This window comes from Diabrotica virgifera, chromosome 7 (genome assembly GCF_917563875.1).
Source record: "Diabrotica virgifera virgifera chromosome 7, PGI_DIABVI_V3a".
Classification (NCBI taxonomy): Eukaryota; Metazoa; Arthropoda; class Insecta; order Coleoptera; family Chrysomelidae; genus Diabrotica; species Diabrotica virgifera.
The window spans coordinates 51,352,760-51,496,938 of record NC_065449.1 but is presented as its reverse complement, the minus strand read 5'-3'; the positions used below and the strand labels follow the sequence as shown (position 1 = coordinate 51,496,938).

Below are 144,179 nucleotides of genomic sequence, written 5' to 3'. Positions count from 1 at the left end.
AGTGCATAGTATAATTTTGTTGCACTCATTACCCTGCTGTTTATTTCTGGTTCTATATTTCCTTGCCCATTCATTGTTGATCCTAGATACTTGAAGTCCTCAACTTGTGTAATGGTCTCATTATTCAACTTAACATTTATATTTTCTTGTGTTTTCGATATTACTAAAGCTTCTGTTTTTTCAATATTTATTCTCATCCCAAATTTCTTAAAGGCTTCATTCCAAACATTCACATTTACTTGCAAGTCTTTTTCTGATTTTGCCACAATAACCAGGTCATCGGCATATATCAACTCTGACACGCAAACTTGTTGAAGTTTATACACCCCAACCCTAGTTCTTTTTACCTTACCCCTGCATTCTTTTGCAATTTCGTCCATTAGAGTGATAAATAACAAAGGACTCAGAACACCACCTTGTCTTACACCTGTCCTTGTGTAGAATTCAAGAGATGAGCAATTGTTCGTTCTTACATTATTACGTGTACATTTATATATACTCTTTATTGCTTGGATTAACTTCGGTTTCACATTTCTACGGTTTAATATTTCCCAGATCTTGTTACGTGGCGCCCGATCAAATGCTTTTTCCAAGTCCACAAAACAGAGATACAACTTACTGTTATGCTCTAGGGCTTTTCCTGATAACTGTCTCACCGTGAATATGAGATCGGTTGTACCTCGCCCTGGCCTAAAGCCGCATTGGCTGTCATCCAGTGTGGCCTCGATCTTTTCTCGCAGCTTTTTCTCTAGTATTATTTCGTAGATTTTACTAGCAACTACCAACAATGATATTCCTCTATAGTTAGAACACTTATGTTTATCGCCTTTTGTGTGTAATGGTAGAATAGTTGCAAGCGTCCAATCTCTAGGTATGCATCCGGTACGCCAACAGCTTCTTATGATCTTCCATAGTAATTGTAATCCTTCTCCTTCCATATATTTAATTAGCTCAGCCTTAATATTATCGTGTCCTGCAGCCTTGCCATTTTTTAATTTTAAAATTGCTTCCCTGTATTCTTCGTATGTTATGTCATCATCATCTTGTTGTTCATTTAAATTGTACTCCTCCCTGTCATTCTCTATTTCGTTGTTGTCTCCCATTAATAACTCCATAAAATGTTCTCGCCATCTTTCGGTAATCTCTTCATTTTTTAATAATATGTTACCATTTTTGTCCTCTAAACCTGTTAATCCGTTTGATTTTTTTTGTCTTAGATTTTTTAAAGTCCTATAAAGCAACTTCGCATTCCCCTTACTATCACTTTCCATTTTATTTCCAAATTCTTCCCATTGTCGATTCTTAGCTTCTTTAATTTTATTTTTAACCAGTATTCTCTGTTCCTTATATTCTTGATAATTACTTTCACTTTTATTGCTTATATACTTTTTCCACAATTTTTTCTTCTTCGAAACTTCCAATTTTATGTCATTATTCCACCAAGCTGTACCTTTCAGATATCTTCCTTTCGTTACCCCACATACTTTACTCCCAGTTGCGTACACCAGCTCCTTAAAAATGTTCCATAATATTTCTATATCCTCCTCATTTTTCCAATTTGTTTTTCGTATTTCTTCATTTAATTTACGACAGTATTCTTTCCTAATATTTTCAGACTGAAGTTTGTATACTTTAATACTTGGTTGTTCGTAGCGATTTTCTTCATTTTTAATATTAAATGCCTGTTCTCTCCTTGTCTTTACTTTAGTTTCAACGAGAAAATGATCCGAACTGATCTCATAGCCTCTTTTAACACGCACGTCCGCTATTTCATTTTTGTATCTGTTCTGTACTAATACTAGGTCAATAACGGATTTTTCGTTCCGCGAATCCATCACTCGTGTGTATTTATGAATCTCCTTGTGTTGAAAAAATGTGTTACTAACTTGCATATCATTCATGATGCAAAACTCGATGACTCTTTGTCCATTATTATTCCTGACCATTTCTCCATATGGTCCTATAGGGTAGTCATATTCATTGCTTGACCCCACTCGCCCATTAAAATCGCCTACTATTATGACCTTATGATTTATTTGGTCCATTTCGTCCTGCAATTGTTCCCAGAAGCTATCTTTGAGTTCCTTGGCTTCATTTTCCGATGGTCCATACCCAACAATAATTGTTGTCTTCTCGTTTTTACTCATATCTATTCTAAGGAGTCTTTCCGAAATATTTTTCCATCTAGTGATATTTTTATGCTTATTTCTGTGAACCATTAGGGCAACTCCTGCCCTCGCACGTTCTGACTCATTAACACCTCCAAAAATCATGTAGTGCTCATTTCTCATTTTAATACATCCACTACCTTTTCTCTTTGTTTCAATTAATGCTAAAAAATCCATTTTTGTGTTTTCAAACTCATCAATAAGTTCCTCTTCTTTACCATTTAGACTTTGTATATTCCACAACCCAATTTTCCAATACTTATTTTGTTTTTCATTTTTTGCATTCATAGTTCTTTCATTGTCTGTATTTTTACGGTTTAGTTTTTGCATATTTTTGTCAAGACTCGCATCGATTTTGTTATATTCTCTCATGTCCATAATCTGTGCCATGTTCGTATCCATATCCATCCTCGAATTTGCATTAACTAGTAGTTTTTTAAACCAGTTGCTGCTACATTATCTTTGACTATTTCTATATTATTCGTACTATGGTTCCATCTCCATTTGGTGTCTTCAATAACGATAAAACCATAACCCATTTTTATTCTTTTGCCATTTGCCTTTTCTTTTGCTGCTATATGTCTAAGATTTTTCTGCATATCAATCTCTTTAAGTGTTAAATCGCATTCAATGTATACGCGGTGTTGTCTATAACTTCTAAGATTACTTTTTGCTTTTAGTACTCTTAGTTTGTCTTCAAACTTACTAAACTCAATAATGCACATATTGTCGTTGATCTTTTGTACCTTATTTAACTCTGCCATTATTCGTAGCTCTTTATTTAAAAAGTTTCCTATTTCATTCTTAAGCTGTTCCATATCAGACGTACTTATTGGCAAACCCTTCATTATTAAATTATTTTTCTTTCTTTCTTTTTGGCAGATTTCTAAAGTTAGCTCTAATTTATCCATTTTTTGTTTCATACTCATCATTTCTTTTTTTTAAATTTTCATTTTCTTGAATTATTTGTTTAATCTTTTCTTTGTACTCGCTATTCTCTTTTCTGAGTTCTTTCATTTCTCCTACCAACTCACCTACCATGTTTTTTATATCCTCTAGTTCCTTATCTTTCTTTTTATTATCAGTTATTAACGTTTTCATCAGTTCCGTAATTTCATTCTCTCTACCTCCAGCATTCTTTGTATCGGGAGATCGATATACTTTTCTGCTCTTACTAAAGATTCCGTCAAATTCATTTCCTTTCCTTTTACCATCCTCTGATAAATAAGTGTCGCTGCCGCTGTCAGTCATCTTAATTTCAATTACTATTATAATTAATTGTTTGACTGTATTTTACTGGTATTCCTATTTCTATCTGAATGTTGTTTGTTTTTATTTATAAAATAAATTTATGTTTTGCAATCAATTTGCTATTTACAGTAAAGGTTTAATTCAAATTGTTTATGCACGAGGAATTTGACACCGATTTCAACTAGGTCAAATTTATAAAACCATTACTAATTAAAAAATCACTTACCGCTCGCAAAATGTTAAATCAAAATCCTTCTGTGTCCTTTGTACACAAACAACATTCACAACACTAAATAATCCTAAATCAATCCTAAATCACTTTTAAATCAATTTACATCACATATCTAAATGTTTTTATTTTTTATTATTATTTTTTAACTTTTTCAACAAATATTCATAAACTGCATGCATCCATTTACTTATGCATGCTTGTGAGTATCTGTTGCTCATAAGTGTGCATTTGTATGTATCGCTTTTCTGAAATGTCAACAGTTGCAAACCTCTATTTCAAAAAATGTTTTCGAAGTTAGCTTTCTATTAACATTTTTGCAACCAGACAATGTTTTATCTCTGGTTTTCTTTAATTGTAGCATTTAACTACTTGTAACGCCGACCTGAAGATGATCTGAATAATGTAGAGATCGAAACCGGTCGTCAAAGTATAATTACATGATTGTGAGTAAGTCTGTGTTTCATTACTACATTTAAAGTTAAGTCTTTTTAAATAAATCAAATAAAATATTCACACGACTTTAAAAGCTTAGACTGTTGTACAGGAAATTTCAAGGGCTTTCAGTCGATATATTATTTGAACTCCATCATCATCATCATGGCATCCACACTCCTAGCGGAGTGATTGCCGCCCTCTTTGGGCTCTTCTGATTCGTTTGTCGCGGTGAATCAATCCGCATTAACATTTTGGTTTTACAATTGGTTGTGTGACTTGGCATCTTCTACAATTTTTCTCCATTCGTTCCTGTTTTGGCTTATGGTTGCCCGTTGCCCATTCTCTGACTCTCATCTTCTTAAGGTCCTCGACTATCTGGTTCTCCCATCTAGTTTTGGGTCTTCCTCGTGGTCTGCTTGATACAGGTCTCCATTTGGAAATTTTTTTGATGGCGGCTTCTGGATTTCTCCTTTCTATATATCCCATCCATCTGAGTCTCTGTGTCTTGATAAATCTGATGATGTCTTGTCCTTTCAGAAGTCCTCTTACTTCGTGGTTCATAAGTTTTTTAAATTCATTATTACCTAAATCTAGTGGGCCTGCTATCCTCCGAATTATTTTCCTCTCTAGGATCCTCAATCTTTCTTCCTATTTCTGGGTCAGACACATTACCTCAGCCCCATATGTGATTACTGGTCTAATTGCTGCTTTGTAAATCTTCAGTTTGGTATTCTGAGTAAGCTTCTTATCTTTTAGGAAGTTATTGTATTTCCAGTAGGCTCTGTTTCCTGCCTGGATTCTTTCACTGATTACGATGCTTCTATCGTTAGTTTCATTAACTGAGACTCCCAGATATTTAAAGTGTTCTACCTTTTCGAACTTATATTCACCGATATTTAAACTTGTCACATTATCTGGATTTTTTCTTGAGCATATTAGGTATTTTGTTTTGTTTTGATTTATTTCTAAACCCCTTTTGGATGCTTCCTTGCATCCCTTCGTAAATTCTTCCTTTAAACTGTTCAGGTTTCTGCTAATTAATGCTATGTCGTCAGCATATGCCACAAGTTGCGACATCAATGTTATAATTGTACCTTTTATTTCTGTAGCTCTTATTGTTCCTTCTATCGCGACATTAAATAATGACGTTTATAGAGAGTCACCTTGTCGTACTTCACTTGCTATTTCTATATTTTTGGTGATACCGTTATCTGTAATTATTGCTGCAGTCAATCCTTCCATTGTCATTTTCGTAAGTTATATAAGTTTCATTGGTATATCTACGTTTTTTATGTCTTCTATTAGGTTGGGTCTTGTTAAGCTGTCAAAGGCTTGCTTGAAATTTATGAAAAGGATGTGTAAGTCGATATCATGTTCGTAGCAATTCTCAATTGACTGTGTGATTATGTGAACTGCGTCTATTGTTGACCTTCCCTCTCTAAATCCGTGCTGGTAGTCTTCTATTTTAGTTTTAATGTATTTTCAGAGTTTTTGTCTGATTAGTGCTGTCACTATCTTGTAGCAGCTGTTTAACAGTGTTACTCCTCTATAGTTGTTGCATTTTGTAGTGTCCCCTTTCTTTAGAATCGGAAATATCCATCCAGTTTTCCATTCTTCGGGCATTCTTTCTTCTTCCCAAATCCTTAGTATTAGCTTGTATATTTTCCGTTTTGGTCCTTCTCCGCCTCGTTTTATTAGCTCATTTGGGATTTCATCTGGGCCTGCTGCTTTCTTTGGTTTTAGGTTTCTTATCACCCGATTCTTCCAAAGCTTAGACTGTTGTACAGCAAATTTCAAGGGCTTTCAGTCGATATATTATTTGAACTCCATCGCTATTAATAAGTTTTGAGGCAATTCTCACCCCAGCTTAGGGGTGAAAGTAGAATAATTGAAAATTCCGGAAAAATGTTCTGCTCTCAAAAATTGACCTTTTGCGGTTTTTCAAAAATATTGTCGTAGTTCCTGATAATGCCTGTTTCTTTTTCTATACGGGACACCCTGTATAGTGTTTAATTTACTTTACTCGTTTTTCATCATTTATTTTGGACCAATTGCTCCTGCTTATTAGCAACACGTCAATTCTTAGGTTACCGTTTGGGGAATAAATGAGTTTATTTTCTAACAATCAAAAAATATTTTAGGGTTTCAGGAAGCTTATACAGACAGTTATAAAAATAGTCTTGATACCAACATTTTTACTTATAGTTATGTATTGTTATGCTCTATTATATCTATTTAATTAGATTGATTAGCAAATTCTTACTTTAATTAATTATTCAATTATTTTATTTACTGCCTATGTAAAACAAAAACTTAATTCAAATTAAATTTTCCAATCAATTTTATTTTCAGGGCTAATTTTGTATTGGATACATTACCTGTGACCTGTGGCTTCTAATATTTCTGATTGCTTACTTCTTCCAGGGTGGAAACAGGGAAATTGAAAACACTCAATATCATATAAATGTAATCTATTGTTTTTATCAAATAAGCCGTGTACATGTGATTCAAAAAATATTAAATTTAAACTTTGTTGCAACAATCTCTTACTTAATCAATTAAACTGTAACTCTGATATCTCCTTGTTTTGACAAAAACATTATTTAGTTAATTTATTATTTACTCATACTAAATTTAATAAAATTTACTTTTCTTCCTTTGACTTGATTTCTTAAATTTTAAATGACTAACTGCGTAAAAAAAGTTCAATAAACAAATAAACAAATATAGGTTTGATATAAACAAATTTTCTCCATTCGGACAAATAATTTGACTGACCTTTTTGTTTCTTCACTGCCTCGTTCTCTGGATTGCGCCGTCCTTGATTCTCCCACACACGTACTCTCTGGATGTTGCGAAAAAGTCCCTCTCGTCACGACTGCTTCCAAAAATCATACAGGATTTGCTCGAATTCTGTTACTCACTTTTCCTTGTTCGATATATTATGCAAATAGATATTAATCAGCTACTCGTTCTAGACAAAACAAATGAAGCTCCCTCGGACTAGGAAAATTGACTCTTCAACCGGTTGACAATTTGGTTTCCATTTGATTCTGCTCGAAAAGGCCGATTGCACACACTCTACACTGATTACTAAACTTTTAAAACAAAAACTGGACTGCCTTCCACCGATGTTAATTACAAAGTGACCTCTCGTCTCTCGCCAAATTCTGACTCCAAATTTCTTCTCCCTTCTACCTCATCTTTCCCACTCTATCAAAAATACGCCTCTCTCAAAACCATTCATACCCATTTCTTCTGAAACAAATATTTTTCCACAGAACTTTTCCAATTTGTCATTTTTCAAGAGATATCATAATTAGTTATTTCCTACTTTCTACTTTAACATCTACAACCTCATACAATTGTATACCACATTAAAAACCTTCCCGCAAAGGATCTTAAAGCCGTCTTTGTTTTTGTCAACGATGTCCACTCTCTAATCACCGAAATGTTTGTTCATGTCCCATGCATTTCGTCGAATCACTTATGGGTCGTTTCACTTTTTCCCGAAACAATTGCTTAATAGCAAATTAAATTCTAAACAATTTTGGTGATGAAAATACAGGGTTATGAAAAACTATCATTTTATGGTCGTTGATATAAATTTAATTTTTTCTCAATTTCTTTACAAAAAAAAACAATTCTACAACAGTATATAATAATATATTAGCTTAGTTTGGACATGATTCCTACTGACTTTTTTAGCCTTACAACGTAATTTTTTACACAATTTTCAAGACGTGAAATATTTCGAAAATAACCTCGTCATAAATTCATCTTCGCCTCTCAACAGAAATGGCTAACTAAAAAATTCAGCAAGTTAAGCGCAGTTATTCCTGTTGGTCGTCCTCACCGAAAAATTATTTTTTACTGCTATGCTAATGAATTAAGTCTCTTCTGGGCCCTGATTGCCTGGTGCACTGGAATTAGTCGAGGCCCCCTCGCTGCTCTCTTGGGAACCAACTTACGTCGTTGACAATTTCCAAACTTATTTTAACATTCATATAGAGACACACGCCCGTTGTGCTCTTCCTAATTTATATGTATATTTATTAGTGTTTGCATATTATTCTGCAACTCGAGATAAAATTACTCAAGGGTGGCCGGGAAAGCTTATAAATGCCAACTCAGATGACTAAATTCGGTATGATTCCACTTGGACCCTTGGCAAGACGGGGCCTTATTAATGATAATTAAACCCGGTAAATTATAATAAAGATAGTTTTATTTATTTCTAAGATTTTTTGAAATTATACTTCTTTGGGCGCGATAGAGAGTGAATTTTTATTATTCTGTGCGCATGCGCACAGAGACTGTATGTTATTAGTTGCTAAATCTTTTAAGTTATGTATGTATCAGTCCAAAAAAAGTGTGGAAATAGTATATTAGTGTTTTTAGTAAATATATTTATTATACTTTGGATATGTCTTCCTCGGGAGTAACATAATACGTATTATTAAAACATTTTTATATTTAATACTTCACTTCGTCTATTTTTTACCGTGATTTGTCATATGTCCGAAAAATCGCAAAAACAGTGCCTTCGTAGCATCATTGGTACAGCATTTGACTAGAGATCGAGAGGTCCCGGGTTCAAATGCGGAAAATTGCTGTCTTTTTTTTTAAGTTTGGATTTTTAGAAAGTGGAAAGTATTAAAGTTATTAGTTTAATAAAATAAAATTAAACTGTTTAAAGAATTGTATTTCTCTGAAATCATATAATATAAGTATAACTTCTTACGTGCGTAAAAAGTACACACACATCCTTTTTTTTAAGGTAATATATTCAGTGATAAGCGCGCTAATAGCCGGCAAAATATGGAAAACATATTAAGTAGTGAGATAAAAAAGGGACTAAACTAGTGGAGGTGTGAAATTTAGCAATAGAAATCCCTTTAGAGGTATCAGAGACGTATCATGTCAACTAAATCTGTCACTGTCACAATGGTAGTTGCGAAACAATCAATATCATGTAAATTTATAGGTTTCTATCGCTAACTTTCGCACCTCTACTAGTTTCATCTCTTTTTATCTTAAAACTTAATGTAGTTTCCATCTTTTACATTATTTTGCCGGTCATTAGCCCGCTCATCACTGTATAGCAAGTTGCAGATAGAGAAAAATATAGAGCAAAATATAAATCATACATTGAAGACCGTGGAACCACAAACTAAAAAGGAGAAGGCCACAAATACGCTGTTCAGATGACCTGAAGAAACACACCGGGTAAAAATCGATGCAAATTGTCCAAAATAGCCCACATAACAATTTCATGTTCTTAGTAGATTTATAGAACATACTTTTCAGAAAAAGTATATACTAAGAATATGCGTAATTATCATTGCGAATGTGCAGAGCACATACTGAATATATACTACATTACAGTACTTGAACGTTCTATGTATATACTGAGAATGTACTACCGCACTTCTTTTCAGTATATACTAAGAATATACTTTTTAGAACATTCCAAGGACGTGCTATAAACCTTCTGTTTATATACTTAGAACGTACTTTTTAGAATATTCCAAGGAAGTGCTATAAACCTTTTATTTATATACTTAGAACGTACTACTGCACATCTTTGTATTAGAAGAATATATTTATAAGGATATTCTAAGAAAGTGCTATCAAGTGCTATATTGCTCAGAAATATATTTTTAGAATCACCTAATCTCATCTTAGGTTCTACTGGTTCTACCAAATACCTATTACATTTACATATTTTAATGGCAAAGGAGAATGTAGTTAGTACCTGCATTCTGCAATATTACTTAAAAAGTAAGTACATGTTTAAAAATTTGAGTTATCTATATAAACTATTATATATAATATTTAGCTAAACTAAACTATGTATGAGTAACTAAAATTTATATACTTATATGTACTTACTTATATGTATTTATTAAATAATCTTGAGTTACCAAAATAGATTATACCTATTTTGAAGCACCGCAAACAAAAGAGATTATGTATGTTCTTTAGTCCTAGTATTTTATTATCATTCGTCTTCATTCTTAACACTGCCACACTGCGTAGATAGATACATATTTTCGATTTCATATTTTACCGTTGTTTCCTACCTTGATCCATTCAGGTAAGAAATGGTCAGAACAAGACAAGACGGGGTTAGGGGGATATGTATTGTGGAAGTGGGTATAAAGCCTTTGGTTGTGGGTTTTGGCATGCTTTGGTTCTGAAATGGCCCGTATCACAGCCTCCCGTATTGAATTAAATGTACCTAAATTCAAATTTCAACGATGTAAAAATACTCGTGATAAACTCGAAATGGTAAAGTTATTTTAATTATGAAAACGAATTTTTAATATTAAACGTTAATACAATTAATGTTCAAAATTTTTTACCATACAACAATTTTCAAATTAAATTCGTTTAATACTACCTACATACATAAATTTTATTAAATATTCTAAAATATAACGAAGTTGATAATCTATAAGGCTAATATTATACTTCCTATACATACATATTATTTTTAAGATATTTTAAAAGTATCTTCTTATAAGTATGTGTTAAGAATGTACTTATAAGTATGTGCTAAGCATATTCGATAAAGGTATATTCTAAGAATAAACTTTTACGAACATTCCGAGTTACTACGTACACGAATGTACTCAGTATATTCGGTACGAGAATATACTATAAAATATATGCAAAGAACATGAAATTTAGAATATTTTTTAAGGTACATGCTATGCTTGTACTATGCAGATACTAAAAAGAATATACTCCGACGAATGTTGGTAGTATATGCTTAGAACATGATACGAACATCATTATTATGTGGGAGAGAGGCATGGAAGAAGGAAGAGGAGGCTTCTATGCAAGGATGGATTTTTAGGGCTGATTACATAGATAGATAGGTAGACTGTGAGCATAGAATTGGGTAATAAACAGACGAAACGGGTCCAAAATAACAATGAGAAGAAGCTGCAGAGTGAAAAGAATAGATAGCATTAGAGATAAGGAAATAAAATAAAGAATGGCAGTATAACAAGACATACTCAGCTACATCGAAGAAAAACGTTTAATTTGGTATGGAAATTTGGTATGGATATATTTGGAAAGAAGGAAGGCGGCGACAGCTGTAAAAATCCATATACAGATAGATAGATATATATAATTTTTAGCAAGTATCTACATTATAACAATCTTAGCACATTTATCACAAAATTCAATTTAAAAACTGTTTTTAATACACCAATAATTATTAACGAACATTAGTTATATATACATGCTGAGTTTTGAATCACGCCGAGATCGGTGACCGTGATTTTTTAATAACGGTGATTTTATAGGTACAGTAACTGTGATCAACATTATTTTACATACAGTAACAGGTAGTCACAGGAATCGTAAACTAGAGATCACGATTATCACTATGTATTAGCCAGTACACTATACCAGCAAGTACCGGTATTGAGTATGTATAACTAACGCAACTAGATAGTTTCAATTTTGATAAATTCCTGTTTAATGTTTTTGTTGTGATTTAAGTAGTAATTTAAATATATGTAGTAGCGTATCATGCACCCTTTTTTGTAACTATACACATCGAGAAAAGAAAGTGAGCTGTTCTTTTCTTTTTTTTCCATCGTGAATTTGAGTGATTCGTCTTTATTGTTGATGTCCATCAGAAATTTATTCAATGCGTCTGGTCCGTGGGGCAAATGGACAATGTAGAAGAATATGTAGATGATGTGTTTTTTATCACGGGGATAGTAATACTGGTCCGCGCCGGTAGTAAAATACTACATGTGCACCCTGGGTGCGGTACCCCGTCAAAAAAGCTCCGACAAAATAGCCCCGACATAATATCCCGCACACAAAATAGCTCCGACAAAATAGCCTGCAGACAAAATAGCCGCGGCATAATAGCCCGCCGACAAAATAGCCCCGACCAAATAGCCCGACAAAATAGCCCTGAAAAAAAGCTCCCTTCAGAACTCATCATGAAATAATTCCTTAAAAATACGTTTTTTCGGAAATGGTAATTATCCTCTATTCAGATGTTTATCTTAACCACATTAAATAAAAATTGTCTTTTCAGAGAACTCGAGTCCTGTCTTTCCTGCCTCTTGGAAGTTTGAACATTTAAGTTAAGCGAAAATCAATGTTAATTTATGATATAAACATTTTTTTCTGTTTTCGGGCAACAGTAAAATGCATTTTAAATTAAATAAATTAAATACATTCTTCCTTTTTGTCAAATAATTTAAATTAAAAAACAGTTTTTGGACACCTTGTATAAATAATTATGTAATTGTTTATAAGAGGCTGTTTTAGCCGGGGCTATTTTAGCCGGGGCTGTTTTGACCGGGGCTATTTTGTGTGCGATCTATTTTATCGGGGCTATTTTGTTTGCGGGCTATTTTGTCGAGGCTATTTTGTGTTCGGGCTATTTTGACGGGGCTTTTTTGACGGGGCTATTTTGACGGGGCTATTTTGACGGGTCACGCCCTGGGTGCACATATTGAGGACTAGCACATTTGGCGGTTAGACAATCTTAGTATCTTCTGACCTCTATATACAAAATCGTGGCTCAAGTTCGTATTATCTAAGAGAGATAAACGCTTTTCTAATTTTGATAAAGTGCGAAATGAATGACTTAAATTAAACTGATTGAATAATGTCGGCAATAGTACATTATTGGAGTTAAACATTCACAAATATTAGAGAATTATGTAGGACGTTAAGGACGAAACCTAATACCTTTAGAATGAACAGTTTTCTAAGAAACACAATCACAAAAACAAAAGCTGACAAACAAAACTTTTATACTTAATAATTCATATTACCGTTGTTCAGATACGTCGACATTTTTACATTTTTACTTGCAAATGAAAATATGAATAATGAATGTAATATTTCCAACGTCGAATTTTGTAATTGAGGCCCGCAAGGACATCATCGCCGTGGTCTTATTGTTCAACTTCCAAAGTCAACACTGACACCCCGAGCAAGAAATCCGGTCTTACTTTTTTTCTTTCTTCTGCCCCGGTGCCATTTTAGTGAAACTTAATTTGGTCTTATTAGACGCCAACAAAAGTAAACTTTTTAACTTCCCGTCTCGGGGGATGCTCTATAGACAGTCAAATTGGAATTGTCTATGGGCTTGATGGCTTTATTAAATCAAGTGACGTGGTGGGTTTTTCATTTAGCTGCTCTCTTACGTTATGGTGAGGGAGAAAATGATGGTAATTTTAAAATACAAAGGAGAACGTTATACATTTATTTTTAAACTGCGCGATTTGTGGAAATTAATATAGAATTTTCTAAAAATAGTGATATGTAAACCTAGGTTATGTCAGCAATTAAATTTACGTTTACCCCCTCTGTGACTAAATGGTAAGATAGCAAGCGCGGATACAGAGGGGGGTCAACGGGGCCATGGACCCCCTATTGTATTTAGTCTATAAGTATTTATTATTTATTTTTAGTATTTATTATTTTTTTCTGTCAACTCTAAACTTCAACCGATCAGTAGAACTCTAAGTATACACGACAACCGCTTCCAAAGTATTGAAAGAAGCCATAAAATCGAATAAAAGCAGCCTTCTCTGAAAATAAACTGCAAGCGCATTTGTTTGGGTACCGATGGAACTATAAACAACGGATATATTTTTCTCAATCCAAAGAATGATAAAAATGATATTTTAAAATGCAAATACATTAAACTGGGTATAAAGCGTTACTTTTCAATTCAATAATAAAGTGACAGGAACAGCAAACGAAAATCGAATTAAACTTGTTCCGGTTGTAAAAATAATTATTTTGTGCGATCGATAAAATATTTCTTTAAGAGGGAGATGATGGTGCTATTGATTTGGAAATGGAATCGTCTGAATCAATCAATAATTCAAACGAAGGGAACTTCAGGGAACATCTTAAATATAGAGTTGATGCAGGTGAGCAGATTCTGGAACACCATCTCAAAAATCCTCCCAAGAATTCAACGCAGATATGTAAAACAACGCAAAATGACTTCATAGATTGTTGTGGCACTGCTATTGAGAAAAAAATTGTTAAAGCGGTTAAGCGAAGCAAATATTTTTGTATTTTGGTAGATGAAACAACTGATATCAGCTCTAATGGACAATTAACATTATGTGTGCGTAATGTAGACAACGAAAAGCACCGTTCAAAAAATGATTTTTTAAGATTAGTAGTGGTACAGGATTTAACTGGAGAGACATTGTCAAGCGTCAATACGAGAACTCATAGACTTGGGGCTAGATATTTCAAATCTTCGTGGGCAAGGTTACGACGGAGGAGCTAATATGTCAGGAAAGTTACATGGAAAGTTACAACAGCCTTTAACATTGTATATACGTGGTGCCTTATTGTATCTCTAGGATGAATGAATTTTCCCCTTTGAGGGTGTCTGAGCCGTATCGCTATATCTGGAATAATACAGCTGTGCTACTCCCAATATTCAGATGCGCAAGAAATTTTTTGGAAGATACTCCGACGTAGCAGGTCACCTACGGCTTGATAACACGGAAAGAGTCACACTAGAGATCAGTCCTTTTGATACCCTAGGTCCCTGGGATGAGTGAATTTTATCCTTAGAGTAAGTACGAGTCGTATGGCTAAATCTGGATAATATAATATTTGCGGGAAGTCTGGCCCCCTATTATGATCTCTAGATCCGCGCCTGTAAGAGAGCCTACCTTGGAATTCAGGGGTCGCGAGTTAGAATCTCTTTAGGGGTACGAAATTTTGGTTTTCACCCAATTTTGAAAAAATGTGAAAACTGAATTATCCACGTCCGTCTGCCCGTCTGTCTGTCTGTGAACACAACTACTCCGTCATTTTAACAGGTTGAATGACAGATGAGGTGTCAAATGAAAGCTAATAATCCAAGGATGTTACTGAAGATGAGAAATTTGACCTAGGCTGTCTGCCTATCTGTCCGTCCGACCGCGAATATGACTCATCCGTCATTATATTAGGTAAAAGGACAAATTAGGTGCACTGGCGAAGCGTCCATGTAACCACTGTTACCATTGGTAACAGTTAAAAATCTTGAAATAAATATTTTATAACTGTTATGAACTAATTCCATTTATATTTTTTACCAACAGAATTATTTGTTAAAATATTACCTAATTCAGTAAATAGCCAATTAGACGCACGAAAATATTGGCGAGATATGTGAATCCATTGCACGTTATTATATGCCGTTACCAATACTGGCAGTGGTAACGCAGGAGAAACCTCGCTATCGCTCGGGACTAGCTCGTTTCTGAAAATTTTGAAGGAGCGACGGCTCTATTAGAAACCGCGCGCGGGCAGGCTGTGTATATCAGTATTGTCACCATTTTGAGGATTGGTAACATTAGTTTAGTACCTATTACAGATTACAGTGTGCGTGCAAGTTAAGAAACCAGAACTGCTAAATCACCAATAATAAAAGGACAGCGTCAGCAAGCTTCACCTCGACCACACCTCGGCGTCACCGAGCTTATAAATAAACTTTTGCATTGTATAGCGTCACTCTTATTTTGCATTTAACTGTAGTAAGTAGTCCCTTGTCAATAAAGTTCTTTTTAAAAACGTTGTTCTTGGACTTAGAAACTTCACTGGCGCAGTCAGTAGGATTTTTCGGGAATTACGTCGCAAAATTACGTTACAAAAATCGAACGATTTCGCGAGTAGTTTTTCGTTTTAACGATTTACCGGAAAACCGAACTTTTTGTGAAAGTGTCCAAGATCAGCTTTAGACAAGGTATCACCAAGACCTGGGGAGAGAACAAGAATCGTCGAACCCTAGAGGCAGTAGATTTTAAGCAGTAGTTCAACGAGACCTGGGAGAAGAACAAAATCGTCGAATCCTATAGGCAGAAATGTTGAAATTCTACATTTTAATGTAAGTGTTTCCTATTTTTTCCATTTTATTATTCCATTTTATATTTTTCCTATACATATTTGAAAATACTTATAGTCAGAGAGCTAACGACAGTAAATGACTTTTTTAAGATTTTTTTGATTTTACAAGATTTTTATTTTAAATAAGAAAAAGAATATTATTATTATATTATATTATTATATTTTTGAAAATATTTGATTATATTGAAGTTGAAACATATTTAATATTTTATTACAATTTGATATAGTATCTGAACAAAAAGAATAAATATTTAATGAGTGAAACTGATAGTAATTTAGATTTAAGTAGCCTTGTAGCAGAATTAAATTCAATTTTAGAACCAAATAGTAATAAAGATAACGAAATGGCTCAAACAAACTACCAATTGTTAAAACTATACTTAGACTCTATCCCAGCATATGATGGTAATCCACATACTTTAACTATATTTATAGAAAATTGTGAAAATTTAATAACTAATTTTGCTAGCCAAACAGATGGCACTTTGAATACATTTTTACTTCGAGCTATATTAGGTAAATTAAATGGGAGAGCTCAAATGTTAATAGGCTCTAGGACAGAATTAAATACATGGCAACTTGTAAAGGATGCCCTAAATCTTAGTTTTGGAGATCAGAGAGATCTCGATTGCCTTATCCAAGACCTGATAACGTTGAGGCCTTTCAAAAATGAAACCCCTTATAATTTTGGCATGCGATGCCAAGAAACACGTAGTTTAGTAGCACAAAAATTAAATACGCTTAATATTAAAGCACAAGAGAAATTAATTAGAATACAAAGTTACGATGACTTATGTTTAAAAACTTACATTAGAGGCTTACCCTTATCGTTACAAACAAATATTAGATTGAGAAACCCAGACAGTTTAGAGAAAGCTATGTGCTTTGTTATCGAAGAAGAGAATTTTCTATATTCGTTACAACGCGGAAATAATTTAAACTCACAAAATTCTTTTAGACCTTCATCGAGACATACTCCTACGAGAAACAATAATACTAATCAAACTTTTATTCCTAGAAATAATTTTCAACAAAATCGCCCTAATATGAGATTTCCACCTTACCAATATCAAAATATCAGACCGCAATACCAGAATAATAATTTTAATCCTAACAATACTTTTCAACCACACCAAAATCATTTCCGAAATTTCAATAATTATAATTCTAACTTCAATCCAAGAAATTTCGATAATAATAATTCTAATTTTCGACCAAGATACTTCCATAATAATAATTCTAATTATCAACAAAGAAATGTTAATAATCAACCCCAAAATCAAAATCAATACCAGCCAGAACCGATGGATACAAATTCACGAAATACTTCTTTAAGATCTAAACCACATTTTACATCCACGCAATTATTTAATCAACAAATTAATAACGATCAAATACAATTCGAAAATCCCTTTGAAAATAATATTCCCACTGATTACGAACACCCAACTCAAAGTTCATTACCCTATTCATTACCGCCTTACGAGAACAATTATGAAACTCAATCCAGTCCTTATCAAACTCAAGACAACACAAATGAAAGATCATATCACAATCCAACTCAAAATGTTGAAAACGTAAATTTTTGCATGACCCAAGAAAATTACAATCCGATATAATATACTTAAATACGACGATAGCAGATTTACCACATATTATTATACCAGAACTCAATGCCAGATTTTTATTAGATACAGGGTCTTCCAAAAGTTTAATCTCTCCACAGTTAGCGCATAAATATTATAAAAATTTTATTTCTTATGAAAATTTTAATATACAGACGGCTCACGGAATTTCCATGCACAATGAAATAATTAATATTCCAGCTTTTAACATTTTTAAAGTAAACCAATATAATAAGTTTTATGTTTTTAAATTTAGCGAAAATTTTGATGGACTAATTGGTATAGATTTATTACAAAAATTAAAAGCTTCAATTAACGTCAACACGAGACAAATGAAAACGCCTTATGTAACTATACCCATAATTTTTGAACACAGTAAAAAGAATATATTATATCCCAAAGCAACTTTTAATCATACAATAATTATTCCCCCTAGAACTAAGCAAATAGTCAAAATACCGGTAAAATTAAATGAAGGATTAGGTATACTAGAATATAAAAATTTCGGTAAAGGAATCGAAATGCCTAAAGCAGTAGTTAACGTAAAAAATAATTTTGCTATAACCACTATTACGAATATGAGCGAATATAAGACAACGTTAAGTAATATTGAACCCTTAGATATAGAACCATTAGATATAGTAAATACTAATTTTATAAGAAAGATGGAAACTGACGAAGAAACGTCTATTAATGATGATAATATGTTAAAAAGGAATTTAAAAAATATAAGGATAAATCATTGCAACAAAGAAGAAAAAGAATTACTAAGAAATCTTTGTTTCCAATATAGAGATATATTTTATTGTGAAGGCATACCCTTAAGTTTTACTAATAGTATTAAACATAAAATTAAAGTTACTGATGATTCTGCAATATATACAAAATCATATCGTTTCCCGGAAGTTCACCGAGAAGAAGTTAAATCCCAAATAAATAAGATGTTAGCAGAAGGTATAATAGAAGATAGCAATTCAGCGTTTTCGAGTCCCATTTGGGTGGTCCCGAAAAAACAAGATGCTACAGGAAAAAGAAAATGGCGTCTAGTAATAGATTACAGAAAGTTAAACGAGAGAACCGTAGATGATAAATACCCATTACCAAACATAACAGAAATTTTAGATAAATTAGGAAGAGCAAATTATTTTTCGACACTAGATCTTGCAAGTGGCTTCCACCAAATAGAAGTAGACCCACAAGATGTTGAAAAAACAGCCTTTAGTACCCCACAAGGTCACTTTCAATTTAAAAGAATGCCTTTTGGTTTGAAAAATGCACCCTCAACTTTTCAGAGAGTAATAGACAATGTTTTAAGAGGACTAACAGACGAAACATGTATAGTATATTTAGACGATATTTTAATTTATAGCACATCTTTACAAGAGCACCTTGAAAAATTAAAAATAGTTTTCGAAAGACTTAGAAAAAGTAATCTAAAGGTACAATTAGACAAGTCAGAATTTTTACAAAAAACAGTTATGTATTTAGGACATGTAATTACCCCTCAAGGAGTAAAACCAAACCCCGATAAAATCGCAGCTATAAAAAATTTCCCATTCCAAAAACCCAAACTGAAATAAAAAGCTTTTTAGGATTACTAGGTTACTATAGACGATTTATAAAAGATTTTGCAAAAATTACTAAACCAATGACCAAATGTTTGAAAAAAGGTTCTAAAGTAAACCACGATAAAGATTTTATTGACTGTTTTGAAACTTGCAAACAAATATTAACAAATGATCCTATTTTACAATACCCAAATTTTAGCGAACCATTTATATTAACGACAGATGCTAGCAATTATGCAATTGGAGCCGTATTATCACAAGGAAATGTACCAAATGATCGACCCATCGCATACGCCTCAAGAACACTAAATAAATCAGAGACAAATTATTCAACTATAGAAAAGGAGCTATTAGCAATTGTATGGGCCTGTAAACATTTTAGACCATACCTTTACGGAAGAAAATTTTTCATTTACACGGATCACAAACCATTATCTTGGCTTTTTAGTCTAAGGGAGCCAAACTCAAAATTAATACGTTGGCGTCTAAAACTAGAAGAATACGATTATAAAATTATTTATAAAAAAGGAAAACATAACACAAACGCAGACTGTTTATCTCGAATTACAATTAACGCATTAGAAGATGAATCAATAGTAAATAATCCTGGAGACGTAGACGAAGATATTTTAAAATACCTCCAAAATTTTGCAGAGAATCCATTAGACCAACAACCTTCAACAAGTAACAATAACGACTCAAGAAAAATTAACATTATTTCTGATATAAGAATACCTCCAGACAAAATAAATACACAAGATGAAAGCTCAGACGAATCTACACAACATACAACCGCAAACGAAACAACGAATCAAGGAATACCCATTTTAGACGAAATAATAAATAACAAAGTTCACCAAATCTTAGTATACCCTAACGTTTACCCAAAAACCGATATAACCCATGAAACTTATCAAAATCATAAAATAATTAAAGTAAAAATTCCTGAAACTGATAATGAAAAAGATATTTTTGAATTTCTTATGGCATACACAGACCTTAACACTACATTTTATTTGTACTTCAGTAAAGACAACCTGTATAATGATTTTAATAAATATTACCTAAAACATTTTTCTGAAAATGGTCCGAAACTAATTAAATGCACTAGATTAATTAATACAGTAGCAAACGAAGAGGAACAAATAATTTTATTAAAAAACTACCACGAAGGAAAAACTAACCATAGAGGAATTAACGAAACATTTGAAAAATTACGTCAAAATTATTACTGGAAAAATATGAAGACAACTATTACTAATTACATTAACGAATGTTCTATTTGCCAAAAAAATAAATATGGTAGACACACCCCTTATGTCCCACTAATGCTTACGGAAACCGCCAGCAAACCTTTTCAAATTATTCATATAGATATTTTTACATATGACGGTAACAAATATTTGACCCTCACAGACGCATTTACTAAATTTGCTCAAGCTTATTCTATTCCAGGTAAAAACGCAATTCACATTACGAAATCCTTAATAAAATACTTCACTTCTTTCGGCATTCCCCAATTAATAGTAGCAGACAAAGGTAGAGAATTTAATAATGAAGTAATAAAAGATTTATTAGCAATTCACAAAATCAAAATTCATTTTACTACTCCTGGTCACCATGAATCAAATTCAATAGCTGAACGAATACACTCTACACTAATCGAACATTTAAGACTTCTAAAACAAACGTATCCTAACGAAGATGACCTAATGGACTATGCTCTTATAGCTTACAATAATTCTATTCATAGTTCCACAAAATTTACTCCATTTGAACTAACTTTCGGACATACAGATTCTAGAAACCCCAACGAACTATTTCTTTCCCAAAATTTCTATTCAGAATATATAAATAATCATAAAGACAAATTAAAACACGTTTACCAAAATGTACATGAAAATCTAACAAAAAATAAAACTAAAGTAATTGATAAACGAAACGATCAAGGAGAAATAAATTCAGAATTTAAAATTGGACAAGTAGTTTATAAAGTTAATACCCAAAAACGTAACAAAAAACATCAACCATACTTAGGTCCCTACAAAATAACCAAAATTCTTGACAGAAACCGAGTAGAACTTGTACGACAAAGACTTAAATATAAAAAAGACATTAACCAGACAGAAATTATACATATTAAAGAACTAAAGAAACCTCCCGTTGCAGGTTCACCCTCTGGACAACAAACGTCGACGCAAGACGAGACACATCCAAATTCCATAACTTAAACGACAATCCCGGACTTTTACCCCTTCATTTAGGCACAGCCCGAATTCAGACAGATGTTTGGACTTTTATACATATCTATGACATTACAAACATTACTACAAATTTCCTTACTCTACAAAATCAATATGATTCCATGATAAATACCCTTTCAAATACTTCCCAAATTCTAAGCTTTAATAAAGAATTTCAAGACTCCTATCATTTAATCCAAATTTTAGAAAACAAAATTTATCTCGAATTAAGACAATTAAATCCCTTTTGGAATACCAGATCTAAACGATCTCTATTTGATGGTGTAGGTTCCGCAATAAAATTTATAACCGGAAACCTAGACCAAAACGATGCAAAACGTTACGACGACGCTATATCAACTCTAACAAATAATCAAAATAATATTAAAACTATAGTTAAAAATCAAATCACTTTATTAAGATCTTCAATAAAGAATTTTGAAAATAATACAAAAATCTTAGCCCATAACCAGTTAATTTTAAGTTCACGCATAACAGAAGTTCAAAACTTAATTAAAGATATAAAGATAGAAAAAGTTGAGACATTTCATTATTTTGCACTAGAAAGACTTGTATCGCAATTTTACACTAGTTTCCAAATTATTTATGATCTTCTAGAAAAAATCGAAGTTGCTATCAGCTTTTCAAAACTAAATACATTTCATAATTCGATAGCCGACCCAGATGAACTATTTCTAGAAATTTTAAACGTTAGTAAATTCCTTAAAAATAACAAATTCCCTTTTGAATTATCTTTGCAAAATATTTTGTTGTTCGAAAAAATAATAAAGATAAAAAGTTATAGTAAAGCAAATAAAATAATTTTTGTACTTGAATTACCCATTGTTGAGATCAATGACTATGATTATTATCATCTTTATTCCTTTCCGACCCGATACCAAACTCATTTTAGAACAATTATTCCAAAATCCAAGTTCCTACTTTCCAATCGATACCAATATGCACTTGCCAACGTTCAATGTCAAAAATTGTTAGAAGAAGAATATTTATGCCACGATGTCCAGTCCATTGAAGTAACACCAACAGCCCCTTGCGAAGTTCAACTAATACAGTACTCAAAATTTGTAAATCAATGTCAATCAGTGCCAACAGAAATTAACAATATAAAAATTCAAAAACTTGAAAACAATAAGTGGATCGTAATAACTCTAAACAAAGTGATTAGTATTCAAAAATGCGACAAAAATTCGGACAATATTCCATTAAACGGTAGTTACTTAATCGAACTCAATAGTGCGTGCGAAATTTATATAGACAATTACGTTTTAAAATCATTTGAACTAAAAACTCCAAACTTTGTTAAAATGGAACTGCCAAATTTAGAAGTGTTACTAAAAACCCCGGTCAGTGATCTAAACTTTAAAACAATAAAAATAGACTCGATAAAATTAGACGAATTAAATAATGTTCAAAGTGCTTTAGCAGATCAAGAAAACAAAATAGACAATCTAGACACAGTTCCCATTCATTTTCAACATGTCAGTTTTTATACCATAATTTTATATGTCATAGCAATCATTTTCCTTGTCTACACCATTTGGCAAATATACAGGAAAAATACGAATCCAGAATCACCAAAAGAATCCACAGAACAAGAAAAGAAGGTACCAGAAAATTTTCCATTTCTTCGAACTATGCCACCCCATAGTTCTCATCTAGCCCCGGAGGAGTTAAGAAACCAGAACTGCTAAATCACCAATAATAAAAGGACAGCGTCAGCAAGCTTCACCTCGACCACACCTCGGCGTCACCGAGCTTATAAATAAACTTTTGCATTGTATAGCGTCACTCTTATTTTGCATTTAACTGTAGTAAGTAGTCCCTTGTCAATAAAGTTCTTTTTAAAAACGTTGTTCTTGGACTTAGAAACTTCACTTGCATTTAAATATGCAAGAGTGTTGCTATGTATTGCGTCATTGATCAACTACTTGAAAAGTTATTCTCCTTGTATATTTTATATATATATATATATATATATATATATATATATATATATATATATATATATATATATATATATTGATGTGATCTTGATTATTGATATGAGATAATATTCTTATATGTCACTTAATTTAATCAATGTATTAATACTAATCTAATTAATTAACCAGATCACATATCAATATGTTTTCAATCTCAGGGCGAATTATAAATTAATTACTTACTTTCGTGGCTTCAAATATTTCTTAATGGTTCCTAATCGGGATAGAAAAGAAAAGAGTAAAAAAAATACACATATATGGGTTACAATTATAATCAAAATATTTTTTATTTTATTTAAAAGGCAATCAATGCTTAATATTTGCTATTTCTTATTATTCTTAAACATAACATTTACAAATGGGAATCTTATTTCCTTTTAGTTTTCAATTGAAAGTTTTTATTAACATTTAACTATTAGGAGTTATTAGCACAACTCTATTTAAGTTTGATGAAGCTTTTCTGATATTATTGATTATGTTATTCAATTTTTTATGTGGAATTTAATACGAAAAACCCATACATTCATGTCCAAACAAATGAGACTGACCTTTTCCTGGTGAACTGAAAATGTCCTCACACAAGACCCGTTTCCTGCTATCCTTGGCTGCGATCAAACCTCGTCCTGGCTTCCAGTAATGTTCTCCTTTGTAAAACTAGCTCGAATAGTTCTCGTTCCTGCTTCTGTTGTGATGCTGTGTTCTACCTTTTTCGAAACTGCTATCAGCTACCGGGACACTCTTGGTTCAAGGAGGTTCTTTTACTCTCGACCTGGCCTACTTCTCGTTCCACGATAGATACTCCACACTCACGGAACTACCGGCTTTCTCACTCTCCGTACACTACCGTCTACTACTCGACTTCACTTCTCCACAGCTCAAAACATTCTGCTCTCACTTTGTCATTCATTCACCTACTTTCTAAATATCCCTTCCAGATTCACAAATCAATCTTCCACCACCAACTCTCATTCGCAGTATTCCTCAAAACCAATTTTTAATCTTTCTAAATATGCTTAAGGATTTCAAAAGAAAATATTTAATTCCCATTCTAAAATACTTTCTAACTATTTACAAATTTTAATGACCTATTCTCTCTTTCAAATGAGTCTTATTTAGCATCGGCTAATGATCGAAACCTTCCGCGAAAAACGATAATGAACTATCATCTATTTCACTGAGTTTTATTTAGCATAGGCTAATGATCGACCTTCCGAGAAGAACGATAATGGTACGCGTCATTCACTTTGTTTATCTAAGCACATTGTTCCGAGTTTCGTACGCTTATTCTAATCACTTCTTAAAATTAAATATAACAATTTGTTGTATACAGGTTGTTCTAAATTTATATGCCCGAGGTTGAGAAAATTAAAAATATTTTATATTAAAGTGAATTTTGTTTATAATTATCAAATTTTAATTTTTATATCAAATAGAAATATAACAAATCCCCGCCTTGTATTCGATAAAATTTATCTGCATTTTTAAATAAATTTTCTCGAGGCAAAACCAACTCCCTGTATATTTCCTTACTATACCCCTTCTTCTTGTATTACTCTAATTAGTCCCACCTGTAGAGTAATTGTTTCCTTATTTTCAGTGTCCTCATCCTGTGTTAGAGTGTCGGCTATTATGTTGTCTTTCCCTTTTTCCCATATTAATCTTCTGTCTTTTTCCTCAGATTTTTCACATACTTTTATCGTGTATTCTGCATCCTCGTTTTCATATGCCTCCACTTCAAATGCCACTGTTTCGATCATATCTTTTTCGCTTTCATTTTTTTGCTTTATTTCTTCTTCTCCTGAGCTCGTCTCTTCTTTTGAGGAATCCCAGGTTTCCTTTGTTTCTGATACTCTCAAATTTTCTTCTTCTGGGCTCAACTCTTCTTTTGAGGAGCCACAGGTTTCATTTTCTTTTGTCTTTTTCTGACTTTTTCTCCCTTTTCTTCTTTGTCCTTGCTTCGTTGCCAAATTCATTTCCGCTGTTTGTTCTTTACCTGATTCGTCCGTATTTTGTTTCTCCTGTTCCTTGTCCTGTTCTTCTTCTTTTTCTTCTGTTAGATTCATCGTATTATTTTTAAAATCTATCACTACATGTTTTTCTGCCAATTCGTCAACTCCTACTATCATGTCATGTGACATGTTTGGCATTATTACACATTGTAGTGCATACATCTTCTTACCCAGTCGTACCATTACTCGTATGCCTTCATTTATAGTTGCCAATGTCCGTTTGTTTGCGCCCACTAAATTTACCCTAGGTATTTTGTAAATTAAATTTGTTAAGTTAACTTCTTCTATTAGTTTTCTGTTGACCAATGTTATTTCAGATCCAGTGTCTATCATAATTTTAATTGGTTTCTCGTTGATAAATCCATCCACAAATTTTAAATTAACTCCATTTTTCTTTTTGTTGTTTCTTGCCAATTTAATAAACTCCTTGGGGTTACAAAAGATTCCTGTTTGATTTTTGGTTTTTAGTGAGCGCCGTCGTGAAAAAACGCCGGTTGCTCATCGTTGTTTATATTTTCGTCATAATGTCTCTCTCCGTCATATCCATCTGTCTGGGTATTATTTACTTCTCTTCTATTTTCTCTTGGCCTGTCGGATCTGTTTCGGTTTTCTTGATATCCCTGTTCATTTTGTCTACCATTATTTCTGTTTTCTTGATTTGAGCGTGTGGTGTTTCTATTCTGGTATTCTCGATTTCTGTCCTCATTCCATTGCCTATTTCTTTGTTCATAATTTCCTCTTCCGTTGTCTCTATTTTCGTTTTCCCTTCTGGGATTAAAATCTCGTCTTGTATAGTCCCTCCTATTTTGATTTCTATCTCTGTAATCCTGTGTTTCTCGGGGCCTGTAATCTTCTCGCGACCTTCTTGATTTTGTTTCTCTTACACGTAATTCTCTTATTTGTAGGAATTGGCATAAACTATCTATGTCTTTGTAGTTTTGCAATGTGATATGGTCTTCCAGCGTTTCTTCGAAATGTCTTGCAATCAGTTCGACTAATTGTTCCGATGAGTAATTATATTGTAAATGTTTTGCGTTATAGTAAATTTGTAATGCATATGTCCTTTCTGATATACCCATCCTATCATTGTATTTCCCATTTTGCAATTCCTTGTTAATTTCCAATTGTTGGACTTTTCCCCAGAAATAATTCAAAAATTTTTGTTCAAATTGTTGCCAACTGTCAAATTCTTCTTCTTTGCAATCGAACCATAGGCTTGCTTCATATTTTAGATGGTTTCTGATAGTTTCTTTTGCTGTTTCGAAATTTCCGATGTGTTGTATTTTCTTTTTCAGGCTATTTATGAACGGCACTGGGTGTAATCTTCTTACATCCCCGCCAAACCTTATCTTCACGTCATCTGTGCTATGTATAACCATTTCTCTTCGTTCTCCTACATTTTGTTGAATATTGATTTCCGCAATCTTTCTTTCCATTTCTTCTCTGATTGCTTGAATAGTGTTTTCAAGCTTGTTTTCCAAATTTTCTATTTCCTTTTTCTGGCCATTCGTTAACTCCTTTATTTTGTTTTGAATTTTCATTTCTTGTTCTTTCATGTGGTCCTTCATTCTCATTTCTTGTTTTTGCATGTGATCTTTAATTTTCATTTCATACTTTTCTATGCGTTCCTCTATTTTCTTATTGTTCTCTTCTATCGCTTGTTTTGTTTCCTGTTGATTGTCATCTATTTTTTGCTCCACTTTATCCATTGTTCGTTTTGCTTCATCCATTTTTTGTGACTGGATTTGCATAAGTTGTAATATCTTTTCTATTCCTGATAATTCTTGCTGTTCTGATGCCATGATTGTCGTGTCTAAAATATCTTCTTGGTCTGAATGTTCTTTTTGTTTCTTGTTGTCTTTGCTTTGGCTTCTTGTCAGAGACATTTGTTTTCAAGAAATACTGTCCCCGCCAAATATGAAATTTTACTAGTATGTTACCAAGACGACTTTTTCTCACCCAAATATTATAAATTGTCAATAAATATATCAAATGTAAATATCGTAAAAATAAAATATTAAATCAGTTATGTAAAATTTGTACCTAAAGAGATCTAAAATTTTATGTTATCAAATGTAAGTATCTCACTTTTTACCACAGGCATATAAATTTTCAAATACCGGCTTTACTCTTTCTATCCTTCAAATTTGCCACTAGAAATACTTTACAATGCTTTCCACGTTGGACGACAGTTGATGTGATCTTGATTATTGATATGAGATAATATTCTTATATGTCACTTAATTTAATCAATGTATTAATACTAATCTAATTAATTAACCAGATCACATATCAATATGTTTTCAATCTCAGGGCGAATTATAAATTAATTACTTACTTTCGTGGCTTCAAATATTTCTTAATGGTTCCTAATCGGGATAGAAAAGAAAAGAGTAAAAAAAATACACATATATGGGTTACAATTATAATCAAAATATTTTTTATTTTATTTAAAAGGCAATCAATGCTTAATATTTGCTATTTCTTATTATTCTTAAACATAACATTTACAAATGGGAATCTTATTTCCTTTTAGTTTTCAATTGAAAGTTTTTATTAACATTTAACTATTAGGAGTTATTAGCACAACTCTATTTAAGTTTGATGAAGCTTTTCTGATATTATTGATTATGTTATTCAATTTTTTATGTGGAATTTAATACGAAAAACCCATACATTCATGTCCAAACAAATGAGACTGACCTTTTCCTGGTGAACTGAAAATGTCCTCACACAAGACCCGTTTCCTGCTATCCTTGGCTGCGATCAAACCTCGTCCTGGCTTCCAGTAATGTTCTCCTTTGTAAAACTAGCTCGAATAGTTCTCGTTCCTGCTTCTGTTGTGATGCTGTGTTCTACCTTTTTCGAAACTGCTATCAGCTACCGGGACACTCTTGGTTCAAGGAGGTTCTTTTACTCTCGACCTGGCCTACTTCTCGTTCCACGATAGATACTCCACACTCACGGAACTACCGGCTTTCTCACTCTCCGTACACTACCGTCTACTACTCGACTTCACTTCTCCACAGCTCAAAACATTCTGCTCTCACTTTGTCATTCATTCACCTACTTTCTAAATATCCCTTCCAGATTCACAAATCAATCTTCCACCACCAACTCTCATTCGCAGTATTCCTCAAAACCAATTTTTAATCTTTCTAAATATGCTTAAGGATTTCAAAAGAAAATATTTAATTCCCATTCTAAAATACTTTCTAACTATTTACAAATTTTAATGACCTATTCTCTCTTTCAAATGAGTCTTATTTAGCATCGGCTAATGATCGAAACCTTCCGCGAAAAACGATAATGAACTATCATCTATTTCACTGAGTTTTATTTAGCATAGGCTAATGATCGACCTTCCGAGAAGAACGATAATGGTACGCGTCATTCACTTTGTTTATCTAAGCACATTGTTCCGAGTTTCGTACGCTTATTCTAATCACTTCTTAAAATTAAATATAACAATTTGTTGTATACAGGTTGTTCTAAATTTATATGCCCGAGGTTGAGAAAATTAAAAATATTTTATATTAAAGTGAATTTTGTTTATAATTATCAAATTTTAATTTTTATATCAAATAGAAATATAACAAATCCCCGCCTTGTATTCGATAAAATTTATCTGCATTTTTAAATAAATTTTCTCGAGGCAAAACCAACTCCCTGTATATTTCCTTACTATACCCCTTCTTCTTGTATTACTCTAATTAGTCCCACCTGTAGAGTAATTGTTTCCTTATTTTCAGTGTCCTCATCCTGTGTTAGAGTGTCGGCTATTATGTTGTCTTTCCCTTTTTCCCATATTAATCTTCTGTCTTTTTCCTCAGATTTTTCACATACTTTTATCGTGTATTCTGCATCCTCGTTTTCATATGCCTCCACTTCAAATGCCACTGTTTCGATCATATCTTTTTCGCTTTCATTTTTTTGCTTTATTTCTTCTTCTCCTGAGCTCGTCTCTTCTTTTGAGGAATCCCAGGTTTCCTTTGTTTCTGATACTCTCAAATTTTCTTCTTCTGGGCTCAACTCTTCTTTTGAGGAGCCACAGGTTTCATTTTCTTTTGTCTTTTTCTGACTTTTTCTCCCTTTTCTTCTTTGTCCTTGCTTCGTTGCCAAATTCATTTCCGCTGTTTGTTCTTTACCTGATTCGTCCGTATTTTGTTTCTCCTGTTCCTTGTCCTGTTCTTCTTCTTTTTCTTCTGTTAGATTCATCGTATTATTTTTAAAATCTATCACTACATGTTTTTCTGCCAATTCGTCAACTCCTACTATCATGTCATGTGACATGTTTGGCATTATTACACATTGTAGTGCATACATCTTCTTACCCAGTCGTACCATTACTCGTATGCCTTCATTTATAGTTGCCAATGTCCGTTTGTTTGCGCCCACTAAATTTACCCTAGGTATTTTGTAAATTAAATTTGTTAAGTTAACTTCTTCTATTAGTTTTCTGTTGACCAATGTTATTTCAGATCCAGTGTCTATCATAATTTTAATTGGTTTCTCGTTGATAAATCCATCCACAAATTTTAAATTAACTCCATTTTTCTTTTTGTTGTTTCTTGCCAATTTAATAAACTCCTTGGGGTTACAAAAGATTCCTGTTTGATTTTTGGTTTTTAGTGAGCGCCGTCGTGAAAAAACGCCGGTTGCTCATCGTTGTTTATATTTTCGTCATAATGTCTCTCTCCGTCATATCCATCTGTCTGGGTATTATTTACTTCTCTTCTATTTTCTCTTGGCCTGTCGGATCTGTTTCGGTTTTCTTGATATCCCTGTTCATTTTGTCTACCATTATTTCTGTTTTCTTGATTTGAGCGTGTGGTGTTTCTATTCTGGTATTCTCGATTTCTGTCCTCATTCCATTGCCTATTTCTTTGTTCATAATTTCCTCTTCCGTTGTCTCTATTTTCGTTTTCCCTTCTGGGATTAAAATCTCGTCTTGTATAGTCCCTCCTATTTTGATTTCTATCTCTGTAATCCTGTGTTTCTCGGGGCCTGTAATCTTCTCGCGACCTTCTTGATTTTGTTTCTCTTACACGTAATTCTCTTATTTGTAGGAATTGGCATAAACTATCTATGTCTTTGTAGTTTTGCAATGTGATATGGTCTTCCAGCGTTTCTTCGAAATGTCTTGCAATCAGTTCGACTAATTGTTCCGATGAGTAATTATATTGTAAATGTTTTGCGTTATAGTAAATTTGTAATGCATATGTCCTTTCTGATATACCCATCCTATCATTGTATTTCCCATTTTGCAATTCCTTGTTAATTTCCAATTGTTGGACTTTTCCCCAGAAATAATTCAAAAATTTTTGTTCAAATTGTTGCCAACTGTCAAATTCTTCTTCTTTGCAATCGAACCATAGGCTTGCTTCATATTTTAGATGGTTTCTGATAGTTTCTTTTGCTGTTTCGAAATTTCCGATGTGTTGTATTTTCTTTTTCAGGCTATTTATGAACGGCACTGGGTGTAATCTTCTTACATCCCCGCCAAACCTTATCTTCACGTCATCTGTGCTATGTATAACCATTTCTCTTCGTTCTCCTACATTTTGTTGAATATTGATTTCCGCAATCTTTCTTTCCATTTCTTCTCTGATTGCTTGAATAGTGTTTTCAAGCTTGTTTTCCAAATTTTCTATTTCCTTTTTCTGGCCATTCGTTAACTCCTTTATTTTGTTTTGAATTTTCATTTCTTGTTCTTTCATGTGGTCCTTCATTCTCATTTCTTGTTTTTGCATGTGATCTTTAATTTTCATTTCATACTTTTCTATGCGTTCCTCTATTTTCTTATTGTTCTCTTCTATCGCTTGTTTTGTTTCCTGTTGATTGTCATCTATTTTTTGCTCCACTTTATCCATTGTTCGTTTTGCTTCATCCATTTTTTGTGACTGGATTTGCATAAGTTGTAATATCTTTTCTATTCCTGATAATTCTTGCTGTTCTGATGCCATGATTGTCGTGTCTAAAATATCTTCTTGGTCTGAATGTTCTTTTTGTTTCTTGTTGTCTTTGCTTTGGCTTCTTGTCAGAGACATTTGTTTTCAAGAAATACTGTCCCCGCCAAATATGAAATTTTACTAGTATGTTACCAAGACGACTTTTTCTCACCCAAATATTATAAATTGTCAATAAATATATCAAATGTAAATATCGTAAAAATAAAATATTAAATCAGTTATGTAAAATTTGTACCTAAAGAGATCTAAAATTTTATGTTATCAAATGTAAGTATCTCACTTTTTACCACAGGCATATAAATTTTCAAATACCGGCTTTACTCTTTCTATCCTTCAAATTTGCCACTAGAAATACTTTACAATGCTTTCCACGTTGGACGACAGTTGATGTGATCTTGATTATTGATATGAGATAATATTCTTATATGTCACTTAATTTAATCAATGTATTAATACTAATCTAATTAATTAACCAGATCACATATCAATATGTTTTCAATCTCAGGGCGAATTATAAATTAATTACTTACTTTCGTGGCTTCAAATATTTCTTAATGGTTCCTAATCGGGATAGAAAAGAAAAGAGTAAAAAAAATACACATATATGGGTTACAATTATAATCAAAATATTTTTTATTTTATTTAAAAGGCAATCAATGCTTAATATTTGCTATTTCTTATTATTCTTAAACATAACATTTACAAATGGGAATCTTATTTCCTTTTAGTTTTCAATTGAAAGTTTTTATTAACATTTAACTATTAGGAGTTATTAGCACAACTCTATTTAAGTTTGATGAAGCTTTTCTGATATTATTGATTATGTTATTCAATTTTTTATGTGGAATTTAATACGAAAAACCCATACATTCATGTCCAAACAAATAAGACTGACCTTTTCCTGGTGAACTGAAAATGTCCTCACACAAGACCCGTTTCCTGCTATCCTTGGCTGCGATCAAACCTCGTCCTGGCTTCCAGTAATGTTCTCCTTTGTAAAACTAGCTCGAATAGTTCTCGTTCCTGCTTCTGTTGTGATGCTGTGTTCTACCTTTTTCGAAACTGCTATCAGCTACCGGGACACTCTTGGTTCAAGGAGGTTCTTTTACTCTCGACCTGGCCTACTTCTCGTTCCACGATAGATACTCCACACTCACGGAACTACCGGCTTTCTCACTCTCCGTACACTACCGTCTACTACTCGACTTCACTTCTCCACAGCTCAAAACATTCTGCTCTCACTTTGTCATTCATTCACCTACTTTCTAAATATCCCTTCCAGATTCACAAATCAATCTTCCACCACCAACTCTCATTCGCAGTATTCCTCAAAACCAATTTTTAATCTTTCTAAATATGCTTAATGGATTTCAAAAGAAAATATTTAATTCCCATTCTAAAATACTTTCTAACTATTTACAAATTTTAATGACCTATTCTCTCTTTCAAATGAGTCTTATTTAGCATCGGCTAATGATCGAAACCTTCCGCGAAAAACGATAATGAACTATCATCTATTTCACTGAGTTTTATTTAGCATAGGCTAATGATCGACCTTCCGAGAAGAACGATAATGGTACGCGTCATTCACTTTGTTTATCTAAGCACATTGTTCCGAGTTTCGTACGCTTATTCTAATCACTTCTTAAAATTAAATATAACAATTTGTTGTATACAGGTTGTTCTAAATTTATATGCCCGAGGTTGAGAAAATTAAAAATATTTTATATTAAAGTGAATTTTGTTTATAATTATCAAATTTTAATTTTTATATCAAATAGAAATATAACAATATATATATATATATATATATATATATATATATATATATATATATATATATATATATATATATAATTTTGAAAAAAAAATGATATTATTGAAAGTGGAAGAATTAAAATATGAATAAAAAATAGTTTTCAAAATCTATGCTTTTTCCTACTTGTTCATTTTTTATGTTAATTTTATGGTAGAATAATATGTTTAGTTTGTTTATTATTTATTGTTATACCTGTTACATATACATAATTACATACCTATAATTTGGGAATAGTGATTTGTTTAATTTTATCCCACAGGATTGAAAACAAAAACTTATATTTGGGAGATTCAAAATAATTTTTTTAAATAAGACTTTTTTACATCTGGTTTGATAACACTTAAGAAAAAGTCACGCGTCGCCACTGATTAGGTGTCAAATGGAAGCTTATAATCCAAGGATGGTACTAAGGGAGAGAAATTTGACCAAGGCTGTCTGTTCGTCTGTTCTTCCGACCCCGAATATAACTCCTCCGTGATTATACCAGGTATAATGACAAATGAGGTGTCAAATGAAAATTTATAACCCAAGGATGGTACTAAAGGTGAAAAATTTGACCTTGGCTGTCTGCATGTCTGTTTGTCCGACAACGAATATATCTCCTCCGGTATTATACTAGGTAGAATGACAAATAAAGTGTCAAATGAAAGCTTATAATCCAAGGATGGTACTAAAGGTGAGAAATTTGACCTAGATTGTCTGTCAGTCTGTCAGTCTGACCGCGAATAAACCTCCTCTGTCACTATACTAGGTAGAATAACAAATAAGCTGTCGAATGAAAGCTTATAATCCAATGATGGTACTAAAGGTGAAATATTTGACCTAGGTCTTCCGGTTTTCGAAAAGCAACCAGAAGTACTGTTTTAAAGTCACCGGAATAGTACACGTGATATATTACTCAACGCGCCCTCGCAAGACGAGAACACATATATACTTCCTGTTTCATGACTGTCTGGCCGTCTGTCTGTCCATCCGTGAATACAGCTTCTGCGATAGTAATATAGATAGAATGACAAATGAGGTGTCGAATGTAATTTTATAACCCAAGGATGGCATTAAAGATGATAAAGTCATATACACGATGAAGTCACCTTTTCAAAATAACTAGACATTTACTCAACACACACACTACACACTACACTATCTGATTGCAAAATTAACTGTAACATGCTAATGATCATTAGTTGTCGGCGCATTATTCTAAATAAAATTCAAATATTTGGTGTATCTAATGTATTTTGAACACTTGTAGGTACTTGTTTTTTGCTTCTCGCGATGTTAGTGATGAATAATAAAGCATACGTGACAAAATAATTATTATTATATTAAAAAGGGGACAGTATTTGAAATCAGCGAAATGTTTGTTAATAAACATCTTATTTAATCTGTAAATTGTAATCTGTAGATTTCACCATAGACAAATGTTAATGACGGTAACTAACATTTAGAAAATATGCCTTCTTAACCTACATGTTGACCGTCCGTAGGTGCAGATATAATTACAGATATTTTGTATCTATTTGTTGCAAAAACTGACCATTTAATTCCACAGTTGAATAGATACCTCTTCGTAAAATGTAAGTGATTTGGTTAGATTTAATTTCATGTTCTTTTATTCATCAGGATTTTAGCCAAGATGAAATAACATCCAATACAAAGTGAGTCTGCAAGATTTGAGAAGCAATGACAGGATTTTTGTGACAGGCCATAACAGCAGTATCATCTCCATTATGTTGCGATGGTTATATATTTGCTAGTAGGAAAATCAACCGTGCATGATATAATAGAGGATCGGATTAAGTACATTGTCGACTGAGGCACACCAGAACTTGTTGGATTGACAGTTTTGGTTTTGTCTTGATACCTTACGAGTTGATTCAAAAAATGACATAACCCAGACATCCAAAGTGAGTTATCCTCCAACAACAAATTGTTCTGTATGGTCCATATAATGTTCACAAAAAAGTCACACCTTTTTGAGCGTCGGGTTTGGGGGGGGGGGAGAGGGGGGAGAATTCGGTAAATTCGTAGTTTTTTACGTTTTTCGTCAATATTTCTAAAACTATGAGGTTCAGCATAAACAACCTTCTATACAAAAATGTTCTACATTAAATTTGAAATAAAAAAGACCCAATACATAATCCTTCTAAAATTAACGGTTCCAAAGTTACGGAGGTAGTAGAGTATAATTGGTCCAAAAAAAGGCCTAACCCAGATATCCAAAGTAAAATTTTCCTCCAACACCAAATCGTTCTATATGGATACACGTATTGTTCAGTAAAAATTTACACCATTCTGAGCGTCCGATTTGGGGGGAGATGGGGGAGAAATCGGTAAATTAGTAGTTTCTTTACGTTTTTCGTCAATATTTCTAAAACTATGTTTAAGCGTAAACAATGTTCTATACAAAAACGTTCTACATAAAATTTAAAGCAAAAATGGTCCTATCCATAATTTTTATAGAATCAACGGTTCCAGAGTTACGGAGGGTGAAATGTGGAGGTTTTCGATACTTTTTATATTTTTTGGGCAATTGATGATGATTTTAGGGGGTGAGGTTGACGTTTCTTCAAGGGATTATCACTAACATACCATTGGTCACTGAAATAGCAAATCCTGTTAAAGAAAATTTCTTTCAATCAATAAAAATATAATAAATTACCCAAAAAATATAAGAAGTATCGAAAACCTCCACTTTTCACCCTCCGTAACTCTGGAATCGTTGATTTTATAACAATTAAATTTTTTTGTCTTAAATTTGATGTAGAACGTTTTTGTATAGAACATTGTTTACGCTAAAGCATATTTTTAGAAATATTGACGAAAAACATAAAAAAACTACTAATTTACCGATTTCTCCCCCATCTTCCCCCCAAACCTGACGCTCAAAATGGTGTAACTTTTTACTGAACAATATCTGGACCATATAGAACAATTTGGTGTTGGAGAAAAACTTTTACTTTTAATGTCTGGGTTAGGCCTTTTTTGGACCAATTATACTATATTACCTCCGTAACTTTGGAGCCGTTTATTTTAGAAGGAATATGCATAGGGCCTTTTTTGTTTCAAATTTAATGTAGAACATTTTTATATAGAAGGTTGTTCATGCTAAACCGCATAGTTTTAGAAATATTGACGAAAAACTTAAGAAACTACGAATTTACCGATTTCTCCCCCCTCTGCCCCCAAACCCGACGCTCAAAATAGTGTGTCTTTTTTCTGAACATTATGTCTGGGTTTGGATATAGTTATACCATACTAAAAGTAGTTAATTTGAAGGAAGGATTTGGGGATAAGGAAAATATTGTTCGGTAAGTTTTTTTTTAGACTCATATTCAAGACGACAGATGCTGTAGATAACTTTAGCAACAGAAAAAACTAATGAGGAAGTACTAAGAAAGATATTCAAAGATAGAGAACTATAAAGACTAAAATACCGAAAAATGTCTTATCTAGGACATATGGTGAGGGAAAATCGATAGAGAATACTACAAAATTGATCCTTAAAGGCAAAACAGAGGCCGTATAAGTGTAGGAGGAAAACAAGTTTCTTGGTTAAAACACATTCGTGAATGGAGTTAGATATCAAATGCAGAACAATAATTATTACCTATTGCAGAAGATCGACTTCGCAATGGTGATCGCCAACGTCGGAAAATTCTGGTATGGCACGTGAAGAAGAAGAATTCCAGTTGATATGGTGTTCGCACAAATGCTTTCACTTTATATTTAATGTCGAAGTTATTTTCAGCTGAAGATGGTTGGAAGACTTTCTCTAGGTGTTCGACAAAAAACATTAACTTTGTCCAGTGGCGTAACAAAATCCATCTGGGCCCCTCCGCAGAATTGGAAATGGGGCCCCCTTTAAAAAATTACAAAATGCGACATGTGTATCAAAAACTTATATGTGTTAGAACCATAGATATAACAGAATAGATTAGGCCAGTTCGAAAAATAGCGTAACGCGGAACAGTTCAGGTCGGTGGTCTATCTATCTCTCTCTACCGGCGCTTAGCTTCCTCTCTCTAGCATATGATGGCCGCCGCCTGTGTGTCACTGTCGTTCCGTTATTCCCACCTCTTGGTAAATACGCTCACACTCGCACGACAGACAAAGATAGCTAGACCACCGTACTTGATATCGGCGTTACACCCGATGCATTGAGTGGCATATGACTAGCCTGATCTATTTTCTTTACATATCTCTGGTTAGAACCCAGTAAATGAACTTGACATACAGCGATACCGTGTAATTTCCAATGTTATTACCGAAGTGGTCCAGCCAATAGTTTACGAGTTATTTATGAGTGAAAAGGTTCAACAATATTCAACAAAAAATCCACGTTTTCAGGCGGTTTTTCGCAAATAAGTCAAAAAGTAAGTATTCGTAAGTAACTAGCAAAAATGTAGCTTATACAAGAATGAAGTCTATCGACCAAGTAACTGCAAATTTGTAGCTCAAGAAAAAATGTTCGTATTTGTCAAATTCCAAATCGAATATTTCAACATGAAATAACCAAAAAATGAAGAACTTTTTGGAGAAAACTCATTAACACTTTTTTAAAGAGTTTAAAAAAAGTTTTAGGAAATTTTTCCGTTTTTTTTTTAATTTCTTTCATTAAAACTAAGCGAGGTACGCTGAAAATACATTTAAAGCCTTCTTTGGTAAAAAATTGTGAAAATCTCCGCCTCATTAGCACCCCAAATGAAACTAACCATTACCGCTTTACACATTACAAAACATACATTTCTTTACTATTTGAGATTTCTCATAGTCAAGGGCGGATCCAAGACCGATTTTCGAGGGCGGGGGGCATGAACTTACTTTTTTTATGATACAAGCATAGCATGGTTATCTCACACTTTACCTCGTTCAGCACAACCTTTACTACCGTTCAGCACAAAGCTAAAAACATTTTTCTCGTAGCACGCGGGATATATGTTTGAAACTAAAAACATTTGAACTGCAAATATACAGGGTGTCCCGAAAAGATTGGTCATAAATTATACCACACATTCTGGGGTCAAAAATAGTTCGATTCAACCTAACTTACCTTAGTACAAATATGCTTATAAAAAAAGTTACAGCCCTTTGAAGTTACAAAATGAAAATCGATTTTTTTCAATATATCGAAAACTATTAGCGATATTTTATTGAAAATGGACATGCATCATTCTTATGGCAGGGACAACTTAAAACAAAATTATAGTGAAATTTTTCCACCCCATAAACATTTTATGGGGGTTTTGTTCCCCTAAACCCCCCAAACTTTTGTGTACGTTCAAATTAATTCATTATTGTGGTACCATTAGTTAAACACAACGTTTTTAAAACTTTTTTTCCTCTTAGTATTTTTTTGATGTCACCTTTTATCGAGATGTGGCTTCTTTTTCAAAATATACCTAAAATTATAGATTAATAAATACATTTTTAGATTATTAACAGGTTTTTATAATCGTACTTACCATATACAAATATGTGGTGGATTCGACAAATATCCAAAATATCGATAAACACTGGCTTATCGAAAAAGTACTAAGAGGCAAAAAAGTTTTAAAAACATTGTGTTTAACTAATGGTGCCGCAATAATAATTTAACTGGACCGTACACAAAAGTTTGGGGGGGTTTAAGGGAACAAAACCCCCATAAAATTTTTATGGGGTGCACAAATTTCACTTTAATTTTTTTTCAAGATTTTGCTACCATAATAATGCCACATGTTTATTTTCAATAAAAAATCTCTAAAAGTTTTCGATATATGAAAATAAAACCATTTTCATTTTGTAACTTCAAAGGGCTGTAACTTCTTTTGTGTGCACTATTGTATATAGGTAAGTCAGGTTCAATCAACCTATTTTTGACCGCAAAAGCTGTGGTATAATTTATGACCAATCATTTCGGGACACCCTGTATAAATTTGTAATATTTTAAATTCTCAAGGGGCTCTCTGGATCCGCCCTTGCTAATACTTTTTAAGTTATTTTGAAAAAAATGGCATTTTTCTAAAATAAAGAAATTTTTTTACTACAAAACCAATTTTTTTCAAAAATAAGAACTTCGAACCGATCTAACTTAGGGTGAGATTTTTACGTTTTTTAGTAAAAAAGGGGCCAACTTTATTTTGAGCGTAACTCGCTCAGTTTTGATGCTAGAATCTTGCTATAAAATGCTATAAAAAATAAAAATAAAGCTCGTTTAAAAAAAAGTTTCAATGAGTTTTCCCCGAAAAGTGCTTCGTTTGTTGGTTATTTCACGTTGAAATATTGAATTGAAATTGAACGAATAAGAACAATTTTTCATGAGCTACAATTTTCCTTTTACTGTGTCGATAGACTTCATGAATAGGTACACCATTTTTTTGTTTTTTATTAGCTACATTTTTGCTCAAAATATTTTTTCGATAATATTAAATTCGGTAAAATACTTGAGTTATTTGCGAAAAACCGCCTGAATACGTGTTTTTTTTTGTTGAAAAATAAACATTTTCACTAGCAAGTCACTTGAAAAGTATTGACTTAGATAAAGAAGCTTTATAAAACAAAAGTTGCTTATAATTAGTCAATTTATCTATTTCCGGACTTATTTTAAACGTATATTTTTCACCCCGGAGAAGGGGTGACTTTCACCCCCAAGTAAAAGCAACCAACGGCACAACTCCAATTTTGAAGTGGAGGATAAGTAGAATCTAAATCCAAATTGCCAAGCAAATACGTCGTGACGCTGATAATTACCCTCCAAAACGGTCATTTACTGTTCTATTAGTGTATTCATGCACTGTTTATGACAACTTACATTTTTCATCTTTTTTGGTATATAATGAAATAGAAAGAAAATTAATAAACGGCTACATTATTACATAGTATTATTCTATGAGATGAACAACTTTCTTCGTGCACTACTATCAGCGAATACAATATCTACAAATCTGCAATTTTATTAATATGCACATACAATACATTACATACGATATATTGTATCTATCTGATGGGCAACTTTATTTTCAATACTGCATTGCTTAAAAAACCTTGCGTATGTGTATGTATGCGCAGAATAATATGACAATGACACATTTTTAGATATATTAGACGACAAGATGGGGCCCCCAGCAAGTTTCATGCTGCGGGGCCCTCTGTTACGCCCCTGACTTTGTCCTCATTACTTTTTACCCAGTAAACATTTGGAGTACGTATAGGAGGGTTTCTAAATTAAGCCAGCTAAAATTAATTTTTTACTGCTTTCCATAAATAATAGTCAGCAACTTATGATGCTGTTACTAAGATATTGTTGAAGAAGTTATTTGCCAGTTTATTTCGCGATTTTCAAAAGCATTTAAAATTAAACAAATTGAAGTGGAACTGATAAAATCCTTCCTGGAGTATCTAACTAAAGAAATATATATAATATTTATATATTTTGTTAATGCTTTTGATAAAGTACCAAGTAATGGACAATTTTGAATTAAAGGGAAATCTGTAATAAAATGACAATAATAATGAAGAACAAAAAAATTTGCAATCGTGTTATTAGTAACAAATGACAATCAGAAACATATTATGTGTTGAAACTTCTTGTTTGATTTAGAAAAAGAAAATGTTTCATTATAATATGTATTTATTTATGTAAATATATTTGTTCAATATCTTAAAACGCTAAGCTTGTAAAATACCATTAACATTTAAAACAGGAATTGTGTCAACAGTTTCTCTTAATTCATTAACATCACAGCAATAAATATAACCTTTAGAGAAATCACTATAATATTTTGATCCCCAACCATATTGCTCACAAATATCTGAACACAACTGTTCATCCTCTGTGATTTCTTGGACAAACGGATTGTTTAAACTAACAAAGGCTATTGCTTTTCCAGAATTTTCGTCGAGCATGATTTTCCAGACGAACTTGGGCACTGGTAGTTTGCGTTTTGAAACTAGATACATTTCTATTGGATTGTCATGTACATCGGGAAGGTCCAGTACATCATGAGTGCCAGTTATTATTAAAAAGGTAGTGTGGTATTTGTCAGCTACCCTTCTTACAGCTGACTCTACTCTGACCCAGTTACCTCCATTGATGCTTTGCCTGAAAAATATATTAACAAAAATTATAAAATTACCTACATTGAAAAATATATATCTTTGTGTATTTTTTAACAAATTACGTTATGATGTAAAAGAATTTTTAACAAAATATTTTTAATATTGACAGTTGTAGGTGATATAATTTAAAGCGACATTTTGTCTTTAGTGCCAGTACTGCCAGTAGTATCACACAAATAGGCCTGAATCCCGCGTACTAAAAACAGTTTATTAATAGCAAGCTGGAAATTTGTTAATAGATTAACGGTGTCTAGTCGGACAAACTTTGATGCATGGAAACACTGGAACAGGGAACGTGTCATCCTGTCAAGTTTATGATTGTGAAAACTAGCAGGTTGTTTTGAAGTTTATTCAAAAGCAAACTTTATACCGTGAGGACGTGTGAGTTTGCATCAATATATTATCTCGAGAATGGGCAAATTTGAAGTCAAAGCCTTAGACAGGTCCATTTTTATTTTTAAATTAGGACTTCTTGGCATATATAATACTAGTGACGTCATCCATCTGTGCGTGATGAGATAATCGATGATTTTTTTAAATGAGAGTAGCGGTTCTGTGATAACTCATTTGAAAGGTAATTTAATTCTCTATTCAGCAATATAAACAATACCATAATTATTTATACAGGGTGGTCAAAAAAAATAATTTTTTAATGTAATTTATTTATTTCAGAATGCATTTTACTGCTGCCATAAAACACAAAAAAATGTTAAATTGAAAAATAAACATAAATGTTCAATCTGATAAGAGGCAGGTGAATGGCATGATTGAATTTAAGCAAAAAACAATATTATTTATCAAATAAACATTTTTTCCTGTTTTCGGACAACAGTACAATGTATTATGAATTAAATAAATTACATACATTCTTCTTTTTTTGTGATTAAATATAATGCAAAAAATTTTTTTTTGACCACCCTGTATAGATTATTATGGCATTGTTTATATTGCTGAATAGAGAATTGAATACCCTTTCAAATGAGCTATCACACACCCCTACTCTCATTTAAAATAATCATCGATTACGTCAACACGCCCAGATGGATGACGTCACTAGTAGCATATATATGCCAAATAGTCCTAATTTAAAAATAAAAATCGACCTCTCTGAGTATTTTTCTTCAAATTTACCAATTCCCGAGATAATGAATTTATGCAAACTCAAACGTCCCATTGTATATATTTATGAAAAAATGTTTATCCGACAAATAGGTTGGGCATTAATAAGTCTAACCCCGGCACTGTTTTTAACTATAACAGCGAGTACCTGAGACATCGTTGTTGTCGTTGCACACTCTCGCGCGTAGTCATGGGATCTAGTTACCGGGAAATGGGTTATCCCCGACCTATCTCCAGGTCTACATAATGTAATTGTACATTTAATTATATAAAAATAAAGTTTCTGTAAAAAGTTTAAGTTTGTTTGTTCGGGGTAGCGTCTTCGTCTAGCAACCCCCAACTTCACATGGCGACCCGGCCTTAAGTTAAAGAATGGAGTTTTCTGGTTCGAATATAGATTGAGGTATGCAGCTCTACACTTAACCCATTCATGCCCAGAATTCCCTAGTGATTTTTTTTGTGTAATATTTTAGTCACAGAACTTCTATGGTACCTTAAATATAAAAATGGTAATTAAAACCTTATCAGCATCTAACTGCCAAAATGGCAGCCTGGCAACTCTAGTTGCCACTGGGATCAAGCGGTGTAAATATAAAAATAAACGAAAAAATTAATATCGATTTATTAAATTCAGTTAATAACATTTAACAACAAAAATTCTATGTGTGAAACACTTTAAAACAGTTGTCAGGGTGTAATGCAATGTCACATTTAATACAAAGATAGGATGTCCGATTGCCACAGACCTTACAACGGCGATACTTGGATGCACCTTTCTGAATAATATGATCAGTGTGGTCTTTTCGGAGTTCTTGAAGTACAGGTGAAAAATTCAAAGACGTTCTGACGCCAGGTATTTTTGGAAGGGTTCCAAATGATTTCAAAAGATAAACTGTGCATTGGCGCCTAAAATTCAACAATGGTATATCATAACCAAGTCGACGATATAAGAGCCAACCTTGTACACATGCGGCATCTACAGCCCATGAAAAAAAAGGCCACCACCATTTCTTTGATCTAACTCGGCAACGGTAAGAAGCCACGAATTGATCCATTATATCAACGCCTCCCATGTTGCTGTTGTACTGTTCAACGGGACCTGGAATATCGATTGTAATCTTTTTTTTTCTGCACGAGAATATCTGCTTGCTTTTTTCATAGGATATACTTTGTCACAATTGGTAACCATTGTGACAACGTTATTATCATTCCAGCGAACGAGCAAAAGATCTCCAGACGATGAAGTAGCCACGTCAACTCTTTCTTTCTTTTTCCACACACTTTTTTCTGGCAGTTTCATTGAGGCATTACAGCGATTTTCACGCAATGTTCCTGTGCCTCCAATTTCTCTGGAACTTAATTCTTGCAACAATGCAACCGACGTAAAAAGATTGTCAAAATAAAGTCTGTGTCCTTTTTTCAATTGCATGTGATCAATTAGACCTATAACAACATCACCACCTTATCCTAGACCAGTTTGAGGAAGGCGAGTGGAAGAGCCACAATACGGTTCAACATGATGGATGTAACCTGAAGGATCGGCAGCTACCCACAGTTTGTACCCAAATCTAATGGGTTTACCCCTTATAAATTGCTTACTTCTATGTCTCCCGTAATACGGAATCATACTCTCATCGACGCTAACAGTGGGACCAGGAGTAATTTGCTTGAATGCAGAATTTAGCATATCTAACAAAGGGCGAATTTTGTACATTCGATCAGTACAGTCATTGGACTGATTATCGGCGAGATGAATGAAACTCATGAGTTCGTCAAAACGATTTCGTCTCCTTGCATTTGAGACTATTGGTGTATGAACGTCTTCATCTATAGTCCAGTAAAGCCGTCTGCAAGGCAGTGGATGATATCCCGATAAGAGCATAACCCCAACAAACGTTTAAATTTCTGCCGAAGTGGCGTTCAGATTATGAACTAATTTTTGCCCAGCATAAGAGTTTGTTTCGCGAACAATGTGCTCTATTATATCTTGTGTAAAGTAACACCTAAATGCGTCAATCGGGCTTTTAACTGTTTCTTTCAAAATATCCTCTACATTTGGCCGGTATTCGTTGTCGGGTTCAGGAACCTTCGAAGAAAATTCAAAAATATTTGATTTCCATGTAGTTGGATTTAGACGTGGTTGTTTGGCAGATTTCGGGCATTTGGAGGTACATGGTTGAGAAATATTATTCTGTCGAGAGATACTTGGTTGGGAAACGTTGTTAGTATCATCTGCAGCTTTAATTTCATGACTGTACTTCACACTTACTTGAGAGCGCAGGATACGAGCTGGAAGATGATTGGTATCGCCCCGGCCACTTCTTCATCCGAGAAATCAGAATCCTTATCTGTATCTGCATCTGGAGGTTCTTCGGGAGGAAAAATCGATATATATTCAGGCATTTCCTTTTCTTCTTCGAGAGCCTCCAGAAGTTCGTGTAAAAGTAACCCCTTGCCATCTCTTCCTCGTACATACCTGAAAATAACAAACGATAATCCATATTCCCAGTGGCAACTCAAGTTGCCATGTACTTTTATATATGTATATTGAAAAAAGTAAATCCCTCACGAATAACAATTATAGTTAAAAATTGCGACAAAAGCTTGCTATTGAAGAAAATAAATCTTTGGTTTGAAAAAACATATATACATATTTGTATACTTACATTGAACTGTCGGCTGCCATGAATATAACTAAACACGTATAACACCACTAAGAAAACTATCGATACAAACTGGTTGAATCATACATGCAAACTGTGGCTTTGCTGAATTTGTTAGCCGATAACCCCCTCAACCTAACTTAAGTGCACTTTGCGAATTACACAGTGGGAGAGGGGCGGGGAAGACATTCATAGGCGTGGCAACTGTAGTTGCCACCGGGCATGAATGGGTTAAGATGGGAAACAACCAGAACAAAGAAAAAGAGGAACAGATCTTTATAAACCAAGCAGGCAACAGTGGAGGTGTGACAGCTGAAACCGGCGAAAACGAGAAGCTATCAATCTCTGGAATTTTGGGAATTGTGTCGTTCAGCCTGGCCCTATAAATTTTTAGATAATAAGGGAAAACCACAACTAACAAAGTACCTGTTGAAGGTGAAACTAACGCAAGCAGCAAAATTACGACTGAAAAGTAGTTATAACTCAAACGCTGCACTAATAACCGATATTAAAGGAAAGTTTCTAGTAAAACAATATATCCCTGTTGTGTCAGCGGAGATCAACTCAGCGAAACAAGCGAATAGGTTAATAGAAAATTTTTAAAGAAGTTTAGAGGACCTCATGGCAAAATCAACAATAGCACAAGCAGATGGAAACAGAGATGCAGAATAAGTGCTTGCCAAAGTAAACGAAAAAATCGCAATGAACGTGTTTACTAACGTTTCAAAGAATGACGAGATAAAAACAATTTTGAAAGCCAAGAACTTTAGCACCTTAGCGGAAGCGATCACAAGCGCAAAGAACGAAGAATCGCTAACTCGAACGGAAACTGTAGGAATGTACACAGAAGAAAAGAAGGTAACAAGACATAATATAATAATAGGAATACAAATGGAAACGAAATAAGACAATATCATAACAGAGGTAAGTCTCTAAGAAACAGAGGAACAAGACATATGTTTAGCGAGGAAGAAATAATAATAATTGGTCGCAAGGTAGAAACCCCAGCAACAGAAATTCACCAGAAGCATATATTTCGCAACACATGAACAGCCCCGCCCGGAGCAGCCACACACAAGCACAATACAAGAAGTAGATTTTTTCGTGGCCCATCGAATGGAGGCAGATAATTCCACAGCAAGTGGATTAAATAAAGTATGTATGTCCTTTTTTATGTAACGGGCATATTAATCCTTGAGACCTTTTACGAAGTATGGTTTTATTTGGTGCACTAGAAGTAAAAATTTATTGTGTGTCTGTAGAGCTTAGTACAATCCTTTTAGAGCTCACTGCAAATTTAATTAATTTCTGGTGATTTGTTATGTTTAAGTGTTTTAATGGCCTGGGCAATCTCATCAGTGGTAGGTGATCTTTCGTTGGGTGGAATAGAGTCCCATCATCTAGATGCGATGGTGTTACCTGCTTCTTCGATATGATGGTAATTAAATTTTACATCGAAAAATTGAAAAACTTGAAAAAAAGGGTTTGTAAAAAAGTTAGTCGAAATATTAGATATTACATCATAACCTATTTCTTTTACCAATTACCTTATTGTTCCAAATATTACCTAAATTTTGTGAAAAATGACTAATATTTTTGCTTTATTTAAGATTTTTATATGTTAAGTTTTATATGTTGCTTTATTTAAGATTTAGTTATAAACATATTGACCAAGGCTAGGCTTTTATTTATAATGTATTACATAAACCTGTTATCGCGCTTATTTTTTGAAAGATATACTCATACAATTAACACATTATAACACAATTAGTAATATTTCCTAATAATAACCGCTGAGTCGATAACATATTATTTGTCTGCTAACAATATTTTTAACAAATATTCTAATACGGAAATAAAAAGTGGAAATGAAGTTCCCAATTACAGCATATCAACAAATTCGGTCAACCCATTAACCCATTTTTGTATCTATCTTTCTACCATATTATCGTCCACGTTGCAGTAAACCATGTTCACGATTTATTTGTACGCCCACAATAATAGTGTTCACAACAGAAAAAGATCATTAAAATATTGAACAGATTATTATTGGGGTATTATTAAAGACTCTGAGCGTTACTATTGACCAACATTTCTAAAAAAAAAATTAAAATTTACAAAACTTTGATCGAATTCTAGATATTCAAGCGTACTGTCGTAACTAATCCATTTCAAGTCGACTTTACTAAGTAACAAGACATTTAAACGCTACCAAAAACGGAACTACAGAGGTAATTTTCTATGAAGTGTAAAAAGATGGAGCATAAAGTTATTTTAAAAAAATTACAGGTTCAGTCAGGTGAGGTCTATGAGGAGCGCATTATCGGAATTTTCAAGTTCCGTGTATCTTTTCTTATTCAAATTTTGCAGATTTATTATATTTGTATTAGTAGAAAAGGTATATAGCGTTTCAATTTTGTCAAAAAAATGTTACCAAGTTTATGTTGTAGGTAGTTTCATATGAGAGAGACTTGACAGACCTCACCCGTCCATTGGAGGATTAATGAGACACTCTGTGTATATTCGATGATTAGTAAATAATAAATTTTAAATAATAATACTTTATAAAATAAGAAGCAACAAAATTATTAGGCTACTGATTATGTACTTTAGAAAGGAACTACAACGTTAAAGGGGTTTTATTGTTTTAAATGGTCAATGGACCTTTAAATATGAAAAAAGGCGGAGTGCTTCCATTTAAAGGGGTGCATTTTTGAGAAAGGGGTGAATTAGTCCCTAGGCACATGGTGCATTAGGGTGAGTTCTATGCACTTTTGGTACAAACACGTCTACAGAAAAATTGTTCCAGGATTTTACTATCGAAATATCACCTTTCAAAGTCAAAAATATATTTTTTTACAAAAATATATTAAAAAAATAAGAAAAGGCACGAAAAAAGCAATTTTGTTTTTTACCCCAAAACTGTTTTCTACGGGGATATAGGTATAGGTTTCACAGAAAAAAAACTTTCATGTTTCCTCGTTAAAATGACGTTTGCTAGAAGTCTCTAGGATTTACAGTTTCCGAAATATGATTTTGGGACCATTTAGGACACAGAATTTTGGGACCATTTTCCCCATTATTTGGCAAAAATTGTTCTGTATGTATTTTTTTTTTCTACGCATCTCTAGCTATATACAATGGTGCAATTAGTAGGAAGAGAAGTCAATTACCATTAAAATGGTCTACAGTATAAGGTTGTACGACTATAAGCAAGTTATGGATTTTCAGTTTTATACATACTTTTAACGATTTTTGATTTTTTACGATTATTTTTTAATTTCTCATTAAAACTTTTTATCTTGTATGTTAAGGTATATACATTGTGGCATAAAAAAGAAAGCTTATTTTCTTTACTGTACATAATGTAAAAAATTCTAGGAATATTTTTAAACAAGATATCCGTAGGATATCCAAGGCTATCCATAATTTGAGAAAAATTTTGAATTTTTTTTTTTAATTAGAAGAATATAATTGCACATTAGAGCGTAATTTTTAATTACACATACCTTTTAAATAACACTTTTCCATATTGTGAAATATAAAGGTATTTTACTTTTCACGAAATTCATATTTTTCAACATACCTCGTACACTATTAATAAAATTTTATATCTGATGATTGCATCTAAGGTTTTAGACTATGTAGAGTATTTTATAATAATTTTTTTTTTCATAAAATTATTAATAAAAAAGTTTTCCATATGCTTCCATCTTATTGGGAGATATTGCATGTGTATATGTCACATTTTGAAAAACCATATATTATAAATAATCATAGAAATTTTTGCAATACACCATTTTAAAGTAAAGAAAATAAGCTTTTTTGTATTCGGTAATGCATATAGATAAAAATATAAGTAGAAAAGTTATCATGAGAAATTTAAAGAGAAATTTGTAAAACAAATCAAAAATCGTTAAAAGTATAAAACTTTGAAAAACCATATCTAGCTTGAAAATAGTTCTACGACATTCTATAAGAGACCATTTTAAAAACAATAATTGACTTCTCTTCCTACTAAATGTACCATTGCATAATATACCTAAAACTGCGTACAAACAAGTTACGGAACAATGTTGCGAAATAATAAAAAAATGACCCAAAAATGCGATGAGTGGCGAAATTTGAAAAATCATATTTTGGAAATTATAAATCCTAATGACTTCTTCTAAAGGTAGTTTTAAGGAGGAAGGATATAAGTTTTTTCCTGTGAAGCAATGCCTATACCTATATTCCGGTGGAAAACAGTTATGGGGCAACAACCAAAATTGCTTTCTTTCGTGATTTTTTTTGCTTTTTTTGAATATGTTTTTGTAAAAAAATATTTTTTAATTTAAAAGTTGATATTTCGATAGTAAATTTACCCTGGAACAACTTTTCTGTAGACGTGTTTGTACCAATAGTGCATAGATCTCACCCTAATGCACCCTCTGCCTAGGGACTAATTCACCCCTTTTATAAAAACGCACCCCTTTAAATGGTAGACGGTTTTTTTCATATTTAGCCAGGGAGCAGTCGGCTCACTTCTGTAACGTAAGTAGTCGCGCGTAGAGAAAAAATCTCACAATATAGGTTTAAATACGAATTTAAATCAAATTTCTATTTTATGTTAAAAATATCTATTGCTACCAATTTTAAAGCTAATTAGTTCTCACCAAAGCCATAAATTCCACACAAAAAAATAAGAAAAAAATAAAAACAAATTTTACACATTACTACGATCTTCCTCGAGGTACTTACGAGTGTAAAGCAATGTAGAAAAATTTTTCATCAAGTTATTATGGAAACGGATAAAATGTGAGATTTTTTCTCACTTAGAGGTCCACTGACCATATGAAACAATAAAACCCTGTTAACGTTGTACATACAGTCGAACTCGCTTATTGGAATAGCTTTCGTGCCAACCAAAAATATTCCTATAACCGGGATATTCTAATAACCGATCACTAGTGACTAATAGTAGAAATAACTGTACCGCATATATGTATCTAATAATAGTACATAATGTAATTTGTACACACTAAGTATGTATGTACATACATACGTATATGTGGTAATTATGGTTTTATTTCTTGTTGTATCAAAATAATAGAGTAGTGTACCTAACTATTACTTTTATTTTATTAGAAAACTAATTTACATTATATGTGCATGCATACACTAATACGTATGAAATGTATGCAATATGTAGATAATATACATATTTTCTTATTTAAATACACACAACTGAATTACTTATTTTTTCTGGAAAGATAAATCGGTAATCTTAGACGAATTTCTTTTACATAAAAGATTATTCACCTGTTGCTCTAAATTATAATGATTAAAAAATTTACATTGCGGATTGGCCTTAAAGAAAACTTCTTATAATATTACAAGCGATTATGACTTCCAAATTAACTGTTTCTTAAAACCTATTAACAAACAACGCAATGGGTTAGCAAAAAACATTTTACAAAAATGAAAAAGTGCCTACTTTATGATCTTTGAATATTTTTGTCGGATGCTAGAATTATTGGCGCCCATAACGAAGTAATAAAATATTACATGACAGACCCTATAAACCAGACACCATTTAAATTTGTAGGAAATTGTACATAAAAAGTTTTTGCATTAACTGAAAAATATTCCATTAAAAGGTACTGTTTTACTAAAACGTATTCCTATAAGCGGTTACATTTATTAAGGAGTAAATGGAAACATTTCGGGACCTCAAATTTCTATTTCCTAAACCAGGATATTCTTATAACAGGGATTCTAATAAGTGGGTTAAACTGTAGTTCCTTTTAACTCTCTTATTTTGAACGTAATCAATAGCCTAAATATAGTACTTACCACTGTGGACAGGTGTTGATATAAAAATAACTTGTCAATTGAGAACTTGCAAAAAGAAAATCTGCATCGGGAGAAAGATGGCCACGTGATAAATATGATTTAGTGTTTATATATTGTTCTGCCTCTCTAGAGCTACCTAATAGACTGCTAAACGTGGATTTTTGGTAAGCTCGTTTGTATGCTAGATTTGCTGATACGTCTTTGGCTAGACCATCTGTAGAAAAGTTTGGACGCTCTTTGAACCTCGAAGTATCTGAAGACGAAAACAAAAAAGTAGCATAGTATCAGATTTCTGCAATCATTTGTGAAAGTAGTAATACTGCTCTTAGTTGAGTGGTTACAATACAAATTTTACTAACTAATGAAGATTTTGGTTAAACTTTTCGCTTGGCGATTTTTTTTTTTATTTTGCTCTCATTACAGTGCGCTGCAGCATATATAGGGGAGTGCAATTAAAACGATTATTTCATTCATAGGAGATTTTGACCAATAGAAAGCTACAGAAATCTGAATTAAATCGATAATTTTTGATTATTTCATTCATGGTAGATTTTGACCAATAGAAAGCTACAGAAATCTGAATTAAATTGATAATTTTTGATAATCTCCCGTCGTTAAGTATACTACGTCAGATGCCCTTCGTTGCTACGAAAAAATACATTCAGTGACATTAATGACAATTAATATTTTAAAAATTATAAAAGTGATGACTTTCAATCGTCAAATATTTATAAAAACTGTGTGTTTAATGGTACTTACATAAATAAATTATAATAAAATTTTGGTTTTGAACAGTTTTATTCATGAAATAATCGCAACAAATTGCACTCGGCCTCTGAAATTAATATAGAATTTTTGCTCCCGTGACACTTTGACATAATTTCACTTGCCTTCGGCTCATGAAATTAAAACTGTCAAAGTGTCACTCGGGAAAAATTCAATAATTTCAGAGCTCTTGTGCAATTACTACTGAAAACATGCATTGTTTAGGAAAAATTAAAACAAGCTTATTATTTTCTAAAACTTTTTTTGTTAGTTTATATACTTGTTAAAGTAAAAATTCTACTCGCACATTTGGCCGCTAATTGTTTATTAATTGTTTAAACAGTAACAATTTTTTTATAAATAATTTTAAAAATATCGTTAAATTCATCATTTTACTTTGATGAAATATGTTTCTATTTTGTTTTTGATTATGCTGAATCCGAATATGGCATTGCAATTTATAAATTCTTATACAGAAGCTCTTATTCAGTATGTCTGCGTAGCTAGGAACCACATGGAAAACTTTTTTATTATCAATTTTACGAAAAAAAGTTAATCTTGATAAATTGCTCAGGATAGTCAAAAATCTAAAACTCAACCATCAGATATCAATTTTTATCAATTTTATGTTATGTCAAAAATATGAATTTAGTTAAAGAGTAAAGTACCTTTATATTCCAGAATATCAAACAATGATATTATGAAAAATTGTTTGAAATTAAAAAACAATGTTTAAATATACAATTACATCATTCTAATCGACAAAAATATTTTTCAATTTTTTCTTAAATTACGGATACTACTCATCATCATTTTATTACAATAATTATAATAACTATTTTATTATCACTTTTACGAAAAAAAGTTATTCTTCATAAAATGCTCTCCCTGGTCTAAAATTTAAGATACAACCATCAGATATCAAGCTTTTTTAATTTTATACGAAGTATGTAAAAAATATGAATTTTTCTTAAGAGTTAAGTGCCTTTATTATTCACAATATTTTAATTAGAAGGATGTAATTGAACACTAAAACAAACATTTTAATTCCAAACAACTTTTCTTATTAACAATTTTCGATATTGTGAAATGTGAAAGTACTTTACTCTTGAGTGAAATTCATATTTTTTGACATACCTCGTGTAATATTAATTAAATTTGATAGTTGATGATTGCATCTGAGATTATATACTATGCAGAGTATTTTATACAGAATAACTTTTTTCTCGTAAAACTGATAATAAAAAAGTTATCAATAGGTTCCAAGTTACGCACATACTGTATAAGAGCAAAAAAAATTTTTTTGCTGAACATTTATTATTGTTAAAGCTTACTATTAAATGTATTTTAGGTAAGTTTTACAGAAAAAAGTGTTGATCACTTTGTATAAACATTTTTTTAGCTGGTGATTTTCGGTTTTTGTATTACATTTTTGTTATCCTTCATAATTTTCTCAAAAAGAAATAGTTTATTTCATTTCTAAAGTAAAATGAAGAGTACAGGGGACAACAAGGAATGTCACGTTTTGTACATATTGAGATAAACACCAATAAAGGTTTAATTCTTATGATACCTAAAAATGACTTAAAAGGTTCTTATATAGATTAACTTATTAATTATTAATTTAATAATGCACCAAAAAACTGCTAACATTTCTTATTTTTGTTCAGTGGCGTGCGCACAATCCTGGTTCTTCGCCTGTATACAAATTCTTAGAAAATCTATATAGACTAATCTTTCTGGTTATTGTCATAAATTGATAGGATAGTCCGCTAGTCGATAGTACTCATTTTTTGCTACCACATGGCGAGAAAACCCAAAATTCATAAAAAAGGTACATTCCTTGTTTTTCCCCTGTACTCTTCAAATAATTTAGTGCTGTTTAAATATTACATCCTAAGCTTTAAAAAAGCACTTATAAAACTTTAATAGATCTGTTCAAACTTGAGTAATACCGTTTTAAAGTGGTGGTAATTCTATAAAACTACGAATATTTCAAAAATTACATTTTTTGAGGCTTCATATCATTTGAATTAAATTTTTAAGATTTTTTTTGAATAAAACATCATTTATCAAGATGCTTAAAAGGTAAGGTGTGCAAAATTGAGTTTTATAAGAAAAATTGTATTAGTTACACATGTTTAAATCATTTTTAAACAAAATGCATGTAAGGCTCATTTTCTGCCCACATCGTACTTATGACCATACATTTTATTTCTTTTTATTATAACCATAAGATATCTTAATTATTCTTCTTTCATGTTCAATTTGTAACATTTCATTTGATCCATTAGTTAAAGAATTATATTAAAATAACTCAACCGTGCACTTCGCCGTACGCTAGTTTACAGTGTTTGTGAGAAGGGTGACTTTAGCGTTATAAATAAAAAATTATAGAAGATACAGATTTAATTTCTGAAAATTCTTTATATAAGGTTTTTTTTTGTAAAATTTCCTGAATTTTTTAAAGGTCAAGTCAGTTTTTTCCTAAAATTTATATTTTCGGAGTTATTTAAAAAACATCTAACTTCGTAGTTCATTTGTTTAATAAAAAATGAAGCACCCACTTCTCGAGTAGAACCTTTGTTGTTTATTAAACATTTCTTAATTAAATTACAAAAAGTTCTATCTTGTTTGATTTTTTCCGAAGCGAAAATCTATATGCACTCCCCTAACACAGCACTGCCCTAGTTACAGTGCTGCTTGTCATAAATAAATAACATACATATAAAAACATATCTTTTTAAGCATGATACTACATACATTTCAAAATATTTCTTGTATGGGCGTGTAAGTAAAAACTTATCAAAATTATACTCCATTAAAAACTTTACACATATACAGGGTGTAACAAAAATACAGGTCATAAATTAAATCACATATTTTGGGACCAAAAATAGTTCGAATGAACTTAACTTACCTTAGTATAAATATGCACATAAAAAAAGTTATAGCCCTTTGAAGTTACAAAATGAAAATCGATTTTTTCGGATATATCGAAAACTATTAGAGATTTTTTATTGAAAATGGATACGTGGCATACCTACGGCAGGAGCATCTTAAAGAAAAATTATAGTGAAATTTGTGCTCCCCATAAAAATTTTATGGGGGTTTTGTTCCCTTAAACCCCCCAAACTTTTCTGTACGTTCCAATTAAATTATTATTGTGGTACCATTAGTTAAATTCAATATTTTTAAAACTTTTTTGGCTCTCAGTATTTTTTCGATAAGGCAGTTTTTATCGAGTTGCGGCTTCTTTTTTAATATGTTTACATAAAAATTTTATGGGGGTTTTGTTCCTTTAAACCCCCCAAATGTTTGTGTACGCTCCAATTAAACTATTAATGCGATACCATTAGTTAAACAAAATGTTTTTAAAACTTTTTTGCCTCTTTGTATTTTTTCGAGAAGGCAACTTTTATCGAGATATGGCTTCTTTTTTAATACGGTTAAAATATACCTAAAAATGTAAATCATACATAAATTTTCATATTTTTACCTAGTCTCCATAATCGTACTTAACCATATACAAATATGTGGTGGATTTGACAAATATTCAAAATATCTCGATAAAAACTGAATTTTTGAAAAAGTACTAAGAGCCAAAAAAGTTTTAAAAATATTGTGTTTAAGTAATGGTACTACAATAACAATTTAATTGGAACGTACACAAAAGTTTGGGGGGGTTTAAAGGAACTAAACCCCCATAAAATTTTTATAGGGTGTCCAAATTTCACTATAATTTTTTTTTAAGATGCTACTGTCAGAAAAATACCATATGTCCATTTTCAATAAAAAATCTTTAATAGTTTTCGATATATTGGAAAAAATCGATTTTCATTTTGTAACTTCAAAGGGTTGTGACTTTTTTTATATGCACATTTGTACTAAGGTAAGTTAGGCTCAATCAAACTATTTTTGGTCCCAGAATATGTGATTAAATTTATGACCTGTATTTTCGTTACACCCTGTATAATATTGGCATAATTAGAAAAGCAAGCGGACGGACCGCAGACGTTCGGATACAATTAGCGTCTCTTTGCAAAGACAATGACGTCGACTTTGCAAAGTAACAAGACACTTACTCAACACACACACTACACATTACACCTGAGTTAGTGATAAGTTATACAATTACGTGGCTAAAGGCTAGTTCTAATTGGTTTAGATTCTAAACCAAAGCCAGAATCAGAGAAAGAAAAATTAGAAAAGCGAAAAGTCTTAGATAAAAAATTCATTATTATAGAAAAAATTATTTACATCTGAAAACCTTTCTTGTTAGAACCATTTTCTGGTACATCCTTAATCTCTGCCTTTTACAATATTGTAGAGTGCTTTTCGCTTTCTATATTCGTCGTCTCTTGTTCTGATAAATTGAAAAAGGCAGATATTATTAAGGAAGTACCAGAAAGAAGTTCCAACAAGAAAAGTTTTCAGATTTAAATAATTATGTGCTATTTTAATTTTTATTTTAATAGCGAATTTTTTTTATGAGACGTTTCGCTTTTTCTATAAGAAATGCCGCGGCAACGTCCCAAAAGTGGAATTTAAACTACATTAAAATTCCACTTAGACAGTTTGGTTTCGTTTTGCCTCAGAGATGTGCACGCAGCTCTACTGAGGAAGTCTGTAAAACAGAAACAGCTGTCTAGAGATTGTGCATCGCTTTTGAATCGAAGGGAAACATAAACTGTCTTTTCATTGGCACAATTCTTATATATTTTATATCAGACAGCAACCTAATGTGTACTGGTTATTGTAATTTCAGCATTTAATTTTGACACACTGGAAACCTGAAGATGCTTAGTAAATTATACCTATTAAGCGAAACCGGCCGCCAATGGTAGAATAAATTGATTGTGAGTAAGTATTTTCATTTATTAAACGCTTTCTTTACTTCAATAGTTTGCATCAAATCTTTAGACGTTAATTTGACTGACTTTTCATCAATGCAAATGAATGAAAATTTGCAGACATATGCATTCGCGGGAACAATACACGAATAGTCAATAAATTTTTGTTTTATGTTTATTAATTGTTTAAATAAAAAAAACGATATTAATGGAAAATGCTTAAATTCTCTTGTTTTTTACAATGTAGAAACTTGAAACTTTTACGAATTGTAGCTAATGATATGAACTATACATAATTTCACTGTTTACGTTAATTGTTTAGGTTGTGCTTCATAAATAAACAATAAAGTTTCAAATTTTGAACCCCTATATATTTGTTTATATACAAATCGGCGTTTATTCGTGTCAAATTTCAATACGATACGAAACAAAACTTCAACCAAAACTCGAATTCAAAAAATTCGTGTTTTTATCGTAGTCTTAGAAAAAGCACTGGTAGAGGCGTTTTGTGCTACAATTAAGATTAGAATCCGTTTTGTCTTATTAATTAATTAAACGCTTTTCTTTAGTTCAATCGTTTGGGTCAAATCTTTGGACGTTAATTTGACTGCCTTTTCTTCAATGCAAATGACTAAAAATTTGCAGACATATGCATTCGCGGGAACAATACACGAATAGTCAATAAAAATTTTTTGTTTATTAATTGTTTAAATAAAAAAACGATTTTAACGGAAAATGCTTAAATTCTCATGTTTTTTACAATGAATAAACTTGAAACTTTTACAGATTGTAGCTAATTATATGAACTCTACATAATTTTACTTTTTACGTTAATTGTTTACGTTATGCTTCATAAATAAACAATAAAGTTTAAAATTTTCAGCCGATTCCGACTACTTTTCATGTTTGTACATTATATATTTTATACATATTTTAACATGACGATATATTTTAACGTTTGAAAAGTGTAAGACTAAAAAGTAAAAAATAAAAATATATGAAAAAAAAATTTTAAGAAACGGTTCTCTTTAGTTACGAGTGACTAAATTTAGAAATATAAAAAAATCAACCAAAAAGCAAAGAATAAAAAAAATTGAAAAAATCTAACATATTCGTTAAGAGCAAACAGTAGCGATAGAAAGGTAGCAACAAACGCGGTCCAAGAGTGCGAAAGTTCTGTGAACTTTCAAAAGTGAGGCAACAGTGCGTCGGTAATTCGACACTGACAGTGACGTTTATACTATCAAAAACAATAATTTTTATACACATAGGCGCGAAATGTTGCCAAGTCAGTGACGTTCGATTTCTTGTTATAAAAAAATCGATTATTAGTAGTTTCAATGTGACACAAAATCTAGGCACGGGATAAAAAAAGGTTTATTTGAAGAAACTTTATCTTTTTGCCTTTCTTAATGGCGGTTCAGGCCTCTTTTTGCAATATTTTATTTAGTTATAGAGTAATTTCCAAAAACTAACATATTTCTGAAATTGGGCTCTGTACCGCCATTCTTTATTATATTACGAATATGTGTGCCAAATATCTCAACAAAATATTCAAAATTACAGCCGCAATCTTGGAACGCGTTTGTTGCTACCTGTTGATCGCTACTGTGTGCTCTTAAAGAAAAGCGTGGTGCGAAAACCGTTTATTCGATGAAGACGCGCCACGCTTTTCTTTGACGAATGTGTTAGATTTTTTAACTTTTTTTTATTTTTTGCTTTTTATTTGATTTTTTTATATTTTTAATTTTAGTCACTCGTAACTAAAGAAAAGCGTTTCTTAAAAATATTTTTTCATATTTTTCATATTTCTGTTTACTTAAATTGAAATGGTATCACATATTATTATGCAAAATATTATTTATCTTATTATTATAATATAATCTACTTACATGCGACCTCTTCTCCATGGATAACATGCTGGCTGTATAAGGCTTTTCCATTTTTCTCGTCATAGCAAACGGAAATTAAGGGTTTGAAGTATCGTTTTGTTACTTTATACCCGATGTTTATTATTTCTCCATTTCGGTTTCCACATTTTTCTTTGGTTTTTTGAACTTGGCCCCTTATAGATTTACTACATAGGAAACTGTCAAAATTGTATGTATTTCGAAAAAGCTTTAAATTTGTTCCTTGAATACAGGTAGCATAAGTAAAATTAGAGTTAGCTAAAAAATAAAATATAGTGTTGGATAATTATACTTTTTGTAACTTTAATACAATAGTCTATAAAAGCGAAATCAACGAATTTCCTTCGTTTTTTCTGTCGGAATTTGCAAAACTCTTCTTTGGATTTTCTCGTTAAGTATTTTAATTTTACAGTTTTTGTTAATATATACTCCGTTTGAAAGTTAGTGATAGTATGGTTTGATGACAGTTTTTTACACAACTAAGTCAAAGAGACATCAGTATTTAAAAATACTTGTTTGAACACTCCGATAAGTGTATTGTAATCTTGTGTCATTAAAACTATGCTATCTGGTAAATATCCAAGCAAAAAAGTATACTGTTTGCAACACTGACGACCAGGCAAACGACAGTTATTTTGAGTAGTATAAACCTTTATAACAAGAAATTTTAATATGTTATTACGTTTCAATCCTGGCCCCCCGGAGGGAGTGTAGTGGTTAACATGATATCGTGTATTGTCCGTCTCCAAATATCTCTTTCTCTGGTCATTTGTTTTAACTCATGCTTAGGTGTTTTGCATATTCCTGTAATTTGATCAATCCATCTTGTTGGGGATCTTCCTTGTGATCTTCTGCCTTCCACCTTTCCCTCTATAATGAATCTTTCCATGTTTTCTGTGTTACCGTGACCAAAGTATTTTAGTTGTTGGAGATGAACTTTACTTAAGAGTCGTTGGCTAACTTTTAGCTCTCTTAAAATTTAGTTATTTGTCCTAAGGTCGGTCTAAGGAATTCGTAACATTCGTCTACAACAGAACATTTAACCTTCCGATGACCAACCTTTTTTTGTTACACGGATGACCAACGGGGGTAAAAAATTACCCCAAGGTAAAAATGAAAATTGACAAAAAAATAAAGTTGTTTTAAGAAATGTAATAATGTATTCGTAATTTTAATGTTACTATTGTATCAATAAATTATAAATAAACATTAGTGAAACATATTTTTAATTACAACTGAACTAAAACAGGAATCATCATTCTGAACTTAGAACTAAAGAAATTTTCAAATATACACTAATTACGTCGCCACTCGTTTAGGAAACAATTTTTTTTTTCAATATTCAAAATGTTTCTTACATACAATTCCACATAATAGACGGTATTTACTTAATATAAAATTGGAATATGGAAGGCCAAAGGAGTTCGTCTTTGATCCCAAATTCAGAAAATATTTTTTTTTTTTCGTAAAATATAGGGAATTTCTTTTGTTACAAAATATGAGGGTATCTAGAATGATATTAAAGTCAAATAAAAAAATAATGAGTTTAAAATTGAAAATATTTCTGAATTTATTAAATAAAAACATGCATTGGGGTTCAAATTTACCCCCCTTGGTCATCCGAGGGTAAAGTGGCGTTCAAGTGGTTTGTGGATTTCTTCTTTCCGATTGTCTCAGTGTCCAAGATATCCGTATGACAGTATTGGGACTATTAAGTAGTTGATCAACCTCATCTTTAACATTCTTAAATTTTTGACAGTCCTTCCATATTTTGGTCATTTTTGCTGCTACAACGTTTCCTAGATTACATCAAAATTAATATCTTCCTGTAATGACCCTGTGTTGTGATCAATGATTCCAGATATATGTATGAGTTCACAATCTCAAACCAGTCAATCGTGGTTATGTGTGGATAATTGTTATGTAGTATATCCACTATCATAATCTTTGTCTTTGATATGTTTAATTGCAGACCAAATAATTATTGACTTTCGTTTTCGACGAGTCCTAGGTATAAGATCAATCAGCTCTGCTTGACTATTTGCAAATTGTTATCAGCAAAACGTACATATATAACGTACGTATATAATATTATACAGCGCGTCCATAAAGTAATGCATAAATTCATTATTTCATAAACCGGGAACTTGAAGGAAAAACCCCGAAACAGGCCGATTTTTATTTTTAAATTACAATTCCTTGACGTCATCCATCTGGATTTAATGACGTAATCGATGATTTTTTAAACAAGGATAGGGGTCAGGTGATAGCTCATTTGAAAGGGTATTCAATTCTCTATTCAATAATATAAATATTAACATAATTATTTATACAAGGTCTTCAAAAATAATTTTTTTAATTAAATTATTTGAGACAAAAAGAAAAATGTATGTAATTTATTTAATACAAAATACGTTTTACTGTTGTCAGAAAACAGGGAAAACATGTTTGTTTGACAAATAAATATTGATTTTCGATTAAATTCAATGTTAGATCTGCCACCCACCTGTCTCTTGGCAATTCGAACATTCCGTTTAAGCAAAAATCAATGTTTAAAAAAATATTTTTATGTTTTCTGGAAGCAGTAAAATGTCTTTACAAATAAACAAATTACAGTCATTCATCTTTTTGTGTCAATCTAATTTAAAAAAAGTTTTTGGACACCCTATGTAAATAATTATGTTAATGTTAATATTATTGAATAGAGACTTAAATACCCCTTCAAATGAGCTATCACATGACCCCTATTCTCATTTAAAAAAATCAACGATTACGTCATCAGGCATAGATGGATGACGTCGCTACTATGATATATATGCCAAAAAATTGTAATTTAAAAATAAAAATGGACATGTTTCGGGATTTTTCCTTAAAGTCGCCGGTTTACTAAAAAATGAATTTATGAGTTACTTTATGGACGCACTGTGTAATAGTTGATATATTTGATTTAATTAGTTATTAACAAATTAAGTTCAAAAAACGGTAAATTTTTTATTTTTTCGTCTATCAGCAAAATTCACTTGAAACTTTGGCAGTAAGAAACTTACAAGCCATATCCATAAAAACATTATTTGAAATATTTTTATCTTTATGTTGCTTAGAAAATTGAAAAATAAATTCGAAATTTCGTTATTATATAAATGTTAAAAATGTTAAAATTAAAAACTTTTACAAGTTTTTCATAGTATCATTAAAGGTAAATATACGCTGTTGCTTTTATCAGCTAACAGCTGAAATACATTAATAAACAAAATAGTCCGTTATATCTAGTAAAAATTTAGTAAAAATGTGTAAAAATTTTAAAATATTAAAAATTAAATTTAAAATTGAGTGAACATCAAACAAAGTTAAAAATGGACTCTTCTACCACACCAATTATGCAACCTTCACAGTTCATCACACCCGCTAGTAAGCATGGAATGCTACAATCAGGTATTTATATGCCTCAATTATTACAGCAATATCAGCAACCTCAGATTATTAACGAACAACACCCAATACAAGTGCAACAGTTAACGAATGTCGCATCTACCTATCCAAATATTACTCCACAACTTCATTGTAATACCTCAACATTCCTACCTTCAACATCCACACAACAGCCAGTACAAAACACTCCTAATGGCAAACCGTACAAAATAGTAAAAAACGAGGTCTCAGAAGTCCAGAACTAATAAATGCCAAAAAACAAACAGAAATCAACGATATACTGGCTGCAGAAACCAATCGAAACCAACAACCGATTCAGCGAGCTGTCAGAAGAGGGAGAAGCGTCCCAAACAAACTGTAACTACAAACTACACAGTTAAAACCATTGGCCACGAAACCACCAAAGTTCAGGTTTTTGAGGCAGAACATTTCAATACACTAATCAGCGAACTGGATAAAAAAAAACACCCAATATCATACCTTCAGACCAAAAAATGAGAAAACCTTCAGATTTGTGATGAGAGGACTTCATCACGAAACAAATACTGAAACTATAAAACAGTCATTACAAAAACTTGGCCATGAGGCAACAAATATTCACAATATAAAACATAGAATTACAAAAATAGCCTTGCCTATGTTCTACATTGATATTAAGCCCAATGAAAATAACAAGGAAGTATATAATATTACGAACCTCGAAAACAATATCGTTAAATGCGAACCTCCATACACCAAGAGAATAATACCTCAATGTACTAGATCCCAAGCTTTTGGTCACACCAAAGCTTACTGCAGGAAGATTTTCAAATGTGTCAAATGTGCAGGACAACATGAAACAAAAGATTGTTCCCGCAAAACAAGAGATGAACATGTAAAATGCGCCAACTGCGGAGGGAATCACCCTGCGAATTACAGAGGCTGCAACGTACACAAAAAATTACAGCAACAATTGTATCCAGCATTACGAGAGAAAAGCAACGCCTTACCACAAAATCAACAAACTGCTAACAGATATATACAACCTGGAATGACATATACTCAAGTAACAAATAACCAAGTACAAGCCAGTCAAACAATACCAGAAAATATCCAGTCTGTCAACAACATGGCTAAACTAGAGTAGATGTTAACCAAACTAATGGAGCAAATGGGGACAATGTTAAATTTACTTACCGCAGTCGTTGGTAAATTAGCTTAATCACAGTACAACCCAAATATAAAATAGCTATCTGGAATGCCAATGGCTTACAACAACACGCGTTAGAAATAAAAACCTTCCTCATTGAGCAAGATATCGACATAATGATGATTTCTGAATTACATTTTACAGATAAAAATTATCTTTGTATTCCGAAATACAAATTATACTTCACAAAACATCCAGATAACAAATCTTATGGAGGTACTGCTATAATCATAAAGGAAAACATCAAACATTACGAAAGAGAGAAATTCGACAAAAATTACCTACAAGCTACTAGCGTTACAATCGAGGATAAGCATAGTCATATAACAATGTCTGCCATATGCTGTCCACCCAAACATAATAACAAACAGATACAGTTTGAAGGTTTTTTCAATACACTTGGAACCAGGTTCTTTGCAGGAGGTGACTATAACGCTAAACATGTCACTTGGGGCTCACGAATTACAACTACAAAAGGAAGAGAATTAGTCAAAACAATGAAGGCTAACAATCTACAACAAATATCTACAGGCGATCCAACATATTGGCCGTCAGATAGTAATAAAATTCCAGACGCCATAGACTTTTGTATCACGAAAGGTATTGATACTAAGAAATGTAAAGCAGAATCTTGTTTTGATTTATCATCCGATCACTCTTTAGTAATAATAAAGGTTAATTCTCAGATAAGAAATAAAGAAAAACAACCTTCTCTGTACAACAGTAGGACGAACTGGAACATATTCCGGGACAAACTAGATAATTTAATTTTCCTAGACTTACCGTTAAAAACTGTACTAGACATCGAAACAGCAGTCGAAAAACTAACAAAAAATAACAAGAAGCATCTTGGTTAGCCACTACAACCTATGAAACACCTCTAGGCAAAAGTGAAACATCCCCTACAATTAAAGAAAAAATTGCTATCAAAAGACAATTACGGAAACAATGGCAACAGGCAAGGACTGGTGAAAACAAGAAGAAACTTAATAAAGTAACCAAAGAATTGAAACAACTAATTCAAGAAGAGCTAAACAAAGGCATTCAAGACTATCTAGAAAGTCTTACACCTACAGCAGCAACGGAATATTCATTATGGAAAGCAACAAGAAAACTCAAAACGCAACAACTTCCAAATCCACCAATCAAAAACAATAAAAAAAAGCAATAAAGAAAAAGCTGAAGTCTTCGCGGAGCACCTAAAAAATGTATTTAAACCATTTCCTTCCGAGGTATCCACCGCAGAAGAAAAAGAAATAGTAGACTACCTAGATGCCCCATTTCAAATGGACTTGCCTCTACATAAATTTACTGTAAAAGAAGTCAAACACATTGTAAAGCATGAAATCAACATAAAAAAGGCACCTGGATTCGATCTAATTTCTGGAAAAATCCTACAAGAGTTACCTGAAAAATGTTACAAATTTATAACCTTCATATTTAACGCAATGCTACGGACGAGTTACTTCCCCTGCACCTGGAAGGTTGCACAAATCATCATGATCCCCAAGCCCGGAAAAAAACCAGAAGTCGTCTTCTCATATAGGCCAATAAGCCTGCTCCCAATGTTATCCAAAGTTTTCGAAAAGCTCTACGCCAGTAGGAAATAATAATAAATTCAAAAAAATTGATTCCAGATCATCAGTTTAGATTTCGAAAAAAGCACGGAACAATTGAGCAGGTGCACAGATTAGCTAACCAAATCTACAGGGATCTGAACGGTAAAAGATATTGCTCAGCAACCTTCTTAGATATATCACAGGCATTTGACAAAGTATGGCATAGCGGCTTACAATTTAAATTGAAAGAACTCTTACCCTATCTCCACTATCTACTACTACAATCCTACCTTTCAGACAGACATTTCTTCGTGAAACAAGGGAGTGAACTTACTGCATTACATCCAATATATTCTGGCGTTCCTCAAGGCAGCGTCTTGGGACCTATATTGTTTCTCCTTTATACAGCTGATCTGCCAAGAACAAGAACCACCACTGTAGCAACATTCGCTGATGACACAGCGGTCTTGGCATCCCACACCAATCCGGCCTCAGCCTCAAAGAACCTTCAGACAAACCTTGATAAAATCCAAAAGTGGCTAAAAAGATGGCATATCAGAGTTAATGAAACGAAATCTACACAAGTGACATTTACTTTACGCAGAGAAACATGTCCACCAGTAAAAATCAACGACTGCTACCTCCCACAAGCTCTATCTATCTAATTAGCCTTCTTCGGTCCATCTTTGGACATAGGCCTCCCCAATCCTTTTCCATTCTTCTCTGTCTGTCGCTACAGTTATCCACCTAGAGCCAACGTGCTTCTTGACATCATTTGCCCATCTCATTTGTGGTCTTCCTCTGCTTCGTTTATATTGCCACGGTCTCCAATTTATGAGAATTTTGTTCCATCGGTCTTCCTTTTGTCTTATAGTGTGTCCGGCAAATCTCCATTTCAACTTTGCAACTTCTTGTCTAACATCCCTAACTTTGGTTTTCTCTCTTATCCACTCGTTTCTCTTTTTATCCAATAGTTTTATGTGCAACATTTGCCTTTCCATTGCTCTTTGCGTCTTTATGATCTTGTCCATGTTTGCTTTTGTAAACGTCCACGTTTGTGAACCATAAGTGAGAACAGGGAGTACGCATTGATTGTATACCTTGGTCTTAAGATGTTGTGGATATCTTTTGTTTTTAAGGATGTAGCTTAGTTTTCCAAATGCCGCCCATGCCAGTCTAACTCGTCTTTTGATCTCTGCTGTTTGGTTTTCCTTGTTAAGTTTTATAATTTGACCCAGATATATATAATCGTGAACTTGTTCTATTTCATCTTGTCCGATCCTCATTGTGATGTCCTCATCTGTATTTGTTATGATTTTGGTCTTGCTGTAATTCATATTAAGGCCTATCTTTCCGGCTTCTATGTCCAGTTCTTTCATCATTTCAAACAATTCTTCTTTTTTATCGGTTATCAATACGATGTCATCGGCGTACCTTAGATGGTTCAAGCGTTGTCCACAAATTTTTATACCTTTTTCTTCCCATTCTAATCTTTTAAAGATATCTTCCAGAACCTGATTGAAAAGTTTCGGTGATATTGTGTTACCCTGTCTTACGCCTCTATTTATTTGAATTGATTGTGTTCCTTCGTATACTTTAATTGTTGTTGTGGCATCTTTATATATATTGGCTATTAGGTCTGTATATCTGTGGTCAATTCTGCTGTTAATCAAAGAACTTTTCACTGCCCAATGTTCGACACTGTCAAAAGCCTTTTCGAAATCTATGAACGCTACATATAGAGGGATGTTGTATTCATTTGCTCGTTCTATAAGGATTTTCATACTTAATAAATGATCACTTGTGCTAAATCCCTTTCTAAAACCAGCTTGTTCTTTCGATTGGTATCCGTCGAATTTTGTCGTCAATCTGTTGGTTAAAATTTTTGTTAGGAGTTTATACATTACATTGAGGAGTGTTATAGGACGGTAGTTTTTTATATCTGCTTTGTCCCCTTTCTTGTGTAAGATAATGGTTACGGATTCCTTCCAGTTGTTTGGGATTCTTTTTTCTTTTAATATTTTGTTAAAAAGGGAATAGAGAGTATCAATTACCACTTTCCCACCATATTTCAGCATCTCTGTAGTTATTCCATCTTTTCCAGGCGATTTGTTGTTTTTCATTTCTTTCAATGCCTTCTTTATTTCTGATTTGCTTATTTCTGGCTGTAATTCTGAATTGACATTTTTTATTTTCGACTTAAGTTGGGTTTTTATTTCTTCTGATGGTCCCTTTTTTGTTTTATATAACTCTGAGTAGAAATGTTGGATTATATTTATGATGTCGTCTTTAATGTTTGTTTCTACTCCGTTTACGTCTTTTATTTTGTTTATTTCGAATCTGCCGAGTTTCGTTCTTAAGCATTTCATATTCTTGTTGTTCTGTATTACTTCTTCTATTTTTATTTCTTGTTCTTTTCTCTTAGTTTCTTTTATCATTTTGCTTATTGTCTTATTGATTTCTACATATTCTATAGATTTCCTTTTGCCTTCTTCGACAAGCTTTCTTCTTTTATCCATAAGCTTCTTTGTTTCTTCTGATACATAGTTGTCCTTTTTAACATCCTTTTTTGCTATTTCTTTTCCTGATGTAACCATCGTTGCTGTAAGTATGTTGTTTATTTCGTCTATATCTTTATCATCACTGTCTAATTTTTCGGTGAATTGTTCTTTTAACAGGTCTTTGTATTTCTCTTTATATTGCCCTAGTTTGTTTCTATCTACTATATCCGAGTTTCTTATTATTTTTCTTTTCATCTCATAGTTACCGTCGATATTAATTTTTGCTCTGACCATCCTGTGATCGCTACCTGTTGTGAATTTGTTAAGAACTGTTACATCTTTAATGATATATCGTTCCGTGGACAGTATGTAGTCGATCTCATTTTTTGTGGACCCATTAGGGCTGATCCATGTCCATTTTCTTTGGGACTTTTTTTTGTAGAAGGAGTTCATTGCGTATAGACGCTTTTCTTCTAGGTAGTTCATCAAAGTAGCACCTCTATCATTTCTCTGGCCGTATCCGAAATTTCCTATTTTAGTTTCTTCTTTGTTTAGTTTCTTACCCAGTTTAGCATTGAAATCTCCTATTACTAGTGTGAGACGATTTTTATGTTCTTCCATAGCCTTTGAAATATCTTCATAAAATAGTTCGATGTCTTCGTCATCATAAGCTGTCGTGGGGGCATATACCTGGATAATTTTAATTGATGTTCTTCTTATTTTGAGTATGACATAGGCGACACGATCTGATATACCTTTGATTATTTGAACATGCTTACTTATGGTTTTATTTATTATAAATCCTACTCCAAAATTACTATTCTTTTCATTTCCTTTATAATACAGTAGATTCCCGGAGTTTAGCTGTATTCGGTTTTCTTCTTTCCTTCGAGTTTCCGATAGGCCTATGATATCCCATTTTATATTTTTTAGTTCTTCCTCCAGTTCATGTACTTTTTCATCCGTGGACATTGATTTAATATTGTATGTCCATATTGACAGATTGATAGATTTTCTTGGTTTCTGTTGTGTTCGTCTTAGTGGGTTTTTGTTTTTATCTATCAAGAGCGAATTATTGCCTCCCCCAGAATCCGTGAGGCAGACCTTTGAGGTGTGGGATTCAGAAATTTCCTTACCCACCTGGGGACCATTTCCGTTTGTTTTATTATTCGCCATGATAAAAAGAGGGGGGTAATGGCAGTTAAAACACCACGCTTGCTATGCGGGTTGGTGAGTTCTTATTCAGCCGCCCACTCTGGGTCAGACGCTGTTTGTAGCCGCTCACTCTGAGACAGACGCTACTGGTTTGTGAGATTATACTATCCCTAAAATCAAGGGTTGCCAGCTCCGCCATCTTCGCCGTACCGGAAATATTCTTCGTCGCCTTGGATGCCGTTCTGGACTTCATCCGTGACCCTGGACAAGGGACCCTTAGCAGGTGCTAGCTTCCCGGGTCAGGAAGCTCCTGGAATCTGCAGGGGGCAGGGATTGATTCACTTTCCCTGATAGGACTATCCAATAGAATCCGAGGGACTCCAAAGGAGTTCCTACCCGCTACCCGTTCCCACAAGCTGACGATGCTAAATATCTTGGCATGCATTTGGACCGACGGATGATTTGGAAGAAACATATATTCACCAAAAGAAAACAGCTAGGCCTTAAATTTAGCAAAATGTATTGGCTGATTGGACGCAAATCTAAATTATCATTGGACAACAAAATACTGTTGTATAAGGCCATTCTCAAACCTGTGTGGACATATGGTGTACAACTTTGGGGAACCGCCAGTAATTCCAACATTGACATCCTTCAAAGATTCCAAAACAAAGTGTTGCGAACCATCGTCGATGCACCTTTCTACATCCCTAACAGGGTCATTCTACACGACGTCAAGTTGGAATCCTGTAAGGAAAGTTGAAGGGTTGGTATACAATTAACCCGTATAGTCCTTATTTAAATAATTACTACTTCATCTGCTACAACATACTTTATTTAGAAGTCTTCGAAGTGTATTATAAACAATAACATTATATCAGCCAAACCATATCGGAATTCTACGTACAATAATATAATTCATTCTCTCGTGTTTTGTCGTCTATTTTATATTTTATTCTTAACTCAAAACAACACGTCTTATGGGTTCACCTGAGTTCAATGTCACTTCACTAATACATATCTTATAAGGTTATTTAAAATTAACTTAAAACATATTATTCTATACAGATTGTCCTAATGATATTACAATCCATCAAGGAAGTGATCTACCAGTTCAGTGTTCGTTACAGTGAAAGAATGTCAGTGCATCCTAACGTGTTGGCCAAACGCCTAAACGTGCCCGATGTCAACGAAGTGCGTAGACTTGGACGCCTGCTGCCATCCGACCTGTCTACAGGACTCAGATAAGTTTTAGCTTTTAAGGACATATAGACACCAATAAGTACTCTCATTGTCAAAAAAAAACTAAATTTAAATTTAGCTAGTTCTTTAAAGGAGATCACTCACTGGAGTGATACTCTACATGTCAATCTCACATTTGTCAAAGCAAACGCTTATTGCCCTTCCGGCAGATTTCAGAATCCATTAGGGGTTATATAAAAAAAATGTTAGAAAAACTTAGAACATTCGTATTACACGGATGTTGGGTCTTGTGATTATTAATATGTAGGTACTTGCAAAATTGTAATTATTAATAATATGTGCGCCATTATTAATTTGTTTGAATGCTTTTATTTGATTATTAAGTTTTTTAGTCCCAAATAGCTACCCTCTTGACAGTTAGAAAGCATTGTTTATTTTTGTGAATCAACATTTTTCCTGTTTTCTGACAGTAGTAAAATGTATTTTGAATTAAATAAATTACCTGCATTCTTCTTCTTGTGCTAATTAATTTAATTAAAACAAATTTTAGGCACCTGTATAAATAATCATATTGTTGTTTATATTATTATATACAGAATTGAACAACCTTTCAAATGAGCTAGCACACGACCCCTATTCTCATTTAAAAAAATCATCGATTACATCATCACGCACAGATGGATGACGTTGCGAATATGACATATATGCCAATAATCATAATTTAAAAATAAAAATGACATGTTTTGGGATTTATTTCCAAAAACTACCATTCTTGAAAAATGAATTTAATCCAACTTTCACGTGCTCATTGTATAACCAGCAAATTGTTATACTAAGAGCGTAGCCGCAAAATTTCGTGCCAATACTTTTGAAATAAATTCATATTTTTAAACGCAGAATGAAATAGAACATTATTACATAAAGTCCGTCCGCTGTAACTTTTCCCATGCGGTACACGATTAATTTTCAATCAAATTAAGTCAAAACAGAAAGTGAAACGTACGCCGATGTGTGTAGTATATAGTATACAGTATACAAAATGTATTGTTGTACAATTGTTTTTTTTTAAGAAATTAAAAAAATTATAGTTCATCATTTAATAAAAAAAATTAAATTTATATCAAAGACCATGAGGTCATAGATTCTCATCCCAATCTAATTTAGTTATTAAACAGTGTTTCGGGAAAGTGAAAACGATTAGTGATAATGATTAGACGAAATGAATTGGCACACTAACAAACAATTCGGGATTAGAAAGTGGACATATCGTTTGACGAGAACAATAATGTTTTTAAAATGTTTCCGGGAAGGTTTAATGAGGGTAAACACATTGTTTAGTTTTTAGAAGTAAAAGTAGAATGTAGGAAAAACTAATTAGGATATTTCTTAAAATTTGACAAATTGGAAAGTTATATAGAACAATATTTGGTTCTTAAAAAATGGGTATGAAAGGTTTGAGAGAGGTTTGTTTTTGATTGGGTGGAAAAGATCGGTAGAAGGGATAAGAAAGTTGGAGTCTGAATTTGCGAGAGAAAAGAGGGTCGCAGTATAATGGATAGAGCAGTCGAGTTTTCAAAAAGTGAGAAATCTGTGTATAGTGGTGTGATCGCCCTTTGCGAGCAGGATCAAGTTGAAACCAAATTGTCGACCGGTTGAAAAGTTAATTTTTCTGGTCCGAGGGAGATTCTTTTGTTTTGTCTAGAACGAGTAGCTGATTGATATCTATTTGCACAAGATATCGAACAAGGAGAAAATTGAATAAGAGAATTCGAGCAAGTCCTGTGTGTTGTTTTGGAAGCAGTTTGGAACGAGAGGGACCTTTTCGCAACATCCAGAGAGTACGTTGGGATAATCGAGGACCACGCAATCCGGAAAAAGAGGAAGTGAAGAAACAAAAAAGTTAGTCAAATCATTTGTCGGAATGAAGAGAATTTGTTTATATCAGAACCATATTTGCTTATTTGTTCCTTGAACATTACTATAACGTAATTAGTCATTTAAAATTTAAGAATTCAATTCAAATGAATAAAAGTAAATTTTATTAAATTTAGTATGAGAAAATAATAATTTATTTAAATAATTTTTTTTTTTTTGTTAAAACAAAGAAATATCAGAATTAAAGTTTGATTTATTAAGTAAGAAATTGTTGCAACAAAGTAAAATTTAGTAATTTTTTTAATCATATGTACACGGCTTATTTGGTAAATGAATAATATATTACATTTATATGATATTGAATGTTTTTAATTTCCCTGTTCCATCCTGGAAGAAGTAAGCAACTAGAAATACTAGAAGCCAGAAATCATAGGTATTGTATCAAATACAAAATTGGCCCTGAGAATAAAATTTATTGGAATATTTAATTTGAAATTAGTTTTGTTTTACATAGGCAGTGATTAAAGTAATTGATTAATTAATTAAATTAAGAATGTGCTAATCAATCTAAATAAAGAGATAAAGTAGAGCATAACAGTATATACACATCGACGTTCGTTTCAATTTTTGTTTTGACTTAATTTGATTGAAAATGAATCGTACCGCATGGGAAAAGCGGACGGACTATATGTCCGAAAATCCCTAATATAAAAATCCTATAATGTTTATTTTAATAAGTTAAAGGGGTGAAAAAAGAGAAAAATTAATGTGACTTTTAATTTCAAATATCTCATTCAAAAGGAACTTTTTATTTATTCTAAGATACTTTCGGCCCTCGGTAATGATGTAATCATTCATTGTTCGTTTAAATATTTCAAAAATATTTATTAGTTTTCTCAGGACTCGAAAAATATGAATGCATTTAAAAAGCATTGATCACAAATTTTGCGCCTACGCTCTTTCGAACGAAATATAAAAAAATGATCCCATGAAGAAAAAATGACGAATGAACATTGACTCCAGACAAAATGAAAAAAAATATATTTTAAACAATTTCACTTTTTATAGGTATAGTTTTTACTTTAATTTTAATACTGTTGTACTTACTGAGAACTAAATAATTCTTTTCCGGGCACACAAATGTTATACCTTCGCCGGATCTCAAATGAATTTGACCCTGTTCAGGAACAATTAATTCATATTTTGATGAGTGGTTAGTTAGCATTACAGGCATGTATTTTTCATTCGCATTGTTGTAGACGTTAAAGGTACATCCTAATAAAACATAAAATATAAATAAGCAGCTACTTATGGAGAATAAAATATTCTTATAAATTAGGTTTATCTTCTTCTTCTTATGCCGTCTTCTAACGAAGGTTGGCAATCACTGTTTTATACGCTTAAAATTACGTAATTTCTAGAACCAATATAAAACATTAATATAAGTTTGGCTAAACGCCCTGAAATGATCAAAGAACATTTAACCAATATGTCTTGTCAGTCCTTACATACGGAAACGACACTATTACCGTTACTAAAGAAACAGTCTGACAATAAGGAATAACTCAGAGAAAGATGGACCGCTCACTACTTGATCTAACCAGATACTGAGATACAGAGTAAGAAGCGAGGAGATACTTAAAAATTAAGAGAAAATACGAGGCCAAAGAACTAGATGGCTTGATCACATTATTCAAATGATAGAGAACCGACATTTTACCAGAATAATGCAGGAGGAAGCAATGGGGAAAATAAGAAGATGACCAAAGAAGAAATGGTTGAAAGCAGTAAAGCAAGACTATTTAGAAATAAGTGTGAGAAATTGGAGAGAAAAAGCAGTATGATGGAGGAGTAGACCTTAAAGAGTATCACAAATCATTATCAGAAAAATATAACAGTAAATTATAAATGGGAAAAAAGAAGAATACGACAACAACTTTGGTGAGTTATTCAGGTAAAGTAGCGCAGAAATACTTAGAACTTCTATCGACAAAATCCGCATAGTTAAAAATGTTTTCCAGCATTGCAAAAACAAATAATCTTCAGCAAAAAGAAATTATTAAACGTAATATTAAAAAAAATGAATTGTATTTACCTGCTCTGGAAGCACTGTACCCAAACTGGGAACAAGCACCTAAAATTAACCAAGAAAAAACACACCTATATCTTACCATGGTTACCACTATATTATTAAAAAATAGACATTTGTGTTCAGCGGTTAAGGTGTTCGCTGATAATCACCGCATTTCCGATGAATTTTATCTGAAACAAAGAAAGCTAATTAGGATAGTATGTTAATTATTTATTAAGATAAATGTTTCTAGTTCACAGAATCAATTAAGCGAATGTTTATTTAAATAGTAGATCAAATTATCCATTATAAAAAGTAGATTGTACAAAAAATACTACAGTCGAACTGGTTTATGGAATAGCTTTCACTCTCGGTGCCGTCTTTAGTTATCTCGACGCCCAGGTATATAAACTGTATGACTACTTCAATACAAGCGTCGTTTATTGTCAAACTCTGCAAGTTTTGTTATTTCCTTGCTTGTATTAGGGTTCTAGTTTTATTTATTTTGACGGCTAGCCCTACTTCGTTCTCATTTTCTTACGGATTACAACAATTGAACTGTTTTGAACCGCCATAAATAAAGTTGAAATCGCCATATGGTTTTCTAACTGCCCACGATGCGACGAATCTAAAGAAGAAAGATTACAATTTGATAGATAATAATATTTACTTATTAGTCCATTGAAATGTTACAATTTATAGGCCATACCTTGCATTTGTTAGAGGAGTCAAGTTTATTTTTGAAGTTATACTTCTTTACGCGCGATATGAGGGTGAATTTTAATAGGATTAAAACCTTTGATCCCGGCGCAGTCGCATTACAACTTTGTTCTGATTGGATGTTCAAATGACATGATTATCCAATATGGCAGCTCTGGGATTGTGGTTTGGTTATGTATGGTTGTTGCGTTTTAAAATTTGTAGGAAGAGAAACAACAAACAAAAAGTTAGTTAATGGTTATACTGCATTTTTAAATAGTTTTCATATTATATTTTTGGACTTATTAACATAAAAGAGATGCTTGTTGCATGCCAATGTGAAAGCCCATCAAACTGTGACTAGTATGAGTGCCGCAAAATTACTGATAAAAAACCTATTAGCTCGGAGGCCAAGGCGTAGAGAACTGTGGATAACAACAATCAACCGGGACGATCTACGATCTCGCTTAAAGAATCTTACACTGGTAAGTGTTTTAAAAATAGTTGATCAAATTTTGTTATGATATTTGAACATAGCCACTTTGCACGATGCAAGTGATTGCGAAATTTATTAGTCGTTATACGGGCTCTGATTGGGTGTTGAAATGATCTGTCAATAATAAATAATTGTTCAATATGAAGGTAAACAAATGTATAATATATTAGTTTTATTGTTGTGAGGACAGAAACAAAACAGTTTATAATTGTAGTGATTTTTAAATAGTTTTTAAAGCAACAGGTACGTAAAACGTAATAATTGTAAATGTATCATAGGTACACCTATGGTAGGTATGTAATACTTTTATTTACATAATTTGATTACCATCAAAATTTCTATCAATATTCACCTAATATATTGTTTTCTTACTCTACGTTTTGTTGTATTTTTTCAATTCTAAATCATTTCAATTCAAAATCAAAATAATTTGATTTACATAATTCAAAAATGTCAAAAGTTTAATCCGTTTAGTTAGTCGATCTTCGCACGTAATGACACACTGTCTCCGTGTCGAAGCGTTTAATGCGAGTGAACCCCAATACAACGCCAATACCAGCCGCGCTGGTAAGTTGGTTCGAATCCCAATAAAAACTTTTATTTTTTTTATACATTTTATGATTGGAACGCCCGGTTTCCGAAAGGATGATCATCTCAAAAATTATGTAATCGACGATTAACAATAGATTAAATGCGTCAGAAACGTCAAACAAACTAGTTTTAACCACAGTCGATCACCTGACAAAAGATTAATCGTTAGTTAACAGCCGATCATGAGTGTTTTGAGTCTGCGAAGGTCGATTAACCAGTTTCGCTTGTCAAACGGCGGTAAAAATGGACTGTTACCTAATCTGCGACTATCCGTCGATTAATGGGCTTTTAAGAGTTTTTTTAGTTTTTTAATTACTGTAATTAACAAATTCCGGGAAAAAATTGTCAAATAACACATATATAAATGATATAAATCATATTATTCAATAAAAATAAGATTTTTTTATGGAAGAGATAATTTAGAATATTTATTTAACTTGCAGAACATGGATATCTTTTATATTTGATTATATAATTTATATTTTTTTTTCTTTTAAAAATGAAAGGTAACAAGGATGCTAGACTCATGGAGCTATTTTTTGAGAGGCCAGAGCTCTTAAAAGCAGAACATAATGATTACAGCGATATAAATAAGAGGGAAAACGTGTGAGAAATTATAGCAGCTAACTTTGGAGACAATAAAACAGCCGGTAAATAAATTAAAAATAAATATAAAAAGTAAATATATAGACCAAAAATAAAAATAAGATTATAAAATATTATAGATCATAAATAAACTGTTTTATATCTCCAACTTTCGTCATAATACCTAGCTTCATTTTTAAAATGCTCTCGTTCAATTCTTGCTCCAAACAAAAGTGACAGTACGTAAGAGAGAATGCACCTTTAGAATCTAAAGATACAAGTTTGGATTTAGAGGTTAATATAATTGAAATTTTGAAGGATAACAGCCAATTGTGACAGTATCGCTACCAAATCGTATGTCAGATCATCGATTACATGATCTATGATCATGCAATTTTACAATAATTGGCGTTTGAGAAACCCATCACAGGTTAACAGTTGATCAAATCTGACAGCCGATTAGATGATCGGAGATTTGAATAACGTTTCGGAAACCGGCTGTAAGTATATTTATTATATAATTTTATTTTCAGAAAATACGTATTTAGTTAAAAAAAATTTCCGACGATTAATGTTCAGAAATCATTTGTGGCATTTTTAATGTGTTTGTGTGTGTTTTATTCTTTTATTATTATAATTTTTGGCACTGTTTTAATAAAAATGTTTGAGAAGTAGTAAGTATAAATTAGTTTTATATTTAAATAAAATATAAATAAAAAGTATATTAATTTCGTTTATAATCATATAATCATATAATAGAAGCGTAACTTCTTACGTGCGTACAAAGTACACACACATTCTTTTTTTAATATGTAGGGGGATCAGTAGAAGCTTAAGTTCAAGTTTTTGGGGTCGCCACCCCTGGGCCCCGGCCGCCATCTTGGAAAAGACGTGCAAAGGGGTTTCGTGCTATATCTCGTAAACTACCAACCCTACGGAAAATTTAATTAAACATAAAATGTAGCCAATTAAATTTTCTACAATTTTGTTTCCATTATTTTTTATCGCCAAGTGACCAACAGAAAAGATATAAACAAAATTAAGTAAATTTTTTTTAACAAATTCCCTTTTGGAGGTTATAACTTTTTTTCAGTTCATATAACAATAAAATAACATTATAGCAATTTTGTAGAGGGTTTTTTAGCGATCAGTTTCCACTATAAAGGTGTTTAGTCCTATTTTTTTATCAAGGTTTTACAGCGCTCCAAACTTGACCAGATTCTCGAATGCTCATAGGGATACAATAAAAACAAAAGGTTAGGATTACATTTCTATCTTTATATTTTTTTATTTATACAACTTGTTATTATATTAACATTCCTATGCTATTATTAATCTATTATTGACCTTTCTCCTCACTATAAAACTTAGAACCCTAAGCATATATAGAAAAGGCACAAGAAGTTGTTTGATGACAAATTCGGCGGTCCCGAAGAAGAATGACGCAACCGCAAAATGCAAAATTCTTCAGAAGAGCAAAAAACGATTTTTAAATATTTAAAATAGGGATTAAATGAAGAGTAATCGTCCAGGAGCATCGGTATGGCATTTGTTTTTTGACAACGGACTTTTATTTTCATCGATATTGGTTCGAATTTCATTATCTTAATTTCATCGCCCCATTTTCAACACTATCTACAGTTGCGTCTTTATGCATCTGAAATAAGGTCTAACATAGCGCGTATTTCAGTAATGACACAACTGCCCTACTTATAGTGGCTCAGCACATTTTTACAGTTCGGTTTTTTGTATCATTTTTACATAGTATTTTAGAAGTTAAATGCCCAATAAACAGGAATTGACAAAATTTGCAGTTACGTCATTTTTCTTCCGTATTGGACTGAATATCTGCCTGCTATTACTTTTATTATTATAATTTATCCTAGGTGGCACAGCAGTCGGTCCCTTCTACTTAACTTATTCTTACAGTTGTTGTGATAGGTACCTATTTGGCCACGTGCAGTCGTATTAAAAATTGTGAACAATATTTTGAGTTTTATAGAAAATACTATTGAGAGTCTTGTGGGTAAAATTTATATTTTTGTGATTAGATAAGCATTTTGTGTTTTTTGTAAGAGCGCATCATGAGTGATGGTTATTTTATTTGTAAGAAACCTCTAGGGAAAATTATTTGTCAGTAAGAAAGTCGAGCTATCTTTACTCATTTTTGTCGGCGAACGTTTTTCGTCTCTTTATAAGGCGGAAAGAAAGACGATTATCCGGAAACCTTGAGATACAAACGATTCGCTAAAACAGTGACAAAAAATGCATTTGATCTCTTCTCACTTCTTCCAACACAAGATGCAGCCCGTTTCCACAGAATCCGAGTGTATCACCAGATTCAGTCATGGCTCGGTAAACATTGTGATTCAAAAAATTGGGATTGGAAAAAGGGCCAAAGTACGTTTAACCAAAGGGCCGGTACGGTTAACTAACCGGAGTTTAATCGAGAAAATACCGGCTCTAAGAATAACAGACTTCATAAATGGAACTATAATTATTACCTATAATTATAATAATAATTAAAATTGCATTTATTAAGTCTGATATTCTTACGGCCGGTATTTTCTGTCCCGATAGACACCGGCCCTACCTAGCGTCACCAAATTAAAATTTGGTAACACCAATACGCGGTTTCAGAGCCATCGTCCCCGCAAAATTTTCAGAGACGATCCAGTCAAAGATCCTACTATCGTTGCCACTCACAGAAGTGGTAAACGGCGCGGCGCATGGTAAGGGCACAGTATAATAAATATGGAACCTCTTTATACTATGGTAAGGGCGTATTATAATAACGTGCAACCGATTTTACATAAACTCGCTGATATTTTCGTGCGTCTAGTTGGCTATTTTACTGAATTAGGTAGATACTATTAACAAATATTTCTATTTTTAAAAAATATAAATGGAATTATTTCATAGTAGTCATAAAATATTTATTTACAAATTTTAACTGTTACCAATGGTAACAATGGTTACATGGACGCTTCGCCAGTGTGACTGCTTTAATATTAGCGTCGTTTATTATCAAACTCTGCACGTTTTGTTGTTTGCTTGCTTGTATTAGGACTATTGTTTTATCTATGTTCACAGCTAACCCTATTTATTTCGTATTTTCCTGAATCTTTACATAAAGTTCTGTGATGTTTTTTGCCGTTCGTTCCATCAAGTTTTCATCACTTGCCTATATTAAAATCTGCTTAGACTTATTAAATAATAATTTTTTTTGGCTTTATGAATATTTTTCTTATAGCATAATTCCATACATATGTACATCTATTAAAGAGACTCGGATTTCTCTTTTTTTCCGTTAGTATCTGGAAGGAATCTGCCAATTGATTTTAAACTCGTATTTGCACTTCTAATAGTAGTACATTCTTTCACGGTTTTTGCTCTAAATTTTAAAGAACCTCTTGGACTGACATGAAATTTGGCGTACGTATAGCTTACATGTCAAAGAAAAAAAATGATATTGTGCCGACGTGTGCTTTCCCCTGGGGGTGACTTTCACCTCCTCTTGGGAGTGAAAAAATATATGTTTAAAATAAGTCTGAAAATGGGTAAACTGACTAATTTTAAGTAACTTTTGTTCTATAGAGCGTTTTCGCCAAGTCAACACTTTTAGAGTTATTTGTGAGTGAATATGTTCATTTTTCAACAAAATAACCACATTTTTAGACGGTTTTTCGCAAATAACTCAAAAAGTAAGTTTTTTGTCGAAAAAAACGTTCTTAGCAAAAATATAGCCTGTAAAATAGTAAAAAAAATGGTGTAAGCTTTAGGTCTCTGGAACCCGTAGGACCAGAGTTATAGCCAATGAAAAATATATTCATATTCACCAATTTTCAAATAGAATAATTCGACGTGAAATATTAAAAAAATTAAGCACCTTTTGGTGAAAACCCATTTTAACTTTATTAAAGTGTTTAAAAAAAGCTTTATTTATATTTTTATAGAAAGTTTCCAGCATTAAATTTAAGCAAGTTACGCTCAAAATAAAGTTGATCCCTTTTGTTTTGGAAAAAAAAATGGGGAAAACCACCCCCTAATTAGCAACTTAAATGAAATTAATCATTACCGCTCCACAAATTATTTTACTTATGTTGTGTTTATATAATCTGTAAGTTTCATTGATTCAAAGTGCTTATTTTTGAAAAAAATTGGTTTTAAAATAAAATTTTTCAAAAATTTTAATTTTGAAAAATATATGCTTCTTTTCAAAATAACTTAAAAATTGTTAGAGATACCAAAAATCTCGAAAAACAAAAAAAGTCAGAATTGCTTTTCTGAATGAAATATTATGTATTTTTTTTGTTTTTCCGTTAGACAAAAATTGATTAAGATTTGGTGTCTCTAAATTTGCATACATTCGTGATCAGTGAATCGTTCAACCCTTTTTAACTACAGTCCTTTCAGAAATAAGGACTTTGAACCGATGAAACTTACAGATCATATAAAAAATACATACACGAGTCAAGAAACTTGTGAACTCGTAACGATTAAGTTCATTTGAGATACTAATTAGGGGGTGATTTTCCCGATTTTTTTACGAAAAAAGAAGGGACTAACTTTATTTTGAGAGTAACTTGTTTACTTTTGATGCTAGAAATTTTTTTTATAAAACAAAAATGAAGCTTTTTTTAAACACTTTAAATAAGTCGTAATGAGTTTTCCCAGAAATGTACTTCATTTTTGGTTATTTCACGTTAAAGTATTCCATTTGGAATTTGACGAATATGAACATATCCTTCATTAGCTATAACTCTGCTTCTACTAGGTATAGAGACGTGATATTACACCATTTTTTTAAATTATTTACAGACTATATTTTTGCTAAGAATATTTTTTCGATAAAATACTTACTATTTGAGTTATTTGCGAAAAACCGTCTAAAAGCGTGGTTATTTTGTTAAAAAAAAGAACATATTCACTGGCAAATAAGTCGAAAAGTATTGACTTAGTGAAAAAACTCTATAGAACAGAAGTTACTTAAAATTAGTCAGTTTATCCATTTCCGGACTTACTTTGGACGAATATTTTTTCACCCACAATAGGGGGTGAAAACCACCCCCAGGGCAAAGCACATATCGGCACAATATCACTTTTTTTCTTTGACTTGTTAGCTATGTGTATGCCAAATTTCATGTCAATCCAATTATGACCTGCTTGAAAAGACCTCCTTTTCAAGCAGGTCTCTAAAATTTAGAGGTTTTGCAATAATTTATCGTTAAAGAACGTACTGTAGTAAAAAACTAATTTTACATATTTTCTTGGTATACCTACCAAAGTAACCCGCACAAACCTTATAGAAATTAAGTCCCAGTGGACTTAGTTCATATTTTGGGAAAATACTCTTTGTATTGTGATGAAAAGTTCTCATGGGCACAACTCGATCGTATGGAGGATTTTCAAGATATAGAGGCACAAACTCGGAAAATTATAAGATTTACTGGGTATTCCAATTCCCTGAGTTCATTATCTGGCAACATGTAGAAGTTTGGATCAAAGAAAAGTACTAGTAGTCTAGGAGTTTTTCCTGGCTATCCAATGACGACCTTTACTTTGACCTTAACCTATATCGGACGTCATCTTCTAGATTTTCGAGGGTTTTCAGCATTAAATTGATATAAACAGATTACTCATGGGTTTTTGGGATCGCTAAACATGAATATGCCATCAGAATTGACCTCCGGAGCACGTGGTGGCCAGGGTCACTGCAAGGGGCGTCACCTTCTAGAGTTTCGATGGTGTTCGGCATTTAATTGACGCAAGTGAAATACTGGAGGGTTTTTTGAGGTCGCCAAACACGAATATCCACCAGAACTGACACCCGGAGCATCTGGTTTCCAAGGTCAATGAAAAAGGCTCCTGGAGTTTCGAGGGTTTTCGGTATTACATTAATGCAAACCGATTAGTTATAGGTTTTTGAGGTTGCTGAACACGAATACGTAATCAGCACAAACACAGGTGCACCTGGAGCCTAAGACAGATTATCTTCTGGAGTTTTGAAGAAATCAAATGGATTACTCATAGGTTTCTGGAGTTGCTAAACATGCATACACTATCAGATCCGACCCACGAATCACAATGTGCCTACGGCACGTCATCTTCTAGAGTTTTGAGGGCTTTCGGCATTAAATTGATAAAAACGGATTACTCATGGCTCTTTGCGGTCGCAGAACGGGTGTAATAAAGGTCTTCCTCTGGAGTATTGTGGTAATTTATCATATAATTGGCTTAAACTCATTACTCGGGGGTTTTTGGGGTCGCTGAAAATGAATATGAGGTCGGCAAGAGTGTGCAATCTACCTGGTAAATACCTGCAGCGGGTGTAATAAACGTCTTCCTCTGGAGTATTGTGGTAATTTATCATATAATTGGTTTAAACTCATTACTCGGGGGGTTTTTGGGGTCGCTGAAAATGAATATGAGATCGGCGAGAGTGTGCAAACTACCTGGTGCCTGCAACGGGTGTAATAAAGGTCTTCCTCTGGACTATTTTAGTAATTTATCTTATAATTGGCTTAAACTCATTTCTCGGGGGTTTTTGGGGTCGCTGAAAATAAATATGAGGTCGACGAGAGTGTGCAAACTACCTGGTACCTTCAGCAGGTATAATAAAGGTATTCCTCTGGACTAATATGGTAATTTGTTAAATAATTGGCCCAAATTTGTTACTTGGGGGGTCTTTGGGGTCACTAAAAATAAATATCGAATAAATTCTAATTTCATATCATTTAAAGCAGTTTGAATTAAGGCGCAAGTGGATGATATGGTTTTGCCTTGAGAAAAAATTACTAGATACAGAATGTACTTAATGGCTATTGCCAAAAATAAAAAGTTTGTCATTGGAAAAATTATTTCATCTGTTGATGCATGTATGGTCGAAGCGAAGATCGGTGGGATATGCGCATTTTATCAATGAAATTCGATATTTTTAAGATAGTCCAGAAGCGGCTACAGATAAAATGTATTAAGGGCCCATTAATCATTCAGAATTAGCCGACGAATATTAGTACAGTTAAAATAATTAAGACGATAATTATTTAATGAGTAAAATTTATAGTTTTTTCTACTTTAATGACAAAAAAAGCAAGCTCATTAGCAGAACCCAATTAAAAATTATTTTGCACATCATATTTGACACAATATTTGGTTGAAAAATCTCATTTTTGTTGGCAAAAAAATATATTAATTTGTCTGGACTAAATTACACTTCTGTTTATCTTAAAAAGGATATGTTACTATCAATATTCACACAATGTTGCCAAACTGAATTTTGTTATTTTGAGTGGAAATTTTTCCAGCAATCTCCGAGGGTACAATACCCAGCATTTAAAAAGGGTATATTTACAAACACAAATTTGGCTGCATGGAGAAGACAGTATCATGAACCCAACCGATTGGAGATGAGAATTACAAAATAATGTATTAATTCCAGTTAGAATGACTCAGCCACCTGGTCCTCCAAACATTTTAAATTTAATATTCTGTAGTTGTAAGTCAGACTGCGGCAACTCATGCGGGTGCAGGATGCATGGGTTAGTTTGTAATTTAGCCTGCAAAAATTGTGCAGGCTCTGATTGCACAAATATTGCATTGGACTCGAGAGAGGATGGCAATAATGAAGAAGAAGATGATAATGATGAAGAAAATGAATTTTAAAAATAAATTACGATAAATTTTGTATAATGAACTTTTTTAACTATAAATATATTATAATAATAAAAATTTATGTTTATTTATAATAAAAATGCCACCCTTTTCGATCACTATAGTTACATCGAAGAAAATAGATTACCCCAAAAAACCCCCTAGTAACGAGTTTAAACTAATTATATGATAAACTACCATAATACTCCAGAGGAAGACGTTTATTACACCCGCTGTATGCACCACGTACTTTGCACACTCTCGCCGACCTCATATTCATTTTCAGCGACCCCAAAAACCCCCGAGTTACAAGTTTGGGCCAATTATTTAACACATTACCATAATCCTCCAGAGGAAGACGTTTATTACACCCGCTGCAGGCACCAGGTAGTTTACACAATCACGCCGACCTTATATTCGTTTTCAGCGACCTCAAAAACCCCTGAATAAGAAAATTTAGTAAATTTTTCCCACTATTTACCGAAATGCATTTTTGACATGCATTTTTCTTATCCACAAATGCAATTTGAAATTTCTTATTTATTACATTAGTTCACAAAATTTCCTGACATTCTCACTAATCCAACGCACCAATCCGCATTAAAATCCGTCTTACTGCAAAAAAATTGATACTTCAATCCTTCAATGCCTCGACTACATATGGCCGAGATGTGCCCATGAGAACTTTTTATCAGGATGCTTCAAAGAGTATTTTCCCAAAGTATGAACTAAATCCACTGGCACCTAATTTCCATAAGGTTTGTGCGGGGTACTTTTACTAAATTCTACGACCAAATTTTATTTGGCGAAAAATCTACACCGGACGATATTCTTTTCAAAATTATTATTTTAAATTTTTTCGTCAAATTTAGGAGTCAAGTTCGGCATTTTTTAATTAACTCTTCAATTCGTTTCTGCAAAACACCCCTTATAAATTATTTGGACAAACTAAACTGAAGTCATGAATACGAAATCAACGTGAACACGAAGAAAAATGAGGACAATAAAAATTATTACATAATACAGTCGACGCGTTCGTACAGAACACAAATTTTACGAGGAGCAGAAGAAAGTGCGAGTCTCTCATATTTTGTAGTCTGTCAAATGAGAGACAGCCCGCAATAAACTTATAAATGGCGTTTTATAGCTTTATACTTACTTCAAACTGCTTCAATAACACCTTACAGAAACGAGATATCTAGTAAAATATAGTGAAGCCGATACAAAACTGTAACCCATCCTATCTGGTGTACCTCAGGGTAGTGTGCTCAGACCGATCCTGCACCTGATATATAGGACTGACTTATCAACAAGCAATAACCTAACGCTTGCAACATTTACAGACGATACTGCTCTGGCCTCTCATGGTAATCCAGTAACAGCATCAGAGTGACTGAAACTACATTTGAACAAAGAAAATAAATGGCTTCTTCTTAGCCTTCTATCATCCACGTTTGGACATAGGCCTCTCCCAACTCCTTGCATCGGTCTCTATCCTGAGCAACATATTTCCGATAAATGGCATAAACTCTGAAAAATCAGAGTTAACTCCTCAAAATCCAGACACATAACATTCACTTTAAGAAGAAGAACATGCCCACAAGTTAACCGCGATCTACATGTTTTACACCAAAAACATGACGTAAAATATTAGGTCTGGATCCTGCGTATGAAAAAAAAGTCGATTAATAGCAAGCTGAAAATTTGTTAATAGCTTAAGGGTATCTAGCCGGATAAACTTTGTTATATGGGAACACTGTAACAGAGGCAATTTTAATTGTGGAACAGGTTAAAAACTTGGAACGGTCAGACCACGAAAACGGCACATTTATTTTGTCCGACAGAACAGATCTAAACTCTCCGAACAGAGATTAAACTCTCATGCAAAAATCAGACTGCTATTTATCACCTGTCATAATTCCTGTCATTTGACATATTCTACATGTTCTACTCATTAAAACGCCCATTTGGTGATAAATAGCAGTCTGATTTTTGCATGAGAGTTTAATCTCTGTTCGGAGAGTTTAAATCTGTTCTGTCGGACAAAATACATGTGCCGTTTTCGTAGTCTGACCGTTCCAAATGTTTAATCTGTTCCACAATTAAAACTTCCCCTGTTCCAGTGTTCCCATGTATCAAAGTTTGTCCGACTAGATACCCTTAAGCTATTAACAAATTTTCAGCTTGCTATTAATCAACTTTTTTTCATACGCGGGATCCAGACCTATATCTAGTCATTCCCTTGACAAACGACTAACTTGGACTAAACATGTAGACGAAAAGACTTCAACTGGGAATTTTATACAGAAAACTTTACTGGATCTTGGGTAAAAAACTCTCACCTATTGATTGACAACAAGCTGCTGATATACAAAACAATATTAAAAACCATTTGGTCATAGGGTTCCTATCTCTGGGGATCAGCTGATAAATCTAATATTATGGAAATATAATACATAATAAAAACAATACAAAGATTTCAATCCAAAACTCTGAGAACAAGCGGTAATGGTCGTTGGTATATCCAAAATGACGCAATACATAGAGATCTTCAGGTACTAACAGTCTCGGAAGAGTGCAAAAAATCTTCTGAACAATATCAAAACAGGTTACGGGTGCATCCTAACACCCTGGCACAGAATCTTCTCAATAACCAACAAGTAAAGAGAATAAAGCGACATGATCCCTTGGATCATTAAAAATGGATGGACAAGCATGAACATTAAAAATATCCACCAATAATCGTTTGGAGGCCTTTGAAATGTGGCTGCACAGACGTACATTAAAAATACCATGGACAGGATATAGATATGCTGACAAATGTGGCAGTCCTTAAGAGAGCAAATGCTACTCGCGAGTTGCTTAATAATATCAAATGTAGAAAGATGGCGTATTTTAAACACGTAGTAAGGAGAGACCGATATAATTGGTAGAAAACAGGCCTCTTGGTTGAAGAATATCAGGGATAGGACAGGTATAAAGAAAGCAGAGCAACTATTTAGAATAGTTCGAGACAGAGACAGTTTCGTAATGTTAATCGCAACGTCAAGGGGACTTGATAGGACCCGTTAAGAAGAAGAAGATCTTCTGGACCTACCTAACCGATCCTGACAGAGCCTACAGCAGGAGACGCTACGCCTTCAACTGCGCCCAGGACCCCGATTTTTGACCCTTCGCTTCGTTATCGATCATTCGCTATCTGTATCTGTAAAGTTTACAGACAGCGAATTATCGATAACTATGCGAAGGGTCAAAAATCGGGGTACGCCACTATGTTCTATGCCGTTTTTAGTTTTCGTGCACGCGTATCAGTATATGTGCGCATGCCACCGTTGAATCACCCAATATGTGTCGTGATACTTTGGTCACTGGACCTTACATCTCTCTGTCATTGCAAAGACAAACAATTTTACTTTCTCTATTCACGTTTGTTGCTAACAGTTGTCTTGTTGTAAAAGAAATTGTAAAAATCCTAGATGTAATTCTTCTATCTAATCTATATTTTTTTACAATTGCTGTTTTAAATTGTATCTTCTTTAGGAGTTAAGTTTCGTTTTTTTTTAATTAACTCTTTAATTCGTTTCTGCCAAACACCCCTTATAAATTATTTGGACAAACTAAACTGAAGTCATGAATACGAAATCAACGGGAACACGAAGAAAAATGAGGACAATAAAAATTATTACATAATACAGTCGACGTGTTCGTACAGAACACAAACTTTACGAGCGGCAGAAGAAGGTGCGAGTCTCTCATATTTTGTAGTCTCTCAAATGAGAGACAGCCCGCAATAAACTTATAAATCGCGTTTTATAGCTTTATTGCTTTCCTCGCGGAAACTAAATCGAGTGAAGCAACCCTTGTGTTTAACAAAGATATTCAAATCAGTTTTATATACTCTGGAATGCTTGTTTGCATTTGATATTCATCATTGTTCCGGAAATTTAAGCGCGGGATTTAGGTCAAATAAATTTTGAGGCTTTTCTTTTTTAAGCTACAGATTTTGCGGGAATAAAATTTTGCTGTATTTTTAAATGAACAAAAGTAACATAAAATACTCCTATATGATGAAACTTTATTTATAATAAATATATAGGTCTGGATCCCGCGTATGAAAAAAAAGTTGATTAATAGCAAGCTGAAAATTTGTTAATAGCTTAAGGGTGTCCAGTCGGATAAACTTTGATATATAGGAACACTGTAACAGGGGCAGTTTTAATTGTGGAACAGGTTAAAAATTTGGAACGATCAGAACACGAAAATGGCACATTTATTTTTTCCGACAGAACAGACTTAAACTCTCCAAACAGAGATTAAACTCTTATGCAAAAATCAGACTGCTATTTATCACCTGTCATAATTCCTCTCATTTGACATATTCTACATGTTTCACTCATTAAAACGCCAATTTGGTGATAAATAGCAGTCTGATTTTTGCATGAGAGTATAATCTCTGTTCGGAGAGTTTAAGGGCCGGTTGTTCGAACGCTAATCAACAATGATCATTATCAAATATTTAATTACTGTCACCAAAACTGTCAATGTCAACTTTGTTTGGGTTGCTGAAAACATAATTAATTACAATTATGAGATTTATTATTAATTATGTTAATAATTATTGTTATATTAATTGATTATAGACTCCACAGACTTTAACAACCCAAACAAAGTTGACATTGACAGTAATTAATTATTTGATAATGATCATTGTTGATTAGCGTTCGAACAACCGGCCCTATATCTGTTCTGTCGGACAAAATACATGTGTCGTTTTCGTGGTCTGACCGTTCCAAATTTTTAACCTGTTCCACAGTTAAAACTTCCCCTGTTCCAGTGTTCCCATATATTAATGTTTGTCCGACTAGACACCCTTAAGCTAATAACAAATTTTCAGGTTGCTATTAATCAACTGTTTTTTGTCATACGCGGGATCCAGACCTAATAGTAATAACGTTAAATTTTGATTTCTTTACTCTATATTTTTGTAGTTTTTGAAGAATGGCTAGAAGAAGCAACTATAGGCGGACGAAAAATAAGAACCTAGGTTATGCTAATGATACGGTTATATTGGTGTCTTTACCAGAAGAACTGGAAGCAATTATTAATATAGGTCTGGATCCCGCGTATCAAAAAAAAGTTGATTAATACCAAGCTGAAAATTTGTTAATAGCTTAAGGGTGTCTAGTCTGACAAATTTTGATATATTGGAAAACTGGAACAGGGGAAGTTTTAATTGTGAAACAGATTAAAAATTTGGAACGTCAGACTACGAAAACGTTAGATGTATTTTGTCCGACAGAACTTCCAATTGATGTGTTACCCTTTCATTAAACTCTCATGAAAAAATCAGACTGCTATTACTAACCACCATGATTTCTGTCATTTAACATGTTCTTCGTGTTCCACTCATTAAAATGCCTAGTTGGTGATAGACACCAGTCTGATTTTTGCATGAGAGTTTAATTAAAGGGCAACAAATCAATTGGAAGTTCTGTCTGACAAAATACATCTGACGTTTTCGTAGTCTGGCATTCCAAAATTTAACCTGTTCCACCATTAAAGCTTTCCCTCTTCCAGTGTTCCCATATATGAAAGTTGGTCCGACTAGACACCGTTAAGCTATTAACAAATTTTCAGCTTGCTATTAATCAACTTTTTTTTTCTTATGCCTGATCCAGACCTAATAGGCTTAGCACGGTGAGTAGGATATATTGTAGGCGTGAAAATAAATATACAGGAAACCAAAGTAATGATCATCGTATGCGAAGATCGTAGTCGTATTGCAACGGCCAGATCGGCAACAGCCAAACTCACAAAAAGATGGAAGAACACTGACATTAGAAAAAACACAATAGTATGCCTTGTTCGAGCATTAATATTTTCTATCTCCACCTACGCTTCAGAGACTTGGACCATTAAAACAACAGATTCGAATCGTATAATATCATTTGAAATGTGGGTTTACCTCTTAATGTTTTGCATACCATGGACCGCGCATCGCACAAATATTTCTACACTAACAAAACTTAATATAAAAACTAAACTTACTACAATAATTATCAACCAAAATATACTGATAATACGGGATCCGACTAGGAGGCCGAAATGTACCCATGTGCTTGCCGGATGAAACATTTTTTTTTTATTAAATTGAATAGACAAATACGACCAACATGGATTGCCTATTAAAATCGTGTAATAGCTATCGTTAAGGGGGGGGGGCGTAGGGATTGAAATCAATATTTCAAGCACATTTTTTTGAAAGTATGGGAAAATAAGTGTATTTTTAAATTAAATAAGCATATTAAGTATAAATTCAAAGAATATTGAAACAAAAATTTAAGAAAAAATATTGAAAAATAAGCCAACGGTGGCAAATTTTTAAAGACACCTCAAAAAAACAATGAATTTTGCGGTGGACTTAAAAATTTATTATTGAATCATGGTTGACAAAAAATGCGAAAAGATTTTATTGGCTTATGAGTTTATCGCGGTAACGCTGTCAAGTTTCTTTTAGTTTTAATGATCTTTGACTTTTTAGTATCACTCAGACGTCAAAACAACGAAATTTTTTACAGAAAAAAGGATGAAAAACAACATATTTATTATTGTTAAACAAAATATAAGCATAAAACAAAAAATATCTCTTCAGTGTTACTTCAACGAATGTCTAAAGAAAATATTTACAAAATTCCAGGTGAGTTAATCAAGTAGTTTTTGAGTTACAATGTCTTCAAGCTTTGAAAAAAGCAGTTTTCAGAAAAACACTTTTAAAGTATTGTCAACTTTTATTTTCAATTTTGTATGTCTGTCAAATGAAAACTGATGCACACTGGAATATGTTTTTGAATCGCGGAGTAATTTACAAAAAAAAATAAGAACATCTGTTGACTGTTTCTCACTACGCTCAAGCGCGCTGGCACGAAGATGCTGCAAATCGAGTCGAAGGTAGGGAGATAGTGTTGAATATCCCTCTTGAATCTTCGAGTGGCTTTGCAGGAGGTTCGCATCAGCACGCTTGAACGTAATGAACAACGGTCAACAGCTCATCTGTTCTCATTTTCTTTTGTAAATTACTTAGCGATTTAAAAACATATTCGGGTGTGCATCAGTTACGATTTGACAGACAAAAAAAATTGAAAATAAAAGTTGACAATACTTTAAAAGCGTTTTTCTCAAAACTGCCTTTTTCAAAACCTGTAGACATTGTAACTCAAAAACTACTTGACCAACTCACCTGGAATTTTGTACATATTTTCTTTAGACATTCGTTGAGGGAACACTGTCGAGATATTTTTTGTTTTACGTTTATATTTTGTTTAAAAATAATAAATAGGAGAAATGCACCAGTTGTTGGCCATGTGCTAGTTATTGGCCTACTAATATGTTTTGATTAGAATCAGGAAAATGTTGGTATTTTTTTAACTCTAACTACTTTTTTTAAGTTTGGCAACATGTCTTCTAGAGTATCACACATCTAGTTTCAAGGTAACCACTACTATTTAAGTATTGAATCCCGCGTTTAACAAATATAACTTTGTCTTCACTTTCATATTCTAAATATTTTTCATATATAAAACAAGAAATGTCAACTAATTCAATATCAGTTACAAAAAAAGGCTATATCTAAGAAACTACAAAAGGTATAAAAAATTGTTTTATACAATAATGTAAATCATAATAATATAAATTATATCATAATAATTGTTCATTATTTTACGAATATCAGCCCTATATAATATTAAAACGAAATATTTTTCTTTTAAGTCATAGTGCCGTTTGATCAGGCTAAATTTCAAGTGGCTTTTCAATTGAAATTTATTTTTAACCCTATCTGATGACAGTAGTTTGCTTTAGGAATCGCTTACATCCTTTTCCGATTCGACTGCTGCCTTAACCGTCTTTCACCGCAGAATATAACAACAGAGGGAGATGGCTTGTCGAGCGAAATCCCATTAAAAAGTATTAATTCTTTCATCCGCCACTGGCCGAGATGAAGCGAGGGTTAGTGGAGTCCGAAAGGGGTCCAGCTGGGGGTGGGAGTCCCATGGGCCTCGACCCAGCAAAAATCATCTCCGTTGCTATTCCCTTGCAAAAATCATCTCGTTCGTTGGAGCGAGAGGTAGAAGGGGCACAATATTGGTAGAATAAGGAAGAAAAAGAGTGTTGGTTTTTTTTGTCTTTCGAGATTTCTTAGGTGAATCCTGATTTTGTACTTTTATATTAGTTTTTACCACTCTATTTTGTCGTCTCTATAAGAAATGTTCGTTTTTATTGATTTTTATTAGGGGTTTCTTCATGATTTTTCAACGGTTGTTATTTAATTAAACATCGTTGTTGTATTTTATTCTAAAATTATTTTCTATATTATCTAAAAAATTATTGTCTCTTTTGTAGCTACCTATTAATACTTAATAGGCTACCTCAGCGCGGAAAACGCGTTGCAAGATTCCAGCTTCAATTTTGAGTATTTCGTCGAGATATTTGACACACATATTCGTAATATAGTAAAGAATGAAAAACGAATAAAATTCTTGATAAAAGGTATATTTGTTAAAATCCCTAAAAAGGGTTATATCCACTTGCTACCATATAGTCAACATGTGAACGAGCATAATGATACCTAGAGCATAATACATTGGATATTTTATACATCCATGTTTAAGTTCACATAATTTATCTGTCTCCATGACGGATCAATTGTAAAAGGTTTTTACCCACATATTTTTATATTTTGGTGGTTAGCATGTTAGAATCACGTAAGCACTGATGATGACCGGTCATCCAATCGAAAACTAGTTCTGTGATGTAGCCCTTTTTAGGGATTTTAACAAATATACCTTTTGTAAAGGATTTTTCTAATATATGGTATACAGCCAACTAGAGGAAAACTTTTTCCTCGTTGATTTTTATAGTTAAGAATGGTGGTACAGAGTCCAGTTTGAGAAAATATGTAAGTACGTGGAAATTACTATAACTAAATAAAATATTACAAAAACGAGTTACCTCCAAACATGGGACACCTCACTTTAGAGATTTTATAATCTGATTTGGAACGATATATTATTCTCATTCAAATTTTTCTCTTAAATTTCCATTATACGTAAGCGATGAACGGTCTTCGTCGTACGGAGGCAATCTTCCGAAAATAAGATCTTGGGGAAGCTTCATTTCTCTTCCAGTGATCATCGTGAATGGAGGATAACCAGTTGCTACATGTTCGGTACTCCTGTAGGCTAATAGGAATAGGAATAGGGGAATTAAAGTATCCCAATTTTCTTGATTATCAGCAACAAACATTGAAAGGTATTGTCAAACAGTTTATTATACAGTCTATTATGTTTTTCGACCATGCCCTCTAATTGTGGATGGAGAGGCGTAGTGCGAGTCTTCTTAATACCCAAGATTTTCATTAATTTCTACAATAATACTGATACAAATTTCATCCTTCATTAGAATGTTACTCTAAAGGAACTCCATGTCTTGATACGAATTGTGTTATGAATGCTTCTGCTAGGAAAGGGTGCTTGATTAGGAAAGGGTGCAATTTCGGGCTATTTTAAAAAGTAATCCATTGCAACAATTAACTGCTTGTTTCCTCTCTCTCTCTCTCTCTCTGTCGTCAAAAGTGGACCGAGATTATCTACTGGAAGTCTTTCAAAAGGGCCTTCGGAAGGATAGTGGGCCATTTTACCTCAACTTCTTGTTCTAGGGCCTTTTCTAGGTACCATTACATAAGTCACACTGACCAGAGATATATCTCGATCGCCAGTGTTCTTTTGACTCCAAAATGTCTTCCAGAAAGTCTGGTGTGAAGTTTTTGCTACGTGCTTTTAATGTGATTTCGGCAGTACCACTGTTGCACTGAAGTGGGAAAGTCCATCGAGATAGACACAATATTAGGTATGTTGCAGAATCACTGCCTTTTCGTTATACATCACTGATTACCATGAAGGGAATCAAAGATTTTTTTCACCCATTTTCTATATTTTCTAGATCCGCAGACAGAAATACTAAGGAAATTTGTTTAATTTTTAAATACTGCAGTTTTTCTGGTTCCAAAGGCGTAGAAAACGAAAGAAAGGGGAAAGCATACCAAAATTCATTTTCGTACGATGATATTAAAAGAAAGTGTTGGAAAACCGACTATAAATTTATGAATGTCTAAATAGTTTATGTTGTCAGAGGCCACATTTCCAATCAAAGAACTTTCACTGTCTCAAAAAATCTCAGAAAAAATTAACGCCACGACACTCTTGCTCTTAATATTTTATTTACCATGTCGACTTTAAAGTTTATTTTTCATCCTATCCTGCTCACGTTTTAACACAGCAAAGTTTTAATTAAGTAGTAAGTGTTTTTATAGTCAGATTAACAATAAATCGGTACATTAAACATTAGTACAGTGTATAATTTCACGCCTACAAAAAAAGAAACAGAACCAGTAATGGACCAAGAGCTGCAACGTCCGAAAAAAATGTATTTTAAGACAACTGGTTCTTTAATATATTATTCCCTATGATTCCTCGAACACCGTACCGACCATCTGGCTATTGATACAGGGTACGTTCATTACTGTGCAGCACACTTGTACAGGTAAATATATCGAATTTAAAATTATTGTAAGACGAAAAATCTTTTTGTCATTACTTATTAAACATTATTAGAAATATGAACTATAATTTCCAGACATTTCTGTGGTTTAAAAAGTAATGACAAAAAAATGTTTCGTCCTAAAATAATTTAAATTCAATATACAGGGTGATTATACAGGATGCCGATAAAAGTTACCATGGCTTAATTCGGCAACTAAGATCAGATAACGTCGCGTCGCAAGAAAAACAAACTGCCAAATATCAAAACCTTAATAACACCGGTACTCACATACTGCTCAGAAACCTGGACACTCACTAAAAGAGAGGAAACATGGCTAGCCACCTTTGAAAGAAAAACCTTGCGACACATATATAAGGGCACAAAAGGAAACGGAATTTGGCCAAGAAGGTACAACTTTGAACTATACAAAATATACCAGGATCCGGATATCATAACATTCATTAAAATAGGACGGCTGCGTTGGATGGGACATGTAGAAAGAATGGAAGAAGGCAAAATACCAAACAAAATATTCAAACAGATGACAGTAGGAAAAAGAACAAGAGGAAGACCGAAGCTGAGATATTTAGAACAAATAGAAAATGATATAATAACTTTAAAAATAAAAAACTGGAGAAAAAAAGCACGAAACAGATCAGAATGGGGAAGAATCCTGGAACAGGCCAAGACCCAGAAAGTGTTGTCGAGCCAGTGATGATGATGATGATACAGGGTGATTGATGAGTGTGATAAAGCTCAGTATATCCGCTATAGTAATAGATAGCAATAAAAGTTAATAACAAAAATTGTAGAAAACTTTCAGCTTCACATTACGAAATTAGTTAGAATGTTACAGGGTGTTCGATAACATAGTGGCACACCAAACATATGTTTTTTTAAATAGAACACCCTGTTTTTTAAATAGAATAAAGAATTTTTGACATTGCTATTTTTCTTATATCGAATACAGGGTGAGTCAAGATGCAAGTACATTCTATTTTCAGAAATTTTAAATGGATTACTCTGTATTTTATATCATTATCGGAAAGTATCATTACCGTATTTTAATTTTTGTATAATAGTCCAGAGAAATAAGATTTTTCTCGTGACACATCCCCCTCCAGGCCGAAACCAAATTTTTTGAGTAGTATGGACATCTATATTATTAACCTATATGTTTCCTGCAGCCGATTTTGATGATATACATAGTTATAAACAAATGAAGATCAAAAAACGCTAAATTTTCTCTTTTTTCGTCTATTACCAAAAAGTTAAGCACTTTAAACAAATTTGAGTGTAAGAAACTCATAAATCGTATAAAAAACTTCAATATGGCGTTCGCTGAATATGTCCATCCTTATTGGTTGCTTAGAAAATTGCAAAATAAATCATAAATTTTGAGTTTTTAAAAATATTCATAACTTATGTAAAAATTAACTTAGAACCTTCTTATTACACGGAATGCTGATACTTCTTGTACTTAAATTATATTTTAAATTTCAAAGCAATTGGTCAAATAGTTTAAAAGTTATTTAATTTGTTTATCCCAAATTCATTTTTTTTGCAACACTACAAGTCAGAAAATTATGAGGCTACAATCATACTTCGTGCAGTTTATGAAAGAAGAAGATTTATACTATTACCATTATTAAAAATAAATGACAAAAAATAATTTTAAACAGTGTAAAATTAGTTTGAAAAAACATGTCGATTTGTTGCTTACTTATAAACAATTAGAATAACTTTTTAACCGTTACCTGTAAAAAAATTATTTTTTCATATTTAGAAAGACTGAATTTTTATACACATTTAGAAAGAAAAACAACTGTCCTAGGACAATTAGGGACAAAGTTAGCCCCCCCATTTATTTAATTCACATGTTTTTGCAAAATAATCTTGCAATATTTATAATTATTTTTTGTAATTTTTTTTTAATTAAATTAATACTGTAAATTTTCCTCTTCCATAAACTATCCAAAGTATTACTGTAGCTTCATCATTTTCTGACTTACAGTGTTGCAAAAAAAATAAATTTGGGAAAAACAAATTAAATAACTTTTAAACTATTTTACCAATTTCTTCGAAATTTAGGGTATGAATTAAGCACCACAAGTCTCAGCATTCCGTGTAATAAGAAGGTTCTAAGTTAATTTTTACATAAGTTATAAATATTTATAAAAACTCAAAATTTATGATTTATTTTGCAATTTTCTAAGCAACCAATAAGGATAGACATATTAAGCAAACGCCATATTGAAGTTTTTTATACCGTTTATGAGTTTCTTACTCTCAAATTTGTTTAAAATGCCTATTTTCTTAGTAATAGACGAAAAAAGCGAAAATTTACCGTTTTTTGATCTTCATTTGTTTATAACTATGTATATCATCAAAATCGGCTGCAGGAAATATATAGGTTATTATTATAGATGTCCATATTACTCAAAAAATTTGGTTTCGGCCTGGAGGGGGTTGTGTCACCAACAGGCTATTTTTTTTCCTTATTTCTCTGAACTATAATGTTCCCTATGCCTAAATTTGTTAGTTTTCGAGATATTTTAATTTTTCAGGGTAAGTTATTAATTAGGGTGTTTTATTTAAAATTACTGGGAAAATAATGTACTTGCGTTTTGACTCAACCTGTATTCGATATAAAGAAACTTAGCAACATCGACTATTTTTATAAATTTTGACAATCAACAAAAAATAATGGCACCAATAAACTTTGTAACTTATAACTTTGTAAATACCCTGTATCACATAACAAACCTTTATATTTTTGTGATGGTGAGGTTAAGAAGATTTCGAATATAAAATAAAATATAGGGTGTTTCATTTAAAAAAACAAAAGTTTGATCTGCCACTATGTTATAGAATACCCTGTAACATTCTAACTAATTTTGTAATGTGAAGCTCAAAGTTTTCTACAATTATTGTTATTAACTTTTATTGCTATCTATTACTATAGCGGATCTACTAAGCTTTATTACACTAATCAATCACCCTGATTTAGTATGTACCTGTACAGGTGTGCGGCGCAGTAACGAACGCAACCTGTATCAGCAGCCAGATGGCCGGTACGGTGTTCGAGGAAGCATAGGGAACAATATATGAAAGAATCAGCTGTCTTGAAATACTTTCTTGAAAACATTGCTAGCTCTTAGACCATAATCTACACCCAAAATCCTGTAAGTAGGTACACTTAAATTCAACAGGTCGTCGCACAAGGGTTTGACGCCCAACAAGGAAAGTTGTGTCATAACATGCGCTTTTCTCTCTATACGGTGTGGTTTAATAGATAATGAATTAAATATAAAAAAGACAGAGTTTTAAATAAATTAAGATGGTTCAAATAATTTAATGATAATATGTAATGGAATCAAAAACGTCGTCAGGCAGACAACGTCGTCAGGCAGACAGAGCTACAGAAAGTAATGATAGTAAACGAGCTGCTATCAAAAATTTTATGGAGTCTGTAAAGTACTTTGAATCTCATTAATGCCATGCCAAAATGTTTTACAAATTTTTTTTAGTAACAGAACTAACTATACGTTAAAGGCCGGTTGTTCGAAAGCTAATCAACAATGATCATTATCAAATATTTAATTACTGTCACCAACTGTCCATGTCAACTTTGTTTGGGTTGCTGAAAACCTAATATGAAATTACTTAATCAATTATGTTAATAATTGTTATGTTAATTGATTAACTAATCTCATAATTTTAATCAATTATGTTTTCATCAACCCAATAAAATTTGACATTGACAGTTTTGGTGACAGTAATTAAATATTTTATAGTGATCATTGTTGATTAGCGTTCGAACAACCGGCCCTAAGTCTGTAAAATGTTTAATAACACATTGTAAGTTGGAACTTAATTACCAAGTTAACGAAAAGCCACACGGGCGATAATTTACTGCGCCGTAAGAGCAGTAAACCTGACGAGGCATTTGACTAACCAATTGTAGATGAAATAGGGAGTTAGTCAACCGATGCCTCGTTTGCACTGCTCTTACGGCGCAGTAAATTATCGCCTGTGTGACCTTTCGCTTAGATGCTTCTTCCTCCCTCAGAAACCATGCCCTGACATTTTGATCAAGAGTTTGTGATGAAAACACGATTTGTCCAAGCAGATAACATACAAAACCCGATATGTTCAAATTTAAATTTTATTTAAAAAAATCCCAATGTAGTACATTATGCGCACCATTTATTAGGTCTAGAAAGAGTTACACAAAAATAATATACCTTGATGCATGTTATTTTAGATAAAAATCTTCATGTTACTTCAAAGTGTTTTTAATGGACATATTATACCTATGCATTTTAATATTATCACCCGGACTACAACAACAGGGTAAACACAAGAGGCGGTAGCCACTGGCGACGACGGGATAAACGAAGAAACCATATTGAGCACGTGATATAACAAATCCATCTTTTCGATTGGATATCCATCGATTCTATATCAGAGGAAATTGTTTAGGAAATATATCTAAATAAAAATTTAGTCATATAACGGAAATAATATGGCAAATATAAAATCTAAATTATGCAATAATTATTACTGATAGTATAAATAGAAGTACTTATTCTTGTTTAAAATTTCCTTTTTTTTTGTTTTCCTATCCTGTTTCTATAAATAATAAATTTAAAATAAATAAAAACAAATCTTTCGAAAAGAATTTCACCTAATGTGATGTAAATAATCATCTAGTCTGGGCTGATTATCGGAGAATAGGCCATTTTTGGGAAAAGTTATTTACCAGCAATTTTACTGCTGGAATCGAATCTTACGATTGTATATATTAATAATATAGGTATGCAAAGTCCGCAGATAGTGTGCTACTTTTTTTATAAACAAAGTGGCGCCCGAAAATCGTATTTTTTTTTCAATTTGTGCTCTATAACTCCAAAGATTTTAACTTTACACCAAAAACACTCAAATAAAAATTCACCGCAATTAAATTCTGCATAGAGACGTGTTTTTCTCGATTCACTTCGACTGAAAACTTTCCCCGGAAAAAGCGGGTTTTTTCCTACAAAATCTTTAATTTTCAACTAAAATTTTAGATAAGTAGTTGTTAATCAATAATTAAATAACTTAGTAATGTAAAAGCCCTCTTCGTAAAGACTATAATTCCAGAAGCCGACGGAAATCGAATAAACAGTTTAGCAACAATTGAATTGTTAATTAAAAGTTTACGGTCGCTATAATAACGACAATAATTATGGTGCATAAGATTAACTATTATTTTTTCATAAAAATACACTATACCTATCTAATGTAATTTACAGAATTGAAATTGGACTATTTAAGCGGCCTCAGCAATATTTTAAAATTATAAACAATTTTTTGGCTTATAAACAAATAAAATGTCTCGGGAAATGTTATACTAAATTAAATTATGAAAACGGTATTCGAAAAACAGCAGCAGTACACTTCTTCTAAAAGAAAAAACGTTTAATTATGACGAGTAATTCCTGAGATACAACCGGTCAAATTTGACCGGAATTTACGGCAAAGATATGAACAATACGATCATAATTTTTAAACCATCACCTTTTTATTTTTGTCCTCTTTCTTCACACCAATTTTCATATCTTTGAAATACTCATAACATATATTATTACAATAAAAACTAACGATAATACGTGTGAAAATTGCCAAAAATAGCAAAATTCCAATCAAAAATTAGGTTGGAGAAAATGTAACTCAAAGTTCGTAAGTTCGAAAGTAATCTTTCGTACATCCATATTTTTGTAAACTGACATTACTAATACATAGTGATATCCCGGTATGCTATCAATTTTGAAATTACCGCCTTTTTTATTGAGGTCAAATGACATGTCACTTCTTTATTGTTTGGTGGTGGGAAAGTTTTTTATTCTTCTTCTTTTTTAGGTATCATAAACCTGGATGGGTCTTTGCCTGTATGGCTATGTTCTTCCATTCAGATCTCTCTTGGGCCCTTAGTTACGCTTAGTTATTGGGGCAATTCATAGCTGAAAATTGTTTAACAATAATTATTGTCGACAAATACTCTGGGCTAATTAGCAAAATTCATGGAAAAGTTATTTACCAGCAATTTTATTGCTGGAATCGAATTTTAAGATCCTATATATTAATAATATAGGTATGCAAAGTCCGCAGATAGTGTGCTACTTTTTTTATAAACAAAATGGCGCCCGAAAATCGTGTTTTTTTCAATTTTTGCTCTATAACTCCAAAGATTTTAACTTTACACCAAAAACACCCAAATAAAAATTCACCGCAATTAAATTCTGCATACAGATATGTTTTTCCCGATTTGCTCCGACGAAAATTTTCCTCGGAAAATGCGGGTTTTCCCAACAAAATCTCTAATTTTCAAATACAGTTTTAGGTAAGTAATAATTATTAATCAATAATTAAATAACTTAGTGAGATCAAAGCTTTCTTGGTATAGATTGTAATTCCAGAAGACGGTGAAAATTAAACGAATATTTTAGCAACAATTCAATTGTTAATTAACAATTTACGATCCCAATAATAACCAAAATAATCATGATACATTGATCAAACTTATAAAGATTATAAAGATGAGATGCTTATTTAATATTTTATCGACAAAATATAAATTTTTCGTTTTTTTGCATAATCTTTAAATTTTGAAAAAAAAAATAGTTATAATATGCTGGTCTAATTAGTAAAGTACAAAGAAAGGTTATTTACCAGCAATTTTATTGCTGGAATCGAATATTATGATCCTATATATTAATAATATAGCTATGCAAAGTCCGCAGATAGTGTGCTACTTTTTTAATTAACAAAATGGCGCCCCCAAATCGTGTTGTTTTCAATTATTGGTCTATAACTCCGAAGATTTTAACTGTACACCAAAAACACTAAAATAAAAATTCACCCCAATTTAATTCTACATAGAGCCATGTTTTTCCCGATTTGCTCCGACGAAAATTTTTCTCGGAAAATGTGGGTTTTCCCAACAAAATTTCGAATTTTCAAACAAATTTTTTGGGCAAGTAATTATGTATCAATAATTAAATAACTTGGTGAAATAAAAGCTTTCTTGGTATAGATTATAACTGCAGAAGCCGGTGAAAATTAAACAAATATGTTAGAAACAATTAAATTGTTAATTAACAATTTACAGTCGCAATAACAACTAAAATAATCATGAAACATTGATTAAACTTGGAAAGATTATAAAGATGTGAAGCCTATTTAACCCTTAAGTACTAACACCCCGTCTCTCAGACGGCATCGCTTGTCGAAAGTGGGATATTTCCCTTTCTAGAAAATTTTGAAGGTCACCCGTTTATGACTTTTCAAGTTGGATTGTTCCTTAGTAGTATTGAATTCGGCAATTTGCTGCAGGTTGTTATTCGAAAGATATTTAGGCTCAAAGTGTGATTTCCGTCTAATAGACGGGGTGTTAGTGTTTGTGCCCAGTTTGTCATTACACATAATGTGCCCCAGTTCGTCAAAAATCATCAAATAAGGGAATAAAGACCCTGAGGAAACTCTTTTGAAATGGTTTGATGAGGTAGAAGACGACCTAAGCGAAGTGGAATCAATTTGTGATGAAAATGTTGTCACTGACTACCATTGCTACACTGTACTAACTGTAGTACCTGTCAGTTTTTTTTTGTTTTAACATTTTTTAAAAACCTTTTTATGTTAATTTTTCTTACTCTTTGTTTAACTTGATTATAAATTTTTATTAAGATTCTTTAATTTGTTTCATTTTTATCACACTTTTTTTCAGGAGTAAAAAGGTACACAAACAATCCTTCCACTCTTGTTATAATGTGTTTTATTTTAATAAGTACATAAAAACTATATTAATTACTGTGTTTTTTAGATAATCAATACTTTCAGTAAGTCATTGAGATATTTTTTTGCATTAAAATATTTAACAAAAACAAAAATTACCACTAAAATATTAAACCCGTCTGTCAGGCGGTTAGTTAGTGTTTACGCCATTACTTTAAGATGTTAGTACTTAAGGGTTAATATTTTGTCGACAAAATATAAATTTTTCATTTTTTTGCATAATCTTTAAATGTTTAACAAAAATAGTTATAAACAAATTAACATTTCTCAGAAATTGTTTATTATAGTATAATTTAAAAAAATGATTAAAATGCGTATTTCAAAGGTCTTGAAAACGAATGCTTTAATATTTTTTTCCAACCATTTGCAAAAAAGTTATGAAACAGCAAAGTAAACATACGATTACTCCGTTTTTTATAATTTGTTTTAATTGTTTCAAAGCTTAAAAATGAGTTTATGGTACAAACTAATTACTCTCAAAAAATATCAAACATTAGTTCAATGGTTATATATTAATCAAAGATTAAAAATGTTTTTTTTTTGTAATTTTTAGCGCGAAAACAGGCTTGATACAGAGCCGAAGCTTAATTTTATTTATTAACTACCGTACGTCGCGGGCGGTTGTCCCTTCGAGTGAAAATGTTATTAGCTACGGTACTGTATTAGTCTGCTTTCGCGCGTGTAAATTACAAAAAAAAATATTTATAATCTTAAATTAAAATGTAACCATTAAACTAATAATCGATATTTTTTGTAAGTAATTAGCTTGTACTTTAACTCACTTTTACGCTTTGAAAGAATTAAAAAAAATTATAAACAACATAGTAATCGTATGTTTACTTTGCTATTTCATAACTTTTTTGAAAATGGTTGTAAAAAAGTTTTAAAGCATTCATTTTCAAGACCTTTGAAATACGCGTTTTACCTATTTTTTAAAATTAGAATATAATAAAAACTTTCTGAGAAACGTTAATTTGTTTATAACTACTTTTTTAAACATTTAAAGATTATTCAAAAAAATTAACAATTTATATTTTGTTGACAAAATATTAAATAGGCATCTTATATTTATAAGATTTCAAAGTTTGAATATAACAATTGAATTGTTGCTAAAATATTCGTTTAATTATCACCGACTTCTGAAACTATAATCTAAACCAAGAAAACTTTTATGTCACCGAGTTATTTAACTATTGGTAGATAATTTCTTATCTAAAATTTTATTTGAAATTTAAACATTTTGTTGGGAAAACCCGCATTTTCCGAGGAAAATTTTCGCCGGTGCAGATCGAGGAAAACATGTCTATATGCAGAATTTAATTTCGGTGAATTTTTATTAGAGTGTTTTTGGTGTAGAGTTAAAATGTTCGGAGTTATGGAGCAAAAATTGAAAAAAACACGATTTGGGGGCGCCATTTTGTTAATAAAAAAAGTAGCACACTATATGCGGACTTTGCATACCTATATTATTAATATATAATCATAAGCTTCGATTCCAGCAATAAAATTGCTGGTAAATAACTTTTCCCAAAAATACCCTATTCTCCGATAATCAGCCCAGACTAAAACTAAAATTTTCAAAGTTAAATTTTTCAGATTTCCGGCTACAATGAGCCGTGTGTATATGTATGTCCTGACCACTTAGGCACCATTTGAAATCTGAACTCAAGCGCTATTAATTTGGTGTATTTGCGGTTTTCTTATCTTTCTTTTAAACTTGAAATACATTTACCCGAAAATTATGCCCTGTTGCATGTACCCAGTCCTATAGCTGCCTTATGTCCATAGTAGTAGTTTAGCTTTAGAAGTGTACACACGTTAAATTGGTGCTCCCGTGCTTTTTAATTGATTTTTGCTGGAAATAAGGTATTTACTTATTAAGTTTTATTTGAATTATTGCCATCAAAGACTATTAATCGACAATTTAGTGAAACAATTAAATGCATTTTTTTGCGTTGGTCGTGTAATTAAAACATAATCACCAAAAAAGAACTACTGTTTATATACAGAATCAACTTGGATTTTTTCGCTGGTTCCAGTGGCGTGCTAGTGTATTACTCTTTTTTCATTTATTGTTTTATTCTTATTACACCATGCCTTCAAAAATTTGTATGTGTTGTAATAAATCGTTTAAAACCAACTTAATGATTCAATGTTCGGTCTGCAATAGACATTATCGACATGCTTGTGTTAACATAACATCTGAGGAACTCCGTGTCCTGAGTGATCCTGATAAAGGATATAATTGGTCTTGTTCAAGTTGTAGAGTAATTGGCAATCAAATAAGCGATTTGAAAAAATTAATTATATCACTTCAAAATGATATTCAAGAGTTGAAAGCTGAAAATGTGAAAATACAACCTAGTACACAGCAGGTGGATTTAGAAGAAGTCATCGAGGAACTTAACGACAGAAATAGACGCAAGAAAAATTTGGTCATCTTTGGAGTTCCAGATCACAGTCAACAGGGTGAAGTCGCTAATGATAAGCTGGAGGTTAATAAAATTATTAATCTCTTAGATCCGCAATTTGATATTTCAAATCTGAGGCTATTTAGGGTTGGTCGATTTTCTGATGGAAGAACTCGACCGATCAAAGTAGTTTTACGCGATGAAAATCAAGTATTAAAATTAATTCGCAATTCAAAAGTTCTTAGGAATGGAAATTATAAAAATGTTTCTGTTGCGAGTGATCGCACTCCGCGTCAAATTACACATTATAGAAAATTAAAAGAGGAACTTATTGTAAAAAATTCGGACGGCCAACAAAACTTCCGAATAAAGTATATTAATGGTGTGCCAAAAATAGTCCAAAATTTAAACTGAACAATCCCAACAGCTTTTCAACTTGTAAAGAAGATTTATTATGCTACTATCAAAATGTGCGTGGATTGAACAGTAAATTGAAGACTTTTTTGGCTGCTGTTAGTGTTTCTGAATTTGATATAATTGCTATAAGTGAAACTTGGTTAAATGAGGAAGTATCCAGTAATGAATTATTTACTGATGATTACGATGTACATCGAAAAGATCGTAAATTTGATTTAGTGGATAAAACAAAAGGCGGTGGCATTTTGCTTGCAATAAAAAATTTTATAAAGTCCGAGGTAATGGATACTTCACCATTTGATCTTCAGTTTCCATTAATTGATATGTTAGTTATTAAATGCAGCATAAGGTATATCGTTTTTTATGTAATGGTATTATATATTCCTGATAAGTTAAGTTTATTAGATTTTGAATTTTTCTTTGAATCTTTAGAGCAACTTGATTATTTGAATGATAATTTTGTGATTATTTTGGGAGATTTTAATGCGCCTAAATTTATTGAGAATGACATATCGGATAGAAAAACTGCAGCAATTTTAAATTTATTTAATACTAATAACTTGGATCAATATAATAATATAAAAAATACACTTGAACGAATACTTGATTTGATAGCATCCAATATAAAATGTACTGTGTCTCACGATGATTTGCCTCTTGTAGCTGAGGATGATCATCATCCGGCTCTACTAATAAATTTTAATAACATATTTTCTAAAGAAGTAACGTTTATTCCAAATTCACTTGATAAAGCTTATAATTTTAGGAATGCAGATTTTGTTAACTTATATTCAAGTATCCTACAGAGTGATTGGAGTTTTATCGAATGCTGCGACGAAGTAGATATTGCTGTACAAACTTTTTATAATAAAATTTATGACATTTTTGATAAGCATATTCCGGTTTACAAAAATCATGCTCATAAATATCCACCTTGGTTTGATTCCGCGATTATAAAAAACATAAAACTAAAAGTTAAATTCCGACGCAAATATAAAAAATCTAAGATTCATTCCGATTTTATTGAGTTTAAAAGATTACGACGACTAATAAAATATCAGGTCAAGGTGGCATATGACAATTACTTGGAGGATATTCAAACAAATATTTCTCAAGACAAAACTAAGTTCTGGTCTTACATTCACTCTAGAAATAAATCATCACGAATTCCTGGAAACATGAGTTTTGAGGGAAGTGATTACAAAGATCCGCAAGCCATAGTGAATGCTTTTGCGGAATTTTTCAGTAGTGTTTATTTAGTTTCTGATGAAGAAGGTGGTTGCAATTATCCAATAAACCCATATATGATATCAATTAATTTTCAATCGGTTACAGAGGATGAAATAAATGCTGCTATCAGAAAGTTAAAAGATAAGATGACATCAGGCCCTGACAAGATTCCCTCGTTTCTTATTAAAGATTGCGCTGGTGCATTTGTCATACCTTTAACCAAGATTATAAACTTATCTATACAACAAATGAAGTATCCAGAACTATGGAAGGAAGCAAGGGTGTGTCCGATATTTAAGGCTGGGGTGAAGTCAGAAATAGAAAACTATAGAGCTGTCTCTATTTTATCTAATTTTTCAAAGGTTTTCGAAATCGTATTATATAATAGGATCTTATCTTCTGTTCAACTTTATATTTCATCTCATCAGCATGGTTTTGTTAATAAAAGATCAACTGTAACCAACTTGGTTTATTTTACCCAATATCTTTCTGAAGTTATTGACGATAATGGCCAAGTTGATGTTATATATACCGATTTTTCGAAGGCTTTTGACAGAATTGATCATGAAGTATTACTTAGCAAGCTTTCAACATTTGGTTTTACTGACAGTGCTCTTTTATTGTTAAAATCGTATCTTCAGGGAAGGATGCAGTTTGTAGCATATAATGGTTATGTCTCAGAAAAATATCTTGCTGCGTCTGGTGTGCCTCAAGGTTCCAATCTCGGTCCATTGCTCTTTCTACTATTTATTAATGACCTTCTTGAAAATATTTCATGCGAAAGATTGGGCTTTGCTGACGATTTGAAAATATTTTCTACTATTAGGGAGCTGGATGATTGTAACCAACTTCAGCAGAATATAGAAATATTGGAAAATTGGTGCAACAGCAACAAATTACAACTTAACACAAAAAAATGTAAAGTAGTCACTTTTTCTAGGAAATCAAGTTTATTTGTATTTAACTATAGTTGTCACGATAGAATATTAGAAAGGCAGAACACGGTTAAGGATTTGGGTGTAATTTTTGACACAAAACTCACTTTTGTGGAACATATGTGTGTTAAAGTTTCTGAAGCGTTGAAGGCTTATGGGTTTTTAATTCGCAATTGTAAGTCATTTAATAATATAAAGTCATTAACATTGCTATATCACTTTGACATTAATAAACGTCAAATACGGTTGCATCTAAAATAGCTCCAGAAAAAATTAATTTTTTAGTAGTTTAACTTAAATTAATTTTATAGTGGTTTTAATTATCATTGATAAGAAGTTTCAGTCCTATGGGTTAAACAGCCTAGGCTTCTTTTCACGGTGTTTAACTTTTGTGTGAACAGTTTAAAATTTGGCCATGGTTAAACGTACCTAAATATTGACATTCAGCTCGCAGTTTTTGTGACAATTAAAACATTTAAATTTCATCGTGGGTAAAAACATTTACATATTGTAGAATAGTGATACAAAAGTGAAAATATTCTCCCCAGATGGGGGAGAATATAAAAAAGACGCCAGTGTGCGAACTAAATACTGCTGAAGTTATTAGTGATAGTAATCAAGACATGGATACAGGAACTATCACCACAAATTCTTCTGCTACAAGGGAGGTAAAACTTTTTAATATTAATTGTAATAGTTACGACTTTCAAAATTGTTGTGTTTATGTTGAGAAGACCAATGATCAGAATATTTCCCGTTTGCATCCAATGGTTGTTGCAGATATTTTACATCAAAAATTAAAGATTAATAATATTAAGCAAATTAAAAGTATAGGAAGAAACCGTGTTAAAGTAATCCTCAAATCTATTTTGGATGCAAACAATTTAGTCAATAATAGTCACTTAAAGGACGATAATTTAAAAGCGTACATTCCAAATCACCTCTTGGAAATCAAAGGACTGATACGCGATGTTGATACCAAATATAATATTGACTATTTGAAAAAATATATGAGCTCTAGTTCACCAATTATTGACATTAAAAGAATGCACAGGAAAGTAGAAAAGGATGGAAATACAGAATACGTCCCTAGACGTAATGTTATAATTACTTTTGAAGGCAATTGTTTGCCAAACTATGTTGTGATAAATTATGTATTTTTCCAAGTGGAAAAATTGTTGGGTAAAGTGACGCAATGTTATAAATGCCTCAAATATGGACATATTTCTAGACAGTGTAAAGGTACACAGGAATACTGTATACAATGTGGACAAATTAAAAATGACATACATACATGTGATGAAACAAAAAAGTATTGCATACACTGTAAAACTGATAAGCATATATCGATCTCTAAAAACTGTCCTTTTTTCGAACATCAAAAAAAAATAAAAAATATCATGATTGAACATAAAATCTCATATTTGGAGGCAAAAAATTTGAGTGACTCATCATTTTCTGGTCTTATTTCTAATAACAGATTTGAAATATTGTCAAATTCAGACAAAGAATTTCCAAAATTAACTAACTCCTCTGAAGTTAGTACATCCCTTTATCTCAAGCCATTGAGGCCTCACCTACAGAAACCCAAAAGTTTTAGCCAACCAAGCTGTAGTACATCAAGCACTGAGTATAGTGCAAATAAAAAAAGAAAAGTATCATCTCCAACTTCCGAAGATCCTACACCATATCTCATCCCTTTCAGATTTGGACCGTCTCAACCTTTACCTCCCTTAAATAAGGAAAGTTTTCCTAATACAGACAATGATAAAAATAAGTTAGTAGATTCCTTAGTACTTCTTTTCTCAAGTTTTATTCAAAATATTAATTGTTTAGAAGAGGCAAAATCACTTGACATGAATTTGTTAGCCAAAGGTATTAATAATGTTCTAGATAATATTTTAAAAAATAACTCATCTAATGACGAACAAATCTAAACTCAAAATAATACAATGGAATGCTCGATCAGCTGTTGCTAACAAAAACAGCCTTATTAACTTTTTAATAACCGAAGATATTGACATAGCTTTAATAAGTGAAACTTGGTTTAAACGGGATGTTGTATATATTTATAGAGGTTATAATGTGATACGCGAAGATCGCGATGACGGCTATTCTGGAGTTGCTATTTTAATTAAAACTGGTATTCCTTTTGAGCGCATAACAATTAAAAAAAATTATATTCAAGACTTGCTTGCTTGTGGTATTAAAATCAACTATAAACAAAGTTATTTAAGTTTACTCTCTGTATATAGGTGCCCAAAAACTAAAACCAAAACCGAAGATTGGGATAAGTTATTTTCTCAACTAAAACACCCTTGTATCATTGGAGGAGATATGAATGCACATAATTCTTTGTGGGGCTCATATAAAAATGATAATATAGGCCATCAAATTGTGGAGACAATTCAGAATTTAGATTATGTAGTAATGAATAATGGACAACCAACTTGCCAAACGAGTCCAGGAAACTCAGATTCCATGATTGATGTCACGTTTTGCTCACCATCCCTTTTTGATAAAACTTCGTGGTCTGTAGATCTTGATACCTTGGGATCAAATCATTTCGTTATAAAGGTTGTCATCGATGTCTTGGGAACTAATGCTAATACCATTTATCCCAGTACTAAGTGGAACATTAAAAAAGCAAATTGGTCATTATACTCTCAGCTTGTTGATACCTTATTAAACGAAAAACCTCACACATCCTTAAATACCCAAGAAAAATATAATTTCCTTATTGACTGTATTAATGAAGCTTCTAAACAATCTATTTCTGAATATAAACCATTTAAATGCAAACGGACTCCCCCTCCGTGGTGGGATTCGGAATGTGATCAATCCGTTGCAGAAAGAAAGAAGGCATTAATAAACTATAAAAACAATTCTTCTCCTGAAAATTTTTGTAAATGCAAAGAAGTAAATGCTCGTGTCAAAAAATTCCTGAAATTAAAGGCCAAACAAAGTTGGGTTGCATGGTGTTCAAAATTAAATAAACAAACTCCATCTAGTCTTATTTGGAATCAAGCAAGAAAAATGAATAGGAAAAAAGTTAATTTTTCATTACCTCTAAGTAATTCATGGGTAGACGATTTTTTCGATAAAATAGCTCCACCTTACGTAAATAACCAGTTAAATGTTATTAATTCTAAAACGCTTCCATCTGATCAGAATCATTTTCTCCTTACACCTTTTTCGAGAACTGAATTAGAATTTGCCCTTGATAATCGCGTTAGTACCTCACCAGGATACGATGCAATCAAATATCCTATGATACAACATTTACCAGATAACGCAAAACAATTACTTTTAAATATATTTGACCAGATAATTATTGAAGGCAACAGCATAATAGATTTTAAGCGTATTATAGTCGTTCCTATTCCCAAACCGGGGAAAGACCCTAAATTAGCTGAAGCTTACCGACCGATATCATTATTATCATGTATATTGAAGACTCTCGAACGGATGGTTAAGATTAGGTTGGATTGGTGGCTAAGGGATCAAAATCCTTTACCCGCTAACCAACATGGTTTTAAAAAAGGTTATGGAACTTTAGATTCCTTAACAACTCTTGTTGTAGACATTCAGAACAGTTTTTCCAGGAACAGTTATGTGCCCGCTTTATTTTTAGACATCGAAGGTGCTTATGACTCTGTCTCTCTTTCAATTCTCCAAGAAAAAATGATTACATTTTTTAATATTCCATCACAGTTTGCTTCTAACATTGTAAACCTGTATAAAAATAGAATAATTTATTTAAAAAATAATCATACTCTTATAGGCCCTAGACTTAATAATAAAGGATTACCTCAGGGCTCCGTTTTGAGCCCTATTTTATTTAACATTTACACAGCAGATCTACACAACATCACTATTAACAATATTGCATTTAATGTTGTACAATATGCTGACGATTTCTGTTTGTACACAGAACACAAGAAATATCAGCAATCCATTGAAAACTTGAATAGTGTCTATGGTCTCCATAAAAAATGGTTTATTGAAAATGGCTTTGAATTATCATGCAGTAAATCACAAGTTTGTTTATTTACCAGACATAACTTTCCTAATATTAGCACAATCACCTTAGGTGGGCATAAATTTTCTTTTAAAAATAAAATTAAATATCTTGGAATGATACTCGACCAAAAATTGACCTGGAAGTTACATATTGACGACATGTTGAACAGGTGTAATAAGGGAATAAACTTTCTTAAATCAATTAATAGAACTTGGTGGGGATCGGATGTTGAAGTAAGTTTATTATTTTATAAAGCTTACATACGATCTATTTTCGATTACGGCAGTGTTTTGTATGGATTAGCAAGTAATGCACTACTAAACAAAATCAACGTTTTACAGAATTCAGCCTTACGAATATGTCTAGGAGCTATGAGATCCACTCCAGTACAAGCTTTATATTTGGAAGCCTTGGAACCTCCTTTAAATCTAAGACGAAGTTTTTTGTCCAAAAAATATTTAATGAAAGTATACTTAATTAACCCTCTTCTATACCAAAAAATAGTGACTTTAAGTTGCCATGATCTAACCAATAAATATTGGCAAAAAAAGAAATCTCCCTTACTGTGTGAAGCTTATAATCAAAATATAGTACTCTTAAAAAATATAGATAAAACAAACGACTTATTCAAAAACTACGCGTACTCTTCTTTCTTTTCTCCTACAGATATTATTGTACCAAATTATAGTGAAAACATATATTTAAATAAAAATATTCTTTTATCCATAACGAATAGTTACAATGAGTCAATAGCTCTATATACAGATGCGTCTAAATCTGCAGATGGAACTGGATGCGCCTTTTTTATACCATCGGGACATATAGAAAAGAAATTCAAACTGGAACCGGAGACTTCGATTTATACAGCAGAGGCTATTGCAATATATGAAGCTTTACTATATGTAGCTGAATTTGATTTCGCCCATATTATAATTTTGTCTGACTCCTTAGCAGTATTGAAATCTCTTGGTAAATATGGACCCCCAAACATCCAAGACTGCCCATACATTTATAAAATTAAACATATTAAACAAAATCTTTTAACCAAAGGAATCAATGTACATTTTATCTGGATTAAAGCACACGCAGGATTTGAACATAATGAGTATGTCGACTTATTAGCCAAAGAAAGCGTTTCATCCGATACCAGTATTCTACATAAAATAACACTGACTGATAGTATAATCTCTTTCAAGTCAACACTGCATCGGGAGTGGAGCTACCAGTGGAAGGAATACTCTTTTGTGAATCAAAATAGATACTCGTTAATTCAGCCCGATATTCCCAAATTTCCTTGGTACAAGTCTTGTAGAGCTTCTAGAAAGTACATAACTTCTATTATTAGAGTACGATTCGGGCACGCATGTTATCCAAAGCATTTATTTAAAATACAGGTTTTGGATAATGATAAATGTGAGCATTGTGAAGAGGAAAGTGATTTAGATCATATATTTTTTGGTTGTTCTAAAAATACAATTTACTCATCTAAATTAATAAATGATTTATTAAAATGTAAAGTAGCAACTCCTTGGAATATACTATATTTATTATCACTTGGTTCTGTAGATGTATACAACTCTTTAATTAACTTTTTAAAAGACAGCAAATTATCATTATAATTCCCTTAAACATTTTTAATTAATACCTTTGGTAGTTAGTAGTTTTAGCTGTTAAGCTTAGTGTTACTTAATACCTTTTAGTTGTTATCTTTGTTTTAAACCTGTTTTGTATAACTTGATAACTTGTATTCCTTATGTGTCTGGCAGTATGACGGTAAGTCTAAGCCAAAATAAAAAAAAAAAAAAAAAAAAAAAAAAAAAAAACATTGCTATATTATACTTATGTCCGCTCTAAACTTGAATATGCCAGTATTGTATGGAGTCCTTTCTATGATTGTCATAACATTGCAATTGAAAGCGTTCAGAGAAAATTTCTAAAATTTTTAATGTTTAAAGTAAATGGTCTTTATCCGGCTAGAGGTATAGATAATAATTACTTGTGTGATCGTTTTAGTATGTGTAGTTTAGAATTAAGAAGAAAAGTTGCATCTTTAATTTTTTTGTACAAACTTGTTAATAATGCAATTGATTGTATTTCAATATTACAAAACATTAATTTTAATATTCCAAGGTCAAATTTAAGAACAAATGTATTATTTAGGTGTACAAGAGCTCGTACAAATATTCTATGTAAGGCTCCTATTAATGTAATGTGTAGAAATTTTAATGTTATTGGTAAGCATTGTGACATTTTTTCATGTTCTCAAAGGAACTTTATAAAAGTAGCTATTGAGTGTCTGAAATAAGCACTAATTTTTTATTTTATTTTTTTATTAATTTATTTTCTTTTTCGGTTTGAATTTATATTAATTTTAGTCTAACTTGTATTATTAATGTTATTTTTTTGGTACTACTGCTTAAATCTTACCTATAGGTGTTATAAATTATGTAATATTTTTATCATTGTCCTGTAAATGGGAAACTGCTGGGCAATAAAGCTATTATTATTATTATTATTATTATTATTATGGGTAGTCAAAAGACACAACCAACACCGATTCTGAATCGGCCCCGACCTCCTCTTGAAACATAGAAAAAATTCAAATCGGTCACACTTTCAAACTTTTCCACACACATATGTACAAACATACTCCCAAACATTTTCCTTTTTTTTACTAGAAATTGAGTAAAATTTCTAAGTTCAGTAACATTTAAATGTATAGCGATAACTTTAATTACTATTTTCGCTGATTTTAATTTTAATATATTTTCTCAAAAGCGAAACAACTTAGTCATTCGAAATGCACATTCAAATACCTACAAAAATGTTAAGAGTGACATGGCTTTATCCTGTCACCATCTGTTTTCTCACCCACATAATTTAGTTGCCATATCAGACCATTATGTCAACAACTCACTTAATGCATTCGAAATTGTTTTCTTAAAACTGCAAAAGTGTACGCCAGACCTAGTGATTTATTGACAGCTGGTCAGAGTAGTAAAAGGAATACAAACATATTATCGTTTGTGGTTTTTTTCTTCAGTCCCAACTCGGCAGGCAAACGCATCGGGTCTGGTCGTCGCTAACATCCACCCTTTTTTCCGAGACCAAAGCGAAACAGATTTTTTGTTACTCCAATAAATAAAATATTTACCGTCGTTTTGTGTACATTTATAACATTCATTTCAATTAAATTCCGCCATACACCAACAGGAATAAATGCTATAACCGATTTTAAAAATCAGACATGTGTTCGAAAGGTAATGATCAATACTATGAAAAGCAGCAGAGCCTCCGACAATTTTCGAAATTTTTGAGAGTTTTAAGAACGAGAACGAAAAACAGACCATAAATGGGAAGTGCCCTAAAACCATAATCCTTTGACCAAAATGGATGGTTGACATATGGATTGGCGAGAAACTTTAAGATAGGCTTTAGCATAGAACTACCGTTCTCTGGGATTTTGTATTTGAATTGACGTTAGTACTATAATATGAAATGTTAGTTAGACTGAGCTGTATCGTCGCCCCCGCTAGCGAAATTATTCCGATTAGATTTTTTTACACAAACTTACTCAAAAAGAGGTCCTTATAACATATCCACAGGGTGCCGGGCGGTACCCTGGTCGAAAAAAAATTGTTTAAACATTTTTTTTTAAATAAATTCACAAAAATAATTTTTTCATTGCGAACGATTCTTTTTGAATAATTTGGGTCATTCTGAGTAAAAAAGGTCTCTTGTCGTTTTTCTCTAAAATTGATTGTTGTCGAGTTATATGCGATTAAAAATTTGAAAAATGCGAAAATGTCCATTTTTAAGGCCATTTTCACATCCCTTCTTCAAGGTCCCGAAGAGATTTTTGTCATTATTTTATTACAAAGCTGCTATTATTAATTATTAACAATTAGAGCTATAGTCCAACTGTATCGTCGCCCCCGTTAGCGAAACTATTTCGATTAGATTTTTTTGCACAAACTTAAAAAGAGATCCTTATTATAACACATCCACAGGGTGCCGGGCGGTGCGGTGGTCGAAAAATTGTTTAAACAATTTTTTTTAAACAAATTCTCGAATAACTCGACAACAATCAATTTTAGAGAAAAATCATCACATACTTTTTTGCTCAGAATGTTCCAAGTGAAAAAATTATTTTTATGAATTTGTGTTAAAGAAATTGTTTAAACAATTTTTCGACCACCGCACCGCCCGGCACCCTGTGGATGTGTTATAATAAGGATCTCTTTTTGAGTAAGTTTGTGCAAAAAAATCTAATCGAAATAGTTTCGCTAACGGGGGCGACGAGACAGTCCGGTCTAAGTGATATTCTATAAATATGATACTCAATTTTGACCCAACCATAAAAATAGGAGGATTATTAAATTTGTAAGGTAATCTTAATCATAGATAATCATTATAAAATGTTCTGTAAATAAAAAATATATAAAATAAAAAAAAATTAAACTATCAGAGGAAGGTGAATATATGATAAGAATGATTAATTTTTTAGACTTCAATAATAGCAAAAGCAATCAAAAGTAGATTATTGTTAGCAGTAAAATACGAAGTATTATTATTTAGATTTGTATATAATAAAAAAATCAATCAAAGTAGATTAATATTGCTAGTAAAATATTATTATATAGTAAATACTTATTTTTGCCAATATTAAATATTATAAAAGTACCGAACAATTGTATAATTGTTATGTAACTCTAAGCAATGTGTAGGATATGATATAAGCAATGTGTGTGATTGCAAAAATACACTTTTACAATCAACTGGAAAATCAGAATAAACGTATACGTCGTCAAAGGAAGTTATGTCCGTATTCCCTCTCAACTTCCTTATTCTTACTTACCATTGAAAACACTTAAATCTGTACACTGCTGGACATAGGTCTTCCTCACCTCTTTCCATCTATCTCCGTCTTGTGCGGCTTGCATCCAGTTAGTAATAACATGCTTCAGATCGTCGGTCCATCTGGTTTCGGTTTCTCAGGGAGACACCTAACATCTGATGCTCCATAGCCCTCTGAGTGACGCGAATCTTGTTCACTACCTTTTTTGTTAGTGTTCATATTTCCGCTCCATAAGTGAGTACAGGTAACACACACTGGTCAATGATTTTCCTTTTGAGGCATATGGTCTGATTTAACTACATAGTTTAATTTTCCAAATGCTGCTCAGGCTAATCCTATGTGATGTGGGAGCTCACATGTCTCACACGAATCTGTGCCCAACCGAATTTTATGTTCCGAGTACTTAAGCATAAGATGCAGTCTGCTCAATATCTTTTTCATCAACATTAAGATTTAGCATCAGATTAGTCATTATTTGTGTCTTGTTCATGTTAATATTTAGTCCGACATCTAGGGAAGTGTGATATCATTTTTTCAAAATTATTATAGCATCATCCATACGTTCAGCTATAAAGACGAAGTTATCTGCGAATCTTAAATGACTAAGCTTCTCTCCATTTTTTATAGATACCATATTCGGTCAGATTTGCCTTCTTACAAGTGATGTAGAAGTTTTTTAGATACCATCTTTTAAAGCCAACATATTATCATCTCATTTTCTTCTCCCGAACTTCTTACTAATATCTCACAGTAACAACTTCCAGTTTATATACATATATGTAATCAAATTCCCTTCTACCATATTGGTGTCGGGATTACAATAATAACTTAGATATTGTGTTCAAATTTACGCCACTGACTTCTATTTTGTGCCAAGACTTTTGCTTCTTTCCAGGATTTGCCTCTCTTTTGTAGAACTTTTCCCATAGCTTGGTGTCATGTCTCTCTTGGTCTTCCTCTCTTCCTCTTAATATTTACTCTCGCTTCCCAAATCATTTTTACCGGCCTTCTATCGTCTAGTCTTTGTAAATGTCCCCACCAGCTGATTTGTCCTTTTTCTATGAATTCTAAGATTGATTCCACCTCCAGATCCTCTCTTATCTGCTTATTTCTTACCCTGTCAAGTCTTGTGACTTCTCTCGCTCTTCTTAGGTACTTCATTTCTGTCGCTTGTATTCTGCTCTTCTGCCTCTCTGTTATTGTCCACGATTCGCAACCGAAGGTAAGTATTGGTCTATATATTGCCTTAAATACTTTCATTTTTGTACTTTGCTCTATTTCCTTTTTCCCTATAAAAGTTGTGTTCATTGCACAATATGAATTTATTGCTTTCTCTATACGTTTATCGATTTCTAAACCTTGTTGACCTAAATCTTCAATTTTTACACCCAAGTATTCGATGCATTCAACTTGTTGTATATGTATACCATTGATCTGAATACTCACGTTTTCTTTATTTTCTGCTACTACCATTACTTTTGTTTTTGTTAGGTTTAGTTTCATGCCATTTTCTTCTAATATTTCATTCCACGTTTGTAAGTTTTCTTGTAGGTCCATTTCTTTTGCTGCCATTATAACGATGTCATCTGCAAAAGCACATTCTGATATTTTGATCGGTTGCAAATCTTTTTATCTTACGAATAGGTGTTGTGTTCTCTGCCTACATTTTTTAATTATTTCGTCCATAAATAACGTAAAAAATGTTGGACTTAGTCCTCCTCCCTATCTTAGACCATCTTTTGTTATAAAATTTTCTGATTTGAGGTTTCTAGTTATAACACAATTCGTCGTATTTTTATATAGACGTTCAATATTCTTCCTTAGTTTGGTTGTTATTCCTCTTTGTTTCAGGAGCGACCATATTTTTTGCCGAGGAGCAAAATCAAACGCTTTTAGTAAGTCGATAAACGTAGTCCTGTCGCCAGGGGGGGTACAACGGCCTCGTTAATTCAGATGGACTTACCCAAGTTTTTTTTATGTATTTTGACCCGTAGAACACGAATTTTTTGGGTAACAGTTGATCCGGATGTCGATAAGATTGTTATAGACCAAGAACTTGAGGAATCAAATAACAGCGATTTTTGGCAAAACAAAACAATATTTTGTATTTTTTGGGTCATTTTAAGCAAAAAATATTTCTACAAGTTTTTTAGTAGGATGCACAGTTTTCGAGATAAACGCGGTTGAACTTTGAAAAAATCGAAAAACTGCAATTTTTAAACCCGAATAACTTTTGATTAAAAAATAAAATAGCAATTCTGCTTAGCGCCTTTGAAAGTTCAAGTCAAATTATGTCGGTTTTGATTATTTGCATTGCTAAAAATTTATTGTGTTATTGTTAAACAAAGCTACAAACAACTAGTGCGTGAGTGATGTTTCTATGATTTCTCATTTAAAATCGAACGAGTAGGTAGAATAGGTACTAGTGCAATCAAGACTATTTCTACGTTACATGCGTTAAAACGCATGTAAAAGCACGGGAAACCCTACGTGTTTATAGCTTTGTTAAACAATAAAAAAATAAATTTTTACCAATGCAAATAATCAAAACCGATATAATTTGACTTAAACTTTCAAATGCGGTAAGCAGACTTGCTATTTTATTTTTTAATCAAAAGTTATTCGGGTTCAAAAATTGCAATTTTTCGATTTTTTTAAAGTTCAACCGCGTTTATCTCGAAAACTGTGCATCCTACGAAAAAACTTGTAGAAATATTTTTTACTTAAAATGGCCCAAAAAATACAAAATATTGTTTTGTTTTGCCAAAAATCGCTGTTATTTGATTCCTCAAGTTCTTGGTCTATAACAATCTTATCGACATTCGGATCAACTGTTACCCAAAAAATTCGTGTTCTACGGGTCAAAATACATAAAAAAAACTTGAGTAAGTCCATCTGAATTAACGAGGCCGTTGTACCCCCCCTGGCGACAGGACTAACGCACAATATGCTTTTCCTCTTCTGAGTTTCGTTTTCTCAATGATCTGTTTAATAGTGAAGATGTGATCTTGCACAATTCTTCCTTTTCTAAAGCCACTTTGAGATTCTGCTTGAGACTTTGTTGTATCGATTATTATCTTTGTCAGCTTTTCTTGTAATATTTGTTCGTACAGTTTCATCGCCGAGCACAAGAGCATTATTCCTCTATAATTTTTGCATTTCTTTTTATGTCCAGATTTAAATATGGGTAGTATCAATGAGATCTTCCTTTCTTCTGGCATTCTTTCATCTTTCCATTTCTTGTTTATTAATTGTATTAATATGTGTTGTCCTTGTACTCCCATATATTTAAGCATCTCCGCTGTTATTTTATGATGCCCTGGTGACTTTCCATTTTTCATTTTTGCCAGTCCTTGTGTAAATTCTTCCCATGTTATTGCAGTGTCTTGCGTTTCTTCTAAGCTTTCTCCGGTATTTGTCACGTTAATGGGATACTGTGGTGTTTCGTCTTCGGTTGATAATAGTTCTTGAAAATACCTTTTCCATCTTTCCATTATTTCTTCTTCCTGTGTCAAAAGGTTTCCTGTTTCGTCTCTAATGGTCAATTAAACTGTATTTTTTCCCCTTCTTAAGGTTTTCATGGTCTTATAAAACAGCTTTTGGTTACTTTTACTATCTGATTCTAGTTTCTCCCCGAATTTTTTATAACTTTCTTCTTTTTAATCTTTTATTATATTTTTTACTATTTTTCGTTGTTCTTTCTATTTTTCATACGTTTCAGTTGTTTTGTTCAATAGGTAACAACTTCCAGTTTACAAAGCCAAATACATATGCTGAGAGTATCCTTAAGAGACAGCAAAGGCCGTTACATAGTATCGAATAAATAAAAAAAACCGAACAGCACAATTTGCCACAATTGAATCCAGATATAAATAACATAGAAAAAAACTCTTAAAATCTTAAAAGTTGACTTTATTTTATACCAGAATAGTAAGTATAATTTTTAAACTTTTACATTTTTTGTCTACCTCCCGTTCTATATTCGTGTCACTCCGTACGCACGGACTACGGAACTAATTTGAAGTTGGCGGAAGGATACATTTGTCATAGAGTCCCAAGTGAGCCATGATCGGGTCGGATGAAGTTATGAGAGCCAGAGTGCACTAGATCACTTTTCGCCGATGCTGAAGAGAAGGAGAGAGGAAAAGAGGGACCAAAAGGGGAGAAAAGTCCCGGCCACGGCAGTGGATCTCTTGGTGATGACAAGGGCTTATGTCCACGGCATCGGTTCCAGATTTTAGGTAGTGTAGGAATGAAGGAGTTTAATGGAGGTATACTTTCCACGCCAAAGTATTTTACTGCAAATGAGTGTCGTAACTTTTAAGGTATATTTTTAAAGTTGTCATTTTTAAAATAATTATACTAGAAAGAATAGTATGTAAATAGTTCTGTAGTTGTTTTTCGAGACACGATCTGTTTTTTATCAATATATTTTTTATTTTTCCCTTAATGATTGTGTTATGGTGCAAAGCCTATGAATAATAAGATGCTGCCAAAATTATATCTCAGGTAGGCGATGGTTTTATATTTCAAGAGTTTTTCCTGCTTAATTACATATTCTTCTCTTTTTCTTTTCTAGGTCAGATATACAGGTAAAGAATGGGTCATAGCTTAACCTTAGATTCCTGAGTTTAAAATAGGTTGATTTAACTTACCTTAATACGAAAGTTAAATTTTATTATATTTATTCTTGAATATTTCCTGACAGCCATGGGATAACAATACGAAATTTGGTAAGCGGGGGTTTTTTGGGATGAAAAATCTAAATTCCCGACCAAAAATAACGTATTACCCAGAGGGCACCACATACGTCTTTCAGCGCTCATTTAATACGTTCAATTTTTTTTATTCCCCACTTTACATACTGTTTGAATCAATATTTTTATTCCGGACTTCCTAATTAAAAATCGAACGAGTCGTACGCTTAAAAGAAGCTCCACAATAAAACTAGTTTTTAAGTGTTAAAAAGCAACAAAGTAATTGTAGTTTTACGTAAAGAGTGAATCTAAGTTATTGTTCTTACGGCAAGTACAAAAACTGTGAGTACAAATTATTATTTAATCCAAATAATTAACATTTACGCTAAATCCACGTAGACACTAATCAATTTTGGATATAAAGCAACAACTTTTTATACCTACCTGCTATCAGTTCTGTTATCAAAGGGACAGGACCGTACTTTTAAATTATATCGATGACAATAATAATTAAAAATGGATAGTTTTCTACCTCTTGCGGCTCCTGATCAAGAACTGGAGCGTAATTTACCAAATACAACGATGAAACAATCTTTTGCCACTGTCACAAATCAAAATTTACCCAAATTCCCGTCAAAATCACAAGCAGTAGTTTTTCCTGCGTTGGAAAATACAAGGTTGGAAGAATATTGGTTTGCAGATGGTGATTTAATGCATCACAAAAATATTCTTTTCTCCTCTAAAATGTCAAATGTTCGAATTTGTATTTACCTAGCAAGCGAAATTTTAGTTAACAATTTTCTACAAATTAATAGGGGAATAATAACTGTAAACCACCAAAAAATTTAGGGTCGTAGATTAATATCACCAAATGAAAGATTATTGATATCAAATGTTTGTCCTTCAACCCCTCATTCAATTATTGAAAATGAACTTTCCAATTTGGGATTAAATTTGGTAACTCCAATAAATTTTTTAAAAATTGGTACATCAAATCCTGATTACAAACACATTTGCAGTTTCAGAAGGCATACTTTTATTTCTCCCCCTGTCTCATCAATACCTGACTCAATACTTATAAATTACGACATGATATCATACCGTATATTCCTTGTAATGGAGAAAGATTTATGTACTATTTGCAGACATGCGGGACATTCGGCTGAAAATTGTCCAACTGTTTCGGAAACCCAAATATCTCAAATACAAAATGCTGCTCCAACTACTTCAACTGATCCAATAAACAATTAATACATTCCAACTGCTTCAACCGCTCCAACTACCTTAACTGGTCAAATAAACAATGAAAACATTCCAACTGCTTCAACCGCTCCAACTACCTCAACTGATCAAATAAACAAGGAAAACATTCCAACTGCTTCAACCGCTCCAACTACCTCAATTGATCAAATAAACATGAATACATTTCCCGAATGCAAACCATACCTTCGTTTACTACTACACTATCGACTAAACCTAATATTCATATTTTACCCGCTACTCGTGCTACACAAAGTACTGACACCCAACAAATACCACACGATCCTCCTTCAAACAAACGAACTATTTCTGAAATTATAAGCTCTCCCCCAAATGATATTTCAGAAAACAGCTCCTTTCCAGCTCCAAAATTAAAAGGCCAAAGTCTTTAATCACACATACAAGATCAATTCAAGTAATGGAAGATATAAAAAATTCAGCTAGACTAATGTTTGACGATACTTCAGTAACACATTCAATATCTTATGAAACATTCGTAGATATATTGGAAAATGTTCATGGTACCCCTGACCCAATAAGCTTAATAAAAACTTATACAAACGATCTCGAAAGCCTATTGAATCTTTAAGTCAACTACACGAAAATTTACCAAATAAGAAATCAAAAGCTAGATGCACCAGACTTCGAAACAAAATACTTAAATTCATACAACCAGACACAAACACCGAATTCGAAAATGAATTTGAAAAAGATAAATATTGGCTTTCTCGATTATCCAGTGGAACCTATGCAATATGCCTTCCAAGAACTCAAGACATACAGAAATCATAATCTTATATATACCGATGCCTCTAAAACCTTGGAGGGAGTGGAAGCAGCATTTATGTTCAATAAAACTAAAATATTAATTAAACCCCCGAAATTGACTTCCATTTATACAGCCGAGTTAACCGCTATCCTCAACGCAATAAATTTTGTGTTAGAAAATAATATGAAAAATCTTGTCATTATTACGGATTCCCTAAGTTCTGTAACTGCCTTAAATGACCTATATCCTCTTCATCCAAGTCTACTACTTATTAAATTAGCATTACATCAATTGCAAACTATGAATATCAATGTCAACTTTGTATGGATTCCATCACATATCGGAATTGCTGGCAGCGCCAGCGATAACGGGCCTGCAAGGGATGCACTGCAGGCGGGCGCCCCTGTTTGGGGGGCGCCAGAATGAGCTTTTTTCTGCTGGTGTTATGCAAAGTACTAAAATAGAAAAATTCATTTTTTTTTAATGTGGTTCAAATTCGTCATAATACCCTAATCAGTGTTTGTTAGTTTTGCATATCACACATGTAAAATATACAAAAATATGCAATGCATAGAATTCTTACCATGTAGTAATAATATAATTTATTGGTCAAAGATATTATATTTCAACCAAACAACTTTGCTCTAAATGAGAATGCTTTGTTTATTTTCTTCAAATTTCTTGCAAGTTGTTAAGTTTTGTATCAGCAGTTATGAGAGGAAATGAATGATTTCTAGTAAAATAAACACGATTGTGATACTGTTTTCTTGCCGCCAGTGTAATTTAAGTATTATGTACTTAATAATAGGTATCGAGTATTAATCCCATAAAAACATAATATTTAAAATAAACATTTTACATAAAGTTTAGTTTAGAGATTTTTAGATTTAGATTTAGTATTATTTCATGTGATTATACCTATATTAATACAAAATAGTTGGTCAGTTGTACTCTGCAGTTAAAGAATCTAGTGTTGCATTCAATTAATATAAAATTATATTTGTTAAGTACTCAGTACTTTTATTAAATTACGGTCTCACATTACTGCAGAAACATAATTTTGAGGTTTTTAAGTTATTATTTTTATTTAGTTAAATAAAAATGGATTCAAAAAAAATTATCTGGGGCACGAACCGAAGAAGAAGAGCCGAAAAAGAAGAAATTACAAAAACAATCTTAGTTCTCTTAGCCAATTTCTTAAAAAAATTAAAATGAAGTTATTCTGTCAGATCATGGATCCAATAAAACTGTAACCGAACTTTATTTACCGGGGACATTTGCGGAGAGGGGAACACCGACTAAGTCTATGCCTCGCTGCCTGGAACACACATTTTTAGGACACAAGTCCAAAATCAAGTCATTAATATGGAGGAAAGCTCTTCTAGCTACCCCTAAAATCAGGTGGTTTAACCACATAAAGTAATACAGAGGATGTCCCATTACCCAGGGCATCCAAGGAAACATTCAGTACAAAGCCTCCTCATTCGTTATGTACTGCGATGGGGTGGGGTAGTTATAGCTTGTGGGTCAGATAGATACCACTCCAGGTTATGGGCGGTCAGATAGGTAGGTCAGTGACCGGTTTGATCTTCGGAAATGTGGGTCTCACTGTTTCATTAAAACACACATAATGTCCCCAAGGCTGGGGTTGTACGAGTATCTGCATGGGCGCCCATGCAGGCACGTTGTCAGGGAGGCCGTGCCACCCCCTAGCATTTCGGGTGCTTTAAACTATATATTGTCCTCCAAAGTATACAAAATACAAAATGTAATGTGCAACATTTTTACATCTGGCCCCACCCTAAAATTTTTTATATGGGTGCCCATAAGAATGTGTGTGGGAGGGGGGCGCCTGTGCTAGTTTTGCAGGCGGGCACCTTATACCCTAGCGCCGGCACTGATTGCTGGTAATGAAGAAGTAGATTCATTGGCAAAACTAGCAGTATTAAGCACGGAAGCTGTAGAAATCAGAAGTATTCCACATCTAGATGTAAAACCTGTAATCAAGAACTTGGTGATCAATGTTTGGCAAACGAAGTGGAATCCAAATCAACATCCAAACTGCGGGAAGTAAAACATTCAATACTACCTTGGAAGTCAACCCCAAATAAGCGATTACATCAAACCATTCTCTCTCGTCTGAGAATAGGCCACACCGCCATCACGCATAAACATCTGCTGGAGAGTGAAGTAAAACCACAGTGCTACGTATGTGATATTGTGCTCAGTGTACGCCACATTTTACTGGAATGTCCTCTCTATTGCATGGAGAGACTTCAATATAAACTACAAGACACCTTACAAGCAATATTAAGTGACGGAACTGATATGAACAATTTGACATCATACTTGTATTCCATAAATGTACTAAATAAATTGTAAACCTTTTAATTGTATTGCGCCAATGACCCTTTGAGGTTGAGGCATAAATAAATAAAAAAAAATGATTCTCTTAATATTTTTAATTAAAAATATTAAGAGAATAAATAAAAGTTTTCGTGATAAACGCATTTTAAGTCTGCGAGGCAACATCATTTTTTTCATATCATATATAATTGTAGTTACACCTGAAAAATAACTTAAAACCATACAAAACAAAAATGTATCGCAAAAATGTCTTCAAATGGAATTTGCGATGCAATGATATATATGGTGAGGCAGATAACTGGCCTATTAGAAATATCTCGAGAACTAAAGGCAACAGAATCATGAAAATTGGAATAGAGGGGTTTTGAGGGATGATCTATTAAATGAAAATATCTTCATCTCTTTGCAACCTCCGGTTATACCGGAAGTTGCTTATAACTTAGTTTTTTTAAATGGGACACCCTGTATATTTTTACATTTTTGGATTCTCCTCAATATCTTCTTTCTTAAAATATGAGATTTTGTAATATTATACAGGGTATTTTAAAAGATATTTACGTTTTTTTATTAATTTCGTAGCAATATTCACACCCTGTAGAATTGTAATAGTTTGACATTAAAAACTCTGCTTACGTTCAAGTGAATTTTAATATAGTCTATTATTGTTTAGAATCATTAGTATAGCCAATTTTGAAATTTTAGTATACAGGGTTGGTCAAAACTCAAAATGAATATTTTCTGAGTTTTCTTAAATAGAACAACCTGTATTTTAGTTTTGTAATGAAATGATATTCCATAATACTTTTTTATTTTATAAGTATTCCCTATACCTAACTGCTTTAATTTGTGAGTTATTTGTGATTCAAGCTAAACATTAATTGAAACAAAAATACGTAAAATTTTATTAGGTTGGCCGTGAAAATATTCAATCACAAATAATTTTTCTGAAATAAATACATATTAATCCAGACTGATCCTTAAAATTATCAATAATGGTTTAGCTATCAAGATACCTATGTAGTTAACATTGTTGGTGCGACTAACAATTAAGCACAAATTAAAGCAGTTAGGTATCGGGAATGCTTAAGAAATAAAAAAGTACCATAAAATATCATTTCATTACAATACTAAAATACAGGCTGTTCCATTTAAGAAAACTCAGCAAATACTCATTCCGAGTTTCGACCAACCCTGTATACTAAAATTAAAAATTTAGCTATACTAATGATTTTTAACAATAGTTGACTATATTAAAAATCATTTCAACGTAAGTAGAGTTTTAGTTGGCAAACTACTACAATTCTACAGGGTGTGAATATTGCTGCGAAATTAATAAAAAACGTAATTATCTTTTAAAATACCCTGTATAACATTACAAATCTTCATATTTTAAGAAAGAAGACACCGAAGAGAATCCAAAAATGTAAAAATATACAGGGTGTCCCATTTAAAAAACGAAGTTATAAGCAACTTCCGGTATGACCGGAAGTTGCAAAGAGATGAAAATATTTTCATTTAATAGATAATCCTTCAAAACCCCTGTATTCCAATTTTCATGATTCTGTTGCATTTAGCTCTCGAGATATTTCTAATAGGCCAGTTATCTGCCTCACCCTGTATACAGGGTGTCCAGAAACTCTACCGACAAACGAAGGCAGGAGATTCCTCAGATAATTTTAAGATATTTTAACCCAATTCACCTAGTCCGAAAATGCTTCCTAAAGGAGCTAGAGCTCTTTGAAGATGGCGTCTTGTAAGTAGTTTTCTTAAATAACTCCAGAACGCTTCAATTGAGAAAAACGAAAATTGGTACACATATTAATCTTCCAGAGATAAATCGACTCCATGCATTGAGAGAGTTTATAGTACCGGTCATAGGCGTCCGTTTTGGGTAGGGCAACAATTATTTTATCGCATAACTTTTTTATCTTTAATTTTTAAGCATTTTTGACTCTGGATTATTAAATTGTGAGATATTCTACAACTAAAAGGTACTCTTGTTTTAGGTCGATAGGATACACCGTTTTCTAGAAAAATCGATTTGAAAATTGTTCTTTTTTGAATTTCCAAAAAAAAAATTAAAAAAAAACTATTTAGAAATCTGAAAACTGGTACTTTTATTTATATTTCAGAGATGAATCGATTTCATTAACTGCGAATTTCTAGTACGGGTCATATGCGTCCGTTTTGAGTAGGTCAACGGTTATTTTATCGCATAACATTTTGGTCTTTCATTTTTAAGCCTTTTTGACTCTAGATAATTAAGTTATGAGGTATTCTACTACTAAAAGTTACTCTTGCTTTAAGTTGATAAAATACACCGTTTTTTTTAAATATTTCTATTTTTATTCAAATTCAAAAAACGAAAAATTTTCAATTCGATTTTTCTAGAAAACGGTGTCTTCTACGGACTTAAATTAAGAGTACCTTTTAGTACTAGAATACCTCACAATATAATAATCCAGTGTCAAAAGTGCTTAAAAGGTAAAGGTAAAAAAGTTATGTGATAAAATAACTCTTTCCCTACCCAAAACGGACGCCTATGATCGGTACTAGAAATTGGCAATGGATGGAATCGATTTATCTCTGGAAGATAAATATACGTACTGATTTTCGATTTTATAAATTGAAGCGTTCGGGGGGTATTTAAGAAAAACTAATTAAAAGAAGCCATCTTCAAAGAGCTATAGCTTCTTTAGGAAACATTTTCGGACTAGGTGAATTGAGCTAAATTTTAAAATTATCTGAAGAATCTCCTGTCTTCGTTTGTCGGTAGAGTTTCTGGACACCCTGTATATGTGAACTGGCACACTTATTATGGTTTTAAGTTTATTTTTCGGGTCTAACTACAATGATATTATGCAAACAATAATAGTCCTGTCGCCAGGGGGGGTACAACGGCCTCCTTAATTCAGATGGACTTACCCAAGTTTTTTTTATGTATTTTGACCCGTAGAACACGAATTTTTTGGGTAACAGTTGATCCGGATGTCGATAAGTTTATTATAAACAAAGAACTTGAGGAATTACATAACAGCGATTTTTCGCAAAACAAAACATTTTTTTGTATTTTTTGGGTGATTCTCAGCAAAAAATAGTCTTACAAGTTTTTTCGTAGGATGCATAGTTTTAGAGATAAGCGCGGTTGAACTTTCAAAAAATCGAAAAAGTGCAATTTTTGAACCCGAATAACTTTTGATTAAAAAATAAAATAGCAATTCTGCTTACTGCATTTGAAAGTTCAAGTCAAATTCTATCGGTTTTGATTATTTGAATTGCTAAAAATTAAGTTTTTATTTGTTCAACAAAGCCATAAACACATAGTGTTTCCCGTGCCCAATGCATGCGTTTTAATGTACGTAATCTACGTAGAAATTGTGTGTATGCGCGCCTACTCGTTCGATTTCAAATGGGAAATTCATTGAAAACATCATTCAATCACTATTTGTTTATAGCTTTGTTTAACAATAAAAAAATTAATTTTTTGCAATAAAAGTAATCAAAACCGATAGAATTTGACTTGAACTTTCAAATGCGGTAAGCAGAATTGCTATTTTATTTTTCAATCCAAAGGTATTTGGGTTCAAAAATTGCAATTTTTCGATTTTTTGAAAGTTCAACCGCGTTTATGTCGAAAACTATGCATCCTACGAAAAAACTTGTAAAAATGTTTTTTACTTAGAATGACCCAAAAAATACAAAACATTGTTTTGTTTTGCGAAAAATCGCTGTTATGTGATTCCTCAAGTTCTTTGTTTATAACAATCTTATCGACATCCGGATCGAATGTTACCCAAAAAATTCGTGTTCTACGGGTCAAAATACATAAAAAAAACTTGGGTAAGTCCATCTGAATTAAGGAGGCCGTTGTACCCCCCCTGGCGACAGGACTATAATGTTGTATTTAAAATGCGTTTATCTCGAAAACAGTTGACTGTAGTATACATTTTTTAAGAAAAATATTAAGAGAATAAAAATGTTGATTCAAAAAGTGTATAGAGTGGCGGATAAAAAAATTGAACGTATTAAATGAGCGCTGAAAGACGTATGTGGCGCCCTCTGCGTAATCCATCATTTTTGGTCGCGAATTTAGATTTCTCATTCCAAGAAACCCTGGCTTACCAAATTCCGTATTGTTATCGCATGCCTCTCAGGAAATATTCAAGAATAAATAAAATAAATTTTTAACTTTGACACCCTGTATTTCGTTTGTTTTCAACTTTCGTAATAAAGTAAGCTTAAATCGTCCTAGTTTAAGCTTAGGAATCTAAGGTTAAGATATGGCCGATTTTTTACCAAACATCCTGTATAACCAACCATATAGGGGAATACGGGGCGGAATGGACCGGCGGGGCAGAATGAGATTTGTATTTTTTGAAGTGTGTATTATGCTGCCATCTACGATATTTGGTAGTAAACTACGCTCCGATGAGTAGTTCTGTATCTGGTAGTCGCCATTGTTCACTGCGAAGCGAAGGTGGTATTTATAACGTATTTGTGAATTTCAGTTGTTTTGTTGCATATTTTGTCCATTTAAGATTTGAAGGTAGGTGGTTAAATTTTTCTTATTGCTTATTCAGCATTATGTACTATTGAAATAGACATTTTAGCTTGCTGTAAACCCCCATAGTTCTTTAAAATACTGCTATATAACCTCACAAAACTTTGAAATTCAAAATAACGAACTTCGGGGCAGAACGGTACGGGGCAGAATGAGACATGTCTCATTCCGCCCCGCTTTATCTTTTGTTGCTTAAGAAAAAACTACCTTCAAATTTTCTTGTTACAGATGGTGCGAGATTATGTTAGAAAAACAGAGAGACAAAGTTGGCCTGTAGATTCTATGGAACAGGCAATATCCGCAGTAATTGACGGTAATACAAGTTTAGACAAAGCCTCGTCCCAATATGGTGTACCAAAATCAACATTGGCTCGATATGTGAAGAAAAAGCGGGATAGTCCGGAATTTCGCATTAACAAACAGTCAGGAAAATTTACGTGTATTTTCAATGCACAGCAGGAGTTAGAACTTGCTAATTACGTTAAAAACATGGAAAAAGATTGTTTGGATTATCCATGAAAGATTTAAGCAGGCTAGCGCATCAGTTGGCACACCGCAATGGAATCGTTCATAATTTTAACCAAATTAATCAAACAGCAGGACAAGACTGGATTAATGGCTTTTTGAAGAGACATCCCGATTTAAGTATAAGAAAACCTGAGGCAACCTCTGGAGCTCGTGCGATGGGCTTTAATCGGGTAGCTGTAGCACAATTCCAATCTCTTCTAAAAGAATGCATTGATAAATATAAACTGAATTCTGATCGTATCTTTAATTGTGATGAGACCGGCATTAGCGTGAATCCAAAAGGACATTCTAAAATCATAGCAACGAAAGGGAAACGGCAGGTAGGCACGCTAACATCATCTGAGAGAGGTGAAACTGTGACTGTGGAGTTGTGTTTTTCTGCCAGTTGATCTTACATAGCCCCGATGTTAATTTTCCCCAGGAAACGGAAGCAGCAAGAGTTCGAGTTGGGTTTGCCACCTGGAGGTTGGGCAGAAGTCTCCGACTCGGGATGGATTACAACCGAAACGTTTGTCAGTTGGTTTAAAAAATTTATATATTTTTCTAAGGCCACAAAAGATGCTCCTGTTTTGCTTCTGTTCGACGGACATTCGACACATACGAAGAACATTGAACTCATTGATCTTGCTCGAGATAACGGAGTAATATTGCTCTGCTTTCCTCCCCACTGTTCGCACCGTCTTCAGCCTTTAGATGTTTCACTGATGAGGCCTATTAGTATTTATTATGAAGAGGAAGTGCGAAGATGGTTAAGATCAAACCCTGGAAAAGTAGTGACTTTATTTCAGATTGCATCGTTGTTTGGAACTGCATTTATTAATGCAGCTACAATGAAAACAGCACTGAACGGCTTCAAGAAAACAGCAATTTGGCCTCTAGATGTTAATGCATTTACTGAAGACGATTTACTTCCATCTGCACCAACAGATATTCAAATAGAAATAGATGATAATTTGGAGCCCAGAAATGCCAATGATTTGTCAACGACAAATGAAGTAGCCGAGGAGGAACAAATTAGTCAAAATGATGCCACCACTGAACTCATCGGAACAAACTCTAAAACACCAGCATCTAACGGTGAACACCTACCCGTTCTTCCTCAGTGTTCATGGTTGCCAGATCCTGTTCAAATTCCTTCAGGTAAAAGTAACCTAACGTCATTTCCGACTGCTTCTCCTCAACATGTTCTACCGATACCGAAAGTGGAACAGAATAAGAAAAGAACTTCTCGAAAAAAAGGAAAAACAGCAATTCTGACTTTATCGCCATATTTCGAAGAGTTGAAAAAGGCCAAGGAAGAAACAAAAACTAAGGCGGCTAAAAAAGTCGAGCGAGTAAAAAGAAAAGTCAGCTTCAGTAAAGACGGAAGTAAAGCCACTAAAGAGAAAGTGGTTAAAAAGAAGAGGGTGTTGTTAAATAAAGATCTGAAAGACAAGACAAGAGACTCTGATTCCAGTGACACTGAAGATGATGCCGAGTGTTTATACTGCCAAGACCTCTATTCAACTTCCAATGAAGGATGGGTAGCATGCTCATCGTGCTACAGTTGGGCACATAATTCTTGTGCAGACGTAGATAGTGAGGATGATGAATCAGTTTTCATGTGTGAATTATGTGTAAATTAAAAATTGTGTTAGGCGTAATATTAATAAAAGTTATTTCCCACTAATTATACTTTTTTCCATGCTTTCCTTATGACTGTATTCATTAAAACCTATTAAAAAAATTAAATCCCGTTCCGCCCCGTTCCCGTTCTGCCCCGCATACGGGGCGGAACGGGAAAAGTGAACTACTTTTCGTATCAAGTAAAATTGTCAACTATCTTTATTTTTTCTAAAGTTTTATTCTATTTATTATCTTTAAGAATAATTGATTAATTCATTTCTGCAGTTTGTTTTAATTTTCAATAAAAACTTGTTGACTAGCCAAGGCATCAACATTAGACGTGCCATTCCGCCCCGTGTTCCCCTACAGTGGCGAGCAAAAAATTAAATCAACTAACGCAAAAAATATTGTCTATTATGCAGCTTTCAAAAAATAATTGTTTTATGCAAATAGGGAACTTGCACATTTTTTTATTACATAATAATGTTCAGTTTTGTATAAAAATGAGATTTACAAAATTTCACGCTTGAAGAACTCATAATAACTTAGAAGTACAAATTTAAAGTCTTCTTTATCTTAAAATAGTTCAAACGACCCGTGACGTCACATAGTTTAAGTATGTGGTTCCGTTTATGGTTATATTTACATATATTCTTCTTCTTCTTCTTTAGTTTATTGGCCTTCACCTACTTGGGTATTTGCCTAGCTCGTCGTCAGGGAATAAAGGAAAAATATTTATATTCTAATGACATTTATCGTATGTCGTTGTAATAATATATACCAGTCTGTTGAGATTGGAGTTTAATACAGTTTTTGAAGAAAAGGAAAGAAGGCTTACTATTGAAAATAAAACCATTTTGTAAAAGTACAAATTTTCTATGAATAGTTCAAACGATCAAAAACACTTTTAACGTCACATAACTGTATTTTTTACTGACGTTTATAATGTCTAATTTAAAATTATATATACAATTGGTGTAGAATGTAAACATACAACCCCGTGACGTCACGAGGCCTTTTGGGGTGGCTGGTATAAGTTGAATTTTTAGTCGTCTTTAGGGGTCAAACGAAAGACAAACAAAACTTTTTTATCTTTGATACAGGTTCAAAATTATGTTCTGTTGTGATTTATACCATTTTTTTTAATTTAAAATTTTATGCAAGTTTCCTATTGGCAACGTTAACTGACGATTTTTCCCAACCGCGTTCACATTGAAAAGAATTATTTCAAAATCAATTAGTACCTACCATCACTTTCATACATAAAATCTAATTATAATTTAATTCCAAACTTCGACTCGATTCATTTCACTTATTCCCCGTTAGAAGGCATTCTAACCATACTGCGATATAAATTGTTTTAATTTATATCGAGAAACTACGGTCGTAATGGTAAAAATCTGTCTTCCTCAGAGCCTCCTTGACAACAGGTAGACCTAGAAATAGTACTATCGGGGGATGGAGGAAGACAGATTTTAATCAAAACGAAACCGTAGGTTTTCTTATTTTACTAATGCCATACTCTGTATAGAGTACACAGACTCGTTTCGTACGAGTTCTCTGAACTGCAAAGTGGAATGTTTTCCTAACGGTGCCTGTTGGTATGGTTATACCTGTGTAAACTGAGAACTTGAATCGATCGAAATTCATTTAGAATAAAAATAATTAGATTGATAGTGGTATAACAGATCTTATCGGTTCCAATGACGGTAGAGTTCTTAGAAAATCATGCCTATAATCTAGTTTTAATCTTTTTTCTTCTTAGGTTTTGCATCATTTTGCATCGGTGTTCTTTTCCTTGCCTTTTTACCGGGTCCTACCCTACAGGAGTCCCTCGAACACCCATTAGGAATAGAAGAAAATATTCCTGTAATACTACTTATTTTAAAAGAAAAAATGTATGCAAATAGTTAGTATTAAAAGTTGATAGCTGATAAAAGTAGTAAACAAACACTGATGTTGCATCAGACAAATAGAGTGATTAAAATCTGTGTGAGTTTCCTCGACTCACTTTACACATGCCTGCTATTGGTCGGTTGGAGAAAGACGGGTTTCATTCAGAACTGCCACAGGAGAAAGACGGGTTTGATTCAAAAGCCGACTTTTAACATTGAATTTATATGGAATAATGCTAATTTAGAGTCAAACTAGTTCTGGAATCGTGTAGGGTTCAACAAACAGATTTAGAAAATATAAACAACTCAATTTCGGCCATGGATGGAGAAAGCGAGTTTTGATTCTATACCCTTCATTTAAGACTTTCATTTCTTTATTAATCTTTCTCAGAACCTCTTTATTTGTGACGTGGTCTGTCCATGATATTTTCAGAATTCTTCTATATTCTAGGATATTCTAGAAAATATAGAGGAAGCGATAGGAAATATAAATGAACGGGGAAACTCTGTTAAGTTAGTCCAGAAATGTTGAAATATTTAGGAGAAAAATCGAAGAAATAGTATATTACTTTATGAGGCGGAGAAGCATGACTTTTCTTGACGCGCCCGATATTACGCGCCGAACGAAGTGAGGCGCGTAATAGAGGGCAAGTCAGGAAAAGTCGCTTCTTTGCCGAATAAAGTATACTATTTTTTCTTCAAACGTAGCAATTTTCAACCATAAATAGTACAATTCATAATAAGTATGCATCACTGCGGCCTGAAAATTTCACAGAAAAATGATTTTTTATCAAGTACCAAAATGGAAAGTGTTACCGAAGCGTCATGGGAATACATTCGATCAGCGCAGTAGCCCAAAAAGTAGCTAGTTTATTAAATTTAAACGATGCAAGCGCATACACGGGTCACTCTTTACGACGAACTTCAGCAACACTTTTAATTGATGGAGGCGGAAATCTAGAATGCCTCAAACGACATGGGGGCTGGAAATCAAGCACGGTTGCCGAAGGATATATAGAGGAATCAATAAGAAATAAGAACGATAATGCTCAAAAAATTTTAAACCCTCATGATTCGCCAACATCGGGAATGATTGCTGAAAGTTGTGCTCGACCATCAGTATCATCAACAATTACCAATGCGTATCAAGAGTCGGGAACATTTTTGCACGGTTTCAATTTTGAAAATGCCTCATTAACTAATTGTACTTTTAATATTACTATAAATAAAAATGATGTTTAATTGTTGTTAATGACATTTGTATTGTTGCTTTGTGACATGTTTCATATTGTTGCCATGACAACATTTTTCCCCCCGCCGTAAAGAAATGGGAAAAAAAACTGCTGCCGGCGGAGACATCAAACTTTGACAGGATCAAGTTAGATAAGTAATGTCATCATTATTTGACGTTTGAAGAAAAACATTATTATACCTTTTAAACCTAATATGAAAAAAAAAGATAAGAACTTGTTATCTGTAAAAGAGGCCGTTCAAGTATTACGCAACGCGAGGCGGGGGGGGGGGGGGAGGGTTAAAAATCTTCAAAAAAATTGCGTTACGCAATAGTTAAACGCCCATTAGAGTGCGTTACGTAGGGGGAGGGGGGGGGTCAAAAATCTTCAAAAATCGCGTTACATAATACTTGAACGCTCCCAAACCACGAATAAATAAATAATTGCTTAAAAGTTTTATTTGTTTTTTAATTTTATAATATCGAATAATATTTAATAAAATTAACATATTTGAAGAGTTTATGAAGTGCATATTTGACACAAATAATGTACACATAATATATTATTTATATGCGCACAATATATTACTTTCTCGCCTGCATCTTCGCCTGACCTTGCTTAGTAGTATTTTCACGAAAACTGAAAAGATATGCAATGAAAAAGTTAAATATGACCTTGGAACAAGAAAACGTGAAGTCTTACAAGGAATCAGTACAGAATTTGTGTTAAAGTACCTAGGTACATACCTACACAAACGCCTATAATAGGTATCAATGAAAGTGCATTCTCGAAATTCGCATACCTATGGAAAATACAGCCAAACACAAAGAAAAACTTTTATTGTTATAGATAAACGAAATCTGCAAATATTTACTACCTATCGTATTCAAACTAAAAAAATCACACACATAATTTTAAAAAAATCACACACATAAAATTTAAATAAAGGTAGAGCATGGATGCAAATTTTTACTTACCTGGATAACTTTGTAAACGCAAATCAACTACAAGTCAAACATTTTTAGATTCTACATCATACACCCAAAATAATAAACCACACCAACACATAATTTAAAACAAATGAAGTGTTATTGTTAGTGCAATTATTACAGTATAAACCAAAATAATTTGAATAATTGGTAAAATTGCGTTTTAGGGTGGTCAGCGCCATCTATCGTCAAGTAGAATACAACAGTTTATATTGGATTTTCTTCTTGTGAGGGAAGGATTCTCATTTGTTCTGTATAGAAAACTGTGATATTGGTAATTTAAAAGCGTTTTCTGCTTATTAGGCCGATGAAATTACAGATTACTGACAAAAGAGCGAATTAAAGAGGTCACTTGTCGCTGTAAGAACAGCCCAGGTTCTTTTTCTATAGATTTGAAAAAATCGGAAAAAAACTTGCTAGTAAAAAAATCTAATATTTATGGCTTTATTCAATTTATTGTAATCAGACAATAAAATTGTTAGGTACGAATTTATTTTACTAAGTTGTAGTTTTATTTTTGTCTGTTTTACTAGGTTAGTCAAAAATTAGGTGCATTGCAACTAAACCGCATTACCTTGAAGGAAAATAGAAGTTTTTTTTTCATTTTATTAAGTGCAAATTTACAATCTACTCCAATTACAACACAGAGTATTTAGCAAATAGTAGCAAAGTCTTAAGTCCTGGCATGCTTTGGGCACCATCCATCGATGGTTCTCCAATACACCTAATCAGTTAGGTCCTCTGGCCATGTCCTTTTCAGTCTTCTTCCCACAAGTGGCGGCTGGTAGAGTTGTTGAATAGTTTGACTTTCATGGGCAAAATTTCTTTCTTGGGCTTTGGTTGCCTGTAGTTTAATAACATCTTCGATGAATGGTATCCCAAGGTCATTATGGATAGTTATATTGGAGACGTACCATGGTGCATTCGCTATCATGCGCAGCGTCTTTGATTGAAAAGTTTGCAGTATTTTAGTGTTGCTCGGTTTGCTGCAGCCCCATAACTCTGTACCATAACTCCATATCGGCTTTAGTATAATTTTGTATAATAATACTTTGTTTTCTAATGATAACTGGGATCGTTTACCTAGCAGCCAATACATTTGTCTGACTTTTAAATTTAGTTGAGCTTTCTTGGTTTTGATATGGTTCTTCCGTGTCAGCTTTCGGTCCAAATGGAGTCCCAGGTACTTGACATCTGATTTTAAGGGGATAGGAATGTTGTTAATATGAACCTGTGGACAGTCGATCCTTCTTGTTGTGAACGTAATTTGTGAAGACTTTTCACCGTTTACTTTAATCTTCCATTTTGTTAACCATGTTTGAAGTGAATTTAAATAGTTTTGCAGTTTGTTAGAAGCTCTATCTGGGTTATCGTCTGATGTAAGGATTCCTGTATCGTCGGCAAATGTGGCCATAGTAATGTCATCATCAGCAGGTATATCAGCAGTGTAAAGGAGATAAAGGAAGGGACCGAGGACACTACCTTGAGGTACTCCGGATTGTATAGGGTGATATTTGGAAAGTGAGGTATTTACTTTGATTTGGAAAAATCGCTCATTCAGATATGATTTTAATATCAGGTATATTTCATTAGGCATATTCTTTTTCACTTTATACAACAGGCCTTTATGCCACACCTTATCAAATGCCTTTTCCACATCAAGGAATACTGCCGCACACATTTTCTTTCCCCCTAAAGTTTCTTTTATATAATTTACAATCCTATGACACTGCTGTATTGTTGAGTAGTTCTGTCGAAAGCCAAATTGATGGTCAGATATACTTCTTCATCTTCAGCATTGACTTCTGTATGTAGACTAAATACCTGGGCGAGGTGTTGTGCTAATGTGTTTGATTTTTCTTCATCAGTTTTTGCCCAGCTTAGATCCGATTTTCTAATTGGTGGAATAGATGCTATTGGTCTCTTGAATTTTTTGGTCGCTTGCCATAATGAATGGTCATTAGGTGTTAGGTTGGAGATGTAATATTTAAAAGTCTCATTACGGGCCTGGATTAAAGCTGTACGCAGTTGATGTGTTAACCGATTTAATTGTGTTTTATCCCGGGGTCTCCTTGACCGCTGCCATTTGGCTCTAGCTCTTCTTTTTTCATTTAAAATTTCTTTAATTTGTAAAGGAATGTTATGATCATGGGTGGTAATTTTTTATCATCTGGAGTTGACTTCCATGCAGCATCTTGTATTACTTCTGTTAAATGTTGCACTGCTTTTTCTATTTCATGGGGTTCTTTAATTCGATGTTTTAAGTTTATATTTGTGTTAATAATAGCTTGAAATTGTTCCCAGTTGGTTCTTTTATTGCAGAGTTTTGCCACAGGTTCCTTCCAAATTACAGTTGTACTTAGTGTTCTGATTATTGCGGTGTGATCTGAACTTAAATCAAGACTGGGTTCTATTTTGTAATGTATATTTGAGATACCTTTGATAACGGCAAAGTCTAGCAGGTCAGGAATCCTATTTTGATCGGTCGGCCAATACGTTGGCTGACCTGTCGAAAGGAAGTTTAAATTATTTCTCTGCGAACACGCCAATAAATTTCGACCCTTTGGTGTTATAAGCCTCGATCCCCATACGGTGTGTTTGGCGTTCCAGTTTCCAGCTGCTATAAATCGGGGTCCTAGTTCTTGAAAAAAGGTCTCGTATTCTTCAATTGATATGGAGTGTCTAGGAGGACAGTAAATTGCTGCAATGGCAAGTGGCCATGTAAATGTTTCTATTTTTAGCATGGTTCCTTGTATTTTAGGTGTGACGTAATTTTGTAGGAAATAGTGTTTGATAGAAGATTTAATAATAATTGCTGTTCCTGCGTGAGCAGTTCCATCAGGATGATGAGTAAGGTACGTTGTGTATAAAGGGATTTTTACTACTGTTCTTTCGGTTGAGTGTGATTCTGAGATGAGAAGAACATCTAATTTATTTACTTTTAAAAATGCTGTGATTTCCTGTACATGGTTTGGTAGCCCGTTGGCGTTCCAGGCGGCTATTCTAATTGATGGAGCCATTAATTCGTTATTTTACTAATGACTGTTGTTAGCATGTTCAGGATCATGCTATTTTGGTTCAGAAGTTGATTAAATAGATTTTTGAATTCTTTTAAGAAGCTTGTCATCATGTGTGTTAAATCTTCACCATTATTTGGTCTGTTGATGTTACTGAGGTTACTTGAGCATAATTGATTCCATTTTGCGCATATTGTTGAGTCATTTGGTGCAGTGCTGGATTGGGATTTATGTATCCTTGTGTGTTTCTAGGTCCAGTTGTGTCATTATTCCTGTTCTTTGCTTTTAATAATTCTCGATAAACAGTGCAGCCTTTATAGTTCGCTGGGTGGTTGCCCTTGCAAAGAGTACATGTTGCAGGTGTGTCTTTCGGCTTTGTGCAACTTTTGGTGTCGTGTGATCCTCCACATTTAACACATTTATAAGGTTTATAACAGTATGACTTAGAGTGTCCGTATGCCTGACATCGAGTGCATTGCACAATGGTGTTCTTGTGTTTCGGAGCTTCTACTCTAATTCTGGTATTGTATATAAATTCCACATTAAAAACTTTATTATTGTTGTTTTTTTGGTTCCAAATCGACGAAAAATAATGGTAGGGGCTCTTTTGTTACTCTGTGCCGGATGTTTAAAACATTTCTGACTGTGTGACCTTGCCTTAATAATTCAGATTTTATTTGCTCTAAGGGTATAGAATGGTGTAAACCTCTTAGGACGACTCTATATGCTCTTTCTTGTTTGAGTTGATAGCTATGGTGTACTATTTTTTCTTCTCTCATGTAATTTATTATTTTCCTATAAGAATCAGGTGTTTTGGCATTTATTTTAACAACATTTTCAGGAAGAGTGTTAGTATAATATGTTTCATCTTCAGTAACTTGCGCTATAGAGTCAGTCATTGCTTTGTAGTCTATTACTCCGTAAACATAAATAGGGGGCGGCTTGGGATCTTTCGTTTGGGTATTTGGGTTGTCATCGTTTCTTTTACTGGTATGGATTTGATTTGTATCTGCGTTTTCTTCTGAGAGAGTTTGAAACCTATTAGATGTGCGATGTGCTTACTGAAGCACCTTGCTCAGTAGTTTCTGCTATTTTTCTACGTTTTCTTTTTGATCTCGACTCTTTTAGTTGTTGCCACGGACAAACATTTGCATCACTTTCCATGTTTTCATCGTCACTTGATGAGGACGGTAGGGAATAATCTATTCCTTCTTCGAAAGTTTTTGAGTGTATCTCTGGCTGCGGAGGAACTGAGTTTTGGCTCATTTGAGGTAAGGATAAATTTTGGAAATTAGATGGATGAGTGTACATATTTGGAAGAGGTAAGAATTGATTTTGATAATAGTGCATCATGTCTGCTGATACAGAGTTGTGTTGTTGTATATATTGATGATTTCGTTACATTGGTATCATTGTATTTGAGGGTTGATTCATTTGTGCATTATATATATTGTTGACTGGACCGGATCCGTTCCCATTTCCAGCCAAAAACATTTTTATAAATGGATGATTAATATTTCTTGTCTAGTGCAATTGAGTCGCACCCAAGAATAATAAAATAAAACCATTTGAAAATAAATTGCTGATAAAAAGTCTATATAGTCTTTGTGTAATACTAATTCTAATTAATAGTCTATGTGGACACTTTGAATTTGGCAAACAATTACCCAGCTAGTGGATAGTGTAATGTTCTTGCTGGACCACTTTCACTATTTTTAAACGATGCTAATTCACTATTTTTGAGGTATTAGTACTCGACAAACAATGGCTGATGTTTACCATGTAGTGGGTCAACTGCACCGGAAAACAGAAGTAAACTAGGATTTTTGTCTTAAGTACTTTATTAAGTACCGGGGTGTAATGCTAGTTCGCCTCCATGTGGTGCACCCTGGGTAACGCTAAATGAACTAGCAAAAATTTGGCGGCAGACGAACGAAAAACAAAAACAATATCCTGCCAACATCACAGATCACAAACAGAAATCTTATCTATACGTAAACATACGATGGGAACAAATAAAGGTTCTTCTCAGAACCAACTGACTAGAGATCACGGACCGTGTATCCGAGTCTGTCACCTTAACATCGAGGGCATAAGCCAGGCAAAATGCCAAGTGTTGCAAAAAATCCTACACGATAACGACATTGACCTGATTGCCATACAAGAGACCCATACTGAAGACAAAGTCCAGCTTGATTTAAGGGGAAAGATACCTGGCTACGATTTACTGGGAGCCACCTATGATAAACATTACGGCGTCGCAACCTACATTCGCTGCAATATAGAAAATGGTTTCCTACTTTCTGCTTCCAATGAAAATAATATACATGAAGTAGTCACCAAGATTGGAGATATTACCGTAGTTAACATATACAAACCTACAGCCACTACATGGAACCCAGAAGTGCTAAAGACTCATCCACATCCTACTATATACATCGGCGACTTCAACAGCCACCACGAAATGTGGAAGTACACCACGAATGATGAAAATGGGGAGGCACTAGTAGAATGGTCCGAAGAGCAAAACACATACCTAGTTTTTGATGCCAAAGACAGAGGAACATTTATATAAGCTGCATGGAGAAAAGAATATAACCCAGACCTATGTTTTGTCTTAAAAGATACCAATGACAGACCACTAACAACTGCGAGAAGTGTCCTTGCAGACTTCCCACATACTCAACATCGTCCGGTGCTTATCACCATCGGAATATCAATTCCAATAATTAGATCATATCCTCGACCCAGGTGGAATCTTAGAAAAGCAAACTGGAAGAAGTTCTCTGAACAACTAGACCGGACCTTGGGCTGGGTCCCTCCAACCAGCAAACATTATGAGAGGTTTGTGGGCGCAGTAATAAGCACTGCCAAGAAAACCATCCCTAGGGGGTATCGCAAAGAATATGTGCCTGGATGGACTGAAACATGTGAAGACTTATACACGAAGTTTCTCGAAAGTGGTGACCGAGAAATAGCCGATGAGCTTTTACACAACATCGATACAGCTAGACGCCAAAAATGGATAAAGACTGTCGAAAACCTTGACTTCAAAAAATCAAGCCGGCAGGCATGGTCCTTGTTGCGGAAAATTGGAGGAGCTAACCAGCTGGAATCCAGAGAGTCTAAAATGTCTCCTAACAAGGTTGCCTCCCATATAGTATCTCTATCCAGAGCTCCACGAGATCGAACACATACTACCAACGTGAAAAGAGACTTAAGGGCATTAAAACAAATGAACAGAACGAACTCCGAATATTCAGCAATAATACTTATTTCTGAAATCACACATGCGCTGAAAGAAATGAAATCAGGTAAAGCACCTGGATTTGATGGTATCCATCCAGAGTTCTTGATACACAGTGGTGCATACACGAAACTAATGATATACTTCACTCAGGTAACATTCCTTTCTCACTTAAGCGAACAAAGATAATTGCAATTCCGAAACCGGGCAAATCAAACGATAAGCCAGAAAACTACCGCCCCATAGCTCTACTCAGCATGATATATAAACTATTAGAAAAGCTTCTCCTCAACAGAATTAGTCACAGGATACTAGAAAATGTCCCCATTGAACAAGCTGGCTTCCGCCCTCATCGAAGCTGTACGGACCAAGTGCTGTCATTAACAACTTTTATAGAAGCTAGTTTTCAAAAGAAACAAAAGACAGCAACAGTATTTATAGATCTAACAGCAGCATATGATACTGTTTGGAGACAGGGATTAATATATAAACTGGCCCGCATTATCCCCTGCAGAAAGATAATTAACCTCATTGACAACATGCTGACCAACAGAGCCTTCCAGGTTATAATGGGAAAGGAGACGAGTAGACAGATGAAACTTAACAATGGTCTTCCACAGGGTTCTGTCCTTGCCCCTTTACTTTTCAGCCTCTATATTGCTGACATGCCTGAAACCGAATCTCGGAAGTTTGGATATGCTGACGACTGGACCCTTGCAACAAGCCACCAATCTTTAGAAACTACAGAAATCACTCTCACGAATGACTTATCCACCCTCAGCGAATACCTTAAGAAATGGAGACTACAGCCAAGTACTACAAAAACTGAAGTATCAGCTTTTCATCTAAACAACAAGTTGGAAATCAGAGAATTGCGAGTGTATTTTAATAACAAGCTGTTAAAACACAATAAATACCCGAAATACCTTGGGGTTACTCTAGACAGAACGCTTACATTCAGAGAACACCTGACGAAAACAGCAGCAAAATTGAAAACACGCAACAATATAATACAGAAACTCTGCGGCACTACATGGGGGTCCACAGCATCAACATTAAGATCCTCTGCTCTTGGCCTGATATATCCGGTGGCAGAATACTGTGCTCCAGTGTGGCTAAATAGCAGGCATACCCACCTGGTCGACACCCAACTAAACCGTACTATGCGTATGATAACAGGCACAATTAAGCCCACCCCTACAATGTGGCTACCTACCCTTAGTGATATAGCACCACCCAACCTACGCCGCGAACATGCATTGGTTAAAGAATATAACAAAATAATGGACAGTCGCCAGCTTCTAGTCCACAACGACATCCCCGATATTCTTGGAAACCGTCTCCGATCCAGATTACCCCCTCTACAATCTGCTCAAGCGCTGCAGCAATCCAACTTTGACTTAAATACCCGATGGAGAGAAGATTGGGAAAGTAGGACAGATCCGCATTACCATAGTCTACCGGACATCATAGGGAAACCTGGCGAATTTGAACGTCCCTGTAAGATTTGGGCAGCCCTTAATCGAATTCGAACAAACTGTGGAAGAAGCGCCGACTCCCTCCACAGATGGGGTAAACTCCCCTCGCCTTCTTGTGACTGCGGCGCTGCAAGACAGACGATCAGTCACATTGTTCAGGACTGCCCACGCAGAGCATACACAGGCGACCCTATAGACTTTGTAATGGCAACCGAAGGGTCAATCGATTATATAAAAAAATTGGACATCTGTTTGTGATGCATTGTATAATGCATAAATCTAAATATATTCTGTGATATACTTAAGCCATACGCTAAATAAATAAAATATTAAGTACCGACTTTCCCCTCGTTTCTTTAGTTCTCTATCCTGGGCTGTTTGAATTCATTTCGATTAAGTAGGCATGTAATTATCATCAAACCATTATAAGTTTTGGTTTCCTATTAGTTGTATGTAATTCCATTGTCTGCAATGTATTATTATTTTTTTCTATCTGGCGTATTTTTTCTCAGTGTATACCTACTTTTCTTCTTCTTCAAGTCGTGCCATCTAAGTGATGAAGATCGGCAATCATTATAGCTATTCGGACTTAAGAGACGGCTGCTCTGAAGAGTTCCTTTTATATACATCCGTACAATGCTCTTAGGTTGTGCAGCCATGATATTTTACGTCACCATTTATCGTCGCCTAAGATGCAAAACCTCGTAACCCACAAATGAGTTTTTGTGCAAGAAG

General features: G+C 32.9%; 1 protein-coding gene across 3 annotated transcripts; it reads right to left on the bottom strand.

Annotated features, from left to right (window-relative positions):
* Positions 1-40,835: 40,835 nt before the first annotated feature.
* On the bottom strand, positions 40,836-135,829 carry LOC114327325 (uncharacterized). 3 transcript variants are annotated; one of them, XM_028275913.2, is made up of 6 exons: positions 135,691-135,829; positions 73,493-73,659; positions 72,505-72,672; positions 58,469-58,744; positions 50,959-51,211; positions 40,836-41,324 (listed from the first exon to the last, which is right to left on the bottom strand). In XM_028275913.2, exons 2-6 carry the CDS (start codon positions 73,569-73,571, stop codon positions 40,892-40,894), a joined length of 1,209 nt encoding a protein of 402 aa, XP_028131714.1. In that variant the 5' UTR covers positions 73,572-73,659; positions 135,691-135,829; the 3' UTR covers positions 40,836-40,891. The 3 variants fall into 3 exon arrangements, 1 of the variants encoding a protein (XP_028131714.1); XR_007699658.1 differs by lacking the exons at positions 40,836-41,324; positions 50,959-51,211; positions 72,505-72,672; positions 73,493-73,659; positions 135,691-135,829 and adding exons at positions 64,998-65,202; positions 65,259-68,743 and having other exon boundaries at positions 58,596-58,744; XR_007699657.1 differs by lacking the exons at positions 40,836-41,324; positions 50,959-51,211; positions 72,505-72,672; positions 73,493-73,659; positions 135,691-135,829 and adding an exon at positions 64,998-68,743 and having other exon boundaries at positions 58,596-58,744.
* Positions 135,830-144,179: the final 8,350 nt, after the last annotated feature.

Excerpts from the sequence above, each read along its gene's own strand:
- LOC114327325 (XM_028275913.2), bottom strand. The coding sequence starts at position 73,571 with ATGGTAAGATATAGGTGTGTTTTTTCTTGGTTAATTTTAGGTGCTTGT. Across the intron at positions 58,745-72,504 it reads AAAGAATTATTTAGTTCTCA|CTAACTCTAATTTTACTTAT; the intron begins GTAAGTACAACA and ends TTTATTTTTTAG. Across the intron at positions 41,325-50,958 it reads ATCAACACCTGTCCACAGTG|GCAAAGCATCAATGGAGGTA; the intron begins GTAAGTACTATA and ends TATATTTTTCAG.